Raw genomic sequence first — 144,179 nt, forward strand, 5'->3', positions numbered from 1 at the left:
AACAGGGAAATAAGTAGGACCCAGAAGCAGATGTATAGTAGGGCAGTCTGAATTCAAAATCCTTGGCATGCATTTGTAATGTAGGTTGGAAAAATTAGCCAACATGGAGAACATGTTTTGAAATTAACATCTTTAATTTGATAACTTGTTTCATAAAAGAATACTGCTTGAGGGGTTCAACATTTGGAAGATTTTTTTTCACTTAGGTGCATAGTTTCAGTTTGGGAAGATGAAAGTTTTCTGGAGTTAGATAATAGTGTTGGTTTCAAAAAAAGTCAGTGCAATTAATGGCAAACAATTGTGCACTTAAAATGGTTAAAATTGTCCATTGTGTATCTTAACACAATCAGAATGGAAATTGAGGACTTAAGAATCTTAAAAAAAAGAAATATAGGAAGAAAATGAATTATACTTTTTAGCTTTCTCCTGAGTGCATAAAGAGCCCCAAATCTTCAGTGGATGTTTGTTTATTGTTCTTCTTTTTCTTCCGTTAATCTTCAGGTATCTTTAGAGATTGGTATAATAAAAAAGACTTGTTTGGGTAGTTATGAAATCTGTGACTTGAGATTTCAAGAGTAATATTCTAATGAATAGGCCTGTTTCTAGAAACCTTAATTTTAATGGTTCCAGTTTTCATCGACCAAAGCCTGTCTCGTCAACCTCTGGTTTCTGTACTGGGAAGCTCCTGTCTGACAGGGTTGATGTCAACCCTGGGGATGGGGAATGAGCTTTCATTGGATCACAAGCATTGGTGGGATTTTAGACCAATAGTTCTTGGTCATAACATGGCAGAGACAGAGCTTCATGACATAAGTTCTGTGGGGAAGGAAGGATAGAGAGGATATTGTTTTGACATAGTTATCTCTTCATCATCAGGAGAAACATGAATGTTGGATGGTGAGATGGATAGATACTAACATGCAGTTTTTCAGCCATGAAAGCTGATAATTTATGTAACTGGTTGTCATGGAAGTCTCAAAAGAAGTGGTTACCAGGTCCCTCCCAGGTCAACTATTCATTGCTGTAACAAAGACTGCTATTCATATATGAAGCCCACCATTGTCATCTAAATTTACTACCCATTGACACTTTGCATTGAGTAAAACTGATAAGATATCAGTGTTTGCTATATGATTAATATATGATGAATGCACAAAAAAGAATTTAGATGGTATTATTAGTCATAGTGACAAAGTGAATATTCATGTAAACTCAAGGTACTGGTTTCCTACATGTGAAACAGCACATACTTTACCAGAGAAATGACCACCTACCTTTCCTTTCTAATTCTCCAGAGCCTGTTCTGTGTTTGACAAAGGGGTAGTAACAAACATCAAAATGGCTGTTAATCATTGACTCATCCTTCGTTCACAAAATATTCACCTTAAATATGTGTTTTCATCACAGGCCATGGTTTTCTGGGTTCACTTTCATCCTGTTAGGAAAGTCCCATGGAACCAGAAACAAGATAATACCACTTGTTTCTGTTCACCTCATGGACGAATGGATCCTGTTATTCCATGTATCAGCATACAAAATATTAATATATCATGACATGAATTTTCATGGGTATAAATATTAAAACAGACACAATGAAAATAATTTCAATTACACTGTGACATAGAGAGGTTCATTTCATGTCATGCTTATTTAGGGTTCTAAGATATTGCCAACAATTAGATTAGAAGAAAATATTATATGATTTTCACATTGTAATATAGGTTGTATTTATTATCAATAGTAAAAATGGTAACTTTGTAGGTTCTGTGTCCTAAATGCCAGGTAATATCATAAAGTACATGTTCCCAACTTTGTTAGAAGATAAGACCACCAAGTCTTCACTTGCAGATAACTTGGTAAAATTAGTTTGGGTCTGGGCCCAAGTTATCTGGATATTTTCAAATATTCACAGGCAAATATATTGATTAATGAGACAGCGAAACCTAGTATTGCAATTGAACAGATTTTCAAAGTAAAACTTGCTTATAATGAATATATAAGGTAGATGATTATTATGCTTATTTTATAAATGATTAACTTGCAGAGGTATGCTTAAAATACTTTCTTCACTTTTTTTCTTTTGCATTTTTCCCAGTCAAATCATTGTCTTAGATAACAGGATAATTTGCCTGCTATGCCTTCAGGCAATAAAGTGAAAGCAAATACCATCTATGTATCTGCAAATATGGATGTTAAGAATCAATTACTTAGGCATAAGAAGGTTGAGGTTGATACTTGTGCATTAGAAAATTAATTTATGCTAATGTCCTCAATCGCAAATAATGGGTTTTAAGATTAGAAAAACAATGACTCAGTATAAACAAGGTATTATAGAAAGAATAATATAGGGAAAGTGAACAGGTAGTTTCTACAGAAAATAATTTACCAAGCTTGTATGGAGGTGAAATAAATAAGCTTATGTAAAATAAAAAACATAAAACATAGAGGAAGGAAATCAGAAAATTGTATAGTGATGAAATGCAGGAACATAGAACACCAAAATACTTTCTTATTATGACATAAATTAATGGTTAGAATTGCCCATGGAGCTCTTATCAAAGCTTATAAATATTCAAAACCAGAAAAACTTTTATCATTGTCTCTTTATTAATTATCTTTATCATTGATTATCTTTATTAATGTCTATGTATAGTTTTTTTCTTAAAGGTGGAAGGATATTTAATATTCTCTGTTTTGTCAGCAAAGCATGGGGTGTATTTATTCGGTGACTAAATTTGCTTTTTCTAATAGTTTTGATCTTCTTCCATTGTTCAATTTAGTGGTTCTAAGTAGATAAACATTTAGAGAAGGAAGTAAATAACAGAATTCTCAGTAATGAAAGAGATCGATGAAAATTGTGTTTGTGCCAGTGTTTATTTATTTTTTATTTTATTTTATTTTATTATTCATATGTGCATACAAGACTTGGGTCATTTCTCCTCCCTGCCCCCACACCCTCCCTTACCACCAACTCTGCCCCCTCCCTCTCCCCTCTACCCCCTCAATACCCAGCAGAAACTATTTTGCCCTTATTTCTAATTTTGTTGTAGAGAGAGTATAAGCAATAATAGGAAGGAACAAGGGTATTTGCTGGTTGAGATAAGGATAGCTATACAGGGCATTGACTCACATTGATTTCCTGTGCGTGGGTGTTACCTTCTAGGTTAATTCTTTTTGATCTCACCTTTTCTCTAGTTCCTGGTCCCCTTTTCCTATTGGCCTCAGTTGCTTTTAAGGTATCTGCTTTAGTTTCTCTGCATTAAGGGCAACAAATGCTATCTAGTTTTTTAGGTGTCTTACCTATCCTCACCCCTCCCTTGTGTGCTCTTGCTTTTATCATGTGCTCAAAGTCCAATCCCATTGTTGTGTTTGCCCTTGATCTAATGTCTACATATGAGGGAGAACATACGATTTTTGGTCTTTTGGGCCAGGCTAACTTCACTCAGAATGATGTTCTCCAATTCCATCCTTTTACCTGCGAATGATAACATTTCCTTCTTCTTCATGGCTGCATAAAATTCCATTGTGTATAGATACCACATTTTCTTAATCCATTCATCAATGGTGGGGCATCTTGGCTGTTTCCATAACTTGGCTATTATGAATAGTGCCGCACAATACCATGTTTACATGGGTGTGCAGGTGCCTCTGGAGTAACCTGTGTCACAGTCTTTTGGGTATATCTCCAAGAGTGGTATTGCTGGATCAAATGGTAGATCAATATCTAGCTTTTTAAATAGCCTCCAAATTTTTTTCCAGAGTGGTTGTGCTAGTTTGCATTCCTACCAGCAGTGTAAGAGGGTTCCTTTTTCCCCGCATCCTCACCAGCACCTGTTGTTGGTGGTGTTGCTGATGATGGCTATTCTAACAGGGGTGAGATGGAATCTAAGTGTGGTTTTAATTTGCATTTCCTTTATTGCTAGAGATGGTCAGCATTTTTTCATATGTTTTTTGGCCATTTGAATTTCTTCTTTTGAGAAAGTTCTGTTTAGTTCACATGCCCATTTCTTTATTGGTTCATTAGTTTTGGGAGAATTTAGTTTTTTAAGTTCCCTATATATTCTTGTTATCAGTCCATTTTCTGATGTATAGCTGGCAAATATTTTCTCCCACTCTGTGGGTGTTCTCTTCAGTTTAGAGACCATTTCTTTTGATGAACAGAAGTTTTTTAGTTTTATGAGGTCCCATTTATCTATGCTATCTCTTAGTTGCTGTGCTGCTGGGGTTTCGTTGAGAAAGTTCTTCCCTATACCTACTAACTCCAGAGTATTTCCTACTCTTTCCTGTATCATCTTTAGAGTTTGTGGTCTGATATTAAGATCCTTGATCCATTTTGAGTTAATATTGGTATAGGGTGATATATATGGATCTAGTTTCAGTTTTTTGCAGACTGCTAACCAGTTTTCCCAGCAGTTTTTGTTGAAGAGGCTGCTATTTCTCCATCGTATATTTTTAGCTCCTTTGTCATAGACAAGTAGGCTATAGTTGTGTGGCTTCATATCTGGGTCTTCTATTCTGTTCCACTGGTCTTCATGTCTGTTTTTGTGCCAGTACCATGATGTTTTTATTGTTATTGCTTTGTAATATAGTTAGAAGTCAGGTATTGTGATACCTCCTGCACTGTTCTTTTGACTGAGTATTGCCTTGGCTATTTGTGGCTTCCTGTGTTTCCATGTAAATTTCACAGTAGATTTTTCAATCTCTTTAATGAATGTCATTGGAATTTTGATGGGAATTGCATTAAACATGTAGATTACTTTTGGGAGTATTGACATTTTTAATATGTTGATTCTACCAATCCATGAGCATGGGAGATCTCTCCACTTTCTATAGTCTTCCTCAATCTCTTTCTTCAGAAGTGTATAGTTTTCCTTATGGAGGTCTTTCACATCTTTTGTTAGGTTTGCACCTAGGTATTTGATTTTTTTGAGGCTATTGTAAATGGAATTGTTTTCATACATTCTTTTTCAGTTTGCTCATTGTTTGTGTATAGAAAGGCTAATGATTTTTCTGTTGATTTTATATCCTGATACCTTGCTATAGCTATTGATGATGTCCAGAAGCTTCTGAGTAGAGTTTTTTGGGTCTTTAAGGTATAGGATCATGTCGTCTGCAAATAGGGATATTTTGACAGTTTCTTTACCTATTTGTATTCCTTTTATTCCTTCTTCTTGCCTAATTGCTCTGGCTAGGAATTCCAGTACTATGTTGAATAGGAGTGGAGATAGTGGGCATCCTTGTCTGGTTCCTGATTTTAGACGGAATGGTTGTAATTTTTCTCCGTTAAGTATAATGCTGGCTGTAGTTTTGTCATCTATAGCTTTTATAATGTTGTACTTTCCTTCTATTCCTAGTTTTCTTAGAGCTTTTATCATGAAATGGTGTTGGATCTTATCAAAGGCTTTTTCTGCATCTATTGAGATGATCAAGTGGTTTTTGTCTTTGCTTCTGTTAATGTGGTTTATTACGTTTATTGATTTTTGTATGTTGAACCACCCCTGCATCCCTTGATGAAGCCTACTTGGTCGTGGTGAATAATCTTTTTGATGTGTTGTTGAATTCGGTTTGCCATTATTTTGTTGAACATTTTTGCATCAATGTTCATTAAGGAGATTGGCCTATAGTTCTCCTTTTTGGAGGTGTGTTTGCCTGGTTTTGGGATAAGTGTAATACTGGCTTCATAAAATGTGTTTGGCAGTTTTCCTTCCCTTTCTATTTCGTGGAACAGTTTAAGGAGGTTTGGTATCTGTTCTTCTTTAAAGGTCTGATACAATTCAGCAGAGAATCCATCAGGTCCTGGACTTTTCTTTTTGGGGAGACTCTTGATTGCTGCTTCAATTTCATTTTGTGCTATAGATCTATTCAGGTGATTAATTTCCACTTGGTTCAGTTTTGGATGATCATATATATCTAGAAATCTGTCCATTTCTTTATGATTTTCAAATTTATTTGAATATAGGTTGTCAAAGTAGTCTCTGATGATTTCCTGGAGTTCCATGGTGTTTGTTGTTATCTCCCCTTTTGCATTCCTGATTCTACTAATTTGGGTTTTTTCTCTCCTCATTTTAGTCAGGTTTGCCAGTGGTCTATCAATCTTGTTAATTTTTTTCAAAGAACCAACTTTTTGTTTCATTAATTCTTTGTATGGTTTTTTTGGTTTCTATTTCGTTGGTTTCAGCTCTTATTTTTATTATTTCTCTCCTTCTATTTGTTTTGGGATTTACTTGTTCTTGTTTTTCTAGGAGTTTGAGATGTATCATTAGGTCATTGATTTGGGATCTTTCAGTCTTTTTAATATATGCACTCATGGCTATAAACTTTCCTCTCAGGACTGCCTTAGCTATGTTCCATAGGTTCCAGTAGGTTGTGTTTTCATTTTCATTGACTTCCAGGAACTTTTTAATTTCTTCTTTTATTTCATCGATGATCCATTCTTCATTAAGTAATGAATTATTTAGTTTCCAGCTGTTTCCATGTTTTTTGTCTTTACTTTTGTGTTGAGCTCTACTTTTACTGCATTGTGATCAGATAGTATGCACGGTATATTTTCTATTTTCTTATATTTGCTGAGGCTTGCTTTGTACCCTAGGATATGATCTATTTTGGAGAAGGTTCCATGGGCTGCAGAGAAGAATGTATATTGTGCAGAAGTTGGATGAAATGTTCTGTAGACATCAACTAGGTCCATTTGATCTATTGTATATTTTAGATCTTAGATTTCTTTATTGATTTTTTTGTTTGGATGACCTATCTATTGATGATAATGGGGTGTTAAAGTCTCCCACAACCAATGTGTTGGCGTTTAGATATGTTTTTAGGTCTTTCAGGGTATGTTTGATGATATTGGGTGCATTGACATTGGGTGCATACAGGTTGATGATTATTATTTCCTTTTGGTGTATTTCCCCTTTTATTAGTATGGAATGTCCTTCTTTACCTCATTTGATCAATGTAAGTTTGAAGTCTACTTTGTCAGAGATAAGTATTGCTACTCCTGCCTGTTTTCAGGGGCAATTGGCTTGGTAAATCTTCTTCCAGCCTTTCATCCTTAGCCTATGCTTATTACTGTCAGTGAGATGGGTCTCTTGTAAGCAACAAATTGTTGGATCTTCCTTTTTAATCCATTTCGTCAAGCAGTGCCTTTTGATGGGTGAATTAAGTCTGTTAACATTAAGCATTAGTACTGATAGGTATGTGGTGATTCCTGTCATTTAGTTCTCTTAGGTGTTTGAAGGTTTAATTGTGTGTACCTAAGTTGAGGTTACTCTCTACTTTCTTGCTTTTTCTTTTCCTGTGGTTTGGTGCTGCCTGTCTTTTCATGGTTAAGTTGGGTTTCACTTTCTGTGTGCAGAATCCCTTGAAGAATCCTTTGTAGTGGTGGCTTTGTGATCACATATTGTTTTAGTTTCTGCTTATCATGGAAGACTTTTATTGCTCCATCTATTTTGAATGATAGTTTTGCTGGGTAGAGTATCCTGGGGTTGAGGTTATTTTCATTCACTGCCCAGAAGATCTCACCCCACACTCTTCTTGCTTTTAATATTTCTGTTGAGAAGTCTGCTGTGATTTTGATGGATTTACCTTTGTATGTTATTTGTTTTTCTCTCTTACAGCCTTCAATATTCCTTCCTTAGTTTCTGAACTTGTTGTTTTAATGATGATATGTCATGGGGTGGTTCTATTTTGATCTGGTCTGTTTGTTGTCTTTGAGGCCTCTTGCATCTGTATGGGAATATCTTTCTCTAGATTTGGGAAATTTTCCGTTATTATTTTGTTAAATATATTACACATTCACTTTGCTTGCACCTCTTCTCCTTCTTTGATGCCCATGATTCTCAAGTTTGGTCTTTTAATGGAGTTGTTGAGTTCTTGCATTTTCTTTTCACAGGTCTTGATTTGTTTAATTTATAGTTCTTAGGTTTTTCCTTTAATTATCATTTCATCTTCAAGTTCTGAGATTCTGTCTTCTGTTTGTTCTATTCTGCTGGATTGGCCTTCCGTTTTGTTTTGAAGTTCTGTTTCATTCTTTTTTCTGAGGTTTTCTATATCCTGGCTAGTTTCCTCTTTAATGTTGTCTATTTTTGTCCTGAGTTCGTTTATCTGTTTATTCATCGTGTTCTCTCTTTCACTTTGGTGTTTATACAGTGCTTCTATGGTTTCCTTTATTTCTTCTTTTGCTTTTTCAAATTCTCTATTTTTGTTGTCTTGGAATTTCTTGAGTGTCTCCTGTACATTTTGGTTGACCCTATCCAGTATCATCTCTATAAAATTCTCATTGAGTACCTGTTGTATGTCTTCTTTTAAATTATTCTTGTGGGCTTCATTGGGTTCTTTGGCATAGTTGATCTTCATTTTGTTGGAGTCTGGATCTGAATATCTGTTTTCTTCATTCCCCTCTGGTTACTGTACTAATTTTTTGTTGTGGGAAAACTCGTTTCTCTGTTTTTTCTGTCTTCCCATCATTGTCTTTGGTGTTGTTACTGTCCCTGTACTGTGTGCAATGAAGTGTTTTCTAGCTTGTAATAATAACAATGGTAATATTTAGAATGGAAGGGTGAGTAGAGATGGAAAGCAAGAAGTTAAAGAAATGGGAAAAACAAATACACAGACTGGAAGGAGAAAACAGAACAAGGTATCAGACAAGAAGGTTTCAAAGGTATTAACAGGGAGCTTTAGTGTACTAATCGACAGTAAGCTGAACAGACATTAGAGAGACAGAGAGAGGATTGAAAATCAAAAATAAAAAAAAGATAAGAATAAAAATAAAAAATAAGTAAATGAAAGAAAAATCTATATAAAAATGTATTAAAATAAAATGAAAAAATAGAAAATTTAAAAAAAACAAAAAACCAAATGTCCTCCAAATTCAAATGCAATGAAATTTCAGTCTTAATAATTTGGGTGTCTGTCTCAGTCTCCAATCCTAGAGATGGTGCCTCAGTTGTTGTTCTGTAGTTGTCTCGACAAAGGGGATGCATAAAGTAGAACAAAACTACACACACACGCACAAAAAAAACCCCACCAAATGTCTGAAGTTCAAATGCAATACAGTTTCAGTAAATTTTTCAGCTTGCAGGTGTAATTCGGTTGTTCTCTCATCAAAGGTAGGGAGACAAAGAAAAAAAAGTGTCTGGAGACAGTTCTGAGAATGGTATCTGCAGCTGTGGCTTGCCTGCCTGCTGCTGTCAGCCTGCTGTTGCTGGAGGCGTTATTTATGCAGATCTCAGGTGAGATTAGCACTTACCTGGCCCTGCAGGCTTTGTTTACTCAGATTTCTCCTGTGCATTAGCCTCTGCTACAAGCTTTCCCCTTTCCAAGCACTGGGAAAGTTGACACTGCACACACGTTCTCAGGCCTGCATGTTTATTTACAGTTCATGTGGGAAGTGGGTCTTCCCTCCTCTCCTGTGGAGTTTTCCTCCTTCCACCACTCTCACAAGCTTTCCCACTCCTGGTTGCTGGGCATGCGCCCCCACTCCCACCAGAGGCTCTCCGGCCAGGCCGGCTTGTTTATTTACAGTCCTGGGAAGGATTCCCTTCCCCCAATCTTTGGCGCTCAGTGCGCCCCACCCTCTTTCCAGTGTGTCTTTATTGCTCTTATTGCTTATTACTCAGTATCTTTTTTCCCCGGGTGGAGGTTGGTCTGTCCAGGGGGCTATGCTGCTCTGTCCCAGGCTTGTCTGTGGGAGTATCACGTACCGTGAAGCTCACCTGGTCCGCGTCTTCCCAAGCCATCTGGGCGCTGGCGACTGGTGGCCTGTGGGCCCTCCTGGTTTCTCTGTTTAACGGGAAGTGGAGATTCTCTGCACCTGCTGGAGGTGTGGAGGGGTCAAAGTTATGCCTCTTCTCAGTGATTATGCCTTCAAAGTGTGTCTCCAGCATCTCTCCAAGATTTCACTATAGGAGACTCGCTTTCTGCTTCCTCCCTCTAGCTGCCATCTTGGAATCCCTGTGCCAGTGTTTAAATATAGCTACTATGTATGATTCCCAAAAGTAAAAACTTCATTAGTTTATATTTAATTTCAAAATATACACAGACTGATGGACACCTATTAATTCTATTTTTCCAACCTGCTTTTCTTTTCCATAGGGATTCCAATCAATTCTGAAACAAAAATCTAATGTAAGTCTGTCAAATGTGATTGCCTTCCAGATGAATCATGACAGTGGTACATCTCCTCTGGACTGTTTTGGTCCATGTATCTGGTCACTGTACTTGGGAACCTGCTCATCCTCTTGCTTGTCACAGTACACTTCCTCATCCCCATGTTCTTCTTCCTCTCCAAACTGTCTTTAATGGCATCAGTTTCATCTCAACCAATGTCTCAAACTGATTGTAGAAATTGAGATTCACAGAGGATTTGTGTCTTATGTGGGCTCACTGACACAGATATCTTTGAATATAAGCTTTGCACTCATGTGTGATACAATTTAGACTGTGATGGCTTGTCATCAACTTGTGACCAGCTGTTATCTCCTACATCACTCCACTGTTCATTAACCCTAACCTCTGTGTCTTCTTAGTTTTGCTGTCTTTATATTTAGGGTTTTGGATAATTAGATCAAATTACAATTTGCCTAGTTCAAAGATGTAAAATTTACAATTTCTTTGGTAATTCTGAGCACTTCTTCAAGTTTGCCTGCTTTGGCAACTTCGGTAATAGCAAGATGAATTACATTAGTGGTATCATATTTGTATTTCTTTCATCAATGGATTGGTTCACACATATTATAAAATTATTTCCTCCATTCTGAGAATCCCATCACCAGGTAGGAAGTGCAAACCCTCTCCACCTGTGTGTCTGCATTGTCAGTCGCTTGCTTATTTTGTGGGGAAAGCATCAGAGAGCACCTTGGCTCTGCTGTCTCTGATCATGGTTGATCCAGTTTTGTCCACTGTGGTCCCACTGTGTTGAATCCCTTCATCTCAAACCTGAGCAGTGGGGATATTGAAAGCACTCTTGGAAGATTCACAGCTGAGCAGTTTAATTGCAGGGCCTCTGGCATTTATTTGATATGTAGGTTTGAAACCAAGAAAACTGCATCTAGATTTTAAAATGACACCTTTTAGACAAATTATATTTGGAATTTCATGGAATTAATAATTTATGGTATTTCATAATGGAATAATGTTTATGGGGTAGGTGGTGGAAAGAATAGGGAATTTTCTAAATGAATATGAATTTTAAGTTTGCAAAAATGATGTTCTTAGTAACCCATGATGTTGATAATTTCACAACAATGAATTTAATAAATGTTACTCAAGGTTGTATATAGTTTGTTCAAAAGGGTAACCTTTTGCGATGTATGTATGACTTAAAAAATGGAAATTAACTGCTACTAGTGTTTACAAATCATCAGAAATAAGAAGAGGGAAAAGTCTCCACATCTTTACCAGAGAAGATGAAGAATATACCACCTGTTGTGGATATTCCTTTTCTCTCCTTCTTCTACCATTGATGTTTGAAGGCTTCAGAGACTTGGCTCAAGAATATCCACAACATGGCTAATTGTAAGCTCTGTGCATCGACTCTCGCAGGTCATGGAACAGTTACTGATCAGTGTGTACTTTTAGAACTTTAGCTTAATGTCTCCAGGTTAATTGGCTCCATGTCTGTCTCCTCATTCAAAGTGCTTGCCTCTGCCGGCTCCTGTCTGTCATAGACTTAATCTCAATCCTGAGGATGGAGGCTGAAACTTCACTGGGCACAGGATGGAAGAGTTTTGGGACCTGCACACTTGGGCCAGGAATAAAGGGGGAAGCAGCTTAACCCAGTAAATGCTGATGGGTGGATGTGGGAAAGGTTCTTGTAAATACTCTCATCTAATCATGAGGACAAACTTGACACCTTAGCTCACCAGATGAAAGAATACCAATAAATAATTTGACTTCTGTGAAGTTTATGTACTTAGTGACTTTGGCACATCAAGGGACATTACAGAATCAAGAGAAAACCTACAGAATGGGAGAAAATACTTGACAGGAATTTGTTGGATAAAGGATTAATATCCAGAATATGCACAAAGAATTAAAAAATATAAGCACTATAGAACTAATAATTCAATTAACAAATGAACAAATTATTCTAACAGATAGTTCTCAGAAGTAGAAATTGTCTCATTTTTCTAAAAAAATTTATTTTGTCCAAGCACTATAGAGGTGAAAAATCTAACAGGTGCCTCAGAATTCCATTTCATGGGACTCTGCAGAGATCCAGAACTGCAGCCTATCCTCCTTGGGGTTGTTTCTGTTCGTGTACCTGGTCACAGTGTTTGGGAACCTGCTCTGACCCCATCTGCACAGCCACATATACTTCTTCCTCTCCAATCTGTTCTTGACTGACATGTTTCATCTCAAACACAGTTCCCAATATAATTATGGCCATTCATAATCTCTTTTGTGGGATGCCTGATACAAATGTCTTTGTTCCTGATTTTTGGATGTATGGATAACATGCTTTTGTGTATGATGCCTTATAATGGGTTTGTGGCCATCTGTCACCTCCTGCACTATCCAATTATTATGAACCACTGCTTCTGTGTGTGTTAATTTTGTTGTCTTTGTTTTTTAGCCTTTTGGACTCCCAGCTTCAAAATCTGATTGCATCACAAATTGCTTGCCTCAAGTATGTGGCTATATCTAATTTCTTCTGTGACCCTTCTGTTGTACTTAATCGTTCCTATTTTGAAACATTTCAAAACAGTGTAGTAATATATTTTATCAGTACTATTTTTGGTTTGGTCACCATCTTAAGGATCTTTTCTTCATACTACAAAATTATTTCTTTCATTCTGAGAATCCCCTCATCGAGTGGGAAGCATAAAGCAGTCTCCATCTTTGGGTCTCATCTCACTGTTGTTTGCTTATTGTGTATTTCAGTTCAACAATATCACATTGTCAAAGTCATATTTTGGTGGCCTCGATAATGTGCACACTTGTCATATTTATGCTGAATCCCTTCATCTACAGCATGAGGAACAGAGATTACTAGGATGCTGAAGCAGTTGCACAGTTGGATAATCTGAACTCAGAACTGTCAACACCCATTTGGACTGTAGGTTGAAAAAGTCAGAAATACTGTAGAGCTACATTTGTAAATGCTTCCTTTTTCATGTTATAACTTTGAAAATTGATGATTTCATTTGCCATTTGGTTTCATAGTGGAAGAATGGTAGAGAGGTACAAGAGGCCTGTGATTGAGTTTTTTTGCAATTATTTGTAAAGTTTCAGTTTCAGAAGATAATTTTGTGCAGATTGCTTATAATGATGGCTGCTCAAAAATGTAAATGTAATTGATTCCAAAAAATGCACACTAAAATTATTACAATGATAGTATTTTTATGTGAATGTTACCACAATGAAAAATGGATATACTGGGATAAGTATTTTTAAAAAGGAATAATTGAACAAAATGAATTGTACATGTGAGTAACCTCTTCAGTAGGTGAAGTGCCAAAAATCTGTGCAGACAAGCAATAATAAATAATGGGTCTATTCCTCCAGTCTTTTATTTTAATTGTTTGAGTTCTGTTGACCTCATGTCTGTGGCTGCCTGAGAATGCTCCTATGTGAGTGCTCACATTAATCCTGGGGATGGATACCGAGATTTTATTTGCTTTCAGACAAGAGAGTTGCTTTGTATCCATCATTCTTGATCATGACATGGCAGAGGCAGAGCATCACCAGTAGGTGTTATGGTTGAAGATGGATGGAGGAGGTATGGATACTCTTGCAACTGTATCTGACCTGTTCCCATTTGAAACCCAATCATCTCACTCTCAAAAAGACACCTAAATTCAGGGTTTTATTTCATTTTTCTTCAAGAAGCTGGAAGAATAACATTCCACAGGCATAATGGATCTTTTATACTTCTGGACCTATGCTCGAGCTTCCTGAAGGATGGTAATCAATGAATTACCATCCTACCCAGTGACTGACAGCTGAATTATGATTTCTGTCTGTATCATTTAATATTTCTGTGACATATGGGATGTTATTAGTATTTCTGATACTGAGCATTGCCATATGAGGCAAGGTTTAATTTTAAGAATAGTTTGGTGTTTGTATTAGCTAGATAATGATTTCTTCCTATGATAATAATATATGATTAAATTATAATATGAGAAAACAATAATTTAGATGTTGTTAATAGCATCAATTATAAGGTTAAACTTTGTATAATTCTAATAAAAATCCTGTGATTTGAAGTTTCCATGTTCTCACCTTTGGTTTACTTTTGTCTTTGTAAAATGCATTGAGGGAACTGTGAGTAAAGCTAATTTTCTCTTTCTCCATATTGTGTACATACCTGGCACATGGTATTCATTAAATAAACACATGTGTAAAACAATAAATATGCTGTTCTTTGATTAAGAATAATTGGCTATCTTCAGTATGTCAGATTATTTTGTGCCTACTGTATGTACTTTCATCCCTTCTGGGAATGAACCACAGAAATAGAGACAGCATGAAATACTTCATGTTTGTGTCTATATCATGCATCCCTGTGCACTTTAACTCTATCTAGCCAAATCTAAAAGATTTAATTATTTTGCATATTCAATATAAAATATTCAATATATTTTGCATATATATATATATATATATACATCTTGTTTTTTTGTGTTTCGATGATGTTTTGGTCAGTCTTTTGGGCCCATGACTTCAAAATAGGTTACCTTTCTTATACCATAACATGTTTGTTTGGGGATAGATTTAGATTGCTTAGAAATCTCAGTAAAACAAAGCACACTACAAATGATTCCTTAATTATTATTTAGACACACTACATAGCTCTCTATATCCTTTATGGCATTATTATTTTTCCCTGATATCATGCTTCAAATAAACTCTGATTTCTCCAGAAAGCACTGCCTTGTTGACTGGTGGGCAAGCTTTATAGTGAAAGCTGATGGTTTTCCAAGACAGACAATACTCCATTGTCATTTGAAGAGGGAGAATAATAGAGAAGATAAAAGAAACCAGGATACCATGTATGTATATAGGAAAACATCACAATGAAGCCTGTGTACAACTGTCATATATTAATGAAAGTGTTAAAAATCAAAACAAATTAGGTTGCCTAGTTCAAGGATATGAAAATTTAAAATTTCTTCTGTGATCATTCTGAATTGCTTAATCTTTCTTGTTCTCTATCTTCTCAAAAAAATTGTCAAAAATTTTATGAGACATTTCCCCTATCTCATGAATCCTTTGATGTTTCTCTGGAATTATTTCCTCTATTATTTGAATCCCATCATCTGAAGAGATGTATAAAGCCTTTTCAATTTATGGGTTTTATCTATCAGGTGTTTTATTATTGTATGGAACAAATATTGACATTTCCCTCAATTTAGCACTATTAAAATCTCCCAGAAATGTTTTTCTGGCATCATTGTTTATCACTGGTCAACCTTACACTGAATCCTTTCATTTACAGCTCTTGAATGGAAACAAAAATGTGCCTGGGCTTTAAAAATAAATATATATTCACACCCATGATTATGTGTCACTACTCACAATAGACAAGCTAATGAATCAGCCTACTTGACATCTATAGATCAATGGTTAAAGCAAATGTGGTATTAATACACAATCAAGGTTTATCCATTAGAAAGAATTGAATGGTGTGGTTTTCATTCAAATGGATGGAAATGGAGTTTGTCATGTTAGTTAAACTAAGCCAGACTCAGAAAGACAGAAACAAATTTTCCACTCACATGTTGAATCTAGATTTTTTTAAAAAGCCATTAATGCAGAAGGGAGACTGTAAGACAGAACAGCAGGAAATCTCTGAAATGATGTGTGAATTAAAATGTCTTTTTATAGACACAGGGCATCTGTCAAGGACAATCCTGGCATGTTGTCCACTTGACCACTCAAATAGTCATTTCATTGAGCACTTTCATTTGGGGGTTTCTGATAGAAAACTGGACAGGTAGTTGGGTGATACCTGCTGCAACAATTATAGAATAGCTGAACTCAGAGAAACCACTTCAGAATCAAAGGCACCTGATCACTAAGCACTGATTTCTCACCTTCTTCAAATAGAGCATATCCTTGTTGCTCTTTATGTATTCCTGAGTTCTTATAATCAGCTCACTCAATTTCAAAATAATTAAGTACTGCTGAGGAAAAAGGAAACTGTTTTAAATTGCTCCTGAGGTAGGTATGTGGTTTAAAACATCTGTTTTTGCTTAATTTTTTCTGGTAGTTGGTAAACATTGAAAAAAAATTCAGTCTAGCCTAAGATTAACTACATCATTTGGAATCTTGTTAAGTCAAATCTTTCTCTTATTTTTTATGGCATTGGGTTTTTACCTCAGGGTTTCAGACTTGTTAGGAAAGTGATATATCACTTGAACCATGTATCCAACAGTTTTTGCTTTCATTTGTTTTGTTTTATCTTCAGTTAAGGTTAGGGACTTTTTCCCAGGTTGGCCCCAGACTGAAATCCTCTTATCTAGTCCACTCCAGTAGCTAGGATTACATGGATATACCACTATGTCCTGTTTTTTTCTGAGACATAGGGTTTTGCTCATTTATTTGTTTGAGTTGGATTTGAGCCTCATTTCTCTAGTCTCTGCCTCCCAAGTTATTGGATTACGGTCATGAAACACCATGTCTGGCCCATGCCCACTTTTAATTTCTGTAAAAATGAGCAGTCTATTAGTTTCTGACATTCAGCACTGGCATCTGATTTAAATTCCAGTTGACATGAACAGAGAGACTAAAGATACATGTTGATGTGAATTAGCACATTTTATGGTAAATAGGTATTTGGTTGTATATTACTTAGGTAACATTTAGGTAGGTTATATGAAAGTTCTTAAGGGAACAGATTATTACATGAATGCTGACATAGGAACATTCACAAGGAATTCACCATTCCTAATGTAGTTGCCTTTGGGGATGAGGTGTACAGGACGGTGGAAATATGCCTAGATAACAAGGACTCAAATTTTACAAATCATAATTCAATGAAGTATTATATCAGAAACAAATATCAAACAATCTTCACATTTTAATATCGGTAGTATATATTGTTGATAGTTAAACTGTATTTTTAAAGTACCTTGTACTAAATGCCAGATGATATCCTAAGGTTGTTGTTTACAGCATTTGTGTAAGAGGGAACAACCAATCATCACATGCAGATACTCTGATTCAATTAGTTTTTGAATGTGGTCATGGTATCTGGATATTTAAAAGTACCTGCAGTTTAATGGGACTGAAACCTTAATATATGACAGATTTCTAAAACAACTTTGTTACAATGAGTATATAATGTAGATAATCATTATGCCCATTATTAAGACAAGAAAACTGTCTAGGTGTGTTTTAATTATATCCCTCTCTGTATTCTTTTGCATTTTCCATGCTGAGACACTCTTTTGGCTAACATAATAGTGAGACTGCATTGCCTTCATTTCTCAAAGAGAAAATGTGATGCATGTAAACTGAAATATCAATGAGAATAACCTATTGTTTCAGCATAAGAAGATTGGAACTGATACTCTGGTGCTAATGTCCTCAAACATATATAAGCTAAGGGGGCTTATATTTAGAAAAACAATGAGGCAATGTGTGTAGGATAATGTAGAAAGCAGAAATAGCAGAGTTGCTTCTAGAGCAGACATAATTCAGCCTCTGTATTTTGTACAGCTGACATAAAGAAACATGTAAAAGAAAAAATTTCAAAACTGGTTGCTAATATTGCATTAACATTTATACTTCTTATTAGCATATATCAGATGTATGGGGGGATTTCATGGAGACAGTTACATATGTTCTTATAATTTATCTTAATTACATTCACTCTCTCCATTATTCTCCCAACCCCCCCTTCCTAGAACAATTTCAACAGGTTTCATTGTTCTGTTTTCATACACATATACAAAGCACATTAACCATATTTGCCCTACATCACCATTTCCATTCTGATCCACCTTCCCATTGTTATGCAAGTCTGCACAGGACCTAATTTTACCTTCCTTTCCTTCATTTTTAAAAAGTATATATTGATTGTTTAAGGGCTTTCACCTTGATATTTCATATATTGTAAGTTATACTTTAACCAGATTGACTCCCCCATACACTCTTCTCCCCTATTACTCAACAGCTTTTAGTGCATTTCATTATACCATCTTCATACGCAGGTGTGATATAGTTTGATAATATTCACTCTCGATATGCTAGTTGGTGGTATCGTCACCTGTTTTCTTTCCCTTTGTTTAATTTTGTTTTGTGGCTGTATTGGGTTTGTAGCTAAGTGTACGTGTGTTATTTCTGTCTGTGTTCTGGGTGTAATTTAGTATTTGCTAATTCACAATAGTAAAACTAACAAAAAAACCCCCCAAAGAAATCAATGTGGTGAGATGAACAGACACAAACAAACAAGAAACAGAACAAACAAACAAACAAAAATTCGAGGTGCAAGAACAATAGAATTTCAGTCTTATTTTAAATTCTGGTGTTACTCCAATCCTGGTGTTGGTATTTAAGCAGAAGCTCTGTCATAGTCTTGGGTAGTGTTTTCATTTTTCCCTTCTGTCTTTCAGGGGCAGCTGCTTGGTCAGCTCTTCACTCAGGGAGGTGTGGCAGTTTAAGCTTGTACATTGTCCTCAGGTTCCAGAATCAGCTCTGTAGCCCACCAGCTGTCCTGCTTTGGAGTTGGGTTTTCATTGTGCTTGATTACTGGGGGCTTGTTTCTTTGTCTCACCTCCTTTCTCTGAGGCAAGGTCAGTGGTCCTTCAGCCAGCCCCTGGCTGTCAGTGTGTTGTGATGATTTATTGATTATTTTTCAATTTTGCAGTGTTGTTTGACTTTGAATGTTGATCACTGCCTCAGGAGATGAGCTTTGTGGACAGCTACCTGCCCTATTTCAGGCAGAAGCTTATCACCTGTCCACTGTCAGCCCTTCTGCCTTTCCAGTCTTTGTTTACTGAAAGTTAATGTGGAGATCAGCATCTTGCTTCTCGCCCTTTCTCTGGTGTGCTTTCAGCAACTCTGTCCCTCTGTTGTGTGTTAGTTTTCAGTTCCTTGTTTACTGTTCAGTTTTTTTCTTGTGGGGCAAGGAGTCAGTCTGTCCAGGGGGCTATGCTGGCTTATCCTAGGGGTGGCTGGCAGAATATCACGTGATGCTTGCTGCATCACGTTGGTATTATGAATGGTTGGTATTCTGAATTCTGTTGGTCTGCTGAATGCCTCTCAAGCAGATTTGGAGCCATCATCTGGAGGCATTGCAGCCCTCCTGTTTTCTCAGTGTAAGGTGGCATGGAGAACATTTCCACAGGCTAGGGGTTCCAGGTGTTGAGGTTTTGATTTCCTTGCAGCTTTATTTCTGCCAACTGTGGCTCCAGCATCTCAGCAAGGTTTTGGGATCACAGAGATCCTGATGTCTGCTTCTGCACCCTAGTTGCCATCTTGGATCTCTAATACTATTCACTTTCTATCATTCTCTTCTTCCCTCTTACCAGCAACTAGTCAGACAGACCTACATAAAGATAAGTGTATACATAAATATATATATGATCACAGACATATAAACAAACACATACACATATATGTGTATATTTCATACATGTATATATACATATAGATAGATAGATATGCATATAAATATAATTTCTGTATAACTAAATCACATTTAAGAAAATGTGTACTGTACCAGAATGAAAAGTTGCTGTTACATAGAAAATGTTTGTTAAAACACAGCCAAAATATGAGTGAACTCTTACTCTGAGGGAAATCAGAAAATCCATATAAGTTGAAACACTGGAAATATAATGGGGATGAAATATTGTATAATTATCAAATCTCAATTAATTTATTGGTCTAAAATACAGTTGAAGCTCATATAAATTGTTTATTCATATTCCAAATCAAGAGAATTATATCATTTTGTAAGAATAAAATAAGTTTTATTTCACTGCTTCTTTTTTGGCAGTATTGGGATCTGAATTCAGGACTATGTGCTTGCCAGACAAGACTATAATCACTGGAGTCACATCAGGCACTTTGACTGCTTCCTTTTTATGTTATTTTATTTTTATTAGCATTTGATAGTTAATACATTATGATATTTACATAAGTGATTGCAATATATCTTACATTTACTTTGTCCATCTTTTGCTTCTCCTCCTCTCCCACGTTCTTTCAGCAGTTTCAACAGGTGATTCTTAATACCCATGTAGAATGATTTTTGTATATGTTTAAGGCTAATATTTTTGTCTGTTTGTCAGAAAGGAGAAGACTGTAATCTTGTAACCAAAGACTGTTTACCTTCAGTGTTTTTGGTCTTCTAACATTATTCCATTGAGTTGATATGCAAAGAAGGAGCTAAAAACAAATCAATTATGAAAGTGTTGTATAAAGAATGGGTTTGTCACAAGGGTGAATAAAGCTAGAGGTGTTCAACCTGTGAAAACTTTGTAATGAACATTTGAATTCAATATAGAGAGAAATATGTGTGCTGCTTAATATAGTTCCTTTTTCAACCTTTGTTTCATTATCAAAAGTTGAGTACAATTTCCAAACCACAACAACTACCCTTTGTCTTAGGATTGCATCAAATTGACTTCCCAGATGGTCCAGCTCTGCTGTTCATCCTCTTGTGACTATTTATGACCTTGTGTCTGGTCACTGGGCTTTGCCTGGCTCATCAAACTGGCTGTCACATTGGTCTCCCAGCTCTACATTAACTCTAATCTGTACTATGTTGACCTCAGTTTCATTTCCACAAAGGTTTCAAAAATTATTGTAGAAAGAAAAATTCACAGTGGGACCATCTTCTTGGCTCAGATACCTTTTAAAATCAGCTTTGCCTGTGTATTGAAATGATTCTGACTGTGAAGTCTATCACCATTTTGTAGCTGGCTGTCCTCCCCTCCATTACTCCATTACCAGGATCACAGAGGTCCTTGACCCAAAAGGGCTCAGGGAAGAAATGAACAGACAAGACACATATCAAGGGGCCAGATGGCTGATGACCAACTGGCAAAATTTAATTTTTCTCATCAAGTTTATACAAAAGAGGAAGAGAGTTAAACATCAAAAACACTCTGACCTAGTTACAACCTTTCTGTTTTTGCCACCCTGCATTCTTACTGCCAGTGTACTTGACTAAGTATAAACTTCTTTTGAGTCAAGGGAAACAATTTAGTGTTCCTTCCCAACATGATAGAAACACGGTGCACCTGCAGATTCTGACCTTGTTGGAAGGCTGCTAAGCCACAGTGACCTTGTCAGGCTGTGGGTTTTGGCTCCCGACACTTCATTATCATGTGACTTCTTAGTTTGCCATCTTTCTTGGTTAGAGTTTTGGAATACCAGATGCACAATCATATTGATTTCAAATATATCTACTTAAAGGATGTGAAATTTCCAATGACAAATTCAGCAATAGCACAAAGAAGGACATTTTGGCATAATATTTATATTTCTCCCCTATATTGGATATTTTTTACTTATTATAAAATGATTTTCTCCATTTTGAGAATCCCAACCTCAGGTGGGAAATACAAATTTTCTCCATCTGTGTGTCTCTCTGGCCAGTCATTTGCTCACTTTATGGTGCAGAAATTAGAGTGCACTTGGCCTGTTGTATCATACGGTCCCAGAAAGAGAGTAGTAGGCTCAGTGTTGTTCACTGTGGTCACACTGTGGGAATCCCTTCATCTAAAACAAGAGGAATAGAGATGTCAAAAGCACTCCCTGGAGGCTAATCTGAGTACCGTGGGATTTATTTGACATGCAGTTTTGGAAACAATGGAACTTAATATCTCAATTTAAAAATCTCAGTTTGGTCACATATTTTTAAATTCCTGGATTTAGTTTGTCATGATTTTTCATAGACTTATGGTGGTTACCAGGGTTGGTTTGTGGAAAGAGTATGGAAATTATTGAATTAGTATGAAACTTCAGTTTGGAAGAAATAAAGTTTCTGGTGATGTATGGTATAAACAATTTCACAACAATGTGAATTTAATAAATGTTGCTCAGGGTTGAACTTAGTATGTTTAACTGGTAGCATTTAATGTGATGTAAATTTTAGTCTAGAAAATAGAAATATAAAGCTACTGAAATTTAAAAATAAGCAGAAATTCATGTAATGAAAATTACACAAATCTCTGCCTGAGTAGTCAAATGCTAAAACCTCTTGATATTTTTTCTCCTCTTCCCCAATCATTAATGCTTGAAAGTCCTTTGAGACTTGGTCCAAGAATATTCACAATTTGGCTAATTATGGATTCCATGCATTGATCCTCCAAGGTAATGTAATCGTTAATGCTCAGTTTAATGTCTCCAGTGTTCTTGATTCTATCCCTGTCTCCTTATTTACAGTTGTCTGCCTCAGCAAACTCATGTCTATCACTGGATTCACCTCAATCCTGAAGAATCAGCCTGAAGCTCCATTGGGTACAAGGCCAGGAGGGGGTCTTTGGGCCTCCGTGCCTTGGGCATAACCATGAAGAGAAGCAGCACAACTTAGTAAGTGCAGAGGGATGGATGTAGGAAAGGCTTTGACACCTTCTCTACTAATCATGAGGACTATCTTGACTGTTTCGGTAGCTAGATGGGAGGATATCAATATGAAAATATGCACTTGGGAGGACTATGAAGTATATGTTCTTTGCTGTGTTAGGGCATCAGAAAACATAATAAAATTTTTCTTTTAGTTTATATCAATTCTACTTCTGATAGGTGGCTTACCTACAATAGCATCAATAGATTCTTCTAAACCTTCTAAACTGTTCCCTAGGTACTTCAATAGGACAAATTTTCTTTGATCATATTCACAAATCCCAGTGGCCCTCTCTTGACCCCCTGTCCTTGGTCACTTGTCCCTTTCCTCTTTTTTTGGATAAAAAATAAGGTTTATTTGGTTCACAGTTCTGGTGGCTGAAAAGTTCAAGAGCATGATTCTGACATCTGACAAGGGTCTTCTTATATCTTAGAATGGTAGAGGATTCCTGTGATGAGACAGAGCTGGCAAGCCTCAGTGCTCTCTTGTAACAAAACCACTCCCATTATAACTCATTAATCCATTCACCTTCATCAGTCCCTCCTCCAAATACCAGTAACATGAATTTGAGGGAGACATTCAAACCCCTTTCCTCTTAAGAAGGGCAATTCATGAACTGAAATCATGAGAACACAAGGAGAAACTTCTCCTTTCTTACTTTTTTTCTTTTTTCCTTTCATTTTACCATTTTACATTAACTTACATGTGTATATATTGTTTGGGCCACCTCCCTCCTACTTCTGGGTAGAACCTATTCCATCCTTTTCTTCTCTGATTTTGTTGAAGAGAAAACATAAGATATATGAAAAAGACATGTCAATTTTGCTAGTTTGGGATAAAAAGAGATTCCTAGTGTTGCTTCCATGCATTTGTGTAATGCAACCCACATTGGCTTGTTTCTATCAGATCTCTTTGCTACTCCCTGGTCCCCTTCCCATAGTGGCCTTATAACTTGGATGAGGATGACTGCAGCCAAAGTGTCATTAACTTTTAATGTCAGATTCCTGTGCATCTGGCTCTGAACTGTTTCTGCTATGTTGTTTTATCCATTTGGTGATATTTTTTCATAATGTAGTTCAATGTGCCCACATTGCTATCATCATTCAAAAATCAAAGACCAAGTAGTCTTAATGTCCCCTTTTGTAGGTGATTGGGTACCAAAATGCAGCTATTTTACATTTGGTTTATTGTCAGTTTATGGACACAGTGTATTATACCAGTAACTGGCTGCCAAGTCATCACCTTGAAGACCCAAACCAGCATTTCACTACCCTGTCACTCCAGCAACATACTTGCCCTCTTTCTTTTGGTATTCCTGGAAAATCACATTTAAGTGGAGTGGATGGATCAAGCTGTATACAGCGAGGGCAGCCATATATGACAGAGAGTGATCATATATTATTCAGCTCATGTCTTTCTCCTGATGCCACTCAAATATATCCTTGTAGCTTTCATATCCTTTAAATACTTGAGTCAGTCTACTCCAATACCAAAGAAGTGTAATGTCAGAGCTTGATTTCATTCCTTTTTAAGAAAGTGGATAGCACCAAAATCTTACTTTAATTGTACCCATGGTTAAGAGTTCTGGACCTGGATTAAAAACTATGTTTCCAGGGTAATATTTTTAAAAAGTTTTATATTTTGGTTGTGGAGTCTGATAATTTAGTTTTGAATTCTTCTGTTTGTATCTATAATTTACTTCATGTAGGTAAGTTTGTTATTACATTTGCATTAATTTATTAGTTGGTTTTTCTGCATTGAGTAAATATTACACACATAATGAATGATAAATATGTGACAAATGCATGATATAAGTGAGCAAACATTGAGATATTATTGAGTACTAATGATAATGGTTATTTCACAGCATTAAAGAAAGTTATCCTACTCCCTGAAGTTACATTGTCTTATTTCTATAAATGAATATTTCATTGTTTGCCTGAATGTAGGTGTACACTGTGAATTTGGTGAGGAATGTGAGGAATGTCTCTGCTTAGTTTTTGATTCTCCACAGTGATAGACACTTGCCACAGCAGAGACACAAAAATATTTCTTACATATTGAAAAGATGCTTGCTTGGTTCACATTAACTGGAGAAATTCAGGGTGGGTTCAATACACTTGATGCTTTCCTCTCTGCACTTTCACTTTTTCTATGAATACCTCATATAATTAGAGTTGAGATAAAATAGATCTTATTTTTGTCTATGTCAAGGATAGCTGAGCTTTATGTTACAACACTCAAAATTACATGAATAAATTACTCAAAAACATAACAGTGGCTTTGATAACAAAGAAGTGGCACAGAGAGAAGGAGACAGAAAAACCTTATGAAATGGAGTGAGACACTGTGTAGAGTTTCACATCTTTCCAGCCTGCAGAGCTGTTTTACAACTGCATTTACCAATAAATTCACAGTCTCCAAAGGTATGAAATTTATTTAAAAATACAAATAATGAATATTCATTAATTTCTGGACTCTCCTTAGGTACAACATGTATTGGATAGATAGGCAGCTTGTGCACAGAAGGGTGGAGAGATTTTCACACATACTGAATATGGTATCAGGTCAATGATGCAGGACTAACATATTCATTGTCTAGCTCCCATTTCCAGAGCACTGTCTCCTCTACTGGAGAAAAACTGTATTATTTCCCACATGAAATAAATTTCTTGTGGATTCTTTTAAAGGGCATACTTGAGGACACACTGAAGAGATATATTAAGGTGTACCACAAGAATAAGAATGTGTATATGACAAGATATCAATTTTATTTGGAAAAATATTATTAATAGTAAACTTGAATATACAGAGTTTACTGGAAATCAGAGAATTATTGCCCAGTGAGCATATTTTTTAGTAATTCTCACTGTGTGAACATGAAAAGAGGCAGAATTCTTATCAATGTATTCTCTTAATAAACTTACACGTTAGATGACATTCTTTTTCCAGGTATGCAATGTGTCAGCTATGGCTCTTGTAGTAGACATACATATTTAGCAGGAGGACTTTGACCATTTGCTGATGTAAAGAAGTACATTTCATGAACAATAGGTACCCTGTTGTATATTACTTAGGAATACTTTACATACTTTTAATGCAAGTAGACAATATCTTTCTGATATTTAAATCAATATTGACAAGAGAATATTTCTTAAAATATTAAGATATTTTTCTTTAGGGCCAAGTAACTAAGAGAATGGGATCATGCTGAGACACAAAGAAGCCATATTTCAAAAGAAATTTTAAGACCTTTGGAAACATTATTTCTCTTACAAATATTGTTAAATCTTAATATTTTATTTAGTTATTGGACATTATTGGTTGTAATAATAGTTAATATTTCTAAATTATGTGAAATATTCTAAGACATTGGTTCTCATGTCTGGTGCAAAATATAGTACAAAATGTCAACTGTGAAGAATCTGAGAAAATTGGTTTTGTTCTGTTCTGAGGACAGAGTAAGTATTTAAATACATTAAAGTATTCATATGTAAATTTATTCATAACAGAACCTGGGAATCATTAGTTACAAAATTTGAAATATTTTAAAGAATTTAATCATCAATATGAGCTAATTTTAATCACCATTTTCCCATTTATGGGGAAACATATTCTTTACTGGTATGTTTGCAATATTTCATTTAATTTTCTGATTTGAACTTTCTTCAATTAAATGTTACTGTGGCCTCACAATACCTGAGTGCAGGTTTTTTATCAGCTTAAGTTAAAATTAGAAATTTATGTATCTGGAAGAATAATTAGCAATAAGGAGGTTGGGAATCAAACATGGGTTTTGGTACTTTCTGTTGTCCTAGTCTTCAAATGGAAATAGGTGTATTATCATGAAACAATGAAGCATTCTATTTTGACACTATAGAGTGCATAATGAAGAAAAAGAATAAGGATCTGTCTTATATTCCTTATATTTTAGTAATATGTATAGAACTGATACAAATAAACATGTATAAAATAAATAATTTCAAAATGCTTCCTACCACTTACTTTTAAATCACTTCCTCTTACAGATATGCCTATGCCATGTTTTTAATCAGTGTGACATGTGATTATTGTCATTTAACTGAGCCACCTTTATAAAAATTTGAAGTTCTATATTAGCCACTGATATTAGTTGTATTTTCAGTATTTTAATTCCCATCAAGTTTGAGGGAGGATAGCAATTAGAATAGCCAAGGATGATGAAAACTCTTGGGATTTATTTCTCTTAATAGCATGTAATTTGATTATGAACTGTCAGCATTAGCACTCATATAATAAAGCATTACAGTGTGTAGAGTTATAAATAGTACAAGTCAACAAATTTTGTACAATTTGCTTAAAAGAAAATGAGATATGTTTGACTGATGCTTAATATCCTTCAATTCCAAAGATATTTTACTTCCAATGGGTTTGATATTACTTATTGTCTATTTTGAAATACTACACTGTATTTTAATATAATTATGATCTTTCTATTTTTAAGTTACTGTCTACAAGAGTTGTGTGTCACTGAAGTAGATATGTAGGGTATGAGATTGATAGCAAAGAAATAAGGTCAAATATTACACTATTTAGATTGTCACAAATGAGAAATATATCTGAATATTTTATATCTCATGAATGAATTCTAACTAGTCTTTACATAAATTCAAAACATGCACAGAATTGGTTGAATGTTTCATTTTTATGACAAATTTATTTAATCAGGAGTTGTCCAAAAATTTAGAAGCATTGAAAGCAGTCTTGGGTGAATGTTCTTTTTATTTTCATAACAAAATTCCTTTGTCAACAGTTGTCCAAAGAATGCTGAATCACAAAATCTTACACTTGTCTCAGAATTCCAACTTGTGGCCCTCTCTGATGATCCAGAATTGCAATACATTCTCTTTGGACTGTTCCTGCTCATGTATCTGTTGACAGTGTTTGGGAACCTGCTCATCATCTTGGCTGTCAGCTCTGACTCTCACCTCCACACACCCATGTATTTCTTCCTCTCCATACTGTCCTTGGATGACATCTGTTTCATCTCCACTACTGTCCCAAATTTGATTGCAGACATTCAAGCAAATAATAGAGTTATCTCTTATGTGAGTTGCCTGACTCAGATGTCTCTCTATATATTTTTTCTATGTATGGATGATATGCTTCTGACTGTGATGGCCTATGACCGTTATGTGGCCATCTGTAACCCACTGCATTATCCAGTCATTATGAACCCCTTCTCCTGCTGTGTCTTAGTTTTGGTGTCTTGTTTGTTTAGCTTTTTGGACTCCCAGTTGCACAGTTTGATTGCCTTGCAATTTACCTGCTTTAAGAGTGTAGAAATTTCTAATTACTTCTGTGACCCTTCTCAACTACTTTATCTGTCCTGTTCTGAAACCTTTAGAAATACTGTGATAATGTATTGTATTGGAGCTACATTGGGTGTTATCCCTGTTTTAGGAATACTTTTCTCTTACTACAAAATTGTTTCTTCCATTCTGCGAATCCCAACATCAAGTGGAAGGTACAAAGCATTCTCTACCTGTGGGTCTCACCTGTCAGTGGTTTGCTTATTTTTTGGGACATGCATTGGTGTATATTTTGGATCAACTGTATCACATTGCCCAAGTCAAGTTGTGCTGGCCTCATTAATGTACACTCTTGTTACCCCTATGCTAAATCCCTTCATCTACAGCATGAGGAACAGGGACATTAGTAGGACCTTGAAGAAGATGTACAGTCAGACAATCTGTGGTAGCCTTTTGGACTGTAGTTTGGACATGTTAGCAAAACTGAAGAACTAGATGTGTGAATTCTTCCCACTAAATTTCAGAGTTCTATAGATGCATTTATTTTTTATCTTGTTTCCTAGTGGATGGTGATTGAGATGTTAGAGTTGGTGGATTGAAATTTATTCAATTAGTTGCTAAATTTCAATTGGGAAGATATAAATTTTTTGAGGAAAGATGATAGTGTAGGTTGCAGAAAAATGTTAATGAAATTGACTGCCAGTCAATGTGCACATATATGGCTAAATGACAAAATGTGCACTTAAATGTATTGATCATTTTATCACAATTAACAAAGTAAATAGAAGATAATGATCTTAAGAAGTGGAAGACATGTGCTTGATGAATTGTGTGTTATAGGCTTCTCCAGAGTAGTTGAAAAGCTCATTAATAGTCTGTTCTTCAGTTAATATTCATATACTCTTAGAGACTGGAATCACAAAGACCTATTATATAGGTATTTGCTCTGTGACTTGAGATATCAGAATCTATATAGTAAGTATTTGCACTGTTCCTACAGACATTCGTCTTAATAGCTTCAGTTCTGTTGACCACACACCCTGTCTCAACCCCCTTTCATGTATACAGAAGAAAGCTCCTATCTGACTCTGTTCATATCAGTCCTGGGAATGGGGTTTGAGGTCTCATTACACCTCCAACAGGAGAAGGGATTTGAGTCCGTAATTCATGGTCATTACATGTCAAGAACAGTTTAACATATTAAGTACAGTTTAATAAGATGGATGGAGGAAAGTCTAATGTAATCATTGCTTTATCATCATGATTACCAGCACGAAAGTTGGTTGAGACATGAGAAGTTACCAATTTGTAGTTTGAGATATAAGACCAGGAAGATTATGTTATTGCTTTTCATGGAAGTCACCAAACACCTATTCAAATTTTAGCTTCCTTCCAACTGCTTCTTCCTCTCATAGCTATCTCCCTACAATAGCAGAAATGATTGACTGTAAACTGTTTCATAAACACTCCAAAGGGATTATGCTCATCATGATGAAGATGGTAAAGGTTACAATCTTACAGTTCCAAGAAAAGATATTGAGGAATCTCAAAATTTATGTTCTGCACAATCTTTCCCACATGAAAAAGTGTATGTAACTATTAATTTTCAAAGAAAGAGGAACCAAACATTCATATAATCAATACCTTATCATTGGGCCAAAAAAGTGAAGATATGATTGAATTGCACTGCCTTATATCATATATAGTGCACCTTTCTAGGATAATTCTTGCATTTTCTGCCATTGACAACCCAAGCACCATGCATGCTTCCCTGTCTCTCCCAGAAGTGACTAGATTTCATTTTCTTCTTCCAAGTAAGGATAGCAAGTAGATCACAGAGTTGGATGGAATCTCCTGCCTCAAATAAAGGAATGATGTCTTAGCAATCAGAAACAAAGTTTACGGAAAGAATAGTTGGTATGGGTCTCTTTCTTGCCATACTCCAGGATATATTTGGAGCTGTCCATTCCTCGTCCCATGTAACAACCTCTTTTACCAAAATTAAAATTATATTTGAATTCAGGATTTAACTTCCTTCTTGCTCAAGAAAGAGGAAAAAGGTAATGTTTATAAAGCAACAATGTGGGTTAGAATTCTGGACCTGTGCTGGCATTCCATATGGTTAGTATACAACGAAATAGTGAAACAGACCCAGAAACTAACAAATTAAGTTTTACCTCCATCATTATCATGTCATTTCTGTGACATATGGAGGTCATTAGTATCTCTGATACTCAGCATTACCATATGAGGTGAGTTCTGCTTCATGCAATGGTAGTGGCGTTGTGTTAGAGGTAATAGTTTCTTTGTATGATATTCTTAGTTGATGGATGCATACTATAAGCACAATCTGTAATTTATATGCAATTATTAGCATAGTGCCATTAAAGATAAGGTTATACTTCATTAATTTCAAATAAAATATTCTGCAATCTGAAGTCTGCATGTTCCTATTTCAGTAATGTGGGTGGATATTTTTTAATTGTGAAATTTATGCATTTATTGATGATGCTTGACTAACTCTGATTTCTGATTCTTCAGAAATTGTATGAATATTTTCTACACAAGAGACACTACTATAAATGTGAAATGTTACCACAAAAACAGAGCATGCTTTTATTGATTCAAAATAAATGGCCATGTTAAATGCTGCTTCCATACACTTTGGGCTTAACTGTAATCATTTTCATCCCTTCCAATTATTCAAGGAATGAGTGACAACTTTAAATGTTCCTTGTTTGTGTTTATGTCATGCTCGGGCCTTGAAAGTACTTAATAACACCTGCAACATTGTCTTGTTTCACGTATTCCATATAAAAAGACAAGGGTAGTGTTGCTTCTTTATGGTTTCTTTGTGCTGCTGTGCTTTTTGGTAGGGTTTAGACTTTGTACATTATAATTTGCTTGACTTCCAATTTTTTTATTTCAAGAATATGAACATTTTCCGTTTCTTCTGCAATGCATCTGAATTGCTGAATTATTCCTGTTCTTATACCTTTTCAGATAATATTTTCACTGATTTTGTCTAAGCCACATATGGTGTTTCCCCATCTCCTGGATCTTTTTATACTATAAAAGTATTTCCTCCCTTCTGGGAATCCAATCATCTGGAGAGAAGTAGTAAGCCTGCTACATTTATGGGTTTTATGTCAATTGTGCTGTTAATTTATGTGAGAAGCATTGGAGTTTGCTTCATTTTGGTTCTATCACAATCTCCCAGGAATGCTGTTCTAGCTTCACTTATATAATCCTTAATCTAGAGCTTAAGAACTGCAATTTCAAAAAAGATCCTGAGGAGCACACAATAGAGATAGCCACACAATAATTATTATGAAACACTGTTCACAGTGGACGAGGTTCTAAGTCAATGTAGGTGCCCATCAATCGATCAGTGGGTAAAGGAAATGTATTAACACACAATCAAATGATATCAATTATAAAGAATAGAATTGTGTCAATTCCTAGAGTTCACCATGCTAAGCAAAATAAGCCAGTTTTGTCAGAATGACAATAACTAATATATTTTCTCTCATATGCAGATTCCAGATGTAAAAAAAGGACACGAACCAAAAGGTAGACTTTTGGCGACAATAGCAAAAAAGCTCTGAAGTTATGTATGAATTGAACTGTCTTAAAACAGATACAGGTCATCTGACCTGGACAAGTCTATATTGTCTTCTTGAAAACTTAACTAGTCATTTCACTTCCAATCACCTCAACATGAGATAGATTCCTCACTTCACTGTGGCTTGCATTTGGGGATGTCTGGTATACCACAGTAAGTATCATTGCGTGTCTGTTGCTGCAAAAATGAGAGAATAGCTGACTGCCTATGATCAGATCACTCAATGGGAAGGCACATGATTATTAAGCACTGATATTTCTCATGCTTGCAGGCTCTCCTTGCAGCTCTCCACATCCTTGTGTATTTTTGTAATCAGCCACTCAATCTCAAAGGACCCATTCCTGCTCAGGAAACAGGGCAGGAATTTAAATGTTTCTAAAGCAGACAACTGGTTAGGATATAGAGCTTATGTTTAAAATGTTCTTCTATTTGGTAACCAATAAAAATACTAGTTAAATTTACCCACAAATTGACAGATAGTTTGGATTCTTCTTGGGTAAACTCTTTCATTTTTTGGCAGCATTGGAGTCTTTAACTGAGATTCTCACACTTGCTAGAAAATTAGCCTACCACTTGAGCCATGACTCCAACCCATTTTTCTTTAGTTTGTTTTATTCAGAAAAGGTCTTGGACTTTTTCCTAGACCGGCTTCAGATTGCAGTCTTCTTACCTGGACCACCTAGATTTAAAGCTGTACACCACAAAGCCTATCTTGTTTTGAGAACTAGGAACTTGTTATTTGGGTTGTGCTGACTTTGATCTCTGATTCTCACTGCCTCCCAAATATCTGGGATTACAGTTATTCTCCATTAAGCCTGGCTGATATCAAATCATTATTTCTGTGCAAAAGATCAGGCTATATGGCTTTTTCATATTCAGCATTGTCATCTGTCATCACTTCCAATTGTCACAAAAGAGAAACTTGAAAGTATACCTTGATGTAAATTATCACATTCTGTCAGTAACAGGTAATTTTGTTACTTATGTAAGATTTAGGTAAGCATTAGGCAATTTCTTTTCAATTTATGGATTCATATAGTACTACTGTAATGGAAATATTGAGAGGGAATACAAATTCCTGACCATAGTTTTCTTTGTGGAAGAAGTGTGCTGGACAATGGAAATGTGCAGAGATAATATGGACACAAATTTCATGAATGATAAATTCAAACACTGTAACATATTATGTCAGAAAAATGTTGTAGAATCTTAAAATTTCAATATAGGTGATATGTATTCTTAGTAGTTACAAAATTTGCATTTTGGGTAGCACGTTTTAAATTCCAGGTAATATTCCAATGTAGTTGTTCACAACCCTGATATAAGATAGGACAACCAAATCTTCACGTGGAGCGACTATGATTAAATTAGATTTGTTCTGAGATGAGTTTATGTATATATTTCAAAACCAATATATCTTTGCATTATATATGTGTTATGTATGTATTATGTACAGATATATTGGTTTTGAGACTAATAAATTCTAATCTGTGACAGTTTTCTAAAAAATCTTTCTTACAATAAGTGCATAATATAAGTAATTATTATGCTTATTTTATAGATGAGGAAATTATCTAGGTGTGCTTTGCAATTTCCCAGCTAAATCACCCTGTTAAGTCAACAGAGTTATGAAATTGTGCTGCCTTCATTTTTTGAAGTAATTGAAAATGTGATACATCTATATGGAAATATGGAAGGAAATAATTTGTTATTTGGGGAACTTTGAGAATAATATGTGTGTTTTGGACTTATCTGTGTTACCAATGTCCTCCACCATGTATAAAGGGGATTAGAAAAGAAACACAATGAAGCATTATATGGAAAATGCTACAGAAAGCATGAAGAAACCGAGTTCCCTTCTAAAGAGGTCATAAATAAACCTGTTCATCATGTACAGATCTCATAAAAAACAGGTATAAAATACAAAATTAAAAACTGTTAGAATTTCACTAGTTTTATTATTGACTGGTGCAGTGAAGGCACATCAATGCCACTGATGTCTCATGATTACGCCCTGGTATCTAACCCATACGTATGAAACCTTTTAGTCAAAGTGAAGAGTTGAAGATACATTTTAAATGGTTGTTAAAAGACAACTATTCAAAATTTGAGTGAGCTCATATATCTTCAAAAGAGGATACTAGGAAAATTCCCCCAAAATGAATGCTTGAAATGTAATTGGAACCAACAGTAGTTTATAATTATGAAATCTCAATTGAATGGTTCAAAATGCAGCGGTAGCTCCTAGGAAGAGTTTAGGGGGTGTTCAAAATCAAGATAGTTTGTATCATTGTAAGAAATTAAAATGGATTTTCAGGATGCTAGAAATTCTTTCCCAACTATACATCTGACAATAGATTAATGACCAGAATATAAAACCAAACTCCAAAAACTAAACTCCCCAGAACTCAATGTACCCAAAGAAGAAATGGGCAAGTGAACTGAAAAGACCTTTTTCAAAGGAAGAAGTCCAAATGGCTAAAAAAATCACATGAGGAAATACTTAATAGCTCTGATCATAACAGAAACCACATTAAGATTCTACTTCACTCTTCTTAGAATGGCTACCATCAAGAATACAAACAAAACCAAATGTTGGCAAGGATGTGGGGAGAATGGAATCTACATACACTATTTGTGGGAATGTAAATTAGTACAACCACTATGTAAAACAATAGGGAGGTTTCTCACAAAACTAAAAACAGAACTCCCATATGATCCTGCAATTCAACTCTTAGGTATACACATGGAGGAATGTAAATGAGGTTACAGTAAAGGCACCTGCACAGCCCTGTTTATTGAAGCATTATTCATAATATCTAAACTGTGGAAACAGACAATATTCAATATTCTCCCTGCTGATGAATGGATTATGAAAATGTGGTATTTATATACTATGGAATTTTATTTACACAAAGAAGAATTAAATTTTGTCAATTGCAGATAAACAAGTGGAACTGGAGATCATTCTAATTGAAATTAGCCAGGAACACAAGGTCAATAGTCAATTTTTTCCTCACATATGGAATATAGACCTAATACAAATACAGCAATATTATGACAAACAAGTCACAGTAACAGGAGGTCACATATGGGAAGAGGATGGTAAAAGAGGTAAGTTAAGAAAGTGAATATGGTTGATGTACTTCCTATAAAAGAACGAATATAGAATCTTTAAGCCTGGTTAAACCACCATAAAAAAGGGAAATAAGGCAAAAAGAAGAAAAATAGGGCAGATGAACTTAATTAGGTCATGATACATATATACATAGAAATGTCATAAGGAAACTTTCAGTGTAGCAATCCTAAAGAAAAATGATGTTTTTTCATTTGCAAAATTAGAGAACAGGAGGGTCAACAGGTCCTGCTTGGAGAGGTTCTTACCAGAGGGAGGGGTAGGAGGTGGGGAAAGGGTATGAGTGGGTGAATATAATGCAAATCCTGTGTTTACATGTATGTAAATGGAAAAATGATACCTGCTGAAACTGTTCCTGGAATGGGGGGTAGGAAGGGATAAAGAATGATGGAGGGGGAAAATACATGTATGACATATTTGATACATTGTAAGAGGATTTGTAAATGCTATAATGTATCCTTAGCCAGCACACAATAAAAAATATAAAATATAAAATAGGTTTTATTTTACTGATTCTTCATAGCTTTATAAAATATGATTCTTTTCTTGTATGGGGAAAGTGTTCTTCTTCTGTCTTTTGTCAGAAAAGAGAAGACTGTATTTTTTGCCAAACAAACATTGCTACTAGTTCTAATATTCTTGGTCTTTTAACATTATTCAGTCGAGTTGATGTGAAAAGAAGGGGGTCAAAATCTTAACATTCATTTATGGAAGAGTTGTGTAAATATTAGTTTTTCACAAGGCTCTATAATGCTAAAGTGCAGACCTGTGAAAATATTACTCGTGCATATTTGAATTTGAAATATACACAGAATTCTGTGTTCCTATAAATCTAGTTCCTTTTTTCAAAGTACCTCTCATATTTAAAAGTGGATCAAAAATTTTGAGACACAAAAACTGTACTGTGTCTCTCAGATACATCTAATTGGCTTAACATAGGATTCAGAAGAGCAGTCCTTCATCTCACTGTTTCTGTTTGTGCACTTAGTCACTGTGTTTGGGAACCTACTCATCTTCCTGGCTCTCAAATTGCTCTCTCTCCTTTATACTCCCATATGTTTCTTCCTCTCTAAGCTGTCCTAGGCTGGGCCATTTCATCTATAAGGTCTCAAAGATGAATGTGGAAATCAAACATCATATAGAATCATTTTCTATGGGTGCTCCCTGACATAGATGACTTTAAAATCAGCTTTGCATGTGTCTGTGGAACAATTTTAACTGTACTTTATATTCCTAATTTGTAGCCAGCTCTTCTCCACTCTATTACTGCATTATCACTGACCTTCCATTTTATGGCTTCTTAGATTCACTGTATATTTTATGGTAATTTTTTTAAGATTCTCAGATGCACAATTAGATTGACTGCCAATTTGTTTGAAGGATAATATATTCCTAATTTCTTGTGTATGATGCACCCTTTTCAAAATCGTGCCTGTTTTTACAATTTCAGCAATAAAATAATGCAGTACATCACTGGTACCACATTTGTTTTTCACACCTGTAGTGAAATTATGGTTGCCAGGGTTGGATTGTTGGCAAAATGGGGAACATTTTGAATTAGTATTAATTTTCTATTTGGGAAAATAATGTTTCTGGATATATATGAGGTTGACAATTTCAAAATAATGTGAATTTAAAAAATGCAACTCATCCTTTTGCTTATTGTGTTTTAAATAGTAACATTTTGAAGTACATATTTTACTGCAAAGAAAGTGGAAATAATCAACAGAAATTAAAGGAGTGAAATGTCCACAAATATTTGCCAAAGTAAATTAGTAGTTTACAACTTGTCATTGATATTCCCTTTGTCCTCCTCTTTTTACATTATTGTTTGAAATTCCTTAGAGATTAAATTCAATAATACCCACAATCTGGCTAATGATGAACACTGTTCATTGGTCCTCAAAGGTCATATAACAGTCAGCAATCGGCCTGTCCTTACAGACCTTCAGTTTTATGTCTTAAGTGTAGTTGACTCCATCCTTGTCTCTTCATTCACAAGTTCCTGTTTTATCAAGTTGCTATCTGTCACTGTTTGCACCACAGTCCCGAGGACTGGGGCAGAAGCTTCGTTGGGCTCCAAGCATGGTAGGATCTTTGGACCTGCACACCTTGGTCATGACTAAAGAGAGAAGCAGCTTAAATCAGTAAGTGCAGAGGGATGGGTGCAGGACTCGCTCATGCTGTGTCCTCCTAATAATGAGGACCAGCCAACAGTTTATGTAGCTGCTGGAAGGACACTGATATAAAACCTTGCCCTTGGGAAGACCATGAAGTTTATGTTCTTAGCTTTGTTGTAGTATCATAAAAGCTAATCATAATTTTCATTTCACATACATGTGTTACCCAGAATGGTTCAAATGGATCCTTCTTAACTTTTACTCAGGTGTGCCAATGGATTATGAAGGTGAGATGATGATGGCACTAACCACAGCATTACAAACCTGCGTGTCTGGCTCTGAGCTCTTTTTGCTAGTTATTTTTATCCTTTAATACCTTTATCGTTATCCAGTTAAAAGTGCCCACATTGCTATCAGCTTCCAAAAATCAAGCAGAAAATTATTTTGAATGTGTCCTGTTTTAGGTGTTTAGGTACAAACAAATTTAACCACCTTTGTAGTACCTTAAGTACACAGGACATTATCCCAGGCACTGCCTGCTTGCACAATCCAAATCTGCATGTCACTTCTGAGTCACTTCCTGACCATGCCCTTTTAATCCTGTCTTCTTCTATTTGAGATTACTGGAAGAGTGCAGATAAGTAATGTACAGGATTCAAATTCCATACAAGAGGGCAGCCAAAGATCATAGAAAAACATCACAGAAAGTGTAGTCACATTATTCATCTAAACTTGCTCCTCCTGCCAGCCAAGGATGTTCTTGTAGACTTCTCAGTCTTTTCCATGTTTCAATCAGTCCACTCACACTTCAAAGGAAAATAAATGTCAGAACTTGATTCTAATCATATTTAGGAAACTGTAAAGAATAAAAAATATACTTCAGTTGTACCTGTGGTTAAGGCCTCTGTACCCTGCTTAAACCTTTATGTGGCCAGGGAAATATTTTTTAAAATTGTGTTTTGGATGTAGAGTCTGACAATTTAATTGTGAATTTTCTGTTTCCACTTTTAATTTCTTTCATGTAGGTTAGTTTGTTAGTATATCTGAATTTCATCTTCTCCAATTCCACTATTTTCTAGTTTGTGCTTCTGCATTAAGTATTTCATATAATGAGCAATTACTTGGTATGAAGATGTAATAAATACTTGAAATAGGTGATTAAACACTGAAATATTCTCATTAGTCATTATGATTAGGTCAATTCATAGCATTAAAAGAAGGATATCTTACTCTCTGAAATTATGTTTTCCTATTTTTTGTAAAAGAATGTTTCATTGTTTGTCCTAATGTAAGTTCATACTGGCAATTTTGTGAGGCGTGTCTCCGCTTTTGTTTTTGATTCTCCACAGTGATAGACATTTGGTACAAAGAAGGCACAAAAAGTATTTCCTAATTATTTAAAAGATGCTTGCTTGATTCACAGGAACTGGTTAAATTCATGGTGTGTTTAAAACACTTAATGCATTCCTGTCTGCACTTTCACCATCCCAGGCATACCAAGTAGAATTAGAGTCAAGGTATAATAGATTTTTTTTGTGTATATGTCATGATACTTGGACTCTATGTTACAGTATTCAAAATTTCATGCGTCAATGATTCAAAAACATATCAGTGATTTTGATAGGCAAAAAGTGACACAGAAACAAGGGAATACATAAACCTTATCACATGGAGTGAGGCACACTATAGAGTCAAATATCATCCACCTGCAATGCTGCTATACAACTGATCACCAATAAATTCACTGTTTCAACAAGGATGTAATTCTTCATTATATAAGCACAAATGATAAATATCAATTAAATTCAAATTCTTATGTGCAATATTTGTTGGGTAGATGGGTAGCATGTGCACAGAGAAGTGGAGAGATTTTCACACATCCTGAATATGTTATCAGGTCAAAGATGGAATATGAAATTCTTCATTGATTGACTCCCACTCCCAAGGCACTATCTCCTCTAAAGGAGCCAAATTGGATTATTTGACACAGAAAAAAATTTCCTACTGTTTCATGGTAAAGGAGTTATTACTGGATATTTTTATGATATGCCACAAGAATAAGAGGGAATATGTGACGAGGTATACATTTTATTTAGAAAAATGTGATTTACACTCAAACTGGATAAATAAGACTTTTTGGAAATCAGAGAAGTATCCAGCAACCAATGTAGTATTGTCACTGTATGAAAATTCGGTCAGGCACAAGAATTTTCAAAGCATTGTCTTATTAAAAAACATACAATTTAGAAGATACACTTCTTTTTTTAGGTAATGCAATGTGTCAGCTGCAGCCATTGTAGTAGATATATGTATTTTACATGGGTACATTGACCCCGTGCTGATGTAAATTAGCACATTTCACGAGCAACAAATATTTTTTTGGATATTACGTAGGAAACATTAAGTACTTTTTAGGTAACTAGGAAATGTCTTTCTGGTATTTAAATAAATATTGAATGGACATATTAAAAAGAAATTCATCCTGAAAACATTAAAATATTTCTCTTTAGGGCCATATATGTAGAAGAATGGCATCATGCCCAGACACAAAGAAATCATATTTCATGTGAAGTGTTAAGATCTCTATTAATATGTCTAATACAAATATCACTAAATCTTAATATATATACATATATTGGGTAATATTGATTGCAATAATAGTTAATATTTCTAAGCTCTATGAAATAATATAAGACATTGGTTCTCTGGTCTGGTGTAAAACATAGCATAAAATTTCAAAGATGAACATTCTGGGAAAATTGGATCTGTTCTGTTCTGATGACAGTGTATTTGGGTATATTAGAATATTCATAATGTGTATATATTAATTAAGGAGCCTGAGAATCACGAGTTACTCAATTTAATCCTGCTCTTACATAACCTCCTAGAGTAGTCAAGTATAATCTACATTTTTCAATTTGTGGGGAAACATATGCTTTATAGGTAACTTTGCAAAAAAGTTCATAAACATAAAGTTTCATATAATTTTCTGATTTGAATTTTTTCCAATTAAATGACAGTGTGGACTGAGAAAATCAGAACCTGTGTTTTCTTTATGTATCTTGGGTTACAGAATTGAAATTTATGTATCTGTAAAGGTTGCTGTGATGAACTGACAATTGGAAATAAGAAGGTTGGGACTCATACCTATCCTTTAAAATTTCCTTCATGCTAGTCTTCAAATTGAAATAGAAGGTTTTGGAGATCAGGAAGCAATGAAACAGTTTTTTGGTACTGTACAGTAAATAATGAAGAGAAACAATAAAGAGGCTTCTTACATTCATGATGTTTTAGTAAAATGCATAGCATTGATACAAACAAACTTGCATAAAATAAATAAATTCAAAAGTGCTTCCTGACATTTATTTTAAATAAGTGTTACAAGTGCTGTCATACTACATTTTTATCAGTGATGTGTGATTATTAACATATAACAGACACATTTTATAAAAAATTTGAAATACAACAAACCCACTTATATAATTTATATTTTCAATAATTTACATCCAATCAAGTTTGAGGGAAAAATAAACATGTTGAAAGGTGGAAATCAGAATAGCTAAGGATGATGAAAACTCTTTGGATATAATTAGCACAACACCATGTTTTCTGATTAAAATTGATCAACTTTAGCATTCATGTAATAAAGTAGTACGTCATTTAGTGCTTATGAAAATTCTAAGTCAAGTAATTTTGTATGATTTTCTTAATTGAAAAGGAAATACCTTTGACTACGGCTTTATTTCTGTCAAATAAAATGATATTTTATTTCAAATGGGTTTGATATTACTTATTCTGTATTTTAAATACAAATTTGTAGTTTATATGCTTATGGACTTGTTATCTCTTAAATTCCTCCCTTTCTGTCAGTCCCTAAAGTTGATATTTATGGAATGAGTTGGATAGCAACACAACCAAAATCAAAGCATTCCAGTATTGGGGCTGCCACAATTAAGAAATATTTCCAAGTATTCTATAACTTAAGTATGAATTTAGCTACAACTTATTTAAATTAAAAATATGCACAGTCTTGTTTGAATATTTGTTTCATTTTCTGTTTACTTTATCAACAGTTGTCCAAACAATTTAGAAGCACAAAATCTTACACGTGTTTCACAGTTCCAACTTGTGGGACTCTCCAATGATCCAGAATTGCAACCCTTTCTCTTTGGACTGTTCCTGTTCATGTATCTGTTGACAGTGTTTGGGAACCTGCTCATCATCCTGGCTGTCAGCTCTGACTCTCACCTCCACACCCCCATGTATTTCTTCCTCTCCATCCTGTCCTTGGATGACATCTGTTTTGTCTCCACTACTGTCCCAAAGTTGATTGCAGACATGCAAACAAGAAATAGAGTTATCTCTTATATGTGCTGCCTGACCCAGATGTCTCTTTATATATTTTTTCTGTGTATGGATGATCTGTTGCTAACTGTGATGGCCTATGACCGATATGTGGCCATCTGTCACCCCCTGAACTATCCAGTTATTATGAATCCTTGCTCCTGTTGTGTCTTAGTTTTGGTGTCTTTTTTGTTCAGTTTTTTGGACTCCCTGTTTCACAGATTGATTGCCTTGCAATTTACTTGCTTTAAAGGTGTAGAAATTTCTAATTACTTCTGTGACCCTTCTCAAGTACTTAATCTGTCCTGTTCTGACACCTTTAGAAATAGTGTGGTAATGTATTTTCTTGGTGGTATATATGGTTTTGTCCCCATCTCAGGAATCATTTTTTCTTACTACAAAATTGTTTCTTCCATTCTGAGAATCCCATCATCAAGTGGGAGGTATAAAGCATTCTCCACCTGTGGTTCTCACCTGTCAGTGGTTTTCCTATTTTATGGAACAGCCATTGGTGTGTACTTTGGTTCAGCTGCATCACTTTGTGCAGGTAAAGTTGTGGCAGCCTCATTAATGTACACTGTTGTCACCCCTATGCTGAATCCCTTCATCTACAGCCTGAGGAACAGAGACATTAGTAGGACCCTGAAGAGATTGCATCGTTGGACAATCTGTGGCATCCATTTGAACTGTAATTTGGAAATGTTAGGAAAACTGAAGAACTAAATGAGTGAATCCTTCCTTCTTCATTTCATAGATTTGGGGATTCATTTATTTACCATCCTAGTTAATGGTGACTGTGATATTTAAGAGTTGGAGGATTCAGATTTACACAACAGGCTGCTGTGCTTCAGTTTGATATGATGAACAATTTCTGGAGATAGACATTAGTGTAGTTTGCAGAAAAATGTCAACGTGATTTAATGCCAATCAAATGTGCACATAAATCTGAACTTAAATATTTTGTTAATTTTAACACAATGTACAATGGAAATAGAAGATAATGATCTTCACAAGTAGAATAAATGATCTAGATGAATTATACATCAGAATTTCTCCAGAGTAACAAAGAGCTCTAAATTTTCTATACACATTTACTGTCTGTTCTTCCATTCATAGTCATATATACTTAGAGACTGGGATCACAGAGAACTATTTTTGCAGCTTTGTCTCTGTGTCTTGAGACTCCAGGAGTAATATAGTAGTCAATTAATGGCCTGTTCCTAAAGACTTTGTTTTAATTGTTTCCAGTTCTGTTGGCAACATATCCTGTCTCAAGGAGCTTTGTGTCTGCATGTGGAAGCTCCTTTATGACAGGGTTCATATCAGTGCTGGAGATGGGCTATGACCTATCATTGAACCTCAGGCAATGGAAGAGCTTTAAATCCATAGTTCTTGGTCATGACGAGGCCAGAAATGATTTTCACCCACTAAGTGCTGTGTGAGAGGATGGATGAAGGAAAATTTATTGAAGTTACTGTTTTATCATCATGAGTACAAACATGAAAGTTATTTAGGTACATAGGAAGACACCAATATGTAGTTTCAGCAATGAGGCCTGGAAGTTTACATAATTATTTTCAAGAAGTTTCCAAACTTCCATTCAAATTGCAGTTCCCTCCCCCAGTAAATCTTCGTCCTTTAGCTAGTTCCCTAAAACTGCAGATACATTCATTTCACAAGTATTCCAAAGGGACTATATTCATCATGATGAGAAAAAATAAAATGATAATTTCACAGTTCTGAAAAATGATATTGAGGACTATCATGTTTTAAGTATGTGCCCTACACAATCCCATGTATAAAAAATATGTAATTATTATTTCAATAAACAATACCCACCAAACATTTATGCAATTAACATCCGAATGTTGGGCTGAAAAGTGAAGATATGATTGGATTAAATCACCTTATCTCAGAAATAGGGCACTTTGCCAGGATAGTTCCTGCATTCTGTCACGTTAATTTCTTTCTTTTTTTAATAATTCATTTATTCATATGTGCATACATTGGGTCAATTCTCCCCCCTCCCCCAACCCCACTCCCCCTTTTTCCCTCAGTTCCAAGTAGGTCCTGTTCTGCCTTTATCATTAATTTTGTTGAAAAAAAGAGAGAAGCATAACAAGGAAGACAAAGTATTTTTTGCTAGTTCAGTTAAGGATAGCTATCCAGAAATATTTCTAGCATTGTTTTCGTGTAAACATGTTATGACACATGTTGATTCATCTCTAACAGATCTTTACCCTGATTACTGATCCCCATCTCATGATAACCTCTGTAGATTAAAGGTTTCTGTATTAGCTCTTCTGGAGTAGGGACACCAAACACTTTCATGTTTTGGGTTTTTTACCTATTTATGTATCACCCATATGTGCTCTCCCCTTGTCATGTGACCCAAGTCCAACCACATTGCTGAATTTTCCCTAGATCTAAAGTCTTCATATGAGGGAGAACATATTATTTTTGGACTTCTGAGCCTGGCTGACCTTGTTCGAGTTCCACCCATTTACCTGCAAATGATAAGATTTCATTCTTCTTCATGGCTGAGTAAAATTCCATTGTATACAAGTACCATATTTTCTTGATCCATTCATCAGTAGTGGGGAATCTTGGTTGTTTCCATAACTTGGCTATTGTGAATAGTGCTGCAATAAACATGGGTGTGCAGGTGCCTCTGGAGTAACCTGTGTTGCATTCCTTTGGGTATATCCCCAGGAGTGGGATTACTGGATTATATGGCAGGTCTATGTTTACATTTTTAAGAAGTCTCAAAATTTTTTCCAGAGTGGTTGTACCAGCTTGCATTCCCACCAGCAGTGTATGAGGGTTCCTTTTTCCCCACATCCTCACCAACATCTGGTGTCAGTGGAGTTTTTGATGACAGCTCTTCTAACAGGGGTAAGGTGGAATTTTAGTGTGGTTTTGATTTGCATTTCCTTTATGGCTAGAGATGGTGTGCATTTTTTCACGTGCTTTTTTGCCATTTGAATTTCTTCTTTTGAGAAAGTTCTGTTAAGTTCAGTTTCCCATTTTTTAATTGGTTCATTGACTTTAGGAGAGCTTAGTTTCTTATGATCCCTGTATATTCCGGTTATTAGTCCCTTGGCTGATGTACAGCTGGTGAATATTTTCTCCCACTTTGTGGGTGGTCTTTCAGTTTGGAGACCATTTCTTGTGTTGTGCAGAACCTTTTTAATTTTATGAAGTCCCATTTGTCCATCCTTTCTCTTAGTTGCTGGGCTGCTGGGGTTCTATTGAGGACGTCCTTGCCAATACCTATTAGTTACAGAGTGTTTCCTGCTCCTTCCTTTAGTAACTTCACAGGTTCAGGTATGATATTTAGGTCCATGATCCATTTTGAGTTGATAGTAGTACAGGGTGATAGATATGGATCTAGTTTCACTTTCTTGCAGATGGGTAACCACTTTTCCCAGTAACATTTGTTGAAGAAGCTGTCTTTTCTACATTGTATGTTTTGGCACTTTTGTCAAAAATGAGGTGGGTATAGTTTTCTGGATTCACATCCACATCCTCCATTCTGTTCCACTGGTCTTCATGTCTGTTTTTATGCCAGTACCATGATGTTTTTATTGCTATTGTTTTGTAATATAGTTTGAAGTTGGGTATTGTAATACCTCCAGCATTGCTTTTTTTGCTGAGCATTGCCTTGTCTATTTGCGATATCTTGGGTTTCCAAAAACTTTAGAGTAGATTTTTCAATCTCTATGATGAAAGTCATTCGGATTTTGATGGGAATTGCATTAAACATGTACATTGCTTTCAGTAGTATATCCATTTTTACTACATTGATTCTACTGATCCATGAGCACCGGAGCTCTTTCCATCTTCTGTAGTCTTCCTTGATCTCTTTCTTCAGGAGTTTTAATTCTCCTTGTAGAGTTCATTCACATCATTTGTTAAATTTACTTCTAGGTATTGGATTATTTACATCTGTTGAGATGATCAAGTGGTTTTTGTCTTTCCTTCTATTGATGTTCTGTATTGCATTTATAGATTTGCATATGCTGAACCACCCCTGCAACCCTTGGATGAAGCCGACTTGGTCATGGTGTATGACTTTTCTGATGTGTTGTTGGATTCGGTTTGCCATTATTTTATTAAGGATTTTTGCATTGATATTCATTGAGGAAATTGGCTTATAGTACTCCTTTTTGAAGGTGGCTGTCTGTTTTTGGGATGAGAGTAATATTGGCTTCATAAAATGATTAGGTAGTGTTCTTTCCCTTTCTGTTTCTTGGAATAGTTTAAGGAGAGTTGGTATTAATTTTTCTTTAAATGTCTGATAGAATTCAGCAGTAAATCCATCAGGTCCTGGACTTTTCTTTTTTGGGAGGCTCTTGATGGCAGCTTCAATATCTTTTTGTGTTTTATTTCCTTTCAGGTGATTAATATCTTCTTGGTTCAATTTTGGTTGGTTGTAAGTTTCTAGAAATCTGTCCATTTCCTCAAGATTTTCAAATTTATTTAAGTATAGGCTCTGAAAGTAGTCTCTGATGATTTCCATGGTGTTTGTTGTTATCTCTCCTTTTGCATTTTTGATTTTACTGATTTGGGTTTTTTCTCTCCTCATTTTAGTCAGGTTTGTCAGGGGTAGGTCAATCCTATTTATTTTTTTCAAAGAACCAGCTTTTTGTTTCATTGATTTTTTGTATTTTTTTGTTTCTATTTCATTGATTTTAGCCCTTAATTATTATTGGGATTTGCTTGTTCTTGTTTTTCTAGGAGTTTGAGCTGTAGTATTAGGTCATTGATTTAGGATCTTTCTGTCCTTTTAATACATGAACTCATGGATATAAACTTTCCTCTGAGGACTGCCTATGCTGTGTCCCATTGGTTCTGGTAGGTAGTGTTTTCATTTTCATTAACTTCCAGGAACATTTTAATTTCCTCTTTTATTTCATCAATGACCCATTTGTCATTGAGCAATGGGTTGTTCAGCTTCCAAATGTTTGCATGTTTTTTACTGCTGTTTTTGTTGTTGATTTCTAGTTTTAATGCATTGTGGTCAGATAGAATGCATGGGATTATTTCTATTTCCTTATATTTGCTGAGGCTTGCTTTTTGCCTAAGATATGATCAATTTTGGAGAATGTTCCATGGGCTGCTGAGAAGAATGTGTATTGTGTAGAAGTTGCATGAAATATTCTGTAGACCCCAGCTAGGTTCATTTGATCTATGGTGTTATTTAGTTCCAAGATTTCTTTATTAGATTTTTTGTTTGAATATTTTTTTGGAGCCCCTATTGGTCATAGGGGGGGTATGATGACACTGGGTGCATTGACATTGGATGCATATAGGTTGATAATTTTTATTTCCTTTTGGTGTATTTCCCCTTTTATTAGTATGCAGTGTCCATCTTTATCTCACTTGATCAATGTAGGTTTGAAATATACTTTGTCCGAGATAAGTATTGCTACCTCTGCCTATTTTTGGGGAACCATTGGTTTGGTAAATCTTCTTCCAGCCTTTCACTTTCAGCCACTGCTTATTTCTTTCATTGAGGTGGGTCTCTTGTAGGCAGCAGATTGTTGGATCTTCCTTTTTAATTCAGTTTGCCAGTCAGTGTATTTTGATGGGGGAATTTTGTCCATTAACATTCAGTGTTAGTATTGATAAGTACGTGGTGATTCTTGTCATGTAGTTGTCTTTGTTGATTAAGGGTTTGATTGTGTGTAGCTGAATCAGTGTTCCTCTTTACTTTCTTGCCTTTTCTTCTCCTGTGGTTTGGTATTGCCTGCCCTTTCATTTTTTTGTTTGCTTTTATTATCTGTGTGCAAAATTCCTTGGAGATTCTTTTGTAGTGGTCGCTTGGTGGTCACATATTGTTTTAATTTCTGCTTATCAAGGAAAATTTTATTGTTCCATCTATTTTGAATGATAGTTTTGCTGGGTAGAGTATCCTAAGATTGAATTTATTTTCATTCAGTGCTTGGAAGATTTCACTCCATGTTCTTCTTGCTTTTAATTTTTCTATTGAGAAGTCTGCTGTGATTTTGATGGGTTTACTTTTGTATGTTATTTGTTTTTTCTCTTTTACAGCCTCAATATTCTTTCTCTAGTCTCTGTGCTTGTTGTTTTACTGATAACATGTCCTGGGATAGTTCTATTTTGGTCAGGTCTGTTTGGTGTTCTGAAGGCTTCTTGTACCTGAATGGGCATACTTTTCTCTAAATTTGAGATATTTTTTGTTATTATTTTGTTGAATATATTATGCATTTCTTTTGCTTGCACCTCTTCTCCTTCTTCAATGCCCATGATTCTCAGGTTTGGTCTTTTATGGAGTCAGTGAGTTCTTGCATTTTCTTTTCACAGATCTTGAGTTTTTTAACTAATTTTTCTTCACTTTTTCCTTTAAGTGCCATTTCATCTTCAAGTTGTAAGATTGTGTCTTCTGCTTGTTCTGTTCTGCTAGAATGGCCTTCCATTTTGCTTTGTATTTCTGTTTCATTCTTTTTTCTGAGGTTTTCCATGTAGTGGGTTATTTCCTCTTTAATATTGTCAATTTTTGCTCTTAATTCATTTATCTCTCTGTTTATGGTGATCTCTGTTTCAGTTTGGTGTTTATTTAGGGATCCTATGATTTCATTTATTTGTTTCTGTGCTTTCTCATATTCTTTTGTTTTGTTGTCTTGGAATTTCTTAGGGCTTCCTGTACATTTTGGTTGACCACGTCTAGTAACATCTCTATGAAATTTTCATTAATTACTTATAGAATTTCTTCTTTCAGAGTGCTCTTGTGGTCTTTGTTGGGTTCTTTGGTGTAGTTTATCTTTGTTTTGTTGGAGTCTTTATCTGGGTATCCATTTTCTTCATGTCACTCTAAATCCTGTACTACTTAATTTGTTGGAGGGAGAATGGTTTCCATTCCTTTTTCTTTTTCCCATACTTCCACTAGGTAACGTTTCTATCACTTGACTATGGGTAATTTAGTGTTAGCTCGGTTACAATATTAATACTAACAAAATCATGAGAGACAGATTAAAAAGAGAAATAGAAGGAAAGGTAAAAGGAAGAGAGAAGTGAGGAAAAAATTTTTTTAAATGGGAGAGATGGTGGGTGATCAAACAGCAAACCAGGCAGGCAAAACCTTAAGGAAGGGATAAAAAGAAAAAACAGTCACCAGTTCTGGAACAGTAGAATTCCAGGTTTAGTTCTTCTGTTACTCCTTTAGTGTTCATTTCTGTTTGCTTGTGTCTCTTAGGCATGCTTGGAGCAACCTAGTGGCAGCCCGATGGGAGCCTGGAGGAGTGGTTATAGGGAAAGCCTGTAAAGCTGGGGCTGGCTTTGCCCAAGGAGCGGGGATCTTGGCAGGCTGGTGGATGCAGATGTCTCATGCCAAGCTGGTACCTGTCCCAGCACGGTGGGCCTCCAGTTGTTCCACACAGAGCTGGAGCCTGGCAGGGCCTGAGGTGCAGTGTTCTGGTCACCCCACACACCGTTGTGGCTCAGCAGGGCCTGAAGGATGGTGGGCTGAGGGGCAGGTATCCCAGTGGGCTGTGAGACCAGCTCAAAGCTGTTGCATGGTGCAGCTGAGGGCAGGGTATCCCAGAGTGTTGTGGGTCTGTCTTGGGGCTGGGGTCTGTCACAGATGAGAGGTGGGTGGGCTGGGGTCTGTCACAGATGAGAGGTGGGTATCCCGGTGGTTTGTGGATCCAGCGCAGCTGGAGAGGTGGGAATCCCACTGTGCATGGGTCCGGTGCAGGGCTGTGGCCTGGAGCAATCCTAGGGACAGAGAGCCCTGCAGAACAGAGCAGTGGCTCTGCAGGCCTACAGTATGGGGATTTGGCAGGCCAGCTGTTCTTTTATTATATCATGGCATGGGGAAGCCTTCCATTATCTAAGGGTTTAGAGTGTCATATTTTTGGATATCCCTGGTGCTTTACCTCAGCCAGGTGTGTCTCCAGCTTCTCGGCAGGGTCTCTGGTTCAGGAGCTCATGAGGTCTGCATCTCTGTCTCCATCTCCATCTTGCATCTGCTCACATTTGTTTCTATGTCTGTATAAGAAGTGACCCATTTCACAGTCCTCTTCCATTTTGAGATTCAAAGTAAATCACAGACTTTGATGGCACCTGCTGCTTCAATACAGGAAAGATGTATTAAATCAGAAACAAAGCTTGTAGAAAGAGAAGTTACACAATAATCAGCAGGGGTCTCAATATTGCCATACTCTGGTTATATCTCTGTAGCAGTCAAATCCTCCTCCAATGTGATAACCTGTCTATGAAAACCCAAAAATATATTGGAATTCAGTATTTATTTTCACTCTGTCTCAGGAAAGAGGAACAAGAGAATGTTCACAAGGCCAAAATGTTCTTTAGAACTGTGGACCTATGCTCAACCTTCTAGTTGGATAGTAATCAATGAAATAGTGAAACAGACCCAGAACCTGGCAAATTACTGTTTACATCTGTATCACACCTTACTCCTGTCACATATGGAGGTCGCTAGTATCTCTGATACTCAGAATTACAGTATGAGGTGAATTCTAGTTGATGCAATGGTATTGGTTGTATTAGACTGATAATAGCTTCTTCCTATGATATTAATAGGTGATGAATGCATAAAATAAGCACAATCTACAATTTATATATCATTATTAGCAATCATGATAAGGTTACACTTCACAAATTTCTATTAAAATATTCTGGGATATGAACTCTTTTTGTTTCTTTTTCAGTCACGTTGGTGGTTTGTTTTTATGGTTGTGAAATTTATGCATATATTAGTGATAGTTAACCAATGCTTATTTCTGATTCTTCAGATTGTATACAAAGCTGATACCTAGGAGCCATTACTATAAACATGAAACATGTTACCATAAAAACATGGAACTTGCTCTTATTGATTCAAAGTAAATGGCCATAATCAATGTTGATTCCAAACACTTTGGGCCTAACTGTAGTCACTTTCATCCCTTCCAGTAAAGTTTTGAAGAGTGAGAGACAACATCAAATATCCATGTTCATGTCTATGTCATGCTCATCAGGACTTTTAGCTCTATTTAGCAACATAGACATTTTCTTGTCCAGTGTATTCCATACATAAAGACAAGGGTAGAGATAATTCTATGTGATTTTTATGTGGTGCTCAGCTTTTTGGTTAAGCTTTAGACTTTTGACATTATAATTCAGTTGCCTTACAATTTTACTGTTTCAATAATATGAAAATTTCCCATTTCTTCTTCAACTGTTCTGAATTGCTCAATTATTCCTGTTCTTAAACCTTTTCAGATAATAGTTTCATTTATTTTGTCTGAGTGATATTTGGTGTTTCCCCATCAGATGGATAATTTTATGTTATTAAAATGTTATTTCCTCCCTTCTGAGAATCCAATCATCTGGAGAGAAGTATTAAGCCTGCTGCATATTTGGGTTTTATCTATCAGTTGCTTTTTACCTTATGTAAGAAGCATTAGAATTTGTTACCATTTGGTTCTATCACAATTTCCCAGAAATGCTTTCTCTGTCCTCAGTTATTTATTCCTGCATCACCAGCTAAAGTAACTGGAAATCAAAAAGTGTCTTGAAGAGCATACAATAGGATATCTACACAACAATGATTATGTAACACTACTCACAGTGAGCAAGTTATGAAATCAGCATAGGTGCCCATCAATAAGGATAAAGGATGTGTGGTACTAACATACAACCAAGTATTATCCATTATAAAGAATGGAATTGTGTCATTTACTAGAGTTCTCCATGTTGAGGGAAATAAGCCAGACTCAGAATGACAAAAACTAATATATTTTCTCATATGCAGAATCCAGATTCTTACAATGACATGAAACAGAAGGGAGATTATTGGTGAGCACAGCAGGAAATCTTGGAAGTCATGTGTGAATTGACCTGTAATGTGTGACTTGTCACAGGGCATCTGAGTAGGACATTTCTAGTTTTTCCTCTTGACTCTTGACTAATCATTTCACTTCCCCATAACTTCAAGAAAAGAAAGATTCCTTCCTGTGGCATTCAATTGGGGATATCTGGCATACCACAAGATAGACCATTCGGTGTCAACTGCTGCAACATTTATAGAATAACGGACTTGCTAGGATCACATCATCCAGTGAGAAGACACATGATAATTAAGTACTGATTTCTCACACTGCAGGACTCCAGGATGTCCTTGCAGCTCTCCATGCATTCTTGTAATCAGCCACTCAACCTCAAGGGCATTCATTCCTGCTCAAGAGACAGGAGAAGGATTAAAATGTTGCTGAGTTGGACACATGGCTAGGACATAGGTGCTTCTGCTTAAAACTTTCTTTTGTTTAGAAGCAAATGAAAAAGATTAGTCAGCGTTACTCACAGATTGACAAGTAGTTAGGATTCTTGTTGAATCAACTCTTACTTTTTTGGTAGCACTAGAGTTTTTATCTGAGGGCCTCATGTTTGCTAGGTAATCAACCTTCTACTTGAGCCATGACTTCAGCCCTTTCTATTTATTTGGAGTTTTTTTTTCATATAAGCTCTGGGGCTTCACTCAAGGCTGGCATCAGATTGTAATCTTCTTACCTGGACCACATGAGAAGGTATAATTAAAGATGTACACAAGAATGTCTGTCTTCTTTTGAGAGATAGAGTCTTATTATTTTGACTGTGCTGACTTTGAAACCATGATTCTCTGTCTACAAATTAGCTGGGATTACAGTTGCTCTCCACTATTCTGGGCTGAGATAAACTCATTATTTCTGTGCAAAAGAGCAGGCTATTAGTCTTTCTCATATTCAGAATTGTCATCTAAATTGGCTTCCAACTGACACAAAAGAGATACTTAAAAAATACACCTTGGGGTAAATTATCATCTTCTATAGGTAACAGGTAATTTCCTTGTACAAGACTTATGTGAGATTTACCTAAGCATTAGGTAAATTCTTCAAGAAAGTACTTATGGATTCATATATCATTACTGTTGTGGAACTATTGAGAGGGAAATACACACACTGACCAATTCCTGGCCATAGTTTCCTTTTAAGAAGAAGTGTGCCAGACAATGGAAAGATGCAGCGATAACATGGCTTCAAATTTCACAACTGATAACACAAAACAATGTAATATATTAGATCAGAAATGAATGTTATGGTATGTTCAAATTTTAATATAGGTAGTATATATTATTGATAGTCAAAACAGTTGCTTTTTAGGTAGGATGTTCTAAATGCCTACTAATATTCTAATGTGCTGTTCACAACCCTGCTATAAGAGGGGAAAACCATAATGTCACATGCAGATATTCTGATTAAATTAGATTTGTTCTGAGATCAGGACATCTACATGTTTTATTTGATTTTGATTCTTTTTTATTGTTCTTGGTAGGGGTACATTTTGAAATTTACAATGCTCTCAATTCTCCTTTACTCGTAATCCCACATTTCCTGGAATAGTTTTAAAAGGTGTCATTTTTCCATTTACATATATGTGTACACAGTATTTCCATCATATTCACACTCCTACACACATTCTCCACTTCCTCTCCCATCCACTGGTATCATCTCATTCAGGCAGGACTTGTTCCACACTCCTGTTCTCTAATTTTACAAACTTAAGGAAAAAATGATATTTTTTAGTGTTTAAGACAGCTACACAAGTAGTTTCATTATAGCACTTCAAAATATATATATGCATGTATGTATTGTATATTAGCCTGATTTGGTTCATCTGCTCTATTTTTCTTCTTTCCCCCTCAGTCCCCTTCTTATAGTTGTTTCAACTAGTTTAAAAATTATATATTAATCATTATGTTGAATAAATCAACCATATTCTCCTTCTTTACTTGCTTCTTTTACCTTCCCCCTCTCCTGTGAGACCTCCTTTAGCATGACCTGTTTTTTATAACATGGCTGTTATTTGTATTAGGTCTATATTCCACATGAGAGAAAGCATGTAGCTTTTGCCCTTCTGAATGAAGCTAACTTCACATAAAATGATGTTCTCCAGTTCCATTCACTTACCGGCAAGCAATAAAATTTCATTCTTCCTTGAGGCTGAAAATTCCTTTGTATATAAGTAACGCATTTTCTTAATCCAGTCATTGCTATTGGGGCATCTTGGCTGTTTCCATAGCTTAACTATTATGAATGATTCTGCAATAAACATGGTAGTGCAAGTGCCTTTGTTGTAACCTGACTTACATCCTTTGGTTGTATCCCTAATTGTGGAATTGCTGAATCATATGGCAGTTCTATTTACAGTTTTGTGAGGAGTCTCCATACTGTTTTCAATAGTGGTTGTACTAATTTACATTCCCAATAACAGTGTATGAAGGTTCCTTTTCCCCATATTCTCACCAACATTTGTTGGTTTTGTTCTTGATGGCAGCCATTCTAACAAGAATGATGTTGAATTTTAACATGAATGTCCAGGGATGTTGAGCATTTCTTCATGTATTATTTAGCCATTTGGACTTCTTCCTTTAAGAAAGCTCTGTTCATTTCCTATTCCCATTTCTTCACTGGATCACTGAATTTTGGGAAGTTCAGTTTTTTGAGCTCCCTGAATATTCTCGTTAACAAACTCTTGTCAGATGTACAGCTGGCAAGGATTTTCTTTCATTTTGTGGGTAACATCTTCAATTTAGAGACTATTTCTTTTGTTGTGTAGAAGTTTGTAATTTCATGGAATCCCATTTGTAAATCCGTTCTCTTAGTTGCTGAGCCATGTGAGTTCTATTTAGGACGTTACTGCCTGTTAATTCTAGTGTATTCCCTGCTCTTTCTTGTAGTAGCTTCAAGTTTCATGTCCTATATTAAGGTCCTTAATTGACTTGATTCTTGCACAGGGTGATGGACTTGGATCTTGATTCAATTTTCTGCATGCAGATATCCAGTTTTCACAGCAACAGTTATTGAAGAGATTATTTGCTCTCCATAATTTGGCACCTTTGTCAAAAGTTATGTGGGCATATGGTGTGGATTCATATCTGTGACCTCTATTCTGTTCCACTGGTCTTCATGTCTGATTTTTGTGCCAATACTCTGTTCTTTTCATTGCTATGGCTCTGTAATATAGTTTGAATTGGATATTGTGATTCTTCTAGTGTTGCTGTTTTTCCTAAGTCTTGGCTTGGCATATCTTGGTCTTTTGTGCTTCCAAGTGAAATTTAGTACTGATATTTCCAACTCTGAGATGAATGTAATTGAAATTTTGATGGGATTCATATTGAATATATAAATTGCTTTTGGTAATACAGCTGTTTTCACTATGTTGATTCTACCAATCCAGGAGCATGGGACATCTTTCCACCTTCTCTAGTCTTCTCACTTTCTTTCTTCAGTAATTTGCAGTTTTCCTTGGAGATAATTTTCACATCCTTTGTTAGTTTATTCCTAGGTATTTTTTAATGCTATTGTAAATAGAATTATTTTCCTATGTCCTTATTCAATCTGTTCATTGTTGGTGTATAAAAACTACTGATTTTTGTACATGGATTCTGTTTCCTTTTGAATTTCCATTCCTTTTATTTCTTCTAACTATATTGGTGTTTGAGCTAAGAATTCCAAGATTATGCTGAATAGATTGGAAAAGTCAACACACTTATCTTGCTCTTGACTTTAGAGGAAATGTTTTTGTTTTATTTTTTTCTTCATTTCGTATGACATTGGCCATGGACTTTCCAAATACAGCCTTTATTATGTTGAGGAATATTTCTTCTATTTCTAGTTTCATCAGAACGTTTTTCATGAAAAAATGTTGTATTTTATCAAAGGATTTTCCTACATCTATTGAGATGATCATGTGGATTTGTCTTTGCTTCTATTAGTAAGCTGCATTGTATATTATTTATTTTATGTGTATATATTGATTATGCATATATAATGTATATTGGAAATGAGTCACACTATAGGGAGGCTGCACAAAGGAGGAATACGGCAAGGGAAGGAAACTAAAATTTTAATGTAGTTTATGTGCTCATTGTACAGGTATGAATATAGAAATCTTAAACTGGCCAGGGCCACCATGGGTGGGGGATTAGGGAGGAGTGAAGAGAACTAGAAGAGGTGAACCAATTGAAATTCTAATAATTATATGTAAGGGATTAACACAAGGTAACTCCATGTGTATCTTTATCTCAAACTAGCAAAATGTCATGCTTCTCTTTTTATCTTTTAGGTTTTTATATGTAACAGGTTCAGTGGGGGGAGGAGGAAGATGTGTTGGCACCAGTGGGAGTGGGAATGTAGCAGAGAAAGGAGTAGGAGGATGAATATGTTGCATATTATGTACACATGTATGCAAATGGAAAAAATAATACCTGTTGAAACTATTCTAGGAATCATGGGTGGGAGAATAAAGGAGAGCAGTAGAGAGGGTGAATTCAAGTATGATATATTTGATACATTGTAAGAACCTTTGAAAATACCAAAATGTACCACCACCCAAAACAATAAAGGAAAAAATATAAAGGTCCATTATAATTCATCAGTGAATCCATCAGGTCCTGGACTTTTATTTCTTGGGAGAATCCTGCTTCTTCAATTTTATTTTGTCTTATAGATCTGTTTAGGGTATTAATACTCTCTTGTTTCAATTTTTTCATGTCTTAGCTAATCTTTTTTATTAAGCAACCTCTGCATGAACATAGTATATCTGTCAAGATAGTAAGTTAAGCTGATGTAAGGGGAAAAATCACAATGTGTGGATCTAATAAAAATGCATTACTTGCTCACAAATAGCTTGGATCACCTTGGACTTTTGATCATCACAGTTGCTCCAGAATCTAGGATATCAGAGGCTACTTATTGAAATACATTTCTAGTACAATTCAATAAACAGTAGGAAAGTATGTAGAGAAATTCATTCCAGCTCCTAGATCTTCCATTCAAGAATGAGATGACCTACTTTTATTGGCCAAGGCAAGTCATATGGACATGGCTACCTACAAAGAGGGCAGGGAAGTCAGATTTTTCAGGGGTTTGTTGATCATGTTTATCTTTTCAAAGAGCCACCTTATGGTGTTGTTGGTTCCTTGTGTGGTTTTTTTGGTCTCTATTTCAATGATATTTGGTTCTTATTTTTTATTATTTCTCTCCTTTTGCTAGTTTTGGGTTTAGCTTGTTCCTCTTTTTCTAGGAGTTTTAGAAACAGCATTAGGTCATCTATTTGAGAGCTTTCTGTGTTTTTCATATGTGCATTCACGGATATAAACTTCACAGTAAGATTTATGCCCCATGGTTTCTGTAAGTTTTGCTTTCATTTTCATTAAGTTCCAGGAACTTAATTCCTTATTTCTTCTATGACCCACTCCTCATGGTACAATTTATTAGTCAGCCTGCCATTCTCTGAGTATTTTCTGTTGTTTCTTTTGTTGTTGAATTTTAGTATTGTTTTGTTGAGTTCAGACAGTATGAAAGGGTGAGGCTATTTTCTTGTGTTTGTTCAGACTTGCTTTGTGACCAAAAGTCTAGTCTACTTTGGAGAAGTTTCCATGGGCTGCTGTGAAGAATGTATATTGTGCTGTTGTAGGATGGAGTACTTTATGGATGTCTGTCTGGTCTATGAGATCTAGTGTGTCATTCATTTCTGAAGTTTGTTGATTTTTTGATCAGATGACCTATCTATTGGTGATAGAGGAGTATTCGATTCTCTCACCACCACTGTGTTGGGTCTATCTGGAAGTCCAGTAATGTATACTTAATGAATTTGTGTGCACTGATGTTGGGTGCATATAAATTAGTTGTTATTTCCTCTTGATGTGCTGGTACTTTTATTAGTGTGATGTGAACTTCATTTTTTTCTTACTATTGTAGGCTTGAAGTTTACATTATTTGACATAAGTATTGCTTCCCCTGCCTATAATCAGGGCTATTAGCTAGGTAAATCTTTTTCCTCCTTTCATTGTCATGCAATATTTGTTTCTTTCTGTATGTTAAGTTTTTTGAAAACAGCAACCTGTTGAGTCTTCCTTTATAAACCAGTTTGTCAAATGGTGTATTTTGATGGGGGAGTTGAGTCCATTAGAATTCAGTGCTAATAATGCATGGCATGTAGTGATTCCTGCCATTTAATTGTTTTTGTTGTATAAGACTTTGTGTGTGTGTGTGTGTGTGTGTGTGTGTGTGTATTTGCATGCATGTGTGTATGTGTGTAACTAATTCTGTGGTTCTTTCTAATTACCTGTCTGCTGTTCTTTTCAAGTTTAAAAATTCCCATCTTTTCATGACTATGTTTGTTTCACCTTTTGTGTGTAGGATTCCTTTAAGGATCTTCAGTACTGATGGATTTGTCATCAGTATTTGTATAGCTTCTGTTTTTCATGGGAGATGTTTATTCCTCTTTCAATTTTGAATGATAGCTTTGCTGTGGCTGAAATTGTTTTTTTCAGTTCTCAAAATACTTCACTCCATGCCTGTCAGAGACACAAGTGGGACAATGCCTGTGTGATTTGACATCTGGCCTTATGAGAAAGATCTAAGGAACTGAGGCCAGATTGTGCTTGTGTGATCTGGTATCCAGAAAGCCAGACATCCAGAAAAACAGTATTCAAGGTTCCCAGATGGCTTTGTGTCCTTCGATGTAGAAAGAAGGTTATGCATACTGTGTGCTTCTCCTTCTTCTCTATTCCCATTTTAAAGGAGACATAACAAAGAGTTAATTTTAACTGTGCTTCCCTGTACTAATGTAACCTTGATATGTAATACTTGGCATGATTTTTCTGATCAAATGTTCTCTGTGTAAAAGGAGTAGTATGCTTCATTAAAGTAGCTATTGAGCAAGACTCAGTAGTCCCCTCATCTTTTATGTCTCTGGTCACTCAGGTCCAGACCACAAACGGCAACAGTTAGCACATAAAACAGGGACCTGAAGGATAATTTTGAAAGTGACATGGAGACCCTCACAGAAGGAGGTAAGTGAGAAAAGATGAGGCAAAATCAGTGCAGAGTCCAACCTTTTCTTTCATTTGTGCATCATTTTTTATTATGAGGAGGAGCTTGAGTTTACAAACAGCAGTTAAAGGACTGTTTAGAAGTAATTTGTGAGTATAATGCCTGGTTTCCTGATGAAGAAGTTAGGGAGTGAGCATGTAAAAATGTTGAAAAGGCATATAGACAGGGAGAAAAGAAACCTTTTCATTTTTGGAGAACATGGGCTGTGGTTAAATCTGTAATTCTTATACTTGGGGGAGAAAGAAGGGAAGAAAATTTAGAAAAAGAGACTGTTGCATCACTTTGTGAGTATAAATTAGATGCAGGAGATATGAAAAAAATCACTATGGAAACTAAACGGTGCTTTAGTCATGCTTTTACTGTGCCGGAAGAAACTGAAAGTAAACTACCACTGATTGCAGTGCCAACAATTGCAAGGGCTCCTCTGAGAGAAATTGATGATCTTTAACCTCCTCCTCCAGAGGATGAGGATTGGAATGAACATCCTGAAACAGGAACCATTAAAGAGGAAATGCATTATTTACTTATTTGCCCCAACAAGGGCTTGGAAAGAAAGAATGACCCTCCATTAGCAGCTCACATTCCTATTCCCCCACAACCACATGAATTGTGACTACTGTTTCCTGTTATGTTTAATATGAATGGCAATAACACTTATAATGGATTGGCTATGAATCTTATAAGAGACTTTAAAAAGGCTCGTGCAGCTTATGGTCCTGCTTCTCCTTTTTGTACAGAATATTTGGCAAGATGGAGCAATGATGCTGGGTGGATTCCCTATGATTTTCATATTGTGGCAAAAATGACATTATCATCAGCAGAGTTTTTGCAATGGAAAATGTGCTTATCTGATGAAGCCCATGAAAGAGTTAGAGCTTTAGAGCAACAAGACTATGTTGGGGCTGTTTCATATGAGATATTGACTGGTACAGGTGCTTGGCTGTCACAAGCACCATTACTCCAGAGAATCTTTTCTTGGCCATGGTTGCTATCCTTACCTGTGCATCTGTGGTAAGTAGACAAGAGTATTGGGCATTTATACCCCATCCTCCTCTATTGAGATTAGTGGAATGGTCTGAAAGGGGACCTATTGTTTTTACTAATTATTCTACACACGTCCCTTCTCCTTGGAAAAGTCCTGTCCCTTTGGAGGAAGGGACTGCTATGAATATATCCTTAGGATATGAGATTCTGCCTTTGTGCATTGGTCATCCAACTCCTTGTCTTCCCGTAAGCATTCAAACATGGTATAACATACTGCCTCCTATACAGGAAAGCCATACTGGAATTAGACTACTTGAGACATTGTCCTTAAACTTTACAGAAATTAAAATACTAACATGGGAAAACCCAATCTCCCAATATGCGAGACTATCTCTTATAAGCATTGGAAATATTTCCATCCTCATTGGAGTAATTGCCATGCCAGAGCTGGAAAGTTAGTTGTATCCACTCATAATTTCTCTTTTATTGATTGGGGCCCTCATGGATGCTCTGTAAAGAGTTGTCTTGAAGATTGGAATAAGATGGTCTGTGATTATATTGACAAAATTGTTTGGCAAAATAGTCCATTACTTAGAGAACATCATATGAAAGGACTAATAGCATGGCATGATGGAGGAATGCCATTCCCAAGGTCACGATTACAAATAGAAAATATTACTTATCCAGAGAAAGTTGAGATCTTTAAATTGGTTGCTGCCTCTGCATTAATGAACTATTGGAAAGGAAACTTTTCCAGAAGCAATATTCCTGGTATGACTATGTCTTTGATTATAATGCATCCTTTTATGAGCAAGCATGTGTCAGTTTACCATATGTATTGTTCTTGGAACTTCTAGTTTTCATTTTACTCTAAAAAGTGGTGAATGCTTTGATTGTAAATTATACACCTGTGTTAACAATTCTTTGTTTATTAATTGGTCCTCTCAAGCATTGTTTATATTAAGGGCAAGAAGGAATGTCTGGTTATCTGTAAACTTAACAAGAGGATGGCAACACTCTCCCTTAGAAGGTTTAATGACTAAAGTACTGTCTAAGTTATTAACACAATCAAAAAGATTTATCGAATGGGTTATTCTTGCTATAGCTGGTCTGATTGCCATTGCTGCAATGGCTTCCATGGCAGGATTAGCATTACAGACTTTCATTCAAACACATAAGTTTGTTGCACAATGGCAAAATCAATCACATATGTTATGGACTACCCAATCTCAAATCAATGGAGAGGTAGAAAGCAAAATAGGGGATCTACAACAAGCTGTAACTTGGCTAGGGAATCAGACAGTTAGCATACAACACCAACTAATGCTTTCTTGTGATTGGAATGTTACTATGTATTGTGTTACTCCAGCAAAACATAATGCTTCCGGATATAGTTGGGAACAAATAAAATATCATTTACAAGATCTTAGAGGTAATATCACCTTAGATGTGGAAAAATTAAAAAGGGACATTTTTAACACATTTAAAAGTAAATTCCCTGGCATTTCTTATGAAGGTTTGGCAAAAGGCATTGCAGACACTTTTACAAGGTATGGATCCTAGGTCTTGGCTTCAAAGCACTATGCATAGTCTATTAGGAGCCAGCATTACGTTTATTATTTGTCTTGTCATTTTTTGTATAAGATACTCCTGTCTCTGACAACAATTAAAATCTCAGAAAAACTTCTGAAACCACGGTCATGCTGGGATTGCTATGTTTAAAAAATTAAAAAAAGGGGAATTGTCGGGGCCAGCAGTGGGACTGTGCCTGTGTGATTTGGGATCTGGCCTTATGAGAAAGCTCAAAGGAACTGAGGCAAAGGTCTCAGGCCAGACATTGCCTGTGTGACTTGGTATCTGGCCTTGTGAGAAAGCCAGCCATCCAGAAAAACAGTATTCAAGGTTCCCAGATGGCTTTGTGTCCCTCAATGTAAATAACAAAGTTATGCTTACTGTGTGCTTCTCCTGCTTCTCTGTTCCTGTTTTAAAGGAGACATAATAAAGAGTTAATTTTAACTGTGCTTCCCTGTACTAATGTAACCTTGACACGTAATACTAGGCATGGTTTTTCTGACCAAATGCTCTCTGTGAAAAAAGGAGTTTATAAAAGCAGTAGTATGCTTCATTAAAGTGGCTATTGAGCAAGACTCAGTAGTCCCCTCATCTTTATGGCTCCGGTCACCCAGGTCCAGCCAATAAACAGCAACACATGCCCATCTTTTTGTTGAGAAATCTGCTGTTATTTTGATGGGTTTAATCTTTATATTCTATTTGATTTTTCTCTTTAACAGGCTTAAATATTCTTTCCTTGTTCTTTGTGCTAATTCTTTTATGTATTATATTCTGTTGAGTGGTTCTAATTTTGTCACCTGCCTAGTGACCTGGGGGATTCCTATACCTGAATGGGTATCTCTTTCTCAAGATTTGGAAAACTTTCTAATATTATTTTCTTGAATATATTATGTATTAACTTTGACTTGGACCTCTTCTCCTTTTTCAATGCCCATGATTCACAGGTTTGATCTTTTGATGCATTCACAAATTCTGAGTATTCTTTTCATAGTTCTTGAGTCTGGTCTAAGGATTCTTCTGTTTTTTTTTTATTTATATCTACTTTGTGTTTGAGCCCTGAAATTCTGTCTTGCATGTTGTAATCCACTGGAGTGGCTTTCAACTGTGTATTTCACTTGATTTAAGGGACTTTTTTATTTCCAGGATTTCTGTTTCATTTTCTTTTGGCTTTCCATATCTTTGTTATACACTTTTTTATACCATATATTGTCTCCTTTATTGCCTATACATTTTTTATAGTTTCCTTGTGGAGTTTGGTGAAATTCTCTATGAGTTCATTTAGTTATTTATGGATCTTCTCAAGTTTTAATCTTGGTTCTCTTGATATTCATTGAGTTGTGTGTGCATTTTTTCTTTAATCTCCTCATTATGTTTTTTGAACATTCTTATCATCATTCTTCTGAGGTTAACAACTGGGGATTCATGCCTTCATTCTCCCTCATTTCTTTTATTATGTCATTGTTAGCCTTCTGAGGAGTCACATTCCCTTTTTATTCTCCCATGTTTTGATTTTGTGCTTTCCTCATGTACTAACTAATTACCTGTTTTCCTTTCCTTCACTTAATTTCTATCTTTGACTAGCTTAGTTGTTAGCTAGGTCTTTATAATATTTCTGTTCCCTGACTTGGAGGTCCTCTTCCTTTTGAGATTACTGGAAAATTGCAGATAAGGCTGTAGATTGTTCAAATTCCATAAAAGAGGGCAGCCAAGGATCATAGACAATGATCACAGAAAGTGTAGTTACATTACTTATTTTAGAGTTCTCTCCTAGACCTCATGTACTAGACATCTGTATCTCACTTGGAGACCTTGACCACTTTCTGATGTAAACAAGTACATTTCATGAACATTAGATATATATTAGTGATATTTTAAGTAAGTAGGGAATGTCTGAGATTTACATAAACATTGAAAAGAAATAGTTCACAAAATACAAAAACATCTCTAGTTAGAGCTATGTATGCAGGAGAATGGCATCATGCTGAGTCACAAAGAAATCATACTTCCTTAGCAGTTTTTAATAACTCAACATTATTTCTCTTACAAATATTATTAAATATTAATATCATAGAGTTATGTGGTATTATTGATTGCAATAATAAATATTTCTAAATTCTATGAAATAACATAAGACATTGGTTCTCATGTCTGTGCAAAATGTAACACAAAACTTCAATTGTGAAAATTCTGAGAAAATTTTTTCTATTCTGTTCTGAGGGCAGAGAATTTGTATATAACAATGTATTCATATGTAAATATATAAAATAACCAATGTGAGAGTCATTAGTTACCCAATTTAAAATATTTTAATCCTGTTCAGTTATAGTAGATAATTACAATCCCCATTTAAAAATTTATGATGGCAATATTACATGAAATATTCTGATTTGCATTTTTTATTTAAATGATAGTGTGGCCTGACAAACCTCAGCCTATTTTTCCTCCATGGAGTATGAGTTTGAAAACTGAAATTTAGGTATATGGAAAGCTTGCTGTGGAAATATGATAATAGGAAATATGAAGGTTGGGATTCAAATATAGGCTCCAGGATTTCCTTTGTGTTAGTCTTCAAATGGAAGTGGAAGTGTATATGACAAGGAAACAATGAAAACATTGTTTGGGTACTATAGGTTATGTAATGAAGAAAAAGGAAAAAGAGCTACCTTGCATTCTTGATATTTTAATAATATGTACATGACTGATACAAACAAACACACATAAAATACTTTCAAAAGTACTTCCTGCCATTTACTTTTAAATCATTGACAATTACAGGTGTGTTCATTCCTCATTTATTATCAGTGTGACATGTGATCATTAGGATTTAATTGGAGCATTCTTTATAAAAATTTGAAGTTGAACAAAGCCAGTTATGTGTGCTATATTTTAAATAACTGAATTCCAACCAAATTGAGGAAGCAATAAAATGGTTGACACTCATATATTAAATACCTCATGCAGTGTTACTGAATATTCTAAGCCTAGTAATTGTGAATGATTTTCTTAAATGAGGCTGAGCTTCATTTCCTTCAAGTACAATGATATTTTATTTCAAATGGGTTAGATATTACTTACTCTCTATTTGTTAGAACTAAGTTGCAGTTTATTATGATTGTGGATAGCTTTTAAATTACTGTCTGGCATTGTTGTATGTCCTTAAACAGTTATGTACAGACTGAGATTGATTGCAAAGGAACCAAGATCAAAACATTACAGTATTTGGACTGTCAGAATTGAGAAATATTTCCGAATATTTTGTACCTCTAGTGTGAATTCTAACCACTCTTTATTTTTTTAAATTCAAAGCATGCACAGTATTGATTGAATGTTCATTTCATTTTCCTAATTATTTTTTATCAAGTGTGTCAAAATAATTTAGAAGCACCAACTCTTTCACATGTCTTAGATTTCCAACTTGTGGGATTCTCCAGTGATCCAGAATTGCAATCCATTCTCTTTCAACTGTTTCTGCTCATGTCCCTGGTGACAGTGCTTAGGAACCTGCTTGCCATCTTGACTATTAGCTCTGACTCCCACCTCCACAACCCCACATACATGTTCCTCTCTATTTTGTCCTTGGATGACATCTATTTCATATCCACCAGTCTCAAAGATGATTGTAGACATTGAAACAAATAATGGAGTTATCTCTTATTTGGGTTGCAGACACAGGTTTCTCTTTGTATACTTTTCGTGTGTATTGATGATATGCTTCTGAATTTGACAGCCTATGACTGGTTTGTGGCCATCTGTCACCCACTGCATTATCCCATCTTTAGGAAATTCTGTTCTCATTGTGTCTAAGTTTTGGTGTCTTCTTTGTTGAGTCTTTTGGACTCACAGTTGCAGAGTTTGATTGCCTTGCAACTTACTAATTTCTTCTGGTACCCTTTCCATGTACTTAATGTGTCCTGTTCTGAAACCTGTAGAAATAGTGTGGTAATGTATTTTCTTGTTTCTATATTTGGTTTTATTCTTGTCTCAAGAATTCTTTTCTATTACTACAAAATCAATTCTTCCATTCTGAGAATCCTCTCATCAAGTGGGAGGTATAAACCATTCTCCACATGTAGGTCTCACCTATCAGTGGTTCGCTTATTTTATGGCACAGCCATTGGTATGGAGTTTGTTTCAGCTGTATCTCATTGTCCAGGTCATGTTATGCTGGCCTCATTAATGTACACTATGGTCACTCTTCGGCTGAATCCATTCATCTACAGTCTGAGGAACAAGGACATTTGTAGGACCCTGAAGAAGTTGCACTGTTGGAACATCTGAACTTAGGACATTTGGGATCTATTTGGATTATCATTTGGAAATGTTAGAAAAACCGAAGAACTAGATATGTGAATAATTCTTTCTTCATTTCATTCTTTTGTAAATTTATTTATTTGCCATCTTGTTTTCTAGTGAATGATGTCTGACATATTTAAGAGTTGGAAGATTGAGTTTTTGTGTATTGGTTGGTACGATTAACATTTTCTGAAGATAGATGATAGTGCATTTTGGAGAAAAATGTCAATGCAATTTACCTCCCAACAAATGTGCACATAAGTAGTTGAATGACAAAATGTTTCCTTAAATATTTTGATAATGTTAACACAAGAAACAATATAAATAAAATGATCTTAAGGAATGGAAGAAAAGGGGTAGTTAAATTTTACATTAGATGTTTCTCCTGAGTAGATAAAAAGCTCAAAGTCTTCTTTGGACATTCTTCATCTGTTCTTCCATTAATATTCATATACCCTTAGAATTTGGGATCACAATGACCTACTTGTGTAGCTACATGCTCTGTACCTTGAGAGTTCAGCAGCTGTTTAGTATATACTTTCCTTGTTCTTACAAACTTTAGTTTTAATAGTTCCAGTTCTGTTGAGAACATATCCTGTCTCAACCACTTTGCTTTCTGCATCACAAAGCTCCTATCCCACAATATTAATACCATTACTGGGGATGGGGGTGAGCTTTAACTGGACTTCACACAGGGGAATAATTTTAGATCCATAGTTCATGGTCATGATTTGGCAAAAATGCTTCAACTACTAAATGCAGTGTGAGAGGATGAATGGAGGAAGGACTATTGAAATCACTGCTTTTTTATCATGATTACTAACATGAAAATTTGCAAAGGACATGGGAAGGTACCAATATGCAGTGTGAGCTTTGAGGTTTGGAAGTTTATGTAATTGAAATTTCAGCTTTCTCCCATACTGGCTATTCTTCTTATATAATCTTGTATTACATTTATTCCCTACCATGCCTGGTAGAAAACAACTCATTACTTATGTGCAAAGGTGCAGGATATTAGTCCTTATACTATTCAGCATGGTCATATGAGTTCACTACCAATTGACAAAAAGAGAAACTTAAAAGTACACCTTGTTTTAAATGATCACATTCTGTCAGAAACAGGTAATTTTCTTGTACATTACTTGTGTGAGATTTAGGTAAGAATTAGGTAAGTTCTTAATTAGGTTATGAATTCACATGTCACTACCATCATGGAAATACTGAGAGGGAAATTAAAAACCAAATTCCTGACCATAATTTCCTTTGGAGGAAGAAGTGTGCCAACAATGGAAGCATGATGAGATAACATGGACTCAAATTTCACAAATGAAAATTCAAAACGGTGTATTACATCAGAAATAAATGTTATAGACTCTTCAAATTTTAATAAAGGTAGTATGTATTCTTTGTAGCTAAAACAGTTGGTTTTTAGGTAACATATTCCAAATGCAGGCTAATATTCTAATGTAGCTATGCACAACACTGACATGAGACAGAAAAACAAAATCTCCACATGCAGATATCATGATTAAATTAGATTTATTCTGAGATCAGAGTATCAATATATTTTTAAACATCCTTGGTATATGTATTGGTTTTTGAGACTAAGGAACTTTAATACATAACAGTTTTCTAAAAAATTTTTTTTCTTAAAATGGGCATATAATAATTATGCAACTTTACAGATGCAGAAACTATCTAGGTGTGTTTTTCAGTTTCCCAGCCAAGTTACTCTGTTATTCAACAGAGGAATGAACCTGTGTTGCTTTAATTTTTTGACGTGACAGAAAATGTGATGCACGTATATGGGTATATGAATGGAAGTAATTTGTTATTTGGGGAAATTTAAGTCTAATATCTATGCATTAGCAATTTCCCTGTTCTCAATGTCCTTAACCATGTATAAAAGGGCTTAGAATAGAAAAATAATAAAGCAGTATATGCAAAATACCATTAAAGTAGGAAGAAATAGAGGTGCTTTCTACAAAAGTAATAAATAGGCCTGTATATCATGTACAGAATTTTTTAAAAACAGGGGCAAAATATAAAATTTTAAAATTGGTTATTAACAATTCATTAGTTTTTATCATTGACCTGTGAAGTGATCCTTACAGGCACGTCAAGAACACTAATGTCGCATGATTATGTGTATGTGTCTAAATAACAGTAATTAAAAGTTTTAGCCCGTGAAAGTCAAGAGAGTTGAAGATACATATTAAACAGTTTCATATTAAACAATCCAAGTGAACCCATCCACAAAGAGGGTAATAAGAAAAAGTATGAAATGTCAATTGAATAGTACAAAATGTAGTGATAGCTCATATAAAGAGTTTAGAAGTATTGAAAATCATGATAGTCTATGTCATTGTCAGAAAATAATAGGTATTACAGATATGAAGAACAGTAGAACAGAATAGAGAACAAGATGTGAATCCATGCAGCTATGCCCACCTGAATTTTGACAAAGATGCCAAAAACATATGATGGAGAAAAGACTGTGTCTTTAACACATGTTGCTGGGAAACCTGAATATGTGCATGCAGAAAACTGAAAGTGGGTCCATGTCTTGCACTCTGTGCAAGTATCAACTCAGAGTGAATTAGGGACCTTAATATAAGACCTGAAAGCTTGAAACCAGTGGAGGAAGCCAGAAAATAAATTGGAATTAACAGGCCTAGACAATGACTTCAAAAGTAGAACTCTAATGAATGGCTCAACAACTAAAAGAAAGGATTGAAAATGGGACTAGATGAAATTTAAAAGCTTCTGCACAAAAAAGAAATGGTCTTTAAACTGAGGAGGTTGCCCAAAGAATAGGAGAACATCTATGCCAGCTATGCATCTGACAAGCAATAAATAAACAGAATATACAGGGAGTTCAAAAAACTATACTCCCCCAAAATAAATGACCTAATGAAGAAATGGACAAATGAACTGAACAGAGCGTTTTCAAAAGAAGAAGTCCAAGTAGCTAAAAAACACATGAAGAAATGTTCAACATTAAGTACATGCAAATCAAAACCACTTGAAGATTTCTCCTCATTCTTGTTAGAATGGCTATGATCAAGACACAAACAACAACAAATGTTGGCAAGGATTTGGGGAAATAGAACCTCATACACTGCTGGTCTGCATGTAGTACAATCACTATTGAAAACAGTATGGAGGCTCGTCAAAATCTGCAAATAGAGCTGCTATATTATCCAGAAATACTAATCCTACATGTATACCTGAAGAAATGTAAGTCATGTTATAATAAAGGCACCTTCCAACCCAATATTTAGCATTGTTCACAATAGCTAATCTATGGAAACAGCCAAGATGCCCCACCACTGGTGAATGGATTCATAAAATATTGTATTTATAAATAATGCAATTTCATTCAGTCATAAAGAAGCATAAAATTTTGTAATTTACAGTTAAATGGATGGAACTAGAGAGCATGAAGTTAGTCAGATACAGAAGATCTGATCAAAATCCACGTTTTCTCTCATATGTGGAATATAGACCTAATATAAATACATCACTATTATGAAAAGCAGGTCATGCTAATGGGAGGTCACATTTGAGCAGGGGAGTGTAAAGGAAGGAAATTAAGAAGGTGAATATAGCTGATGTACTCTCTATATAGTAATTAATATAGAATTTTTAAACCTGTCAAAACCACCATAAACAGTGAAATAAGGTATGTATATATACATAGACATTTCACAAGGAAACTCCCTGTGTAAGCTACCTTATAGAAATGAAAATGTAATTTTCTTTCATTTTCAAAATCAAAGAACAGGGGGTGTGATGGTTCCTGCTGGGGAAGGATGGTGCCATTGGGAGGTTGGGAGGAGTTGTGCAAAGGTCATTGGAGAGTGAATATAGTAAAATACTGTGTATACATGTATGTAAATGGAAAAATCATACAGATTAAAAGTATTACAGGAATGGAGGGAGGGAGGGATAAAGGAGAGTGATGAAGGGGGTGAATTCAAGTATGATACATTTGATATATTGTAAGAACATTTTAACTGCCATATGTACTCCTCCCAGCACAACAATAGAAGAGAAAGAATACAGGTTTTATTTTAGTTTTTCTTAATATGTACATAGAATGATTTTTTTCCTTGCATGGGGAATACTGTTTTCTTTTGTCTTTTGTCAGAAAAAGAACACTGTGTATTTTTTGGCAAAAAATAGACTTGTTATTTCTAATGTTCCTAGTCATCTTACCTTATTCTGTTGAGATGATGTATATAGAAGGTGTTCAAATACTTAAAATTCAATTATGGAAGAGTTGTGTCAGGAACAGATTTTCACAAGTGTAAACAATGTTAAAGGTGTACAGACCTGTGAAAAGATTACTCATGAATATTTGAATTCAAAACATACAGAATTCTAGATTCATTTAAACCTAGTTCATTTTCTAATCCAACTCTCAGTTTTAAATATTTTTCAAGACATTCTGAGCCACAGAAACTGTACTGTGTCACTCAGTTACATCTAATTACCCTTCTACATGACCCAGAAGAGCAGTCCATCCTCTTTGGACTGTTACTGTCTGTGCATTTGGTCATTGTGCATGTTAATCTGCTTCTCGTGTCCTGCACGAGCTTGTTCTAGGAACCTAACTGAGGGTGATGGGAGATGCAGAAAATGACAATCAACAGAAGACCAATCATGCATAAATCTGGAGCCAGGTAGGTTGGGAGCTCGGATGGAGACACACCAACCCCTGTACCTCCAGTGAGTTTATTATACACAGTGGCACCACGAGGTGGAGAGGCATTTCTCAGGGGAGGAAGCATGACATTGTAATCCCTGGGAAGAGGAGGAACCTGTGACAGCTTCTCTCTGAACATAAACATTAAAGGAAAAACAGCTGTACTGCATCTTGTCCATTTCTGCAGCTGAGGATGTGCCAATTCACGTGTGCAATTTGTTGGGCATATCTGTGCTTGCTCCCTTCTGTGGTTTGGGGCTGTGCCAAACTCAAACCCACAGATTATTTAATAGACTTTTTGGCTCCCCACACCTGCTCATTATCTTCACTCTCAAATTGGTCTCTCCACTTTATACTTCCATGTATTTCTTTGTCTCCAAACTGTCATAGGCTGCCCTGTTTTATCTCTAAGATCTCAAAGATGATTGTGGAAATCAAAATTCATATGGAATCATTTCCATGTGTGCTCCCTGACACAGATGACTTTTCAATCAGCTTTGCATGTACATATGAAATGATTTTCACTGTAAATTACATCCCCAGTTTGTAGTCGCTATCATCCACACTGTTACACCATTATCACTGATCTTCCATTTCCAGATTTCTTAGATTCACTCTGTAGTTTAAGATTATTTTTGAAGATTCTCAGTTGTACAATTAGATTGACAGATAATTTACTTGGATGATTAAAATATTGTGATTTCTTCTGTAGGTTGCCCCATTATGAAAATCTTGCTTCTTTTGACAAATGCAGCAGAACCACAATGAAAGTACACTGCTGGCACTTCATTTGTATTTCTCCTCTGTATTTGATTGCTTTAATTTTTTGTGATTTTTAATAGTGAAATGATGTTTTCCAACATTAATCTACACTCAATTGGTAGACCAGGGAACATTTTGAATGAATATCAATTTTCAGTTTGTAAAAATGATGTTTTTGGTGACATTTGATATTGATAACTTTAAAATAATGTGAATTTAATAAACAGTACTCATGATTGTACTTACCATGTTTAAACTAGTAAAATTTTGAAATGAAAATCTTGTTCCAAATCAAGTGGAAATAGTCAGCAGAAATTAATGGACTGAAATTTTCACAAACATTTACCAGAATACATGAATAGACTAAAACCTGTTGTTGATATTCATTTTCTCCTCTTGTTTTACCGTTATTGTTTGAAGTTCCTTAGGGAATTGGTACAATAATGGGCAGCACTGTGTCTTGATTCTCCAAGGTCATATAACAGTGATCAGCCTGTCTTTTCAAACCTTCAGTTGTATGTCTCCAATTTAGTTGGTTCCCTGTCTCCTCATTCACAGGTGTCTCCCTCAGCAAGTTCCTATCTGTAACTTTGTTCAACCCAATCCTGAGTACACAGACTGAAGATATTATGGGCACCTTGCACAGGAGGGTTCTTGGCCATGACTAAAGAGAGAAACAGCTTAACCCAGTGCTCATCCTCTGTTCTCTTAATTAAGAGGACTGTCCTGAGAGTTTTTGTATTGGATGGGAGAACTTTGATATAAAACATTGCATTGGGAAGACCATGGAGTTTTTGTTCTTAGTTGTTGTGGTAGTACTACAACAACCAATCAAAAAATTCTTTCCACCTGTATCAGTTTATTTCACAGAATGGTTCAAATAGATCTTTGTTAACTTTTTCATAGATATTCCAATGGATTATGAAGATGACATGAAGAAGACAGTAACCACAGTTGTTATTAGTATGTGATGAATTCTTGAAATGAGTGATCAAATACTGAGATTAGTAGTAATGATAAGGTTAATTTCATAGCATTAAATAAAGTTGTCCAAATTCATGTAGTTACATTTTCCAATTTCTATAAAAGGATGTTGCATTGTTTGTCCTAATGTAAGTATATACTGGGAAATTGGTGAGGAATGTCTCTGCTTAGTGTTTGGTTCTTCATAGTGATAGACAATGAGGTCAAGGATGGAGGACTAGCATGTTCATTTTCCCTGGGAATTCAGACAAACTGAATTATTTTCCACACAAAGTAAATTTCTTGGAAGTAAAGTGGTTATTTATTGAAAACAATGAAGAGATACAAAAGTGTATATGTGTATGATAAGTTATCACTTTTGGTTCAGACAAATGTGATTAGTAGTCAAATAGGATACCCAAGATATATTGGAAATCAGAGAAGCATCCACCATTGAGCATATTTTTAAAGAAATTTTCACTGTGTGAAAAGTCAAAGAGGCAGAAGAATTATCAAAGTATTCTCTTAATAATAAGCTTACAAGTTAGATGATATTCTTTTTTAAGGTAATGCAATGTGTCAGCAATGGCTCTTGTAGTAGACATATGTATTTAACATGGGGACTTTGACCTGTTGCTGATGTAAACAAGCACATTTCATGAGCAAGAGGTATTTTGTTGTATATTATTTAGGTAAACTTTAGGTAGTGTTTGTGTAACTAGGGAATGTCTTTCTGATATTTAAAACAATACTGAAAAGAGTATAGTACACAAAACATTAAAATATTTCTCTTAGGGCCATGTATGCAGGAGAATGGTATCATGCTGAGTCACAAAGAAGTCACATATCATAAGAAGTTTTTTAAATGTCTATAAACTATTTCTGTTATAAATATTATTAAGTCTTTTATATAGTTATTTGTTATAATTAATTGTAATAATAAAGGTTTCTAAAATCTGTGAAATATTATAAGACATTATTTCACAGATACAAAATATAACAGAAAACTTCAAATGTGAGAACTCTGAGAAAATTGGTTCTATTCTGTTGTGAGGGCAGAGAATTTGGATACATTAAATTATTCATACATATATTAATAAAAGAACCCAAATCATTGGTTAATTAATTTAAAATATGTATTCCTATTCTTACATAATCATCTATTTGTAGTTCATTATATTCTCTATTTTGCATTTATGGAAAAACATTCTCTTTACAGGTATTTTTGGAATATTTCACCTAATTTTCTAATTTGCATTTTTTCTAATTAAATGATAATTTGGCCTGACAAATTTGAGGCTATGTTTCCATCATTGAACTGAGCTAATGAATTAAAATTTATGTACATAGAAGGATTTCTTTGAAAATATGTTTATTGCTAATAATTACTCAGTAACTAAAACTTAGGCTTTGGGACTTTCATTCATGCTAGTGTCTTCAAATGGGTTTATGATCAGGAAGCAATGAAAGATATTGCTATGGTGCTATATAGTACATGGCAAGGAAAAAGAATGTAGAGTTATCCTATATTCCTGATATTTTAGTAGTATGTATACCATAGATGCAAATAAGCATGCATAACTGTATAGCAAGCATGAGGCCCTGAGTTCAAACCCTAGTACCTCCAAAAAAGAATTAAAGGCTATATATAACAAACCTATAGCCAATATCATACTTAATGGGCAAAAACTGAAGCCATTTCTCCTAATGTCAGGTAGATAGAAGGGTGCCACTCTCCCCACTCCTATTCAACATAGTCTTGGAATTCCTAGCCAGAGCAATAAGGCAGGGAAAAGAAGTAAAAGGAATAAAAAATAGGTAAAGATGTAGTCAAACTATCCCTATTTGCAGATGACATGATCTTATACCTAAAAGACCTGAAAAACTTCAGACAAAACCTCCTAGACATCATTAACAGCTTCAGTAAAGTATTAAGATACAAAATCAACTTAAAAAATAGTAGACTTTCTATATACCAACAATGAACAGATGGAGAAAAGAATTTAAGAAATTGATTCTACTTATAATGGCCTCAAAAGCAACAGAGGTCAATAGGAAAAGGGGAATAGGAACTAGAGAAAAGGTGAGATCAAAAAGAATTAACCTAGAAGGTAACACACACGCACAGGAAATCAATGTGTGTCAATGCCCTGTATAGCTATCCTTATCTCAACCAGCAAAACCCCTTGTTCCTTCCTATTATTGCTTATACTCTCTCTACAACAAAATTAGAGATAAGGGCAAAATAGTTTCTGCTGGGTATTGAGGGGGTGGGGGGAGCGGGAGGGGGTGGAGTGGGTGGTAAGGGAGGGGGTGGGGGCAGGGGGGAGAAATGACCCAAGCCTTGTATGCACATATGAATAATAAAAGAAAAAAAATAATGTTACAGGAATAACTGTAACAAAGGGTTTGAAGGGCCTCTACAAGGAAAACTACAAACTGCTGAAGAAAGATACTAGAGAAGACTTCAGCAGGTGGAAAGATCTCCCATGCTCATGGATTGGCAGAATCAACATAGTAAAAATGTCTATACTCCCAAAAGCAATCAACATGTTCAACGCAATTCCCATAAAAACCCCAGTGACATTCATCACAGAGATTGGAAAATCAAAACTAAAGTTTATTTGGAAACACACAACACCGCGGACAGCCAAGACAACATGAGCAACACTGGAAGTATCATGACACTGAATTCTAACTACACTACAGTCATAGCAGTAAAAGGAGCATGGTATTGGCACAAAAGCAGAGAAAAAGACCAGTGGAATAGAGTAGAGGACTTGGATATGAAGCCACACAGCTATGCCCACCTAAGTTTTTGACTAATGTACCAAAAAGCATATGATGGAGAGAAGACACCTTCTTCAACAGACGTTGCTTGTAAACTGGATATGTGCTTGTAGAAAACTGAAACTAGATCCATGTTCATTACGCTTTACAAGTATCAAGTCAAAGTGTATTAAGGACTTTAGTTTCAAACTTGAAACCTTGAAGCTAGTACAGGAAAGAGCAGGGAATACACTGGAAGCAATAGGCAAAGGCAAGGACTTCCTCAGATGTCAAGAGGCTTGGCAACTAAAGAAAAGTGATTCACAAATGGGGACTACATAAAATTAAAAAGCTTCTGGACAAAAAGGAAATGGTTTCAAAATTGAAGAGTCCATCCACAGAATGGGAGAAAATTTTTATTAGCTATACATCAGACAAGGGACTGATAACCAGAATATAAAGGGAGCTCAAGAAAACTAAACTCCCCAAAAATCAATGACTCAGTAAAGACATGGGCAACTGAACTGAACAGAGCTTTTTCAAAGGAAGAAGTCCAAATTGCTAAAAAACACATAAAATGCTCATCATTCTATCCAAAAACAAATTTGGTTGCTCATACACTCCTGGTGGTAATGTAAGCTAGTACATCCACTGTGGAAAACAATATGGACGCTTCTTAAAAAACTAAAAATAGATCTTACATCTGATTCAGCAATACCACTCCTAGGGATATAACTGAAAGAATGTGAGTCAGGTTACCACAAAGGCACCTGCACAGCAATGTTTATTGCAGCCCTATTCACAATAGCTAAGCTACAGAAATAGCTAACATGCTCAACTACTAATGAATGTATTAAGAAATGTGGTATTTATACAAAGTGGAATTTTACTCAGCCCCCAAGAAGAATGAAATTTTTCCATATACAGGTAAATAGATGGAACTGGGAAATGTCATCTTAAGTGAAGTTAGTCAGGCTCAGAAGATGAAAAACCGCATTTTCTCCCTTATATACAGATTATAGACCTACAACAAATGTAGCAATATTATGCAACATCTGTCAACTAAGGGGAGGCCATGCACAGGAGGGACAGGGCAAGGGAAGGAAACCAAAAACTTGAATGTGGTTGATATGTTTACTGTGTAGAAATGAATGCAGAAATCTTAAACTGGCTGGAGCCACCTTGGGAATACGACTAGGGAGGAGCAAAGAGGTCTGGTAGAGTAGAACCTATTGTATTTGTAATACATATACACATGAAGCCATGCAAGTAATCTTCTTGTGTAGCTCTCTTTATCTCAAATTAGCAAAAATGTCATTTTTCCCTTTTTGTCTTTTATGATTTTACTTCTACAAAATCGGAGAACAGGAGGACTGAACAGGTTCTGTCTGGGGTGGGGGAATTGACCCCATTTGCAGGGGAAGTAGCAGGGAAAATGCTATGAGGATGAATAGAGTGCAAGTAATGTATACACATATATGTAAATAAAAAATCTGGTATGTGTTGAAATTATTCCATGAATCAGGGAGTGGGAATGAAAGAGAGCAGTGGAGGAGTTGATTTCAACTATGATGTATTTGTTACATTGTACCAACCTGTGTAAATGCTGCAATGTATCTGCACCCAGCACAACAATAAAAAATAAGATAAAAAAACTCAAGTGTTGCTGTTATTTATTTTTTAAATATCTGACTGTTGACTGCTAAACATATGTTCATGCCTTGTTTGTTATCAGTGTGATATGTGATTATAAGCATTTAACTGAGTCACCTTTATAAAAAGTTGAAGGTCAACAAAGACACTGATATTAGTTATACTTTAAATTACTTTAATTCTAATCAAATTTGAGGGAAAAGAATCTTGCTAAAATAATGGAATTCAGAACATAGTCCCCTTGGGATATAATTAGCACACCAACATGTTTTCTTATAATGAACTGTCATCTTCAATGAAGTGGTGTGTCATGTAGTATGTATGAATATTCTACATCAGGGAATTTTATATAATTTTATTTTAAGAAATTGCGATATATTTGATCCTAAATTTCCTTCAATTACAGTGACATTTTTCTTCAAATGAGATAGATATTATTTATTCTCTACTTTCCTTTTTATGTTTTTTAATTTTTTATTATTCTTTTATTCACATGTGCATACATTGTTTGGGTCATTTCTCCCCTTTGCCCCCATCCTCAATCCTCTCCCTCCTCCCCTCCTCACTTCCAGGCAGAGTCTGTTCTGCCCTAATCTCTAATTTTGTTAAAGAGAAGAAATAAGCATAATAAAGAAGACAAAGCGCTTTTGCTAGTTGAGTTAAAGATAGCTATACAGAAAGATTCCTAGCACTGCTTTCATGTACAAATGTGTTACAACCCAAGTTGATTCATCTCTAACTGATCTTTACACTGGTTCCTGATCACCTTCTCATGTCAACCTCTATCTCTTTAAGGTTTCTGTATTAGTTCCTCTGAAGTGGGCATATCAAAAGCTTCTTTTGGGTTTTTTTTTATCTATTCCCATATCTCCCATATGTGATCTCCTCTTGTCATGTGATCCAAGTCCAACCACATTGCTGCATTTGCCCTAGGTCGAAAGTCCACATGAGGGAGAACTTACAGTTTTTGGTCTTCTGAGCCTGGCTGACCTTGCTCAGAATGATGTGCTCCAGTTCCATATATTTACTTGCAAATGATAGGATTTCATTCTTCTTCATGGCTGAGCAAAATTCCATTGTGTATAAATACCACATTTTCTTGATCCATTCATCAGTACTGGGGCATCTTGATTGTTTCCATAACTTGGCTATTGTGAATAGTGCTGCAATAAACATGATGTGCAGGTGTCTTTGCAGTAACGTTTTAATTTTCTTTGGGTATATACACAGGAGTGGGATTGCTGGATCATATGGCAGGTTTATGTTTAGATTTTCAAGAAGCCTCCAAATTTTTTTCCAGAGAGGTTGCAACAGCTTGCATTCCCACCAGCAGTGTAAGAGGGTTCCTCTTTCCACACATCTTTGCCAACACCTGTTGTTTGTGGTGTTTTTGATTATGGCTATTCTAGAGGGGTGAGGTGGAATCTTACTGTGGTTTTGATTTGCATTTCCTTTATGGCTAGAGATGGTGAGCATTTTTCATGTGTTTTTTGGTCATTTGAATTTCTTCTTTTGAGAAAGTTCTATCTAGTTCAGATGTTCATTTCTTAATTGGTTCATTTCTTTAGGACAGCTTAGTTTCTTAAGTTCCCTGAATATTCTGGTTGTCAGTCTTTTGTCTGATGTATAGCTGGCCAATATTTTCTCCTACTCTGTGGGTGGTCTCTTCAATTTAGAGACCATTTCTTTTGTTGTGCAGAAGTTTTTTAATTTTATGAAGTCCCATTTCTCCATCATTTCTCTTAGTTGAAGAGCTGTTGGGGCTCAATTGAGGAAGTCCTTTCCTATACCTATTATTTCCTGAGTATTCCCTGCATTTTCCTCTACTAACTTCAGAGTTTGAGGTCTGATATTAATGTCTTTGATCCATTTTGAGTTGATTTTAGTACAGGGTGATAGACATGGAACTAGTTTCAGTTTCTTGCAGATGGGTAACCACTTTTCCCAGCAGCATGTCTTGAAGAGGCTGTCTTTTCTCCATCATATAATTTTGGCCCCTTTGTCAAAAATGAGATGGGTAAAGTTGTGTGGATTCATTCCAGGTCCTCTATTCTATTCCACTGGTCTTCATGTCTGTTTTTGAGTCACTACCATGCTGTCATTTATTGCTATTGCATTGTAATTTAGTTTGAAGTCAGGTATTATGATAACTCCAGCATTGCTCTTTTTGTTGGTTATTGCCTTGGCTATTCTCAGTCTCTTGAAATTTAGTGTAGATTTTTCAATCTCTGTGATGAATGTCATTGGTATTTTGATGGGAATTGCATTAAAAATGTAGATTGCTTTTGGTGGTATAGCCATTTTTACTATGTTGATTCTACCACTCCATCAGCACAGGCATTCTCTACCTCTTCTGTAGTCTTCCTCCATCTCTTTCTTCAGGAGTTTGGAATTCTCCTTGTAGAGGTCATTCATGTACTTTGTTAAGTTTATTCCTAGGTATTAGATTTTTTGAGTTTATTGTAAATGGAATATTTACAATATTTACATATTCCTTCTCAGTTTGTTTGTTGTTGGTGTATAGAAAAGTTAATGATTTTTGTAAGTTGATTTTGTATCCTGCCACCTTGCTAGAGTTGTGTATGGTGTCTAAGACTTTTTGAGTAGGATTTATTTGGTCTTTAAGGTATAAGATCATATCATCTGGAAGCAAGGATATTTTGACAGTTTCTTTACCTATTTGTATTCCTTTTATTGCTTCTTCTTGCCTATTTGCTCTGGCTAGAAATTTCAGTACTATGTTGAATAGGAGTGGGGCTCGTGGGCACCCTTGTCTCATTCTGGATTTTAGAGGAAATGATTTCAATTTTTCACCATTACGTATGGTGCTAGCTGTAGGTTTGTCATATACAACCTTTATAATGTTGAGGTACATTCCTTCTATTCCTAGTTTCTTAGGGCTTTTATCATGAAGTGGTGTTGGATCTTGTCAAAGGCTTTTTCTGCATCTATTTAGATGATCAAGTGGTTTTGTTTTTGCTTCAATTAATGTTCTGTATTACATTTATAGATTTGCATATGTTGAACCACCCCAGCATCCGTGGGATGAAGCTGACTTGGTCATGGTGTATAGTATTTTTGATGTGTTTTTGGATTCAGTTTGCCATTATTTTATTGAGGATTTTTGCACCGATGTTCATTAAGGAAATTGGCCTATAGTTCTCTTTTTTGGGGTGTTTTTGTCTGGTTTTGGGATGAGAGTCATATTGGTTTCATAAAATGAGTTAGGCAGTGTTCCTTCCCTTTCTATTTTGTGGAACAGCTTAAGAAGAGTTGGTATTAGTTCTTCTTTAAACGTCTGAGAGAACTCACCTATGAATCCATCAGGTCCTGGACTTTTGGTTTTTGGGAGACTCTTGGTACTGCTTCAATTTCTTTTTGTGTTATTGATCTATTCAGGTGATTAATATCCTCTAGGTTCACTTTTGGGTGGTTGTAAGTTTCTACAAATCTGCACATTTCTTCAAGATTTTCACATTTATTAGAGTATCGGCTCTCAAAGTAGTCTCTGATGATTTCCTTGGTGTTTTTTGTTATCTCCCCTTTTGCATTCCTGATTTTACTGATTTCAGTTTTTTCTCTCTCATTTTAGTCAGGTTAGCCAGGGTTCTGTCAATCTTATTTATTTTTTCAGAGAACTAGCTTTTTGTTTCACTGATTCTTTGTATGTATTTTTTGTTTCTATTTCATTGATTTCAGCCTTCATTTTAATTATTTCTTTCTTTCTGCATGTTTTGTAATTTGTTTGTTCTTGTTTTTCTAGGAGCTTGAATATGGCCTTAGATCACTGGTTTGAGATTATTTCGGACTTTTTAATATATGAACTTATGGCTGTCAACTTTCTTCTTCGGACTGCCTTTGCTGTGTCCCATAAGTTCTAGTAGGTGGTGTTTTGATTTTCATTATCTTCCAGGGATCTTTTAATTTCATCTTTTATTTCATTGATGAAATAAAAAACATATTTGCGTGTTTTTTACTGCTGTTTTTGTTGTTGAGTTCTTGTTTTAATGCATTGTGGTCAGATAGAATGCATGGGATTATTTGTATTTTCTTATATTTGCTGAGGCTTGCTTTGTGCCCGAAAATATGATCAGTTTTTGAGAATGTTCCATGGCTGCTGAGAAGAATGTATATTTTGTAGAAGTTGATGAAATATTCTTTAGACATCAGCTAGGCCCATTTGATCTATGGTGTGATTTACTTCTAGAATTTCTTTATTGACTTTTTGTTTGGATGACATATATACTGCTGCAAAGTGGGTATTAAAGTCTCCCAGTACCACTGTGTTGGAGTCTATATATGTTTTTAGGTCCTTCAGAATATATTTAATGAAATTGTGTGCATTGATGTTTGGTGCATGTAAGTTGATAATTGTTATTCCTTTTGTTGTATTTCCCCTTTTATTAATATGGAGTGACCTTCTTTATCCCCTTTGATCAATGTACGTTTGAAGTCTACTTTGTCCAAGATAAGTTTTGCTACCCCTACCTGTTCTGGGGGGCCACTGGCTTGGTAAATCTTCTTCCAGCCTTTCACTCTCAGTCAGTGCTTATTTTTTTTGATCAGGTGGGTCTCCTGTAAGCAGCAGATTGTTGGATCTTCCTTTTTAATTCAGTTTGCCAAGTGGTTTCTTTTGATGGGGGAATTAAGTCTGTTAACATTCAGTGTTTTTTATGGATAGTTATGTGATTATCCTTGTCATTTAGTTGTCTTTGTTGATTAAGGGTTTGATTGTGTGCAGCTGAATCAATATTACTCTCTACTTTCTTGCCTGTTCTTCTCCTGTGTTTTGGTATTGTCTGCTCTTTCATAGTTTTGTTTGCTTTCACTTTCTGTGTGCAGAATTCCTTGGAGAATCTTTTGTAGTGGTGGCTTGGTAGTTAAATATTGTTTTAATTTATGATTATCATGGAATACTTTTATTGCTCCATGTATTTTGAATGATAGTTTTGCTGGGTAGAGTATCCTAGGATTGAAGTTATTTTCATTCAGTGCCTGCAAGACTTCACTCCATGCTCTTCTTGCTTTTAAGTTTTCCATTGAGAAATGTGCTGGATTTTGATGTGTTTAGCTTTGTATGTTATTTGTTTTTTCTCTTTTACAGCCTTCAATATTCTTTCTCTAGTCTCTGTGCTTGTTGTTTTAATTATAATGAAGTTCTGTTTTGGTCAGGTCTGTTCGGTGTTCTGGAGGCTGCTTGTACCTGAATGGGCAAAGTTTCCTCTAGATTTCGGAAATTTTCTGTAATTATTTTGTTGAATATATTGTACATTCCTTTTGCTTGCATCTCTTCTCCTTCTTCAATGCCCATGACTCTTAAGTTTGGTCTTTTGATGGAGTCAGTGAGGTCTTGCATTTTCTTTTCACAGTTCTTGAGCTGTTTAACTTCAAGTTTTCCTTTATTTGCCATTTCATCTCAAGTTCTGAGATTCTGTCTTCTGTTTGTTCTATTCTGCTGGAATGGCCTTCCATTTTGTTTTGTATTTCTGTTTTATTGTTTTTTTGAAGTTTTCCCTATTGTGGGTCACTTCCTTTTTAATATTGTCAATTTTATTCCTTAGTTCATTTATCTCTCTATTTATGGTGCTCTCTCAGTTTATTATTTATTTAGGGCTCCTATGATTTCATTTATTTGTTTTTGGGTTTTCTCATATTATTTATTTTTGTTGTCTTGGAATTTCTTGAGTGACTCCTGTGTGTTTTGGGTGACCATGTCTAGTAACATGTCTATGAAATTCTCAACTACTTGCAGGATTTCAGAATGTATCTCAGCATATCAAGCCTATATATTCATACCTACAACAATATCATACTAAATGGGGAATTAAGCAAAAGCATGTCCTCTGAAGTCAGGAAAGAGACAAGGTTTGCAGTTTTTCTCCACTGATGCTGAGGGAAAATGGAGGATAGGGTCAATCTAATTGTTACATTATCGGTATAATTATCAGTATATATTGAACAATAAATATATGCTAATAAATAAGAAGTTCAAAATATAAGAGTAAACTTAAATAAGCAGGTGAGAGACCTTCACCATGCTAAGTATAGAACATTGAAGAATGTTACTGAAGTAGTCCCTAGAAAATGGAAAGATGTCCATATTCATGTATGAAGATAATCAATATTGTGAATATGGCCATATTAGCAAAAGCAATCTACAGATTCAGCAAAATCTACACCAAAATTCCACCATCATTTTAAACATAAATAGAAACTTGATAATAAAAACTGTACTGAAGCATAAAAGATCTTGAATAGTCAAAACAATCCTGACCACAAAAAGGAATGTTAAAGCCATCATAGTACTGTGATTCAAAAGATCCCATAAAGCTGTATTAACAAAAACAGCATGGTAATGGCACAAAAATAGACAAGTACACCAACAGAATAGAATAAAGAAGAACCAACAATCCACACAGCTACAGCCATCAGATTTTTGGCCACAGGACCAAAAATAAATCATGGAGATAAAACAGCCTCTTCATCAAATTGTGTTGGACAGAATGCTAACATTAGATTCCTATCTTTCACTTTATACCAAATCAATTCAAAAATTAGTCAAGCATTTTTATAGAATATCTGAAAATTTGAAACTACATAGGAAAATGTAAAGGACAGGCAAAGAAATTCTTATTAGAATTCTAATAGCCAAGGAAATTGGAGTAGAAAATGACAAATGGGATGGGATTGTGTTTAAAAGCTTCTGCAAATCAATCTAAACAATCGTAGAGATGATGTGGCAGCCAATAGAGTGGGAGAAAATCTTTTCCAATGATACTTCAGAAAAAAAGGATTAATATCCAGAATATATGAAGAGAGTCAAAAATGTAAGCACTGAAAGAATAATCCAATTAGTAAATGGGGAATTGAATTGAAAAGAGAATTCTCAAAAAAGAAGCAAAATATGGCCAATAAATTCAGGAAGAATTTTTCAACAACTTTAACCATAAAGGAAATGAAAAATGACATTGCCATTCTATCTAACCAGAGTTAGAATGGCTTTTATCAAGTAAGCAAACAATGGCAAATGCTCTTGTGGATCCATGGAAAAATGAACACTCATGCACTGTAGAAAAGTAAATTTGTGCTGCAAGTATGGAATTTCATACTAAACTAAAAATCGAATTGTCATAAGACTCTGCCCTATCACTTGTGTATATATAACTGAATGAATGTAGGTTCTCATACAATCTGTATACTCATGTTTATTGTGTATTCACAATAAACAAGCTATGGCATGAGCCTAAAGTGTGGTGTGTATACAAACGATGGGATATTTTCTGGCTTTAAGTAAGGACAAAATTAAGTTATTTCCAGGGAAATGGATAGAAGTGGAGGTCATTGTGTTAAGCAACTTATGCAACACTTAGAAAAAGAAGTATCATTTTATATCCCATGTAGACAATCTATACCTAAGAAAAAATTCACACAATTAAAAAAGGCAGACTATTTTGTGGTGGTGCCCTGTGAGAAGGTTAAAGAAACTGTTGACAAATATGATCATTGTACATTATGTACATGTGTAGAAATTAAGATAATGAAATCTATTATAAATACAAAAAAGGAGGGAGAAAGGAATGAAAAAGTAATAGAGGGGGTGCAAACAGCCAAAGTATATTATATTAATGCATGGAAATACCACACGCAAGCCCCATTTTCAATTAATATGCAAAATTGCAATTTAAAAATTAAAAGCCCAAAAACCTTGCATGTAATCCATGCTAGCCATGAATTATCAATCCTCACGTCTCTGCCACATACATGATGGGATTACAGGTATGTGTCATCACACCCACCTAAAATTGTTAAATTTCATTCCAGTATAGAAAATCAGATGAGTATATAAAATCCATAGAAGTAAGGGAATGGATTAGTACATATGAATGTCCCCTGAGTAGAGAAGAATTCCAAATCTATTTTGGACATTCATTTTCAGTTCTTACACCATTAATATCAGAAAATCCATTGGGATTGAGAAACTTGGAACAATTTGGCTAACTATGAGCTATGTGCATTGAACCTCCAAAGTTGTATACAGTCCATAATTAGCATATCAATCCACTTCATTTTTATGACTCCAGTGATGGGGACTATGTCTTTACCTCCTCCACTATGGTTGTCCTGATAAGGAAGTTCCTAGCTAACACTGTTCCCATCACTTGTGGGGAAAAAGGTTGAGCCTTCACCAAGTCACAGACAAGTGGAGGTTTTCAGATATTCACTCCTTAGTCATGAAACAGCAGAGAAGCAGCTTAACACAGTAAGTGCTAAGAGAGATGCTGAATGTGGGGAGGACCACTAGAAGTTATGTTTCTTCTTTATGAAGATGAACCTTATTGATTAGATAGCCATAAAATTTCAGTTTTAAAAAGTGTTAAATTTATGATGTTAGTTCTGGTGGTATTGTCTTATTCAAAGCTTATTTTCCACTGACCATGGTACTACTTTGCATATAAATGTCATTCACAGAAACTGAAAATTGGTCCCATTAAACTGTTTCCTAAGAACCACAAAATGATAAGGATGTTGATGCTGAGGAAGAGGTGGAGAATGGTAACTAACATCTGGAAATGTTTTGAGGGATATCTAAATTGCAGGTGCTGAGCCAAATCTTCTATGTGGGTTGTTTCATTTAAGATGCCTCATCTTCCTGTAGCTATAAGTGCCCACAGAATTGTATTACAGAAAATGAAGGAGTATATTGATCTTAAGTAACATGGATCAGGTTGATATGTAGAAAAGAGTGCATTCATATATGAATTGGGTTACTGGATTACAGTCACAGGACATCATACCTGGAGAACTCTGACATGATGCCCCTTGAAAACCCAACCTGCCACTCCACTCCAGGAAAAGATGCTTTCTCCCTATACTTTTCTATTTGTATTTATGGTAGATCAAAAGTAAGAGGAGTTATGTCCAATATTAGTGCAAAAAATATTAAGATATTATTGTTAATAATAAAACTAAAATATGTCATCTGATGTTACTGCTTTATATTTCAAATGGGACACTTTTTATCTTCATAGAGTATATGCATATATTCAGAGAAGCATGAATATTCTTTAATTTCTGATTCTGAAGAGCCTATAATATAACTGGCACATATTTGGCATAAAAAATAAACTGTTGAACATTAAATAGATGCTTCCAGTGTCCATAACTGGCTGTAATTCTGTGACCTCAAAACAGCCGCCAGTGCTTATCTGTTTCTGGTTTCTTCCATTTCAAGAATCTCCCACTGAACTAGAGAAAAGAAAAAATATTACTTTCTTGTTTGTTTTCCTTAGAAACATGTGCCCTATACTCCCATTACATCATGTCTATGTCAGTAAATTAAAAACAGGTGGAGGTTTTCATGGGTATAAAAGGAGAATAGTGTACAGAAGACAGACACATGTAAACCTCATACCTCAGGCTGTGAGACATTTTAGATCTTCATGTAACCCATGTTCCAATACCATTTGAGAATTTTATTCAGTAGTGAGTCCACTATTTCCATTTTGGAGATATTTGCACATATTCTGCACATTTTTCCATTTTAATGACTAGTGACATGAGATCAAAAATGGTAATTTTCTGGCTCCCATATCTCCCCACTGAGAAGGATGTGCAAATGTATTATTGTTCCCCATCAATTTGAAATTTCAAACTGCCAGGATAAAGTTGATGAGAGATCGAAAGAATAAGAGCATATAGATGATAATGAATGATTTGCTTTAAGACAAGGTCTGGGGAGAAGCCCATGTTTTCCCCTAACTGGAAACCCCTCTCCTTCAATGTCAGTGAGTGCTAGGATTACAGGCTTGTGGGATCACACCTGCTCCTAATTTTAAAGTGTTAATTGTAGGCACTGAAGAGTAAAATTGGTCATATATTATTCATTTGAAATGAGAGAACTATCCCTCAACAACCCTTTTTATAGATTTTTTCACTTATTTGTCATGTAGAGGCACAAGTATTATATGAGGACTGTCATAATAAGAAACTTACAATTTAAAAGGATCACTCTCTCAGTTAACATTGTTTATCTTTTAAAGCATTTGAAATAGATCCGTGTACTTCACAGGGACACTTAAAACCCTCTGCAAATGTAAACTCACAAAGTTTAAGGGCAACAGATGTCATGTTCTGTACTAGACAAATGAGCTTAAATAAGGATTTTAGGGAATGTATTTATTGAAACAAAAATCAATAATAAAATGGAAATATCCATAGGAATATTTACTCCAATATTCAGGACAATAGTACCAATTATGGAAGGTGATCAAAAGAATGCCATCATAGGGAGATGCCTAGAATCCAAATTTTATAGGAATTTTTCAGATTTCTAAACTATACTGGATATGATGTAAATATTATTAAAAGTTTATATGTTATATAAACAAGTCTTATTACTGACAGCAACAGTAGTTACTATTCATGTGACATTTTCTAAATGCCAGAAAGTATTCAAAGACTATGATTTTCAACACTGGTCAAACAGAACACAACAACTTCAAATGCATATTCTCCTTATGTTACTAGGTTTGGTTTGAGGCCAGATTACCTGAATATTTTCAAATATCCAAAGTTAAATATGTTAATAAGTGTACTGAGTGTCGCCAGTTCCATATAGCATGTTAAAGCAGTTCCTTACAATAATCATACAAGGTAATTTTTTATTACACCCATTTTACAGTTAATGGGAATGACATTATTTCCTGGTGTGTTTACATTATTTTCTGTACTCTTCACTTTCATAACTGTGCTTGAGATGTGTTTAAGTTATTTCATGTAATTTTCTGATTTTTGCATTTTCCCCCCAAAGTTAATCATACAATAGCCAGATAAAACAAAAAGCCCAATTTTTCTCCTAGTAGCTGAAGTAAGAAAATTGAAACCCATGTATCAGGAAATATTTATAAAAAGAAACATATTAACTAGTAATAATAAGCTTTGGAATCAGATCTGGTCTTTAAGGATTTTCTTGAGTGCTAAATGCCACAAGTGCAAATACATGTTTGTGATCAGGTAAACAATGTATCACATGAGTATGCTGATCTAGAATGGAGAATCAATATAAAGAAAAAAATGAGGAACTCTCTTACATACCAGATAGTTTACAGATACTTTATGGGTTGATAAAAATAAACCTGCATAAAATTTTAAAATTACTTATTCATTTTTTTCAAATTATTTTGCATTACATGCAAAATAAATTTTAAAATATAAACAATATTTGGGTGAGCACAGACATCCACAGGGAGGGAAATCTGAAATCCCAAGAATACCAAAAAATTCCTGGGATATGATATACATGCAAAAATATCTGTTGGAATATGAACTACCTGTTTCATATCATGCAGTCATAGTCCTTATAAAGTGTTTATAAATACTCTGAAGACAAGGGTAATTGCTTCTTTTTCTTAGAAAAAGATGGTCAATTTGCACACTTTTTAATTTCCTCAAATTAGATATTGTGCTTAAAAATTAAGGCATTACTAAATAATTAATTTTTAAAAAGAATACACTGTATTTCACAGGGATCCTGTGATTGTTACAACTAATATTCTTGCTTTTCTACAGTAGTTAAGAAGAATGTCGATAAAGTAGATGTGTTCAGAAGGAGGTAATTAACCTACAATGAAAAAGTACAAAGAATGGGTTTGGCATAATTGATAAATATTGGAAAAAGATATGTGAAATTCAAGTGTGAATTCTTGTGAGTTCATTCAAAATATGTACAGTGAGGAGGTGTTTTATTTGTTTCACATTCCAACAAATTTTCTTTTTTCAAAAGGGTACTGAACAATATACAAACAAAAAATGTTACACTTGTCTCAGAATTCCATCTGAAGGAACTCTCAGAGGATCCAGATCTGCAGCCCCTTCTCTTTGGACTGTTCCTGTCCATGTACCTGGTCACAGTGCTTGGGAACCTGTTTATCATCCTGGCTGTCAGCTCTGACTTCCATCTCCACACCCCCATGTATTTCTTCCTCTCCATCCTCTCCTTGGCTGATATCTGTTTCATCTCCACCACGGTCCCAAAGATGATTGTAAATATACAAACTCACAGCAGAGTCATCTCTTACATGGGCTGCCTGACACAGATGTCTCTGTTTATCATCTTTGCATGTATGGATAGTATGATTCTGGCTGTGATGGCCTATGATAGGTTCGTGGCCATCTGTCACCCTCTGCATTACTCTGTGATTATGAACCCTCGATTCTGTGTCTTCTTAGTTTTGGGGTCTTTTTCCCTCAGCCTGTTTGAATCCCAGTTGCATGATCTGATTTTCTTACAGCTTACATGCTTTAAAGATGTGGAGATTGGTAATTTCTTCTGTCATCCTTCCCAGCTCTTAAACCTCACTTGTACTGATGGCTTTAGCAATAGCATAATTATGTATGTTATTGGTGTCATACTTGGTGTTTTTCCCATATCCGGGATCCTTTTCTCATACTATAGAATTATTTCTTCAATTCTGAAAATTCCATCATCAGGTGGGAGGTATAAAGCCTTCTCCACATGTGGATCTCACCTGTTAGTTGTTTGCTTATTTTATGGGACAGGACTTGGGGAATATTTTGGATCTGTTGTTTCCTGTTCTTCCAGAAATAATTCAGTGGCTTCATTGATGTACACTGTGGTCACCCCTATGCTGAATCCATTTATCTACAGCCTGAGGAATAGGGAAATTATTAGTGCTCTGAAGAAGCTTCAGAATAGAATAGTCTACCCTCGGGTTGTTTGGCATCCATTTAGAATGTAGGTATGATGGTCTCAATTCCACTGGTTTCCATACTTGTGCCTGTACCTAATGTGCATTTTGAATTAAGAAGCTGCTGTTTATCTCTGTTCAAATCTTCTGTAAAACCTGAGACTTTCCTGACAACCATTCAGTAAATGGTCTTTGGATCTGAACTCATTGATCATGACCCAATAGATTCAGTCAGTTTGGAGAGAGATGAAGGACACAGGATGGAGTGCCTGAAACACTGTGGGCTCCTCATTAGTACAAACATGTAGCTTTGGTAGGCCCATGGGTAGATCATAATATGGAGAATATAAGCTGTGGGGATTTTGATGTTTATATGTTTTGGTGTTTAGTTGTGTGTAACCCAGAGATTTCATTCAATGATTGCTTTTCTCCTCACTTCTTCTTCCCTGAACATCTCATCCAATATGGAAGCAAGTGAGTCCCAACAATTTCTCCCCTAAGCATTACATGTGGTTTATGAAGATATTGATGAGGATAGGAATGGGAATAAGTTAATGCCATAGCATTAAGAACTTAAAAGGAGTGATTATTGAGTTCTAGGCTCTCACTTATGTGCTTTATGTAAATTATTTTTAATTGATCAGTAGTCTACCCTTGCTTATAAGTTCAACAGTATGTTTATTATTACACTGAATTAGGCAAATATTTTTATGTAAGTTATACAAATACTTAGACCAAAAACTCTTATGTCTTTTGTGAATTGAGATTCCTAGTTAGAGATACAGAAGCCCTGGACCAAAAACCACGGCATCCTGTCGTTCTACCAGTCAATTCACTTCCTTGTCTCTGCAGTATGAGACTTCTCCCTCCTACACACACGCACTGGTGAGTTTCTGCCAGACTTTAAGGCAAATGAGTGCTTGGCTGAGAAAATTGGGAAAAGCCAGGGAAAGACAAGATACACAACCATTGAACACAAACCTGTCTCTTTTCACACTCAGAATCTTACCAGCTATATAAATAGTCCTGAAATATTGTGTCCATCTCACTCATTCTCAAAAGAAGTGTTAAAGTCTGGCCTTGATTTACTTCCCATTCAGGCAACTGACAAGCATGCAAAAAGGATATATACCTGAGATTTACCTGCAGTACATACCACTGCCATTTTATGAAACTTTGTCCTGCTTTTCAAACAGTGGAAAAGATCAATGACTCTGATTAAGAGATTTAATATTTTTTTTCTTTATTCCTTTGTAATCTTTTCTTGTTCCCCTCCCTCAGTCATTGGTTGTTCCTCACCACAGTAGTTCCTTTTTTTGCTTTCAAGTTTATTAAGTCTCAATTTTTCATATGAAGGAAAACATATGATACTTGTCTTTGTGATTCCAGCTTATTTCATTTAAAATGACAGTTTCTAGTCCCATTCATTTTCCTGTGGCATAGTCTCATTCTTCTTTATGGTTGAATACTACTCTTTGTGTACCTGCAGCACATTTTCTTTATCCATTCGTTGATGGGCATCTTGGCTGATTCCATGAATTGATGCTTATAAATTGTGCTACAATACACATGGATGTGCAGTTAACCCCACTTATTATACCTTAAATTTAGGGCAGTTACATAATATCTCTGAGCCAGCATTCTTTTCTGGGTTGATTTATTGTGGATACACTTGCAATTAGATTGGATTAAGCAAGTAAAGGGGCTAATAATTCAAGAATACACAAAATTTTGGTATTAAAGTGATATATTGTTCTTAGTAAATTGCACTTAATCTTCATACTCTTTAAGATATATTTTGACACACAAAAAATTTTTTACTATTTGTGTAATGTTGCATTTTAATTTTGGCTTTGTATAAGTATATGCTGTGTAACTGGAGCAGAATGACTAATTTTCCTTCATTTCTGCCTTCTCCAGAATCACAGAGGAAGCACCAAAAATAAAACAAAATGAAATAGACCCTGTCTCTTTCATTCCCTTCTGTAGTGTCCCATCAAACTTGAGACATAGTAAAATTACTATTTTTGTATGTATGTCATGGACACATGACAAATGGGCCTTATAATTTCTTATAACAGCATTATCAATACTTGATTCATTTGTACAAAACCCCAAAAGATCAGAAACAAAATGGACAGGAAATTTTACTGTTTGGTCACAAACACATTTTAGATGTTCACATAATTTCAAGGCTTCAGTGTCAGTATCACTATTTACTTAATAAATGATTTCTTTTATTTTAAATACAACCACAATATTCAAGTGTTTATTAGGTTCCAAATTTTGATTACTGACAATACAAGTTTTGGTTATACATGTTATATTCCCTATTTCTATTAAAAATATGAGCACAGAGAGGTACAGTGATTTACACATATTTTGCATGTGTAGCAAATCAATAAATAGGAATAAAATGTGGATTGTCTAATACCCATTTCAAGGCATGTTCTCTTTTACAGGAGCCAAATATCAATATTTCATGCAATAAAACTTTCTGGATTAGTTATCTTGGAATTAATCTTACTGAGTATTTTTAGTGGTACATAATAAGTGGATACAGGTGATATCAAATCATTTTTTTGTGGTACGCTGCCTTTCATGCTGGCTAGGCAGGCATTCTACCACTTGAGCCAAGAAATTAACCCTCTTTTGCTTTGTTTATTTTGGACATAGATTGTTAGCTTTTGCCCTAGCAGGCCTGGACCAGGATCCTCTTATTTATGCTTTCTGCAGTAGCATGGACAGCAGGTGCTTGCCACCACACCCAGTATTTTCTATTGAGATGATGTCTTGAAATCAGGCCTGGAACCTTCATCCTCCTAATCTCAGCCTCCATCACAGATGGTATCAAAGTGTGTTCTTCTGTGCCCAGATATTGTTGGAGATACAATATCACAACCTTTTTGCCTAGACTGGCTTTGAGTTGCTATCCTTCCAATTTCAGCCTCTTAAGTATTAGGAGTACAGGTATGAGCCACTTATGCCCAGCTTGACTGACTTTTATTGGAACAGTAAATATAAGTGATTAACAGTAATATTGACTGTGCACCAATTTTGGGAAGTCAAAAACTATCTTCCAACCACATATTGTATAGCACTTGTCAGTTGTATGTCTTGGAGAAAGGCATAAGTATTTCAAAGGATTTAATAAAGTTACAAGCTAAATGATGTGTCTCCATCAGGCAATTTTCATATCCATTAAAAAATTAGAAACTTGTACAAACTTCACAGAGATATTTAAATATATTTCAACATAAAGTAGTGAGATTCATGGCAATAGTCGTCTAGTATTCTAATTCAATTAGATACTTATGCATATATAAATCAATACTTGTTTGGTAACAATGAGAGGAAAAACATCCCTTCAAATTCATGAAAATAGTTGCATTTGCAGGTTATGTGTACAGAATGGAATCATGTATGAATACTAAAAGAAATCTAAATAAAATGTTATTAAACAAATATTATCACAATGCTTTAAATATGAAATTCACTTCAAGTCATGTGTTGAATGCTTCCTCCTCAACTGTTGCTAATATTTTGGAAGTGTTTAAAACTTTGGGAAATGGGGCCAGGCTGGAGTGTGTCACTGGGTTTGTCTCTTTGAAGGTTATACTTGAACCGGGGTTCTTTCCTTTCTCTCTGCTTCCTTCCTGTCATGAGGTAAGGAGCTTTTCATTATTCATTATCACTGCTCATGTTCCCAACTATAAATAAAAGGGTTTATGAAAGATTAACACTGAAAGATTGTCAATGGGACAATATAGGATATTATATCACTAAAAACCTAAATATCATTTGCTAGCTACCTCCAAAGATGTGTATGGAGTTGCTATAACTATAGTTGCATAAAGTAATAAATAAAAAAATTACAAAATTCTTACAATGTATCAAATACATCATAGTTGAATTCATCCCTTCCACTGTACTCCACCTATTCCTGTAATGGTTTCAACAGTTACCATTAGTGTTATATTGTAAGAAGTTTTGTAAATGCCACAATGCACCATCATATAGAATAGCAATGAAAAAAATTAAAATAAAAAGACAAATTAGTGCAATTAATACCACTGAAGTATCTGCTAAATATTTTTAAATTCATAAGCTCTTAATATATCTGTCACTAATATGGAACTAGAAATAACACAGAAAGAACTTTGAACATATATAGATGTGTTTGTTTTCAGATCATATAAATATTTCAAATGTTACTAAATGCATAGATGTGAAGGAGGGATTAGGACACAGGAAATTGCCTGAAAAAGAAAGATTGCAAAATCTACTGTGGACATTCATTTCTCTTTTTCCTATGTTAATAACAGTAAATCCTTAAAGGATGAGTTTTTTGGGCAAGTATGATTACTTAGGAATTCTGCACACTGAAACACCAAGGTCATGTAATCCACAATTAGCCTATTTCTCCAGCCCTTCATTTGGATAATCCCAGACAATTTGGACCATATATTTTTCTCTTTCAACCATTGCTTGAATCCAGAATCTTCTTAGTGACACAATTCCTGTACACCCAAGGGACATGGGTCTTAGCTTTCCTCATATGCTAATCATGGGAGGATGCTCTGATCTGGTCTCCTTGGTCATCACTCAGCAGAGAAGCATTTTCACTTAGTAAGTGCTGTGAAATGTTGGATGTGGGAAGGAATACTGGAAGTTTTGTTTCCTCATCCCAAGGACAAACCTGACAACTTGGGTATTCAGGTAGGAGGATACTAATATATAATTTCAATTATGAAAACTATGAAGTATGTATTCCTGGTTTTGGTGGGGTTAACAGGAAATTTTATTCAGAATTTCTTTTCTGCTTTCAGTGCTGCTAAAGTGTAGATACCACACTCATAGCAGCAGGTATAGTTTCTCTAAACTGTTTCCTTAGTAAAGAATGGTGAAGAAGAAAGGAGGACAGTAAAAATATCATCTTTACTTGTTTTACAGTTCTTTCCCATTTGCAGGGGCTTAGCAATGATTTTTCTGTATCTTGTTTTATTTAAGATTTTCATGTTCCTCTAGACAAAAGTACCCCATTATTATTGTCTCAAAGAAAAAGGATGAGCACATTGCTCCTGCGTAACCTGCACGAAGTTGGTGGGTACAAATGAGGGAATCTGTGACGGCATAGCACTCTGATTATGGACACAGGACATCATCATATGGGAATACTGGCAGATTGTCCCCCCCAACAACACAACCAAACATGTTACTTTCTTCTTACCCAAGGAAAAGGCACTTATTTTGAGGATTCATTGTATATCACAAGACAAAGCATTATATGCAACTAGTTATTTTCTATAGGAAGAATAGTCAAATAACACAGGCAAAGGTAGCAGAGTATGCACATCACAGTTCAGAACACATCTCTCTCTTGTATCTACTCCAGGATATTCTTTTTTATCATCATATTTTTTCAGTCCTAGGAGAGCATTGTGAATTTACAAAAATGCTTACAATTTATCTCTGCTAAATTCACCTTCTCTATCATTCTCCTCAATCCCTATTGATACCTTCCTTGAACAGTTTAAACAGGTTTCATTTTTTCAATTTCATACATGAGAATATAATATTTCTGCCATCTTCACAATCCTTCCCCTGCCTTTATATTCTCCTCCTCTCCCGGGAACCAACCTCTGGACAGGATTGTTTAACCCTCCTGTTCTTCATTTTTGGTAAAAGATATTTTTGTTTGTATGTTTATAGTTGTTATATGGGAGTTTATAACATTTCCCTTTATTTATGATTAGTTTCCCACATCATTCCCTATGCTTGTATTAGTTCATAATCTCAAAAAATACATAATGTCCACTTTTGGTATCCTACTCAGGAAACTGGACAGAGGTTGAAAATCTGCATTTAGTATACCTGTGGTAAGACATTGGCTCATTTATATTGATTGCAAACAATAAAAAATTAATGCATTAGATGCAGAGTCTGAAAATGTAAGTTATTTTCTTTGGAACATGGTTTCCAAAACCATGGTAGCCAGGATGACCTCAATTTGCAATCCTCCTGCCTAAGCCACCCAAATTCTGGAATTACTTGTGTATTTCACCACACCAGGATCTTGCAATTTAATTTTTAATTATATTCGCTCCACTTACTTCACTAATGTTAGGTTGTTAGTATCTTCGAGATTCATCATGGATACCTGAGTTCATTTCCAGTTGAGATGGCTGCACTCAGTACATTGTTTCAAGAATATGTGTGCACCATATGGGGTTACTATGTGATATGTACCTAAACTTGACCAAAATAAAATTCAGATATTATTTATAATAGCAAAGTTAATTTCCATAACATTAAGTCATACTGTTGAAATTAAATATCTTGTGATTTAATTTTACTTTTTGCTTATTTATTTAGCAAGAAATTTTATTTTGGTCTGTATTTTATTATATGCATGTATTTGGAAAGACATGTTAGTGTGTTTTATTTCTGATTTTACCTGTAGATATTTCTGATAATACCAGGAAAGGAATGAGTTAAAACAGAGGTACTCTCTATAGAAGGATGAATACATAAATTTTAAACTTTTTGAAGCCACCGTACAAAGGGAACTAAGGCAGAAAAAAAGAGATGAAATGAACCAATTGGGGTTATAAAACACATATACATGGAAATGTCACAAGAGGACTCCTTATGTCACTCTCTTAAACAAAAAATTCTTTTTTTTCCTTTTACAAATCAGTGAATATGAAAGCAGAACAGGTCATGTCTGGGGATTGGTAGCAGTGGGAGGGGATAGGATGTAGTGAAAAGGTGTGGGATAGTGAATATTGTCCAAATACCGTGTGCACAGGAATATAAATGAAAAAACTACACCTATTGAAACTATTCCAGGAATGGAAGTGTATGGGAGGAAACAGGAGCATGTTAGAGGAGGTGAAGTTAAAGTATGATATATTTCACACATTGTTAGAACTTTTGTGATTGCCACAATGTACCCCACCCACAGCATCACCATAAAAGTTAAAAATAAAATACAACAAAACAGCAACAACAACAAAATCTCTGTTAAATGAAACATGATCTTCCTTGGTTTTCAAATCTTGGCCATAAACAGTGTGGCTTCATCTCATCTGGTGATTTCCCACCCACCATGACATTCTTTTCAGGAATGTTCCATCAATTAGAAAGAAGATGAAGTATATCTTGTTTGTAGGAATGTCATGGAATAATGATCACTGTAACCCTGTTTAATCACAACTTCATTAATTACTGAAAGAGACAGTCTCTGGATAAAAAGGGGACCTAATCAAGTTGCTATTAAACTTCATGCTGAGGCCAAGACAAATTATAGTGACTCACATAATTGCAGTCTCCAATGCCATTTGAGAACTTTGTCAGTGAGCCCAATATTTCCATCACTATGGAGCTCATTATTTTTAAACACATCACAATCAGCGGTTTTGCCATTCTTCCCTTGGGTGCCACATGTATAAGTGCAGTCATTGTCCATGTTTCCATTAACAAGTATAAGCACAGAAGGGTTTACATTTATTATGCATATTTATGTATATAAATAACATGGGACAACAATGTTAATTTTGTGAATCCCATTCCCCGGCAGTGTCTCCTTTCCTGGATCCAAATGGACATATTATTTCTTATCCAAGTTGAAATTTTATGGTGTGTTGTCATAAAAGGATAATGGCAGGATAGGTTTCAGGGATAAAATTCACAGGAAACCTTAATATGAATATGTAGGTGACCATGACTGATTTTTATAGGTAAAACAAATGCAAGTAACTAAGAGTGCAATTGATTATGCATTATCAATGGCAATTCAGAGAACTACCCCATTCAAAAAATTTTATTAAATCTCTCCCTTTTGTTACATTGAGTGATGAACACAGATTTTGAAAGAATCATCAGAACCATGAGTTTACAAGTTAAATGCTATCCCTTTGTCAGTTAATTCCATTTGTAAGCATTTGAAGTAGTATGAATTTCACATGTTGACTTGATGGTGAAATAATGTATTTTACTTCAACAGGTGTTGTGGTCTGTATTAAATAAATTGGCTTTAGGCAATTTTAAAATCATTTTAGGAAAACTATTTGTCAATACACAAATCAATACTGACAGGGACATTGGCAGGAAAATCTACTCACCATAGTCTTGAAAATATTTTTTTTCATGGATAGGTATGTAAGAAAAAGGAATCATGCAGAGATAACAAGAGCTCTAAATCTGTATGTATAATTTCAACACTCTATGAAATGTCAGCTCTGAATCAAGTATTATAAAATGTTCACATGCTAATACTGGCAGATGTGCATATTAATTTTAATGGTAATTTCATTAAGTATTTTCTAAATATAAATTAGCACTCTAAGACAGTGGTCGCTGGTCTTGTTGAGAAAATGACAAATAACATATGCTGTTATTTGCATGATACAGGTTTTGATCTTTGGTCAGGGTATCTGGTCATTTAAAAATACTCATAGCTAAGTACATTTCCAATGGGATTCAAACTGCTGGTTAGCTAGTTAAAATTTAAAGCACTTTTTTAAAGTGGACAAACATTACCCCCATTTTACAAAAGAGGGGGAAAATGTTATATTCATATGTGAATACATAATTTATTTCCTTTTTCCCATTTCAATCACTGCAGTGCTTGGCAAAATAATGAGTTCCAGTATCCTTCATATAGTGTAAGTAAAAGAATTTCATCCATGTCAGGAAAAAAGTGATATGCAAATCTATTGATTAGAAATCAGAAGTTTGGCTCTCAGTCTTGAGGTTTGGTTCTTCGCTGGATGCTTTCTTCTTCAATGGCATTTAAAAGGAATTTTGATTGGGGAAAAATGAAGCATATGATCAATTCTGTAATATAATATAGGATCTAGAAAAACAGGAAGTGGAAATCTGTTTTAAAAAACAGATATTTTACTTTTTATATGGAGTCAATACGAATAAGCCTCTATTCATTTTTCAAATTCAAAAGTACTTCTTAATCCATTAGTGTTTAACTATTGATGGGTACAATGAATAAAATGCTACATTGGTATTCACTGATATCATATGATTATGCACATTTAACTAGAAAACCTTGTAAAGGTTTAAGTTCACTAAGGCTAAGGATAGTTAGGACTATGAAATAAACACATTAATACAATATTTAGGTCAACACCTTTTGAGGAGGGATATCAAAAAAGAAAAGAATGATGAAAAATTCCTGGGAGTTAAGTGGCATATAGCAATTTATTCTGATTTGAAACTATATCAACTGTAATTTGTGTTTCCATAATGGAGTCCTTACTCTTACAGAGCCAGGCTAAATATTCTAAGTCTGTGGAAGTTGTATCACTGAGTTACAATGACACAAACCATAATTTTGTTCCTCTTAATTTCCTTCAATTAGAATGATATTTTTCTTAAGTGAATCTGAGATTATTTTTATAAATTTTTTTCTTAGATGAGTGGGTTATATTTTATTTTGTGGACTTGTGATTGTTAATGCTTTTAGTCTTCCAACATGGCTTACTTGAGTGCCATTAAATTAGGTGTTTTAGAAAGAGGTGAATAAGACATAAACCATTAATGAAAGCATGCTAAGAAGATTGGATTTGTCCCCAATGAGAAATGTTGCTACTGTTATGTGAAACTCAGATGTGACTTATTTACTTGTGAATACATTGGTTCAAAATATATAGACTCCGAGATGAATTTTTATTCATCTAACATTTCAATAATGTTTCTTTTTAAAAAGGAAACTGAACAGCAAAGAAGCAAAGAACTTAACACTTTTAGAAGTCCAATTCATGGGCTTCTCAGAAGACCCTGACCTGCCTATCCTTTTTGGACCATTCCTGTCCATTATACCTGGTCACAGTGGTTGAGAACCTGACTCCAACCTCCACATCCCATGTACTTCTTCCTCTCCAACCTGTCCTTGACTGATATCTGTTTCATTTCTACTACAGTCCAAAGATGATTGTGAACATCAAAACTCGCACCAGATCCATCTCATACATGGGCTGTCTGACACAGATGTCTCTTTTTACTACTTTTGATTGTATGGATAATATGATTCTGACTGTGATGGCCTATGATCTGTTGATGGCCATCTGTCAGCTTCTTCATTATACAGGTCTTATGAACTCTTGCTTCTGTGTCTTCTTAGTTTTGGTGTTTTTAACTCAGTCCTTTTGAATCCCAGCTCCACAATTTGATTGCATTACAGGTTTCCTGTTTCAAGGATTTGTAAATTGCTAATTTCTTTTGTCATCCTTCTGAACCATAACCTTGCCTGTATTTGGAGCTTTATACCATTGTTAGGTATATTTTGGTGTCATACTTGGTGTTTTCCCTATTTCAGGGGTCATTTTCTCATACTGTAAAATTATTTCCTCTATTTCAAAAACTCCAACCTCCAGTGGAATAAAGCCTCCTCCACAAGTGGGCCTCACCTGTCAGTTGTTTGCTTATTTTATGGAATAATCCTTGCAGAATACTTTGGTTCAGCATTTTCCCAGTCTCCTAGAAATAATGTGGTAGTCTAATTTATGTACACTGTATCACCCCTCTGCTGAAACCTTTCATCTATACTCTGAGGAACAAGGATATTAGTATGCCCCAAAGATGCTCCAGAGACAGCTCTTGTAACCTCCAGTCCTATGTATATCTTTGGCAAAGTTAGAAAAACTGGACATCTAGATCTGTTAATATTGTCTATGGGGACACAGTACTTTGTAGTTTATGGCTTTAATTCCTTATCTTTTTTACAGTCAAAGGGATTCCACAGGTCAGGTGGGGATGAAATTTGGAGTTTTATAATGGGTCCACATTTAAATTTATGAAGTTTGTTTATAAAGTTGATAATGCTGACGTTTGTCCCAAAATGTGAGTATAAATAATGTCACTAAACTGCAATGAAAATGTTTGATATGTCATAAGTGTTGATGTGTATAATTTATCATAAGTAGTGTAAATGAAAAGTTGTTGAATAATAAAAAGTAACTTTCAATCTTAACTCTGTATATTCATGGTCTCTAGTCTCCAATCATATGATTCAGAATAGCTACTTGGATTAAAAAGCAATACTTGAAAATTTCTGACCTGCAATAAATGCATCTCACAGACAAAGGAAAAACTTTGACTAGAGTGAAGTGATGTCACAACATTTTCAAGGAAAAGGACCCTTGGTGTGTGAAAGATTAGCACTACTCATATGCCAAACAGAATTCAAACCAAAATTAGTCAGAAGAGACAAAATCACCTCACATTAATAAAGGGAATAATCCCACAAAAGGAGAAAAAATTTGTTAACATATGCACCAAACAATTGCACATCCAAATTCATTTAAAAAATACTATTGTATTTAAAATCTTTCCAACACAATGAGAATAGAGAATATAATACTCGTCTTTCACCAATAGATATGTCATCCAGACTAAAAAACAAGGCCAAAAAAGAAACTTCATAATTAAATGAAAATTATTAAATGGACTTATCGGGGAGCTACAGAATATTTCACCCAGCAACTGAATAATACTCATTCTTCTCAGTCACCCATGGAACTTGCTCTAAAATAGATCATATTTTATGACATAAACCAAGTTTTAAAAACATATAGGAAAATTGAAATAATCACCTGCATTGTATCAGACCACACTGGAAAAAAAGTAGAAATTATCATCAAAAGCATGTACAGTGAAAGTACTGACACATGAAGAATGAGCAATACATTGTTGGTCAACCAGTGGGTCATCAAAGAAATAAATGGGAGACAAAAATGTTCCCAAATCAAATAAACACAAAAACTAACTTATCAGAACCTTTGAAACCCAGGAAAGGTAGCACAAGAAATGTTTATAGTTATGGGCAAAAAAACCCCAAAATACTAATAATGAAATTAGTAAGGGTCAAATGAAAATGAATTACAAATGGCTAATAAACACATGAAGAAATGCCCAACACACTTTACCATAAAGGAAATGTAAAGAAAAACTACATTGATAAACTATTTCATCCCATAAGAATGGCTATCATCAAGAAAATGAAAACCCCTGACAAATTCTAGTGAGATGTGATAAAAAGAAAACTTCATAAACAGTTTTGTTAATGGAAACTGGTATCTCCTCTATGAATATCAGTACCAAGTTTCATCAATAAATTGCAAATAGACTTTCCTTGTGATCCTATTGTATCACCCTTGGATGTACATCCAGAGCAGTGTAAACCAACATACAAGGGAGATACCTGTACACATATGTCAAAACACAGTAAACCGTGGCCAAGCTGTGGAATCAGCCTTGGTCCCTAAAAATAGTTGAATGGATAAAGAAAAAAATTTGTCTACAAATTGTAGAATTATTCACTCATAAAATATAATGAAATCATGTCATTTGAAGGAATGGAAATGGATCTAGAGGTCATAATAATGAGCTAGGTAAGTCAAGCTCCAAGAGAAAAATACTGAATGTCTTTGGTCATTTACTAAATTTATGCCTAAAATTATGATAATAACTATTATAATGAAACATGAGTATAAAATGGGGACTGCTGGTGAATTACTCAGCAGGAGGAATAACATGGTATTGGGGGGAGAAGAGCATTAAAATAAGTTGCACACACATGTATATAAAGATAGCATAATGAAATTCATCAAATATATTTTGGAAAGTGGAGGAACAGGGACCTAAGAGAATATACTAGAGGGGATGAATTGTATGCATCTAAGGAATGATCAAAATAAAATCACCTTTTTAAATGTGTAGCATTAATGATTCCTACTAAAATAAGAGTTAGCAAATATGGGACGGTAAAGTTTGTTGGACTATCTAAGGTACATTTTAGGTTTTCAAATTCTCCCAGGCTCTCAAGACTCTTGGTAATTTTGTTCATTAATACATTCAGGATTGCCTTAGTGATTGAATACTTTAAAAACTCACAATAACGAAATATTGATTAGCTTCCAATATAACTTGCATGCCCTGTACATTGTGGAGTTGTTTCTTTTCTCTTTATTTCTATTAAGCAGTATGATCAGAGAGAGGTGGAGAGATTTACACAAATTCTGCATACAGGAAACACTTCATTGATATAGGAAGATAATTTCCTGACACCATCCCTGGGTTCTGTCTTCTGTACGGTAGCAAATGGAAATAGCCTATATGCAAGATGAAAGTTTTAAAGAATCTATCACAGCAGGATTATTGCTAAATAGATTTTAGAGACTTTTTAATGGTATCTTTTAAGAAAAAAGAAGATAAAAGGTGAGGCTGTGGCACAAGTACATGGACTTGTATTCAAACCCCACTACCACCAAAAAAATATGGATGAGAAAGAATAGAAAAGTTTTCCAGGCACAATGGGTCCTCAGGGAGGCAAAGACAGGGAAGATTATGATTCAAGACCATCCTGAGCAAAATGTTAGCAAGAGCTTTGTCTAAATATGTTAGCTGGGCATCTTGCATGCACTTGTGATCTCAGTTAAGTGAGAATCACTTATAGGAGGATTATGGTCTGACACTAGCCTTGGGGCAAAACAAAGAGCTTACCTGAAAAAAAAGTAAAAATGAAAGAAATGGATAGGGCCTAGTTCAAGTGGTAGTGTGTCCTTTTAGCAAGCACAAGGCCCTGAGTTCAATAACCCAGTACCACCGCCAAAATTCATAATGCCTTTTTGTGGGGATAACAAATGGAGGTGATTAATAGTGAAATTGAATGATCACTAATTTGGAAATCAAATAACTATTTATAATCTGAACTTGTGTATAGAGAGAGGGGCAGAAGAAAATATAAATCTTTGTGCTCAAAGTGATCATTTAATAATATCTCTCTTTCAGGTCATATTGTTAGTCATCTATTCTATTTTAAGTTTTTGTGTGTATTTCACAAAGAGATTTAATTCCACCTGCATATGTGAATTTGTACACTTCATGAACAATAGGTGCTTTGTTGAATATTGTGTTTTAGCAACACATGTCATTTCTTTAAAAAACTTCTTATAGGCATTTAAGTCAATAATGATATGAAAAAACTCTTAAAAGATCAAAATTGTAGGGCTGGCTCAAACAGTAGCATGTGCAAAGACTTGAGTTCAAATCACAGTTCTGCAAAAAAGAAAGAAAGAAAGAAAGAAAAGAAAAAATCAAAATTGTGACAAAAGTTGCTTTTGAGGAAAGCATATGTAAGTAAATGTTGTCATGTGGAGATTCCAAGAACTTAAATTTCATAGAAAAATTTTCATATCTCATTAAATTTCAGTAATGCAGAAAACAATATTAGATGTTTAAATTATCCATTTGGTATGCAGTTTTATTGTCACTAAGAGTTAATGTTAATGAACCATTTACAAATACCAGGAAATATTCAATTTCACTGCTTCTCAATCTTTGTATAAATAAGTCACCAAGAACATAATTTATGGATAAGCTAATTAAAACAATTAAACACTTTTAAATGCTAGTGAATATTTAAGTTTAAGGTTCTCAAATTTGTTGTAAGAAATAGACACCATTCCTGGTGTTTATCTGCAGATTGCCTGATTAAACTGGATTTTTGGGGGGACATAAAATCAGGATACATTAAAATACCCCAGACAAATATATAGATAGATGTGGATAAAAAATATGGGTCTACAAAATTAAATAATTTGTTTTTCCTGAGCTATGAATCCAAGTCAAGGTCTTACCCATGCCAGGCAAGTTCTCTACCACTGAGCCATACCCTAAGTCACAGAAGGTTTTTTAAAGGTTCTTAAAATAATCTGTACAGGTAGAGAATTATTGATGCCATCTTTCAAATGAGGAACTTCCAGGAGTGCTTACATAATCTCCTGTGTTTCCCTCTTTTTCTTTCTTTCCCAATGATATTATTGTGAGAAATGATGAAATTGAGAGCCCCATTGTCTTCACATAGCCAAAATCAGAGAATTTAAATCAATGTTTCAGGAAGGGTTTTCATAAAAAACAAAAACAAAAATGTATTACCTAAGGCAAAGAGCTGTGAGACTCAAACTTGGGTTTTGGGGTTGTCCATGCTGCTGACATCCTCTTCTGTAACTGAAATGGTTTGTGATCAACTAAACATCCTGACAGCATTATCATGTTACTACATAATACAAAATCAAAAAAGGACAAAGAGTATGCTTTCTTGTTCACAATACAGAGATTATTGGTTTATATGAGACTGGCACAATAAACCAGTATATCTTAAAACATTTCAAAAAGTATGATTTTGTTATCTATTTAAATTTTTATTTTATGATTGGATTAGCAAACTTTAATAATATGAGAGGATTTCCTTGTGATAGCTCCATATATGATTTTATTAATTTTTAATCAATGACTTTTTCAGCTTGCATTACTGCCACATTTTGATAGTGATATACCTGATGCACATAAGATTATGTGCATTTAACTAAGCAATATTTATAAAAAATTAAATCTCACCAAGGCCACGGATAGGAGTTATGTATTAGATATTTATTTAATAACAAATGAAAGCGGTCAGTTGATACATGCTGTGATTAAGGATGATAACTAAGAAAATGTGAGCAGAGGACCTGAGTCTAATGTAACTTACTTCAGGTGTTGAAAGGGGGAGCAAAAACTGTAGTCTCAAAACCATCATTGCATTAATTTTGTAAGATTATGGTAATAAAGACACAAAGATTTTTTTCTGGTTCACAAAAGATTTTTTTTCTGATTCTAACACTTGAAAGCAACATCAAAAACCAGATTAAGTGAATCAAATATGAAAAATTGATGGATTTATTGGTATTTTAATACATTATTCATTGATTTAATGATGTTTAATATTCTTAACGAAAATTTTTACTACAACAACAAGAGCAACAAAAGAGAACCAGAATTTGAGCAACAATGTATTTGTATAAAGGAATTGAGAAAACCAAGAATGATGAAAATCTCCTTGGAGAAAAATTGCACAAATGTATATTTCAAATGTCTACTTTAGTGCTCATAAAATGCTGTCCTAACTTTGCAGAGGTTTTGTGAATATTCTACCCTAGAGATAACAGAACTCTATTAACTCACACAATCTCAAACCATAAACTTAAAAGTTACATGTTTCCCTCTTTCAGTTCACATCATTTGTCAATGAAAGCATCTGAACTAGATGTATGTGTTTAGAGACATAAAACCACTTGATGATGTAAACTAATTCATTTGGAGGACAATTAGTATTGTGTTTTCTAGAAATTAAATGAACTGCAGATGCTTTTTAGGTAAGTTATTTTGGGTAAACTATTTTTGATACATAAATCAATACTGACAGCAAAAGGTACCGATCAAATTCATGAAAATATTTCTCTTCAGGGACAGGTGTGCAAGAGAATGGAATCATGTACAGAGTTCAAGAACTCAAATTCTTTAGGCAAAATTTGAGATCTCTATCATTAATTATTTCTGAAGCAAATATTATCAAATGTTTATCTGCTAAAGTTGGATGTTGCCATTATTGAGTGTAATAATGGTTAATACCCTCAGAGAATTTTCTAAATTTAAAGAAATATTGTAAGACTATGGCTATGAACTCTGGTTGAAAGGGGGATAAAATCTTCAATTTCTGTAGTTCTGATGATACTGAGGTCAGGGTTTCTGGAGTTTTTCAAGTATACATAGGTAAATATATTTATTAATGAGATTGAAACCACTGGTTACCTTTTTAAAATATTTAATGTACTTACTTAAATCAAATATATAAGGTGGATAGTTATAGTGCTTATTTTACAGATGAGTGTGAATAACATTACTTAAAACTGGGTATAAATTATTTATTTTTCTTCTGTTGCATTTCTTCTAATGTAGTTATTGCAAGACAAGGAAATAATGAGTGCCAGTATCCTTATCATGAAAGTAAGACATGTATACATACTCCTTGTAAGGTAAGATGGATGTGAAAATCTATTGATTAGACATAAGAAAGTTGGGTCACTGTCCTGAGGTTTGGGTCTTTCTAGGAGTTTAATGTCTTCAACTGTAAATAAGTGGAATTTTGAGCAGGGAAACATTGAATCCTATGCTGGTATAATACATGAGATCAAGACAAAGAAAAAAAGTGAGAATCTGTCTTACATAGCAGATATTTTACTGATATTACATGGAGTCAGTGCAAATAAGCCTATACATTTTTCAAAAAATCAGAAGTATTTCTATTCATTGATTAGTTTTAGTTTTTGAAAGGTACTGTGAACAATCATGCTACATTTGTGTTCAGTGATATCATATGATTGCATTATTTCACTATAAAACCATCTACAAACTTGAGGTTCATTACAAATAAGGATAGTTGTGTCAAAACAATGCTTGGGTCAGCACCTACATCTTTTAAGGAGAGCTATGAGAAAAATCTAAGAATTGTGAAAAATTCATGAGACATAAGTGTTACATGCAATGAATTCAGATTAGAAAACATATCAATTTTAATTTGGTATATAGACACTGTAGTACTTTCTCTTATGTAATGTTGGTAACTATTCTATGCTAGAGAAACATTTTTTTCTTAGGATGAAATATGGCATAATGGTGAACTTCTTAATTTCCTTTAATTAGATTGATATTTTTCCTGAATGGGTATGGGTTTGTTTATTCTACATTTTGTCTTAAAGGAGCAAGCTTGTTTTACTGTAATCATAAACTTTATATGTCCAATGGACTTATTCTTCCAACATAGCTCAGTTCAGTGTTTCTAAATTAGGTGTTTATAGAGGGAGGCAAATAACACGGAAATTATTAATGAAAGAGTTTTAAGATTGGGTTTTTACCAACTGAGAATTACTGCTATAAGTAAATCAAATGTGACTACTTGTGTTCAAAATATGTTGTCCTGGATGCATTTTTGTTTTATTTCCCTATTTTTTTCTTCTTCAAAAGGAGACTAAGTAATATGAAAGGAAAAAATTCTAACGCCTGTCTCAGAATTCCATCTCTTCTGACTCTCAGAGAATCCCAACCTTCACCCTGTCTCTTTGGAGGGTCCTGTCCATGTACCTGGTCACTGTCCTTGGGAACCTGTTCATCATCCTAACCATCATCTATTACTTCCACCTCCACATCGTCCTTACTTCTTCCTCTGCAACCTGTCATTGGATGACATCTGTTCTGTCTACACCCAAGTCCCAAGTATGATTGCAAACAGCAAAACTCACAGCAGAGTCATATGCTATGTGAGCTGCCTAACACAGATGTCTCTTTTTCACCTTTTTGTATGTATGGTTCTGACTGTGATGGTCAATGCCTGGTCCAGGCCATCTGTTTCACTCTGCATTATCCCCGCATTATAAACCCTCATCTCTGCGTTTCTTAGTATTTGTGCCTTTTTTACTGAGCCTGTTTGAATCTCAGCTGCACAATTTAATTATCTTCCAATTTCCCCACTAAAAGGGCATGGAAATTGCTAATTTTATTGTCATCTTTCCCAACTCGATTATTTTGTCCTACTGTAAAATTATTTCCTCTACCATGAAAACCTCATCTAGTGGGATGTATAAAAACTTTTCCACCTGTAGGTTGCACCTGTTAGTTGTTTGCTTATTCTTTGGAACTGCCCTGGGAGAGTCCTTTGATTCAGCTGTTTTCATTCTCCTAGAAACCATGTGGTAGCCTCTTTAGGTATTTTGTTGTCTCCCTTATGCTGAATTCCTTCATATATAACCTGAGAAACAGGGACATAAATATTGTCCTGAAGAGGTTCCATAGTAGGATATTTTTGTCTCAGGTCTTGTGGCTTCTATTAGGACATAAGTTGGAAAATTTAGAAAAATCAAACACTTTTATCTACAAATACTTTCCTTTTTGTCACATTAATTTTGAGGTAATTTATTATTTTCAGAGCAAAAGAGTATTTTATTACCAAATTAGTGACAGGAGCATTGGGAATTTCTAAAATAGGTTCAAATTTCAGTTCACAAAGTTTCACAATTGCTAGATTGATGCTAGTGGTAGTTGTCCCAATATGTGAATGTATTTTACCAAACTGTAACTGAAAGTGTTTGATATCATACATGTGTTATGCTGTGTAATTTACAATCATGAATGGAAATAAAAAGATGAGAGAACTGTAAGACAAACATAATAAATTAAAAAAGTGATTAGTAGTATATTACTTTCCTCCTGAGTAGAGGACAAACAGAAAATCTTTTGTGTAATGTTCTTTTATTCTGTTTCTATTAATATTAGAATGGTCCCATGTTTAGGATTACATGAATAAATTTCATTATGACCTTGTTGCATTCCAGGCACCTATAATAATCAATAATTAGGCTTTCTTCCAGCTGTTCATTTTCATCATTCCAGTCCACATGAAACACATTTTTGTTCTGCCTTCATGGATGTCTCTATCCAGAAGCTCTTATGTGACATTGTACATAACAATCCTCGGTATGGACACTAAGACTTCAGCCTGACCTAGTTGAGGGCTGTTCTACCCATAGCTTGATCATGACCTAGAAGAGATAAAGCATAAGCCAGCAAATGCATGAAGAAGGAAATATGGAACCAGTACAATTTAAAGCTTTTTTCCTTATCATAAAGACATGGGAGTTTTGGTCCTGAGATAGGAGGATGCCAGTATGAAACTTTCAGAGATTACAGCTATGAAGTGTCTGAAATTGGTTGTCACAATTTCCCAGAAAGACTCATTCAAAGTTTTGTCTTCCTTTCATAGTTTTATACCATACTATAGACATCACATTCACAATGGAAGAACACGGAGGTCAGAAATCTCTGCCCTAAGCAGTCAAAGGACTATTATGCTGATTATGAGGTTGGGAGTAACCAGAACATCCTGGTTCCTGATTTTGAGGATGTTTTCAATGCCAGTATGTGAGTTCACTGTTCAATATAATTTACATCATTTCTTCCACACAATGTTTCAAAGTATAAGTTCTTATACTATTAGTCCTTTCTAGAAAATGGGCTCATTTTTTTCTGTAATTAATAACAATTATATAGAAGAGTGAATAGGTATTTCAATTAGTCTGTCTTATTTTTCACACAGAGGATCTGGCCAGGAAAATTATGTCAGATAGTCCCTTTGGAAACTCCAGAAAACAATGGGGTCCATTGTCTTTCCAGGAATAGTTCCCTTTCACTAGGCTCCTGCATTTAATCGTTCAAGTAGATCAGAGGAAAGCAGTGGGTGACATCTGCTATATAAACTGTAGGAAGGATATCTTAGATTAAAGGCAAAGTTCACCAAAAGATGTGGTGTACTGTGAAGAACAATGGTCTCTTTTTTCTCAAATTGCAATTACAATTTTTTTCTTTTAAACATTTTATTAACATATATTAGTCCTACAGGGGCTTACACTGAAATATTTCCAACTATGTTTACAATATACCTTGATTAGATTTACCCCTTTTATCATTATCCCTCATCTCCCTCACCCTCTTGTTATATTTTCATACAAATATACAAAGGAATTCAATTATATTTATCATCTGTCACCCTTTTTAGTCTCCTCCTCTCTCCACCCAATGGTACCCATCCCAAACCAGACCCTGTTTAACTTTCCTGTTCTTTCAAGTAAGTTCTACCTTTTTATTTCATCCATGCTTATTTCATGTTTTAATGAGATTAATCCCCTGTATTATTCTCCTTCTGTGTCCCCCTGCCTTCTTACTATTCAACAACTTCCAGTGTATTGGATAAGGCAGATTTATACACAGATCTAATACATTTCAGTATTATTCACTCTATAATTTTCTTTTCATCTCTTGCCTCCTACTAGTTCCCTCAAACAGACCCAATATTTCAGACATGTTCTATCTGTATTTATGAATGTGTGATCGTTTGTGTATTTATGTATATGTCTGTGTTTTATATCTAGCATCCACATATGAGGGAAGACACGTAAACATTTTTCTTGTGGACCTGGCTTCCTTCAGTTAACATTATGATCTCAGTTCTATCCATTTACCTGTAAATAACATAATTCCATTCTTTTTTGTGGTTGAATAATATTCCATTGTTTATATATATTACATATATTTTATCCATTCATCTCTTGATGGAAACCTAGGCTGAACCCATAACTTGGCTGAATAAACATGTTTGTACATGCATCCTTATATTATTGTGACTCATGTCTCTTCAGGTTTAAGCCCAAGAGTGGTATAGTAGGATAGTATGATGGTTCACTTTTAGTTAATTTTTTAGGGTCATCCATACTGATTTCCATAGTGGTTACAATAATTTAGATTCCAACCAAGAGTGTATAGTGTTTTCTTTTTCCTTATACCTTTCCAATATTGTTGGAGTTTATTACCTTGATCATAACCATTCTGATGGATATAAGAGGAAATCTTAATGTCATTTTGATTTTGGGTACATTTGGGCTAAGGATGTTAGCCAATTGTTCTTTTACTTCTTGGACATTTGGAAGTCTCTTGAGAATGTTTGCACATTCAATTCATCCATTACTTACTGTATTATTAGTTTTTGTGATTGAATTTTTTGTGCTCCATATATACTATGAGTATTATTTGCTTAACTGATAAGAAGCTGGCAATTAGTTTGTCCCATTTTGTAAGCTGTGTATTCCTATTAGTAATTGTTTCCTTTAACATGCAGAATTTTCTGAATTTGATACAATCCCATTTGTCATTTCTTTCTCTTATTTTCAGAGTCCTATTCAGAAAAGCATTATCTTTGCCTATCACATGAAGAGTTTTTCCAATGTTTTTGTGTAGTGGGTTGAAAGTATCATGTCTTACATTAAGATCTTTGACCCATTTTGAATTGCATTTTGAACAGGGTGAGACATAGGGGTGTGGCTCCAGTTTTCTACATGTGGCTACCCAATTTTACTAGTACCATTTATTGAAGAGACTGTCTTTTCTCCAATATCTGCTTTGACATCTTTGTTGAAAATCAGATTAGTGTAACTCTTGGGCTTGTTTTTGTGTCCTCTATTCTTAATGTTTGTGCATGTACCATGGTGTTCTTGTTACTATGGCTCTGTAGAATTAGTTGATACTGGATATTTTATCTTGCTCTTTTTGCTCAGGTGCACTTTGACTATTTGGGACATTAAACATGGTTGTTTAAGATATTTAATATGTAAAGATGCTCAGTTAGTCATGGGCAAATGTTAGCAAAAGCCACAAAGATACACGACTTCACAACCTGTAGAGAATTATATTTTTGTTGAAATTTAAGTTGATAAGTATCGACAGTGATGTAAATAATAAGACAACTTTATGAATTACAGTGTAACATGTCTTTGTATGCTTAAAAAAAACAGACAATGACAATGTGTTCCAGCAGTTCAGTTCCTACATAGATTACTACAACAATTAAAAAAATTGTACATATTTGATGTTAAGAACCATGATAGGTAAAGACATTCTGACAAGAGTACATATTTTTCCCTCTTATGAATATTTTTGACTATCTAATATCTTTAATTCCAAATTCTTTCTTTTCACAAAATATCCAATTATAACCATTTTCCATGTGTTTTAAACTCTGTAATAACTGGTTTTAAAGAAAATAATGATTCTTTGAAACATCCAGTAAGACTAAAGATTGCAGGTCACATATGTTTGATTTAAATTCCAGTATGGAGATTAACCAGGAATTTAATGTTCTCATGTCTTTTATATCATAATTTACTTCTCACATTCATTTAGGAAAGATAATTCCTAGACACTGATAAGTACTTAAGTTTGACTTCACCTATCTCCTCATTATCTAAAAAGAATTATATCTTTCTGCATGATTAATAAAAACATTAAAATATTTAATATAATTAGCCTCTGAAACATTTTCTAAACTTTCATTTTTTGTGTTTTATTTGTTATCCTCCCAAATAGTAAATATATAAATTACAAATATATATTAGGCATATGCATTTAAAAGTTTCCTACTGGTTCTTGATTCTCAACCATTTCCATTCTTTCTAGAAATTTCTCCTGTCAGAGTAAACTCTTTCTCCTTCCCTCCCTTTTTCCTACGTGCTTTTTTCCATATTGTTTGTATCGAAATGTTTTTGTCCTCGTCTCCAAAATATCCAAGAAAAGAAATCTTTCTCTGACTCCTAGGCTTACCTTTTTCTGGCTCTGTACATTTCCTTTTCATATGGATAAAGCTTCTTGATAGAAAAGATTTTATCTCCCACACTCTTCTTCCCATTCATTCCCGTCAGTACACAGGACTTCTGGTCTTTTCCCCTACCACTCACTAGTTTTTCTACAGCAAATGTCCCCAGGTTGTTTGTTACTATAAAATTAAATACACTTCTTTTCTTCATTTTGCATGCAGACCACACTCTGCTTGAAGTGTCAAAGACAAGTTTCTGTATTCCATGAGATGCTCGAGAAATATCTCACAGAATTTCTTTATTGATATGTCTTTCTTAGTCTATAAATTACAAGTATATCTTACCTTCCTTCACTTTTCATTTATTTATTTTTCCTTTATTGTTGTGATGGGTGGGTGTACAACAAAGAAAAAGGCATTAAAGAATGATAGTAGTTTGCTTGGAGGGTGTTATGCATTAGTGTTTTTCCAATGTTTGATTTCTGTAATATATTAATTGTATGATTTTTAAGAAGTGTAAAAGAAAAGAAAAGCAGATCTGAGAACAAGTGTTTTAAAAGGAAAACCCTTTGAAAGTTTAAAGGGACCTAAGTAAAAGTAGAAAAATGGTAGGCAAACTTGCAGTGACTGATCTCTGTGGAATTGATGGGTATGGCTGGGTTCTCTGTAAGCAGTATCTAGAGAGTCATAGTCACTATTGTATGTGTTCACTGTCTATATTTTCATTCTGATATTTTTTAATCTTTTTACTTACAGCTTTTAAATTTCTCATAAATAGAATCAGATTGCCTGAAACTTTTAAAAAGTATTTTAGTATTTTAAAAGACTTTTCTCTTTTGGGCGGGGGAAGTGTAGCAAAGTGGCAGAGCATTTGCCTAGCATGGGCAAGTTCCTTAGTTCAGTCCCTAGCACACACACACAAATCTTTTTTCTTTTCTTTCATTTGTATATCTCACTATCAGCTTCCCCTCAAATAATCTGTGTTAACAACTGGGTAAAGTTGTGAGAATAGTGTGTGAAGATGTGTTCATGTACCCATGAACCTTTGTATAGATATAGCTATGCAATCACATATATATAGGAGCTATTTTGGTCACAAAACAGAATTATAATCATATAACATTATTCCTCTTGGCTTTTGCTTTAATTATATTTTGGGGAGCTCTGTCCTCATCAAATTGAACTATTTCTTTTAAATTCATTCTTTTTTGATTGGTACATAACTTAGTGTCCATCTGCCTAGTTTGGGGCATGAAGTTTACTTTTTTTCTGTCTTTCCTTTTTCTGACACAATGAATAATCCTCAAATAATTTGATTTGATATAAACAATACTATAGTAAATATCAAAATACAGAATCATTACATATAATTAAGAATATTTCTATAAGACAGACTCATATGTGTAGGATACTGGTGTGAAGGATAAATTCATATAATTCAACATTCTAAAATTTCAAAAGGATATTATAAATTTTTGTGGATTTTGTCAGGTTGCCTACTAAAATTGCTATTTATACATTCACAAGCAGTATATATCATTTCTCCTTAAACCCTACTAGCAGTCACCTACAAGTGTATCACCTTTTGACTTTGTCAGATGGTAAAATTTTAATTTTGAGGCTGATACATGCAAATGTGTTTGTATTCACTTTTATTTTAGATTGAACTCTGATTACTTACTAATGACTTAACTCATTTTACTTTTTCTTAGGCTATTTATCTCTTTCTTAACCATGAACAAAAATGCTTTATATAAAAAAGATAACACATTAGAACAACTTCTGCTTGACTCCATGAATGAGAAGAGTAAGGGTAACAAACAAGAGACTATACTGTGAACATAGAATATATTGTGAAAAATCAAAACAGAAGAAGAGCATCAAGAATCACAAAAGTGCTGGCAGGACAGCTGAAGGCATGGACACACAAAAAGCTTACAGAAAATAATAGAAAAAAGTCTGCAACTCTGTCTACACTCTTTAAGAATGGGGTGAGCAGAGGAAACAACAAAGGAACTCCATTTGGTTCTTGTGACAGACTGGCAATTGTAGTTACAAGATAAGCCCACATTTTCTGCATGCTTTAAACCCACTTGAGAATTTGGTGTACAGATTGTAGGCTATCTTTGGAGAAGAACAAAATTTGGTCACTGACCTTATTTTGGAGCATTTGAGCAAGGCACCATCATGATTAAGGGCCTAATTTTTGAGAACGAGCTACTCTGAGGAATGACAACAAGGAAGGAACAAGTATCATTGTGTCTTGCAACACCCTAACTTAGTGCCTGGGTGAGACATGGCCACAAAAGGTGATCATGGAAGGAGACAGTTCTTACATTGATGTGCTGAAATGTCTGAGCACAAAGAAAGTCAATGAGTGACTTTGTATTTAGAGGCACTGCCATCTGCTATGAGGAAAAAGTCCAATTGGCTAGGGATCATTGGAAAACTGAGTACTAAACACCACACTGCTCAATCTCTGTTAGCTACCTTCCTGGTACACATGTGTGCTGGGCACATGTCTGTTGAAGCACATGATTTCCCCATCCGTGTCCCTCAAGAGTGTGGGGAACTGCTGGTCAGGGTCTGGTCAGCAAGCTCAGAAACTGGGCTCCAGGAACTGCTTCCCACTTGCATGTGTTTGAAACTGGATAGCACTGAGACAAGGTCTGATGAAGCACCTGCTTTATCCAGCTCCAGTGCTCCCACATGTGGTGAGGCAGGGTCTAAATGCACTGAGATCATCCTCCAGGCACTGCCTCGTGGTTGCATGTGTTTGCTGCCAAGTGGGACTGGGAATTCTGAGCCCATAACCCATGGATCATGTGATTTCCATCTGTCTCCACACTCCCACAAGGTGATGATCTGCTGGGAGGGGACTGAAAGCATTTAGTATGGCAGACAAAGAACTCCCTCAGTTCTCCCCCTTCTTTTCAGAGCTCAGTTATTTGTTTGCTTGTCCCACTCACTGACACATTCATGGATTGCCTAGACTTTGATAGTTTATGCCACTTGAAGCATACACTGGATGGGTTGTAGAGCAAGTGGAAACCTGCTAGACCCCCAGGTTGTAAATCACCATGTGTAGCAGCTCCTGGTACACAAGGAAGGCAACATCCAAAAGTGAAAGCAATCTGAAGTGAAAACTAACCATTGGTCAGACCTGTGATTAGGACACATATAGCAACAACCTGTACCACAGAAACAATGAGAGACTCCAGCTAGTTTTCCTCTATAAAAGTGGAGCTGGGATCAATCCCAGTGACCAGAAATGTGGGTAAATGTTTTGCTGCTGAACTGTAACCATATGGTGACTTTCCCTGACACTACACAGTTGTGCCTGAATATCAAGAATACCTCAACTAAAAGAATACAGGTTAAATTTATTGATGCTATTGTTAATGGGATTATTTTCCTGAATTCTACATTAGCCAGTTCATCATTATGTTTTATAACAGCTACTGATTTTTCGTTGTAAGTTTTAATTCCTGCTACTTTGCCAAAAGTTTTTAATCAGATCTAAGATAGATTATTTTAATGTAATCTTTAAAGTACTTTAAGTATAGGCTCCTATCGTCTGCAGCAGCAGTAATGTGATTTCTTCATTTCTTGTTTTTTGTTATTTTTTATTTTTCTTGTTCATTTATTCACATGTGCTTACATTGTTTTGGTCATTTCTCCCTCCTTCCCCCTCACACCACCCTTCTCCTTCTCTCCCCCTTAGTTCCAGGCAGGTCCTTTTCTGCCCTTATCACTAATTTTGTTGAAGAGAAGACATAAGCATAATAAGGAAGACAAAGCATTTTTGCTTGTTGAGTTAAGGATAGCTATACAGAGAGATTCATACTATTGGTTTCATGTACCCATGTGTTACTACCCATGTTGATTCAACTCTAACTGATCTTTACATTGGTTCCTGATCCCCTGCTCATGATAACCTCTGTTTTTTTAAGGTTTCTTTATTAGTTCTTCTGGAGTGGGGAAATCAAATGCTTTCAAGTTTTGGGTTTTCTATCTATTCTTATATCTCCCGCATGTGCTCTCCTCTTGTCATGTGATCCAAGTCCAACCACATTGCTACATTTGCCCTAGATCTAAAGTCCACATATGAGGAAGAACATACATTCTGGCTAACCTCGCTCAGAATGATGTTCTCCAGTTCATCCATTTACCTGCAAATGATGAGATTTCATTCTTCTTTATGGCTGAGTAAAATTTCATTGTGTACAAGTACCACATTTTATTGATCCATTCATCAGTGGTGGGACATCTTGGTTGTTTCCATAACTTGGCTATTGTGAATAGCACTTCAATAAACATGGGTGTGCAGGTGCCTCTGGAGTAACCTGTGTCACATGCCTTTGGGTATATCCCCAGGAGTGGGATTGTTGGATCTTATGGCAGGTCTATGTTTAGATTTTTTAAGAAGTCTCCAATTTTTTTCCAGAGTGGTTGTATCAGCTTGCATTTCCCACCAGCAGTGGATTAGGGTTCCTTTTTCCCCACATCTTCTCCAACACATGTTGTTGGTGATGTTTTTGATGATGGCTATTCGAACAGGGGTGAGGTGGTTTTAATTTGCATTTCCTTTATGGCTAGAGATGGTGAGCATTTTTTCATGTGTTTTTTGGCCATTTGAATTTCTTTTGAGAAAGTTCTGTTTAATTCAGTTGCCCATTTCTTAATTGGTTCATTGATTTTAGGAGGGTTTAGTTTCTTAAGTTCCTTGTATATCCTGGTTATCAGTTCCCTTGTCTGATATATAGATGGCCAATATTTTCTCCCACTCTTTGGTGGTATTTTCAGTATAGAGACCATTTCTTTTGTTGTGCAGAAGCTTTTTACTTTTATGAAGTCCTATTTGTCCATCCTTTCTCTTACTTGCTGAGCTGCTGGGGTTCTATTGAGGAAATCTTTGACTATGTCTATTAGTTCCAGAGTGTTTCCTGATCCTTCCTTCAGTAACTTCAGAGTTTCAGGTCTGATATTTAGGTGCTTGATCCATTTTGAGTTGATACTAGTACAGGGTGATAGACATGGATCTAGTTTCAGTTTCTTTACAGATGGATAACCACTTTTCCCAGCAATATTTGTTGAAGAGGCTGTCTTTTCTCCATCGCATGTTTTTGGTGTCTTTGTCAAACATAATGTGGGTATAGTTAACCATATTCTAGTTAATTCTACATTACCATTTTTAATAGTGTGAAAAATGAGTACTTTTCTGGGCACTGGTGCTCATACATGTAATTCTAGCTATATGGGAGATTGAAATCTGGAATATCATGTTTCCAGGACAGTCTTTGCAAAAATGTTCACAGGAATACATCTCTATGGAAAAAATGGGTGTGGTGGCTGGTGTTTTTCATCCCAACATCAATGGCAAACATAAGGTAGGAGTATTGTGGTCTAGGCAAGTCTCAGGAAAATAAGAACCTATCTCCCAAATAACTAAAGCACAAAGGCTAGAGGCATGGCTTAAGAGATAGAGCGCCTGCCTATCAAGCATGAAACCAATAGTTCAAACCCTAGTACTGCCAAAGTAAAAAGAAAGAAAGGAAAGAACTTGAAACAGTTCAGACATGGTACTGAGTTCTGGACCACCCATGTAATAAATTTAAGAGATTATACTGAAAATCCAACTTTTTGCCTTTAATTTCCATTAAGAAATGGATTAAGTTCAGAATTCAAATTTAAAAAATTTAATTCATTACAATACATCAGTCTATGTCTTTCTTTTTTTTATTCATATGTGCATACAATGTTTGGGTCATTTCTCCCCTCTTCCCCTACCCCTTCTCTCCACCCCACCCCATTGCTACTCAGCAGAAACTATTTAGCCCTTATCTCTAATTTTGTTGTAGAGAGAGTATAAGCAATAATAGGAATGACCAAGGGTTTTTGCTAGTCCAGATAAGGATAGCTATAAAGGGAGTTGACTCACATTGATTTCCTGTGCATGTGTGCTACCCTCTAGGATAATTCTTCTTGATCAAACCATTTCTCTTGTTCCTAGTCCCCTTCTCCTATTGGCCTCAATTGCTTTAAAGTATCTGCTTTAGTTTCTCTGTGTTGAGGGCAACAAATGCTATCTGGTTTTTTAGCAGTCTTACCTATCCTCATACTTCCCTTGTTTGCTCTCCCTTTATCATGTGATCAAAGTCCAATCCCCGTGTTGTGTTTGCCCTTGATCTAATGTCCGTATATGAGGGAGAACATACGATTTTTAGTCTTTGGGGCCAGGCTACCCTCACTCAGAATGATGTTCTCCAATTCCATCCATTTACCAGTAAATGATAACATTTTCTTCTTCTTCATGGCTGCATAAAATTCCATTGTGTATAAATACCACATTTTCTTAATCCATTCATCAGTAGTGGGGCATCTTGGCTGTTTCCATAACATGGCTATTGTGAATAGTGCTGCAATAAATATGGGTGTGCAGGTGCCTCTGGAGTAACCTGTGTCATAGTCTTTTGGGTATATCCCCAAGAGTGGTAATGCGGGATCATATGGTAGATCAATGTTTAGCTTTTTAAGTAGCCTCGAAATTTTTTCCAGAGTGGTTGTGCTAGTTTACATTCCTACCAGCAGTGTAAGAGGGTTCCTTTTCCCCTGCATCCTCGCCAACACCTGTTGTTAGTGGTGTTGCTAATGATGGCTATTCTAACAGGGGTGAGGTGGAATCTTAGTGTGGTTTTAATTTGCATTTCCTTTATTGCTAGAGATGGTGAGCACATTTTCATGTGTTTTTTGACCATTTGAATTTCTTCTTTTGAGAAATTTCTGTTTAGTTCACTTGCCCATTTCTTTATTGGTTCATTAATTTTGGGAGAATTTAGTTTTTTAAGTTCCCTATGTATTCTGGTTATCAGTCCTTTGTCTGATGTGTAGCTGGCAAATATTTTCTCTCACTCTGTGGGTGTTCCTTCAGTTTAGAGACCATTTATTTTGTTGAGCAGAAGTTTTTTAGTTTTATGAAGTCCCATTTATCTATGCTATCTATTAGTTGCTGTGCTGCTGGGGTTCCGTTGAGAAAGTTCTTACCTATACCTACTAATCCAGAGTCTTTCCTACTCTTTCCTATATCACCTTTAGAGTTTGGGGACTGATATTAAGATCTTTGATTCATTTTGAGTCAATATTGGTATAAGGTGATATACATGGATCAGTTTCAGTTTTTTGCAAACTGCTAACCAGTTTTCCCAGCAGTTTTTGTTTAAAAGGCTGTCTTTTCTCCATCATGTATTTTTAGTGCCTTTGTCAAAGACAAGTTGGTTATAGTTGTGTGGCTTCATATCCGGGTCCTCTATTCTGTTCTACTGGTCTTCATGTCTGTTTTTGTGCCAGAATCATGCTGTTTTTATTGTTATTGCTTTGTAATACAGTTTGACTCAGTATTGCCTTGGCTATTAGTGGCCTCTTGTGTTTCCATATAAATTTAACAGTAGATTTTTCAATCTCTTTAATGAATGTCATTTGAATTTTGATGTGAATTGCAGTAAACATGTAGATTACTTTTGGGAGTATAGATATTTTTACTATGCTGATTCTACCAATCCATGAGCAAGGGAGAACTCTCTACTTTGTATATTCTTCCTCAGTCTCATTCTTCAGTAGTTTATAGTTTTCCTTGTAGGGGTTGTTCACATCCTTTGTTAAGTTTACACTTAGGTGTATGATTTTTTTGAGGCTATTGTAAATGGAATTGGTTTGACATATCCTTTCTCAGTTGTTCGTTATTAGTGTGAAGAAATGCTAATGATTTTTCTATGTTGATTTTATATCCTGCTACCCTGCTATAGCTATTGATGGTGTCTATGAGCTTTTGAGTAGAGTTTTTTGTGTCTTTAAGGTATAGGATCATGTCATCTGCAAATAGGGATATTTTGACAGTTTCTTTACCTATTTGTACTCCTTTTATTCCTTCGTCTTGCCTAATTGCTCTGACTGGGAATTCCAGTACTATGTTGAATAAGAGTGGAGATAGTGGGCATCGTAGTCTAGTTCCTGATTTTAGAGGGAATGGTTTTAGTTTTTCTCCATCAAGTATAATGCTGGCTGTAGGTTTGTCATATATAGCTTTTATAATGTTAAGATACTTTCCTTCTATTCCTAGTTTTCTTAGAGCTTTTATCATGAAATGGTGTTGGATCTTATCAAAGGCTTTTTCTGCATCTATTGAGATGATCAAGTGGTTTTTGTCTTTGCTTCTGTTAATGTGATTTATTACATTTATTGATTTTCGTATGTTGAACCACCCTTGTATTCCTGGGATGAAGTCTACTTGGTCGTGGTGAATGATCTTTTTGATGTATTGTTGAAGTCGGTTTGCCATAATTTTGTTGAGGATTTTTGCATCAATGTTCATTAAGGAGATTGGCCTATAGTTCTCCTTTTTGGAGGTGTCTTTGCTTGGTTTTGGGATAAGTGTAATACTGGGTTCATAAAATGTGTTAAGCAGTTTTCCTTCCCTTTCTATTTTGTGAAACAGTTTAAGGAGGGTTGGTATCAGTTCTTCTTTAAAGGTCTGATAGAACTCAGCAGAGAATCCATCTGGTCCTGGACTTTTCTTTTTGGAGAGGCTCTTGATTGCTCCTTCAATTTCATTTTGTGTTATAGATCTATTCAGGTGAATAATATCCTCTTGGTTCAGTTTTGGATGATCATATGTATCTAGAAATCTTCCATTTCTTTAAGATTTTCGAGTTTATTTGAATATAGGTTCTCAAAGTAGTTCTGATGATATCCTAGACTTCCGTGTTGTTTGTTGTTATCTCCCCTTTTGCATTCCTGATTCTATTTATTTGGTTTTTTTCTCTCCTCATTTTAGTCAGGTTTGCCAGGGGTCTGTCGATCTTGTTTATTTTTTCAAAGAACCAACTTTTTGTTTCATTGATTCTTTGTATTTTTTTTGGCTTCTATTTCATTGATTTCAGGACTTATTTTTATTATTTCTCTCCTTCTATTTGTTTTGGGATTTGCTTGTTCTTGTTTTTGTAGGAGTTTGAGATGTATCATTAGGTCATTGACTTGGGATCTTTCAGTCTTTTTAATATATGCACTCATGGCTATAAACTTTCCTCTCAGGACTGCCTTTGCTGTGTCCCATAGGTTCCTGTAGGTTTTGTTTCATTTTCATTGACTCCAGGAACTTTTTAATTTTCTCCTTTATTTCATCAATGACCCATTGTTCATGAAGCAATGAATTATTCACTTTCCTGCTGTTTGCATGTTTTTTGTCTTTACTTTTGTTGTTGAGTTCTAGTTTTATTGCATTGTGATCAGATAGAATGCATGGTATGATTTCTATTTTCTTATATTTGCTGAGGCTTGCTTTGTGCCCTAGGATATGATCTATTTTGGAGAAGGTTCCATGGGCTGCTGAGAAGAATATATATTGTGTAGAAGTTGGATGAAATGTTCTGTAGACATCAACTAGGTCCATTTGATCTATGGTACATTTTAGATCTAGAATTTCTTTATTGAGTTTTTGTTTGGATGACCTATCTATTGATGATAATGGGGTGTTAAAGTCTCCCACAACCACTGTGTTGGAGTTAATATATGCTGATAGGTCTTTCAGTGTATGTTTGATGAAATTGGGTGCGTTGACATTGGGTGCATGTAGGTTGATAATTTTTATTTCCTTTTGGTCTATTTCCCCTTTTATTAGTATGGTATGTTCTTCTTTATCTCGTTTGATCAATGTAGGTTTGAAGTCTACTTTGTCAGAGATAAATATGGCTACTGCTGACTGTTTTTGGGGGTCATTGGCTTGGTAAATCTTCTTTCAGCCTTTAATCCTAAGCCTATGCTTATTTGTCAGTGAGATGGGACTCCTGTAAGCAACAAATTATTGCATCTTCCTTTTTAATCCATTTCCTCAAATGGTGCCTTTTAATGGGGGAATTAAGTCCATTAACATTAAGTGTTAGTACTGATAGGTATGTGGTGATTCCTGTCATTTAGTTGTCTTAGTTGTTTGAAGGTTTGATTGTGTGTACCTAAGTTGAGTTTATGCTCTACTTTCTAGCTTTTTCTCTTCATGTAGTTTGGTGCTGCCTGCCCTTTCATGGTTATGTTGGATTTCACTTTCTGTGTGCAGAATCCCTTGAAGAATCTTTTGTAGTGATGGCTTTGTGGTCATATATTGTTTTAGTTTCTGCTTATCATGGAAGACTTTATTGCTACATCTATTTTCAATGATAGTTTTGCTGGGTAGAGTATCCTGGGGTTGAAGTTATTTTTGTTCGGTGCCTGGAAGACCTTACTCCAAGCTCTTCTTGCTTTTAATGTTTCTGTTGAAAAGTCTGCTGTGATTTTGATGGGTGTACCTTTGTATGTTATTTTTTCTCTTACAGCCTTCAATATTCTTTCCCTAGTTTCTGTACTTGTTTTAATGATGATATGTGTGGAGTAGTTCTATTTTGGTCTGCTCTGTTTGGTGTTCTGGAGGCCTCTTGCATCTGTATGGGAATATCTTTCTCTAGATTTGGGAAATTTTCTGTTAGTATTTTGTTGAATATATTACGCATTCCCTTTGCTTGCACCTCTTCTTCTTCAATGCCCGTAATTCTCAAGTTTGGTTTTTTGATGGAGTTGGTGAGTTCTTGCATTTTCTTTTCACAGGTCTTGAGTTGTTTAATTAATAGTTCTTCAGTTTTTCCTTTAATTGCCGTTTCATTTTCGAGTTCTGAAATTCTGTCTTCTGTTTGTTCTATTGTGATGGATTGTCCTTTCATTTTGTTTTTCAATTCTGTTTCGTTCTTTTTTCTGTGGTTTTCCATATCCTGAGTCCCTTCCTCTGTATATTGTCTATTTTTGTCCTGAGTTCATTTATCTCTTTATTAATCGTGTTCTTTATTTCACTTTGGTATTTACACAGTGCTTCTATGGTTTCTTTTATTTCTTCTTGTGCTTTTACAAATTCTCTATTTTTGTTGTCTTGGAATTTCTTGAGTGTCTCTTGTACATTTTGTTTGACCATATCCAGTATCATCTCTATAAAATTCTCATTGATTACCTGTAGTATTTCTTCTTTTAGATTGTTCTTGTGTGCTTCATTGGGTTCTTTGGCATAGTTTATCTTCATTTTTTTGGACTCTGGATCTGAGTATCTGTTTTCTTCATTCCCCTCTGGTTCCTGTACTAATTTTTTGCTGTGGGGAAACTGGTTTCCCTGTTTTTTCTGTCTTCCTGTCATTGCCCTTAGTGTTGTTATTGTCCCTGTACTGTGTACAATTAAGTACTTTCTAGCTTGTAATAATAACAATGTGATATGTAGAATGGAACGGTGAGAGGAGATGGAAAGCAAAGAAGTTAAAGAAAAAGGGAAAAACAAATAAACAAGTAGAAGAAAACAAAACAAACAACAAAAAAGTTTTAAAGATATAAACAGGGAGAGATAGTGTACTAATCAACAAATCAACAGTAAGCTGAACAGGCATTAGAGAGGCAGAGAGAGGACTGAAAAGAAAAAAAAAAGAAAAAAAAAGAAATAAATGAAAAAAGAAAAACATATATTTATATATTAAAAAAATCTCCAAGTTCAAATGCAATAAAGTTTCAGTCTTAATAATTTTGGTGTTCATCTCTCAGCCTCCAGTCCTGGAGATGGTGTCTCAGAAGTAGTTCTATCATTGTCTCATCAAAGGGGAACCAAAACTAAAAGAAAACAAAATAAAACAAAACAGCACAAAACAAAACAAAAAATCCCCCACAAAGTTTCCCAAGTTCAAATGCAATACAGTTTCAATAAGTTTTTCAGCATGCAGGTGTAGTTCTGTTATTGTCTCATCAAAGGGAGAGAGAAAAAAAAAAGAGTCTAGAGACAGTTTTGTGTATGACTATCTGAGGCTGTGGCTCACCTGCCCGCTGCTGTCAGCCTGCTGTTGCTGGAGGCATTATTTATGCATATCTCTGGGGTGAGCTTAGCACTCACCTGGCCCCACAGGATTTGATTACTCAGAGTTCTCCTGGGCATGATGCTACTGCTACAAGCTTTCCCATTTCTAAGCACACTGGGGGAGGTGACACTACACCCACTTTCTCAGGCCAGCATGTTTATTTACAGCTCATGTGGGAAGTGGGTCTAACACCCCTCTCATGTGGCATTTTCCTCCCTCTGCCATTTTGACAAACTTTCCCGCTTCTAATTGCTGGACGTGTGCCACCGCTCCTGTCTTCTCCATCCAGCTTGTTTATTTACAGCTCACGTGGGAAGTGGTCTTCCCCCTCTCCTGTGGAGTTTTCCTCCCACCGCCACTTTTACAAGCTTTCTCAGTCCTGGTTACTGGGCGTGTGCCGCTGCTCCTGCCTTCTCCAGATGGCTTGTGAGGGATTTCCTTCCCCACTCTTTGCTATGCTCAGGGTGCCACACCCTCTTTGCTACATGTCTTTTTTGTTTGTCATTGCTTATTATTCAGTTTCTCTTTTTTTCCCTGGTTGGGGGTTTGTCTGTCCAGGGGCTATGCTGATCTGGCCCAGGGTTGTCAGTGAGAGTACCATGTACCCATGTACCGCTTAGCTCACCTTGTGGTTCACATCTTCCCAAGCCATCTGGGTATTGGCATCTGGTGGTGGCGCAGGAGCCTTCCTGGTTTCTCCGTTTAATGTGAAGTGGAGATGCTATGCGCAGGCTGGTGGTGTGGAGGAGTCAAAGTTTTACCTCTTCTGGGTGGTTTTCCTGTAAGGTGTATCTCCAGCGTCTCTCCAAGATTTTACTTTAGGAGGCATGCTTTCTGCTTCCTCCCTCTAGCCACCATCTTGGAATTCAGTTTATGTCTTTCTAAGCACATTATTAGTTATGTGTGTTTCAATAACATACAATTGTGAAAGTTAAATAAAATGTATTGTTTTCATATTAAAAGTAACACTATCAGATAATCTGAGCTCCAAACCCTCAGCATCCATTTAGACTTTAAGTTGGACAACCTATGGAACTGGATATGTAAGTAGTTCTTTCTGCCCCTTCTAACTTTGAAGATTTATGGCTTTAATTTGCCAACTTGTTTCCTAGTAGGAGAATTGTAGAGATCTGCAAAAGGTCATTGATTGAGTTCTTTTTCAATTGTTTACAAAGTTTCAGCTTCAGAATGTCATTTTATGGAGATTTTTTTGTAATGATGGTTGCTCAAAAATGGCAATGAAAATGTCAACTAAAAAGTGTTAAAATGGTTTTCTTTACAGTTTTTAAAAATTGTTTTTATTGTTGTACTGGATGTGGCAACATTGTGGCATTTACAAAAATACTTATAATCTATCAAATATATCATACTTGAATTCACCCCTCCATGTTTCTCAATTATTTCCATTCTCCCATTCCTGGAATAATGTCAATAGGTATAATTTTCCCATTTACATACATATGTACAATGTACTTACATATATTTACACTTATAAATCTTTTCCACACTTCCTCCCTCCACCCACTGTACCAACCCCCCCCAGACAATATGTCTTCCACCCACCTGTTCCCCAATTTTGTAAAAGCAAAAATGACATTTTTGTTTGTTTATGATAGCTACACAGGGAATTTCCTTGTGAGATTTCCATGCATATATTTATTACAACACTAATTGGTTAATCTCATCTATTTTTCTTCTTTCTACCTTAGTCCCCTTCTTTTGGTACTTTCAACAGGTTTAAATATTCTATTTGATTTTCTAATGGAGGTTGTATTAACCATATTCACCTTCTTACTTTCCTTCTTTACCCTCTCCCTGTCAAATATGATCTCCCATAGCATAACATGTTTTTCATATTATTGTTGTATTTGTATTAGGTTTATATTCCATATGTTAGAGAAAACATGTAGCTTTTCACCTTCTGAACCTGGCTAACTTTACTTAAGATGATGTCTGCAGTTCCATCCATTTTCCTGCAAATGATGAAATTTCACTCTTTGTGGCAGAATGAAATTCCAATGTACATAATTACTACATATTTTAAATCCATTCATCAATATTGGGGCAACTTGGTTGTTTCCATAGCTTAGCTATTGTGAATAAGGCTACATATATTGTGGGTGTGCAGGTGCCTTTATTATAACCTGACTTACATTCCTTAAGGTATATCACTAAGAGTAGACTTGTTGGATTATTTGACAGTTCTAAAATAGTACTATTTTAATCTGAATTTTTACCACAATGAACATTGGAGATACAGGGATTAATGACCTTTAAAAGGGAGTGATTTAGCACAATTAATTGTATACCTGAGAGATGTCTTGAGTAGATGAAGAGACAAAAATCTGTGGACAATCCTTTTTGTTCTCCTTTCTGCATTAATATTCAGATATCCTTAGTGATTGGTGCCAAAAGATCTATTGTTATAACTTTGAGCTCTTCGCCTTGAGACACCAAGGACAAGCATTAATAAATTATAGGTCCATTCTTCCAGTTTTTCATTTTAGTGGTTTCAGTTCTGTTGGCCTCATCTCTGTGTCTGCCTTAGGAAGCACCTAGGTGACAGTGTTCACATAAATCCTAGGGATGGATACTGAGCTTTCACTGGATGCCAGGCAGGAGAGTGGTTTTGGATCCATTGTTCTTGATCAAGTTGTGGATAGAGTTTCACCCCTAAGTGCTGTGGTGGAAAGTGAATGGAAGAAGTCCAGGGTATTCTTGCAACTGTCTCCTACCTCTTCCCATATTGAAAACACTCTTGTCAATCTCAAAAAGGCAGACAAATTCAGGATTTTATTTCATTCTTCCTCAAGAAGGTGGAATGTTAACATTTCTTAGGCATAACTGTTCTTTTATATTTCTGTATCTGTGCTCCACCTTTCTGATTGATGGTAACCAATGAATATTTATTGAATCAGACCCAGAAACTGACAGCTTAATTATGATTTCTATCTGTATCATTCAATATTTCTGTGACATATGGGAAATTATTATTATTATTTCTGATATTCAGCATAGCCATATGAGATGAGTTTTAATTGTGAGAATTATATGGAGTTTATATTAGACAGATAATAATTTCTTGTATGTGATTTATATGTGACTAATAAATAATATGTGAAAACTATAGATATCATTATTAGCATCAATTATAAAGTTAAACTTAATATAGTTTGAATACAAGTCCTGTGATTTGAAATTTCCATATTCCTATTTTGGGATTACAATTCTCTTTCTAAAATGCATTGAGGGAAAGTGAGTAATGCTAATTTTTATTTCTTCAGACTGTTTACATACCTGGTACATAGAATTCTTTGAATAATCACATGTGTAAAACACTGAATATGCTGTTCTTTGACTGACAGTAATTGGCTATATTCAGTATGGCAGGTTATTTGGTGCCTAACTGTAGGTATTTTCATCCCTTCCAGGAATGACCCACAGAAGTAGAGGAAACATAAAATACTTCATGCTGTGTTTATGTCATGCATGCCTTCACATTGTAACTCCATTCAGCCAAAACTTCAAGATTTAATTATCTCATGTATTGTATATAAATAATGGTAGAGTGCATTTTGTCTGTGTGTGTGTCTACATTGTTTTGGTTAGTCTTTTGGACCTATGGCTTCAAATGCGGTTGCTTTAATTATACTATAAGACATTTGTTTGGGGACAGATTTGTATCATTTAGAAAATTCTTTAAGCAAAGCACACTGCAAATAATTCCCTAATTGTTATTTAAACACCCTACACAGTTCCCTGCGGTCTTTATGGTATGACTGACTTTTCTCTAATATTATGCCTCTGCTGAACTCTAGTTTCCCAAGAAAGCATTGCATGACTGGCTTGTGGGCATTGTAGTAAAAGCTGATGGTTTTCCAACAGAGGTAACATCCCATTGTCATGTAAAGAGAGAAAATAACAGAGGAAATGCACCAAACTGGGGTATAATATATGTATATATGAAAATGTCACAATTAAACCTTGTGTATGGCTAAAATATACTAATGAAACTTTTTTTTAAAAAAACTCAAAACAAATTAGATTACTTTACATTTTTGTTTGTTCAAGGATGTGAAAATTGAAACTCACTGAATTGCTTAATTTTTCATGCTCTCCTATCTTTTCAAACAACACTGTCATGTTGTTTATGATGTATGTCTATATTTTCCCCATCTTCTGGGTCCATTGAGATAACTATAGAATTTTCCCCCCATTTTGTGAATCCCATCATCTGGAGAGGTATACAATCCTTATCAATTTATGGGTTTTATCTGGAATGTGTATTCTTATTCTATGGAACAAACATTGAAATTTGCCTTAATTTATTTCTATCATAGTCTCCAACAAATGTTTTACTGGCCAGTTTTTATACCTGGCCAACCTTATGCTGAATCCCTTCATTAAGAGATTTTAGAATGAGGAAAGAAAAGTGAATGGGAAGCATAAAATAGATAAACATTCATGCCCATGATTAAGCATTACTGCTCACAGTAAATAAGATACTGAATCAGCTGCCCATCTATACATCAATGTATAAAGGAAATGTGGCATCAATAGAGAATCAAGTGTTATCCATTATAGAAATTGAGTGGTGTCATTTTTAGGAAAGTGGATGGAAATGGAGATCATTATGTTAAGTGAATTAAGCCAGACTTTGAAAGACAAAAAAACAAATGTATGTTTCCACCCATATGTTTAATCTAGACTTAAAAAAAGATTTACTGCAGAAGGGATGACTGCTAGAAAGGACAGCAGGAAATCTGTGAAATCATGTGTGCATTAATATGTCTTTTTATTGACATTGGGAATCTGACCTGGACAATCCTAGCATATTGTCCTCTTGACCACTCAACCAGTCATTTCACTTACCTCTCATTTCAGCCTGACAGATTCCACACCAAACACATTCATTTGGATGTTTCTGGTAGAAAACAGGACAGATCCTTGAGTGAAACCTGCTCGAACAATTATAGAACAGCTGAACTCATAGAAAAAAGATCACCTAATCACTAAGAATTGATTTCTTACATTCCTCAACTCCAGGATATCCTTCTAACACTTCATATCTTCGTGAGTTCTTATAATCAACTCATTTAATTTCAAAACAATTCATTACTGCTCAGGAGACTGGAATAAGTGGTTTAAGGTATCTGTGCATCAAACTTTGTGATAGTAGGTAATCAAAGAAAAAGATTTAAATTTTACCCACAGATTGACAATGTAGTTTGGAATCATGTTAGGTCAATTCTTTCTTTCTTTTTTTTCCCTTGGTGGCACTGGGGTTTTTACTTCAGAGTCTCATACTTGTTAAGAACATGTTTTATCTTTTGAACCATATATCCAACTCACTTTGCTGTAGTTTGTTTTGTTTTGTTTTTCAGTTAAGATCCAGGCTGACCCCAGACTGCAATCCTCCTACCTAGTCCACAACAGTAGCTAGGATTACATGGGCATGCCAGGATGTTAGGCTTTTTCTGAGAGATAGGGTTTTTCTTGCTTCTTTCTTTGAGCTGGATTTGAATCTCAATTCTTCAATTGCTGCCTCCCAAGTTATTGGAACACAGTCATGAGACACCACGTCTGTCCCATACCAACTCTTTATTTCCATGAAAATGAGCAGGCTATTAATTTCTGAAAATCAACATTGGAATTTGAATTAAATTACAGTTGACACTAACAGAGAGAATTGAAAATACATGTTGATGTGAATTAGAACATTTTATGAGTAATAGGTGTTATGTTGTATGTCACTTAGCTGAGATTTAGTTAAGACTTAGGTAAGTTGTTAAGGGAACTGTTTACGGATTGATACATGGATGCTGACATAGAAACATATACAGGAATTCAACAAATTCCTGAAGTCATTTTATGTGGGAATGAGGTATGCAGGAAAATGGGAACATACGAGATAACAAGCATTCAAATTTCACAAATGACAATTCAATGGAGTATTACATCAGAAACAAATATTGTATAATCTTCACATTTTAATGCAAGTAGAAGGTATTGTTGATAGAACAGTTACTTTTCAAGTGCCTTGTTCTAAATGCCAGGTAAAATCCTAAAGTAGTTGTTCACAACACTCGTGTAAGAAAGGACAACCAATCTTTACATTCAGGTTCTGATTCAACTAGCTTTGTTCTGACGTCAGAGTTTCTGGGTTTAATAGCGTCCATAGGTTAATGAGACCAAGAAACCCTAACACATGACAGATTTCTAAGAAACTTTGTTACAATGAGTAAATAATGCAGACACTTATCATGCTTGTTTATAGAAAAGAAAACTGTCTCAGTGTGTTTTAATCATATCCTTCTCTGTAGTCTTTTGGATATTACAAGATAAGACACTCTATTAGTTAATATATAATAATAACATAGAACCCACATTGAATTTATTTCTTGAAGTAAGAGAAAATATGATTAATGTATATTGAAATATTGATGAGAGTAGGCTATTATTTCAACACAAGAAGATTGGGACTGGTACCCTGCTAGTAATGTCTTCAACCATATATAAAATAAGGGACATATGTTTATAAAAAATGAAGTAATATGTGTAGGATGGTTTATAATATATAAAAAGCTGAGTTGCATCTGTAGCACGTAATTAAGCCTCTGTGTTTTCTACAACTGACAAAATGAAATGTGTAAAATATAAGAGCTTTAAAACTAGTTGCTATTTCACTAATATTATTACATTTTATTAGCATATATTAGTTGAACAGGTGATTTTGTTGATTCATGTACATATTTGATTAAAATTTATCTTAAATAAATTCACCCCCTCCATCATTCTCTCTTGTGAGAACAATTTCAACAGTTTTCATTGTTCTTTTTTGATACCCATATACAAAGTACTTATTTGCCTTCCTTCACTGTCTCCATTTACCTCCTCCTTCCCTTTGTTCCCTAAACCTGGACAGAACCTATTTTACCTTCCCATCCTTCATTTTTTATGAAGTATATATTGATTGGACAAGGGGGTTTCACCTTGGTATTTCACATATATTTATATTGTACTTTAATCAGATTTATTACCACTATATTTATGTTTACTCTATCACTCTGCTCCCCTTATGTGTGTGTATATATATATAATCTCCATGTAACTAAATCATATTTAAGAAAATTTGTAGTCTACCAAAATCCAGAGTAGAAGTTAAGCATATTAAATGTTGGGTAAAATACCATCAAAATTTGTGTGAACTCTTATATTTACAAAGGAGGGAAATCAGAAAATCCAAGTAGGTTGAATCTCTTGAAATATAACAGGAATGAAAAATATTTTGTAATTTTGCAATCTCAACTTATTTAGTTGACCTAAAATATACTTGTGGCTTATATAAAGGGGTTATACATATTCCAGATCAAGAGATTTGTATAGTTTTGTAAGAATAAAATAACTTTTATTTGACTGCTTCTCTTTTGGTAGTAGTGTGGTTTGAACTCAGGGCTTTGTGCTTGCTTGCAGGCACATTATAACTTGAACCCACTTTGCTTCTTTTTTTAAATCTAATTTTGTTTTACTTTTTATTAGCATATTAGAATTGTACAGAGGGATACATTGTGATATTTATATAAGTGTGCACATTATGTCTTAGATTCACCTTCTCCATCTTTTCCTTCACCTCCATCTTCTTAGAAAAATTTCAAAAGATTTTTCTTAATATCTATATAGAATAATTTTTCTTATATGGGGAAAGCTACATATTCTCTCTGTTTTGCAGACAGTAGAAGACTGTGTAATTATGCAACCAAAGACCTGTTATCTCCAGCATTCTTTGTCTTCTAATATTGATCAGTTGGGTAAAGAAGGAGGTAAATACAATCAACTACATTATGAAAGTGTCATATAAAGAATAGGTTTCTCACAAGAGTGAATAAAGCAAAAGATGTACAGACTTGTGAAAATTTTACTTATGAATAATTGAATTCAAAATAGACACATAAATATGGGTGTGTCTTAATGTAGTTCCTTTTCCAAATCTTGTTTCATTATTAAAAGTTGCCTAAGAAATTCCAAACCACAACACCTAACTTATGTCACAGAATTACATCAAAATTGCCTCCCAAATTTTCTAGAACAGTAGTTCATCCTGTTTGGATTATTTCTGTCCATGCACCTAGTCACTGTGCTTGGACCTGGTCAACATTCTGTTTGTCACATTGATTTCCCAACTGTACACTCACTCTAATCTGACCTAAGTTGACCTCAGTTTCATCTCCATATAGGTTTCAAAGATGATTGTAGAAAGAAAAATTCACAATGGGGTTATCCCTTATGTATACTCCCTTGCTCAGAAATCTATTAAGATCAGCTTTGCACATGTGTAAGATATGATTCTAATTGTGAAATTTATCACCATTTTGTAGACAGTTGACCTCCTCTTCATTACTGCATTATCAGTATGATTCTTATTTTTGTTTTCATTTTTGATTTGAGTTTTGGACAACCAGATGCACAATCATATGGTTTACATTGTATCTATTTAAAGGATGTGAAATTTCCAAGGACAGATTCAGCAATAACACAAAGGAGGACATATTTGCAAAATATTTCTATTTTCCCATTTACTTATTAAAAAATCATTTTCTCCATTTTAGAATCCCATCATCAGATGTGAAATATAAATCCTTTCATCCTGTGTGTCTCTCTGGTCAGTCATTTGTTCACTTCATGGTGCAGGCACTTGGACAGTTGTATCACATTGTGCCAGAAAGAAAGTGGAGAGCTCAGTGTTGCCACTGTGGTCACACCTTAGGAATGGGGACAGAAGAAGTAATCTCTGGAGACTTATTAGAAAAGCAATCAAATGCAATTCCCATCAAAATCCCAGTGACTTTCATCACAGAAATTGAAAAATCTACCCTAAAGTTCATTTGGAAACACAAGAGACTGCAAATAGCCAAGGCAATACTCAGCAAAAAGAACAATGCTGGAGGTATCACAATACCTGACTTCAAACTATATTACAGAGCAATAGCAATAAAAACAGCATGGTACCGGCACAACAACAGACATGAAGACCAGTGGTACAGAATAGGGGACCCGGATATGAATCCACACAACTATACCCACATTATTTTTGACAAAGATGCCAAAAATATATGATGGAGAAAAGACAGCCTCTTCAACAAATATTGCTGGGAAAAGTGGTTACCTGTCTGCAAGAAAGTGAAATTAGATCCATGTCTATAACCTTGCACTATTATCAACTCAAAATGGATCAAGGACTTAAATGTCAGACCTGAAATTCTTAAGTTAGTACAGGAAGGAGCAGGAAACACTCTGGAACTAATAGGTATAGGCGAAGACTTCCTCAATAGAACCCCAGCAGTCCAGCAACTAAGAGAAAGGATGGACAAATGGGACTTCATAAAACTAAAAAGTTTCTTCACAATGAAAGAAATGGTCTCTAAACTGAAGAGACCACCCACAGAGTGGGAGAAAATATTTGCCAGCTATACATCAGACAAGGGACTGATAACCAGATTATACAGGGAACTTAAGAAACTAAATGCTAAAATCAATAAACCAATTAAGAAATGGGCAACTGAACTAAACAGAACATTCTCAAAAGAAGAAATTCAGATGGCCAAAAATCACATGAAAAAATGCTCCTCATCTCTAGCCATAAAGGAAATGGAAATCAAAAACTCACTAAGATTCCACTAACACTACTAACAACACCACTAACAACAGGTGTTGGCCAGGATGTGGGGAAAAAGGAACCCTCATACACTAGTGGTAGGAATGCAAACTGGTGTAACTACTCTGGAAAAAAATTTGGAGGCTTCTTAAAAATCTAAACATAGACCTGACATATGATCTAGCAATACCACTCCTGGGGATATACCCAAAGGGATGCAACACAAGTTACTCCAGAGGCACCTGCACACCCATGTTTACTGTAGCGCTATTCACAATAGCCAAGTTATGGAAACAACCAAGATGCCCCACTACTGGTGAATGAATCAAGAAAATGTGGTACTTGTATATAAAGGAATTTTATCAGCCATGAAGAAGAGTGAAATCTTATCATTTGCAGGTAAATGGATGGAACTGGAGAACATTATTTTGAGCGAGATTAGCCAGGCTCAGAAGACCAAAAATCATATGTTCTCCCTCATATGCAGACTTTAGATCTAGGGCAAATGGAGCAAGGTGGTTGGACTTAGATCACATGACAAGGGGAGAGCACATACAGGAGATATAGGAATAGGTAGAAAACCCAAAACATGAAAGCATTTGATGTCCCCATTCCAGAGGAACTAATATAGAAACCTTAAAACAACAGAGGTTAACATGAGAAGGGGATCATTAATCATTGTAAAGATCAATTAGAGATGAATCAACATGAGTTGTAACACATGTGTATACGAAAGCAATGCTAGGAATGTTTTTGTATAGCTATCCTTAACTGAATTAGCAAAAATGCTTTGTCTTCCTTATTATGCTTATGTCTTTTCTTCAAAAAAAAATAGAGATAAGGGCAGAACAGGTTCTGTATGGAAGTGAGGAGGTTGGAGGGGAGAGGATGGTGGAGGGGGGCAGGAAGGAGAAATGACCCAGACAATGTATGCACATGTGAATAAGTGAATAATTTAAAAAAAGGAAAGCAATCGAATCTCAGGAGTGTGGTATTTATTTGATATGCAGTTTTTAAACCAATGGAGCTTAGCATCTAGATTTAAAAACCTCAGTTTGGTCACGTTATATTTGTAGTTTTCTGGATTTAATTTGTCATGAATTTTCATAGAGTTATGATGGATGTCAGGGTAGGGTGGTGTATAGAATATGGAAATGTTTGAATTAATATGAATTTTCAGTTTGGGAAAAGTGAAGTTTCTTGTGATGTATGGTATTAACAATTTCACAACAATGTGAATTTAACAAATGTTACTCAGGGTTGAACTTAGTGTGTTTAAGTGGTAGCAATTATTTGATGTATAATTTAGTCTGGAAAAGTAGAATCATAAAGCTACTGACACTTTAAAAATAAGCAGAAATTGCAGCAGTGAAAATTACCCAAACCTCTACCTGAGTAGTCAATGAGGCTGAAACCTTTTGATAGTTTTCTATCATTCTCTATCCATTTATTCTTGAAAGTCCTTAGAGACTTGGTCCAATCCATACAAAATTTGACTAATTATGAGCCCTGTGTATTGATCCTCCAAGGTCCTATAATAGTCAATGTTTAGTCCATTCTGACATTCAGGTTAATGCCACCAATGTGGTTGATTCTATCCCTGCCTCCTCATTCACGGGTGCTGTTTTAGCAAGCTCCTATCTGTCATTGTATTCACCTCAATCGTGAGGACAGGGGCTGAAGCTTCATTGGGTTGAAGGCATGGGAGGGCCTTTGAACCTTCACACCTTGGGCATGACTACAAAGAGCAGCAGAGAAACCTAGTAAGTGATGAGTGATGGATGTGGAAAGGTTTTCAAACATTCTCTGGTAATCATGAAGACTGTCTTAGTATAGCCAGACAAGAGGAGACCAAAATGAAAACATGCACTTGTGAGGACTATGAAGTTTATGTTCTTTGTTCTGTTAGTGCATCAGAAAACATAACACAAATTTTCTATCCATCTGTATTAATTGGATTTCCCTTAGGTGTGCTACCCAAAATAGCACAAATGAATTCTTCTAAAGTGTTTCCTAGGTAATTCAAAAGGACAGAAATGAGGATGACAGTAACTACATTATCAGCCTTTGTTGAAAGATGTCTATGAGTCTCAGAAATCTTTCTTCTCTCTTGTTTTATTCATTTAGTGATATTTTTCATTATTTAGCTAAATGTGCCCACATTGCTATCATCTTCCAAAAATTAAAGAGCAATTTATCTCAATGTGTTCTATTGTAGGTACCAAGACTGTTGCCATTTTTACATTGTACTGTCAGGTTATGGACACAGGATATCATGCCAAGAATTGCCTGCCAGTTTGTCACATTGAAAACACAAACCAACATTTCAATTCTCTGTCACTTCAGAAACATACATGCCCTCTTTCTTTTTGGATTCCTGGATGAACACAGATAAGTGCAGTGGATGGCTCAAGTTGTATACAGCAAGGGCAGACATTTATGATAGAGAATGATCACAGAAACTGTAGTCAGATTATTCATCTCATGTCTTTCTCTTGATGTCACCCAAGGATATTCTTATAGATTTCACATCCTTTAAATTCTTGAATCATTCTACATTAACACCAAAGAAGAGTTAATGTCAGAGCCTGACTACATTCCTGTTTAGGAAATTGGACAGAACAAAAAAATATAATTCAATTGCAGTTAAGATCTCTGGCCTCTGATTAAAATTATATGTTACCAGGTATATATATTTCTAAAGTTTTATGGTTTGGATGTGGAATCTGCTAATTTAGTTTTGAATTATTCTGTTTGTACTTATGATTTATTTTATGTAGGTAAGTTTGTTATGACATTTGCATTTCAGCCTTGGCATTTTCATTAATTTGTGATTTGATTCTTCTGAATTGAGTAAACATCACACAGATAATGAACAATACCTTATTACTAATATGTGACAAATGCATGAATTGAGTGATCAAACATTGAGATATTATCAAGTAGTAATGATAAGGTGGATTTCATGGCATTAAAGAAAGTTATCTTCCTCCCTGAAGTTACATTTCTCTATTTCTATAAAAGGATATTTCATTGTTTGTATGAATATAGGTGTATGCCATGAATTTGGTGAAGAATGTCTCTTTTTAGATGCTTGAGTGGTACAGATTTACTGGCCAAATTCAAGGTAGGTTCAACACACTTGATGCTTTCATGTCTGAATTTTCACCTTTTCCAGGAATACCACATGGAACTAGAGTCAAGGTAAAGTAGATTTTGCTTTTGTCTATGTTAAGGACACCTGTACTCTATGTTACAATTCTCAAAATTACATGAATCAATTATTCAAAAATATAACAGCAATTTTTGTAGGCAAAGAAAGAAAGCATTGCACAGAGAAAAGGATCAGTAAGCCATATGCTGTGGAGTAAGACAAAGCATACAGCTACAGATCATTTCCGCCTGCAGTGTTGATTTGCACCTGTATTCACCAATAAGTTCACTGTTTCCACGTGGATGAATTTCTTTATTTAGAAATACAAATGATCAATGTTTATAAAATTTCAGTCTCTTATTAGGTGCAACATATATCGGGATGGATGGGCAAGATATGCACAGAGAGGTGGAGAGACTTACACACATCCAGCATCAGAATCAATAAGGTCAATGATGGAGGATTAACATGTTTATTGTCTAACTCCCATTTCTAGGGCACCATTCCCTCTACTGGAGAAAAGCAAATTATTTCCCACACAAAATAAATTTCCTGGTGGATTCTGGTAAAATGTTAAGTAATGTACACACTGAAGAGATATATTATGTTATATCACAAAAATAAAAATATGTATATGACAAGGTATCACTTTTTATTTGGAAAAAGTTGATTAGCAGTCAAATTGGATATACAAAATTTATTGAAAATCAGAGAAATATCTCCTAGTGAGCACATTATTTAGAAATTCTCACTGTGTGAAAGTGCATAGAGGCAGAAGTCTTGTCAATGTATTCTCTTAATAATAAACTTACAAGTTAAAGATATTCCTTTCTCAGGTAATGCAATGTGTCAGCTATGGCTCTTGTAGTAGATATAAATATTTCACATGGGGCTTTGACCACTTGCTGATGTAAAAAAGTACATTTCATGAGCAATAGGTACTCTGTTCTATACTAATTAGGAAAACCTTAGGTACTTTTCAGGTAAGTAAGAAGTATTTTTCTGATATTTACATCAATATTGAAAAGAAAATAGTCCACAACATGTTAAAATATTTCTTTTTAGGGCTAAGTATACAGGAGAAGGGCGTCATGCTGAATAACATGCCATATTTCATAAGAATTTTTAAGACCTTTAAAATAATACTATGTGTATAGATATTATTAAATCTTAATATTTTATGTACTTATTGGTTATTATTGGTTTTAACAAAGTGTAGTACAATATTCTGAGAAATTTGATTCTGTTCTGTTTTGGGGCCAGAGTATTTAAATACATTAAAGTATTCATATGCAAATGTACTCATCAAAGAATGTGGGAATCAATATTATCTAATTTGAAATTTGTTTTAAATATTTAATCCCATATTTACATGGCCATCAATAGTACTTAATTATAATACACACTTTTCCATTTATGTTGAAACATACTCTTTACTGGTCTGTTTGCAATATTTCACTTAATTTTCTGATTCGTAATTTTTCCAATTGAGTGACAGTCTGGCCTTACGAAACCTGAGCCCATATTTTCTTTATGTTGCCAGTGTTAGGAAATTGAAATTTATGTATCTGGAAGGATTGCTGTGAAATTCTGAGCATTGTAAATAAGAATGTTGGGAATCAAAAATGGATTTGGGACTTTCCTACATGCTACTCTTCAAGTGGAAGCAGGAAAGATTATAATTAGGAAATAATGAAGCATACAGTTTTTGTACTATAGAAGATATAATGAAGAAAAAGAATTAAGAGCTATTTTGTATTCCTGATATATTAGTAATGTGTATAGCATTGATACATATAAGCCTGGATAAAATAAACAATTTGAAATGTGCTTCCTTCCATTTACTTTTAAATCACCAACAGTTACAGGTGTGCTCATGCCACATTTGTTATCTATGTGACATGTTAATATCAACATTTAATTGAACAATCGTTACATAATTTGAAGTTATACAAAGCCAACAATATGAGTTATATTTCAAATAATTTAATTCCGATCAAGTTTGAGGGAGAAGAGAAATCAGAATAGCTAAGCAAGATGAAAACTCCTGGGATGATTTTGCTGAGCACATTTTTTTATTCTGTAGAGTCAACTTTAGCAATTATATAATAAAGTAGTTCTTCATATACAGCTTATAAATAGTGTAAGTCAAGAAATTTTAAACAATTTTCTTAAAAGAAAATGAGAGATATTTGACCAATGCTTAATTTCCTTCAATATCAATGACATTTTGCTTCAAATGTGTCAGATATTACTTTTTGTCTATTTTTAAAAACTAAGTTGAATTTTAATATGGTTATGTTTTTTCCCTCCTCAGTTACTAGCTTACACATAATCAGAGTCGTATATCTATAAAGTAGATATGTAGTGAATAAGATAGATAGTAAAACAACCAAAACCAAATATTTCAGCATTCAGATTGTCACAAATGAGAAGTATTTCTGAATATGTTTTTACCTCAAGTGTGAATTCTAACAAGTCTTTACATAAATTCAAAACATGCATAGTATTGGATGAATATTTGTTTCATTTTTCTGACAAATTTCCTTTTCCAACAGTTGCCCAAACAATTTAGAAACACAAAATCTTACACGTGTCTCAGAATTCCAGCTTGTGGGAATCTCCAATGATCCAGAATTGCAACCAGTTCTCTTTGGACTGTTCCTGTTCCTGTACCTGGTCACAGTGTTTGGGAACTTGCTCATCACCCTAGCTGTCAGCTCTGACTCTCAACTCCATACACCCATATACTTCTTCCTCCCCATCCTGTCCTTGAATGACATCTGTTTCATTTCCACCATGGTCCCAAAGATGATTGCAGACATTCAAACAAACAGTCGAGTTATCTCTTATGTAGGTTGCCCGACCCAGATGTCTCTTTACATATTTTTTCTATGTATGGATGATATGCTTCTAACAGTGATGGCCTATGACCGGTTTGTGGCCATCTGTCACCCACTGCATTATACCATCATTATGAACCCATTCTCCTGCTGTGTCTTAGTTTTGGTGTCTGCTTTGTTGAGCCTTTTGGACTCCCAGTTGCATAATTTGATTGCTTTGCAAGCTACTTGCTTTAAGGGTGTGGAAATTTCTAATTACTTCTGTGACCCTTCTCAAGTACTTAATCTGTCCTGTTCTGAACACTTTAGAAACAGTATGGTAATGTACTGTATTGGTGCTACACTGGGTGTTGTTCCTGTTTCAGGAATCCTTTTTTCTTACTACAAAATTGCTTCTTCCATTCTGAGAATCTCATCATCAGGTGGGAGGTATAAAGCATTCTACATCTGTGGGTCTCACTTGTCAGTAGTTGGCTTATTTTATGGAACAGCCATTGGTGTGTACTTAGGTTCAACAGTATCACATTGTTTGGGTAAAGTTGTGGCAGCCTCATTAATGTACACTGTGGTCACCCTTATGCTGAATCCCTTCATCCACAGCCTAAGGAACAGAGACATTAGTAGGACCCTGAAGAGGTTGCACAATCGCACAATCTGTGGTAGCCATTTGGACTGTAATATTGAAATGTCAGTAAAAATCAAGAACTAGAGGTGTGAATATTTCCTTCCTCATTTCATCGTTTACAAAACTATGAAATTTCTTATTTCACTTATTTGACATCTTCTTTCCTAGTGAATGGTGATTGAGATGTATTAGTTAGATTATTGAGATTTACTCAAATGATTGCTAATTTTCAGTTGGAAAGATATCCTTCTTTGGGGAAAGATGATAGTGTAGTTGCAGAAAAATGTCAATGCAATTGGCTGCCAACCAAATGTGCATATAAGTGGCTAAATGACAAAATGTTCACTTAAATTTTTGATAATTTTACCACAATTAACAATGTAAATAGAATATAACTTTAATAACTGGACAAAATGGGCTATAAGAATTGTCTGTTAGAGGTTTCTCCAGAGCAGATGAAAAGTTCACAATCTTCTGTGTTCATTCATTGACTGTTCTTCCATTAATATTCATTCATCCTTAGAGACTGGAATACAATGAACTATGTGTATAGATATGTGCTCTGTGACATGAGACTGCAGGAGATATACAGTAAATAATTTCACTGCTTTTACAGACTTTAGTTTTAATGGTTCTAGTTCTGTTGACCACATACCCTGTTTCAAGAACCTTTGCTGAGTTCATCACAAAGCTCCTATTTGACAGTGTTCATATCAGTCCTAGGTAGGGGTCTGAACTCTCATTGGATTTTAGGCAGGGGAAGGGTTTCAGTTCCATAGTTCATAGTCGTGATATGGCAACAATCAGTACAACCCAGTAAGTGCTGTGTGTGAAGATGGATGGAGGAAGTTCTATCAAAATCATGTTTTATGCTCATAATTACAAACATGAAAAATGGTTGGGGACATGGGGATATTCAGCTTGGGCTATAAGGCTCAAAATCCTACATTTCAAAAAATGAGATTGAGGGGTTTCATGATATCGAGTTTATTTTCTGCACAATCTTTCCCACATGAAAAAGTCTATGTATTATTTTTCAAAGAAAGAGGCACCAAACATTTATGTAATCAATAACAGATGGTTGGACCCAAAAGTGAAGAAATTATTGATTTGTACTGTCTTATATCACACACAGTGCATCTACCATGATAATTCTTGCTTTTTGTCCCATTAGCAACAAAACCACCATGCATACATCCATGTCTCTCCCAGAATTGAGTAAATTTCATTATCCTTTTCCAAATAGGAGTTCCAAGTACATCAGAGTTGGATGGCACCTGCTGCCTCAAACATAGGGATGATGTCTTAGATCAGAAACAAAGCTAACAAAAATAATAATCAGCTTGAGGCTCTGTCTAGCCATACACCAGGATATATTTGGAGCTATCCAATCTTCTTCCCATATAACAACCTCTGTTTTAAAACTTAAAATTATATTTGATTTCAGGATTTAATAACTTTCTTGCTGAGGAAAGAGGATAAAGATAAAGTTCATAAAGCATAAATGTGGTTGAGAAATCTGGAACTATGGATGGTAAACAATGAAATAGTTGATCAGACTCAGAAACTGACAATTTTTATCTTCATCTTTATCATGTTTTATTTCTGTGACATATGGAGGTCTTTAGTATCTCTTATCTCAGCATTACCATATAAGGTAAGTTGTATTTCATGCAATGGTATTAGGGTTGTATTAGACAGATAATAATTTCTTCTTATGACATTCATAGGTCATGAATATATAACATAAACACAGTCTGTAAATTTTATATCATTATTTGATTATTGTTAATGTTAAGGTTAAACTACATAAACTTTCAATAAAATATACCGGGATCTGAAGTCTGCATGTTCCTATTTGAGTAATGTGGGGGGATCATTTTTTTAAATGTGAAATTTATTCATATATTTGTGATGGATGACCAACTCTTATTTCTGATTCTTTAGAGTGTATACATATGCTCTACACAGGAGCCATTATGTTATCATAAAAACATGGAACTGCTCTTATTGAATCAAAATAAATGGCCATATTCACTGCTTTTTCCATACACTTTAGGCCTAACTGTAGGCACTTTCATCCCTTGCAGTAATGATTGGAAGAGTGAGAGACATTACATGCTCCATGTGTGTGTCTATGCCATGCTCTCTTGGACCTGTGACTATTTAGCAATATCTGCAACCTTCTTGTTTCATGTATTCCATACATAAAGACAAGTGTCTTTGTGGTTTCTTTGTGCTGCTGTGCTTTTTCTTAAGCTTTGGGCTCCTGACATTATAATTTTGTTGCCTTACAATTTCCCTATTTGAAAAATATGAAAAATTCCCATTTCTTCTGCAACCCTTCTGAATTCCTCAATTTTTCCTGTTCTTAAACCCTTCAGATAACATTTTCAATTATTTTCTTCAAGCCATATATGCTGATCCCTATCTCATGGATCTTTTATGTTACTATAAAATTATTTCCTCCCTTCTGAAAATCCAATCATCTGAAGAGAAGTATTTAGCCTGCTCCATACTTGGGTTTTATGTCAGTTGCATTGTTACTTCATGTAAGAAGCACTGGAGTTTTCGTCAGTGAAATCCCCCAGAAATCCTTTACTGGCCTCAGTTATATATTCCTTCATCTATAACTTAAGTAATGGGATGTCAAAAAGTATCCTGAGGAGCATTCAATAGGGGTATCTATATAATTTTCATTCAAAACTGTTCAAAATGTATGTGCTACTAAATCAGTATAGGTACCCATCAATAGATCAGTGGGTAAAGGAAATATTCCATTAACACACAATCCAGTATTATCAATCATGAAGAATAGAACTGTGAACCTGTTGCCTGTGGCTCACCACAAAAAAGGGCTGGTGGAGTGGTTCAAGGTAGGGCCTTGAGTTCAAGCCCCAACATATAAAAAAAAAGAGACAAGAATTCACCATGTTAAGTGAAATAAGCCAGACTCAAAAAGTAAAAATAATGTATTTCTCTCATATGCACAATCCAGATTTTAAAAACAGGAAAAGAAACAGAAGGGAGATTATTGGGTAGGATAGTAGGAAATCTCTGAAATCATGTGTGAATTGAAATGTGTTAAAACAGACACAGGTTATCTGTGTCTGTATCTGACTGACCTGGACAATCCTATATTGTCTTCTTGAAAACATAAGTAATCATTTCCCTTCCCTATCACCTCAAGATGAAACAGACTCTTCACTGTGAATTGCACTTGAATATATCTGGAAGATAACATGACAAATCATTGGGTGACACCTTATGCAACAGTTATAGAATATTTGACCTCTTAGGATTGCATCAACCAGTGGGAAGACACATAGTCATTAAGCACTGATTTCTGACATTGCCCAAGTCGAGGATATCTTCGAAGCTCTCCATGTCCTTCTTCATTCTAGTTATCACATCCCAATTTCAACAGGATTCATGCCTTCTCAGGAAACAAGAGAAGCTATAAAATGGTCCTGAGTTGGACACGTGGTTAGGACCTATGTGCCTAAGCTTAAAACTTTCTTCTATTTGTTAAACAATAAAAAATTTTAGCTAAATTTATCCATAGTTTGATAGGTAGTTTGTATTCTTGATGGATCAACCCTTTCATTTTTTTGGTAGCACTGGAGTTGAAGGCCTCACACTTGCTAGAAAATTCACCTACCACTTGATCCATGACTCCAACTCATTTTTCTTTAGTTTTCTTTTCAGAAAATGTTTTATGCTTTTGCCCAAGCTAGCCTCAGATTGCAATTTTCATACTTCAACCAGGTAAGTAGGCAGAATTTAAAGCTGCACACCATTTAACCTATCTTGTTTTGAGAGATCGGGTTTTACTATTTTGGCTATGCTCACATTGAACCCTGTTTTCTTCCTGTCTCCCAATTATCTGGCTAAGATGAACTCATTATTTCTGTTAAAACAAAACAGGGTATTAGTCCTTATCACGTCAGTATTTTCATCTGAGTACACTTCCTATTAACACAAAAGAGAAACTTAAAAATACACCTTGATGTAAATTATCACATTCTTTCAGTAACAGGTAATTTTCTTGTATATTACTTATGTGAGATTTAAGTAAGCATTTGGTAAGTTCTTAAAGAATCTCTTCATGAATTAATATATCATTACTGTCATGGAAATATTGAGAGGTGAAATACACACACGAAATTCCCAACCATATTTTCCTTTTGAGAAAAAGTATGCTGGTTAATGGCAACATGCAGAGATAATATGGAGTCAAATTTTCTGATTGATAGATAAAAACAATATAAAATGATAGACCAGAAACCAATTTAATAGAACCTTCAAATTTTAAGATAGGCACTGTGCCCTCTTAATAGGTAACAACAGTTGCATTTAATGCAGCAGGTTCTGAATGCTGGGAATGTTCGAAACCCTGATAGAATATAGAACAACCAAATCTTTATTGCAGATAGTCTAATTAAATTAGAATTGTTCTAAGATCCCAGTAGAAATATATTTGGGGATATCTATAGGGATATATATGTGTGTGTGTGTGTGTGTGTGTGTGTGTGTGTGTGTTATTGAGACTAACAAAGTCAAATTATTAGTTTTCTAAAAACATCTTTCTTATAATAAACTCATAAT

General features: G+C 35.0%; 4 protein-coding genes across 4 annotated transcripts; all 4 read left to right on the forward strand.

Moving 5' to 3' along the window:
- Positions 1–27,306: 27,306 nt before the first annotated feature.
- On the forward strand, positions 27,307–28,311 carry LOC109676435 (olfactory receptor 7E24-like; the record flags this gene model as incomplete). Its single annotated transcript, XM_020152851.2, has 1 exon — positions 27,307–28,311. A coding segment is annotated over one exon (1,005 nt), but the record flags the coding sequence as incomplete, so codon positions are not given.
- Positions 28,312–36,695: 8,384 nt separating this feature from the next.
- Positions 36,696–41,764, forward strand: LOC109676434 (olfactory receptor 7E178-like). Its single transcript, XM_020152850.2, has 2 exons — positions 36,696–36,724; positions 40,771–41,764. The coding sequence occupies exons 1-2, from the start codon at positions 36,696–36,698 to the stop codon at positions 41,762–41,764; spliced, it is 1,023 nt and encodes a 340-aa protein (XP_020008439.2).
- Positions 41,765–47,146: 5,382 nt separating this feature from the next.
- On the forward strand, positions 47,147–88,410 carry LOC141416200 (olfactory receptor 7E24-like). The gene is made up of 3 exons (XM_074053289.1): positions 47,147–47,175; positions 48,261–48,524; positions 87,435–88,410. Exons 1-3 carry the CDS (start codon positions 47,147–47,149, stop codon positions 88,408–88,410), a joined length of 1,269 nt encoding a protein of 422 aa, XP_073909390.1.
- Positions 88,411–134,650: 46,240 nt separating this feature from the next.
- On the forward strand, positions 134,651–139,655 carry LOC109680046 (olfactory receptor 7E24-like). The gene is made up of 2 exons (XM_020155050.2): positions 134,651–134,712; positions 138,662–139,655. The coding sequence occupies exons 1-2, from the start codon at positions 134,651–134,653 to the stop codon at positions 139,653–139,655; spliced, it is 1,056 nt and encodes a 351-aa protein (XP_020010639.2).
- Positions 139,656–144,179: the final 4,524 nt, after the last annotated feature.

The sequence above is a fragment of the Castor canadensis genome, chromosome 14 (assembly GCF_047511655.1).
Source record: "Castor canadensis chromosome 14, mCasCan1.hap1v2, whole genome shotgun sequence".
In the NCBI taxonomy this organism is placed as follows: domain Eukaryota; kingdom Metazoa; phylum Chordata; class Mammalia; order Rodentia; family Castoridae; genus Castor; species Castor canadensis.

Coding starts and splice junctions, on each gene's coding strand:
- LOC141416200 (XM_074053289.1), top strand. CDS start 47,147: ATGTCCTGGGATAGTTCTATTTTGGTCAG. Junction 47,176..48,260: donor GATAGTTCTATTTTGGTCAG/GTCTGTTTGGTG, acceptor TGTGTCTCTTAG/GCATGCTTGGAGCAACCTAG. Junction 48,525..87,434: donor TCAGCAGGGCCTGAAGGATG/GTGGGCTGAGGG, acceptor TTTTTTCAAAAG/GGTACTGAACAATATACAAA.
- LOC109676434 (XM_020152850.2), top strand. CDS start 36,696: ATGACTAAAGAGAGAAGCAGCTTAAATCA. Junction 36,725..40,770: donor GAGAGAAGCAGCTTAAATCA/GTAAGTGCAGAG, acceptor CTTTATCAACAG/TTGTCCAAACAATTTAGAAG.
- LOC109680046 (XM_020155050.2), top strand. CDS start 134,651: ATGGGAGGGCCTTTGAACCTTCACACCTTGGGCATGACTACAAAGAGC. Junction 134,713..138,661: donor AAGAGCAGCAGAGAAACCTA/GTAAGTGATGAG, acceptor CTTTTCCAACAG/TTGCCCAAACAATTTAGAAA.